The sequence below is a fragment of the Manacus candei genome, unplaced genomic scaffold (assembly GCF_025592945.1).
Source record: "Manacus candei isolate 608988 ecotype Guabito, Panama unplaced genomic scaffold, ASM2559294v1 h1tg000050l, whole genome shotgun sequence".
NCBI classification, from domain to species: domain Eukaryota; kingdom Metazoa; phylum Chordata; class Aves; order Passeriformes; family Pipridae; genus Manacus; species Manacus candei.
This window is the reverse complement of record NW_026138098.1, coordinates 9009995-9154173: the sequence shown is the minus strand read 5'-3', so window position 1 is coordinate 9154173 and position 144179 is coordinate 9009995. Positions and strand designations below refer to the sequence as shown.

General features: G+C 39.4%; 4 protein-coding genes across 8 annotated transcripts in view; 3 read left to right on the top strand and 1 right to left on the bottom strand.

Moving 5' to 3' along the window:
- The first annotated feature begins 31857 nt into the window (after window positions 1-31857).
- Window positions 31858-64545, top strand: HABP2 (hyaluronan binding protein 2). Of its 4 annotated transcripts, none has more exons than XM_051799907.1 (14): window positions 31858-32027; window positions 39949-39985; window positions 44448-44573; window positions 45667-45774; window positions 46203-46319; window positions 46672-46791; window positions 47781-47952; window positions 48381-48469; window positions 48594-48819; window positions 49655-49797; window positions 50137-50271; window positions 51762-51907; window positions 52787-52979; window positions 64387-64545. In XM_051799907.1, exons 1-13 carry the CDS (start codon window positions 31959-31961, stop codon window positions 52961-52963), a joined length of 1665 nt encoding a protein of 554 aa, XP_051655867.1. In that variant the 5' UTR covers window positions 31858-31958; the 3' UTR covers window positions 52964-52979; window positions 64387-64545. The 4 variants fall into 4 exon arrangements, with proteins under 4 accessions (XP_051655867.1, XP_051655866.1, XP_051655868.1 ...); XM_051799906.1 differs by lacking the exon at window positions 64387-64545 and adding an exon at window positions 54383-54505; XM_051799908.1 differs by lacking the exon at window positions 64387-64545 and adding an exon at window positions 53924-54003 and having other exon boundaries at window positions 46203-46283.
- Window positions 54130-104642, bottom strand: NRAP (nebulin related anchoring protein). Its single transcript, XM_051799864.1, has 42 exons — window positions 104383-104642; window positions 104022-104116; window positions 103229-103316; window positions 100961-101065; window positions 100307-100411; window positions 99523-99630; window positions 98567-98671; window positions 97821-97928; window positions 96207-96311; window positions 93633-93737; window positions 91646-91762; window positions 89822-89926; window positions 88769-88876; window positions 87964-88068; window positions 85496-85594; window positions 84882-84986; window positions 83181-83288; window positions 82257-82358; window positions 81550-81747; window positions 81223-81327; window positions 78875-78973; window positions 77263-77367; window positions 76680-76787; window positions 75746-76057; window positions 74615-74719; window positions 72447-72545; window positions 70491-70595; window positions 69997-70104; window positions 69407-69520; window positions 67866-68063; window positions 65860-65964; window positions 64748-64846; window positions 63850-63954; window positions 63380-63487; window positions 61457-61768; window positions 59756-59860; window positions 58988-59086; window positions 58766-58870; window positions 57123-57230; window positions 56181-56492; window positions 55780-55932; window positions 54130-54552 (listed from the first exon to the last, which is right to left on the bottom strand). Exons 1-42 carry the CDS (start codon window positions 104452-104454, stop codon window positions 54451-54453), a joined length of 5214 nt encoding a protein of 1737 aa, XP_051655824.1. The 5' UTR covers window positions 104455-104642; the 3' UTR covers window positions 54130-54450.
- Window positions 104643-109902: 5260 nt separating this feature from the next.
- Window positions 109903-134090, top strand: CASP7 (caspase 7). Of its 2 annotated transcripts, none has more exons than XM_051799916.1 (7): window positions 109903-110633; window positions 111675-111775; window positions 128323-128471; window positions 129316-129444; window positions 129959-130134; window positions 131620-131758; window positions 132307-134090. In XM_051799916.1, exons 1-7 carry the CDS (start codon window positions 110226-110228, stop codon window positions 132528-132530), a joined length of 1326 nt encoding a protein of 441 aa, XP_051655876.1. In that variant the 5' UTR covers window positions 109903-110225; the 3' UTR covers window positions 132531-134090. The 2 variants fall into 2 exon arrangements, with proteins under 2 accessions (XP_051655876.1, XP_051655877.1); XM_051799917.1 differs by lacking the exon at window positions 109903-110633 and adding an exon at window positions 110735-110798 and having other exon boundaries at window positions 132307-134087.
- Window positions 134091-135524: 1434 nt separating this feature from the next.
- PLEKHS1 (pleckstrin homology domain containing S1) overlaps window positions 135525-144179 on the top strand; it is a 19773-nt gene continuing 11118 nt past the window's right edge. The window contains exons 1-8 of the mRNA XM_051799914.1: window positions 135525-135749; window positions 137373-137509; window positions 138702-138793; window positions 138899-139005; window positions 140348-140482; window positions 141794-141869; window positions 142552-142659; window positions 143342-143437. Coding sequence (XP_051655874.1) covers window positions 137479-137509; window positions 138702-138793; window positions 138899-139005; window positions 140348-140482; window positions 141794-141869; window positions 142552-142659; window positions 143342-143437 — 645 coding nt within the window. The 5' untranslated portion in view covers window positions 135525-135749; window positions 137373-137478. The remainder of the gene's footprint in view (window positions 135750-137372; window positions 137510-138701; window positions 138794-138898; window positions 139006-140347; window positions 140483-141793; window positions 141870-142551; window positions 142660-143341; window positions 143438-144179) is intronic.

The window sequence follows — 144179 nt, the reverse complement described above, 5'->3', positions numbered from 1 at the left end:
GAATTAGGCTTCCAGCTGCAGAAGTCTATTGAAATGTTTTTGAGCATTTTATACCTGTTATGGTGTGCATTTTTGGGGAGGATTGTTGTGTATTTCCATCCGTTCAAGCACATGATGGTTTCCTGCTGCCTTCAGGAACATCAGAAGACCTGGGAAGGCCAGAAGAGACTTGCACAGAAGAAGGTTGATATATTTGCTTGGAGACTCAACTATTAAGGTCTTAACCCAGCAAAAGGCAACTTTGTTTTAGACCATGGTAGCTTCTGAATTCCAGACTTTCATCAAGAGAGACTAAGGAGGGCCTGCAAGTTGTGTCTCAGGAACGTCCACATGTGTTTGAAAAAGCTCAGCTGCACTGAGGGACTTGACTGTTGGATGATTATAAGGTTCCTGTTGCTTTTCCTTATTTTACATAAGTTTTTCCAGTATCATAGTGGATCACTGAAGCCATCACTGAGCTATCATACTTGTTTTTCACCTTCCAGCAGCGTTCCCAGGTGGCCCTGCATGCAGGGACACTGCTGGGCATAGGAATGACACAAACTGCCATACCTGGGAGCCCAGCTGCATTGCTACAAGCACTTGGATATACGGAGAGGGCTGTGCTGCCACTGTGAAATGGAACAACTTACCTGTCTTGAATCCTGGATTACTGTCAGGAAGAGTCATTTCACTGTGCAAGTGACTCTTTTGCTCTGTCTTTCAGAAAAAAATGTTTTTGACTTACTGGTGGCTTTAGTGAACTGATTACAATAATTATCTCTGAATAGTACAAGAGCAGGTGCTCCCATAGTTTGTCTCTTAAATGCACAATTCTGCTCAGACAAGATTCTTGTCTTGTTAGAGTGTAAAAAGACATATTTTTTTTGCCAGCTTGCTTGTTATCACCTGAGTAATGCTGACCCCAGCTGTTTGCCCCTTCAGCAACTCAATGCTGCTTAGTGAAAAAAACAAGAAATCTCTTTTCCCCATGTGTTTTGAGAAGGGGAAATGTTGTTTCTCTACAAAATTTTGAGAAAATAAGGACTCTTCTATAAAGAAAGAAGAGTTGATGTCAAACAAAGGAAGAGTTAAATGGACATCTATAGATTCCATTGTCAGAGAGCTGTGCAGTCCAAGGACTTCACTTTAGTCCAGCACAGGAAGGGAAAAAGTGCAAAAAGAAAGCAGACGGTCATGCTCATCCTGTTGAGTTTACTGCCTATAAATGCACACATGCACTAAGCAGGCTGTATCACTATTCTTGCCTCATATATCTTTCAGAAAATGAACTTGCTGTGTTTCCAAAGGTATTACTTAATGGCCCAGGTGTGAATGGACCACTTGAGATAAGCCATATTTGAAGGAGCTTGTAGGCATACTGTTCATGAACTTTAATTTTTCCCTGAGTGGAACTGGAAGAGAATAAGCTGAATGTTGAAAGGTGGTGATGGAAAAGTAACTCAAAAGCAAAGGATAGGAGGAAAAGCAGGGCATAAGAATATAAGAAGAGATGAGTAGGTGGGAAGATGGAAGGAATGAAGAGAGAAAAGTAGTGAGGCAGCTGGCACTAAGTGATTGGACCTAGGATGTGCTTCCAGAGATTTTATTAGCTGTTCTGCTTCAATTATGCAGAGAGCATCTGACTGAAGCTATTGGCTTGGACAGTCTTTTCACACACTGGCTTCACCCAACAACAGTGTAAATGCTCGTTTGAATGAAGCACTTTACAGTTTCATAGAGAAGAATGGAATGTGATCCCATGGGCTCTAATCTGACAATGAACAGTGGTGGTGTCCATCATACCGACTCTGGTTCAAGCGAAATGCAGAGGATTTGCTCATCTGGGGTGTCATCAAGCTTCAGGAGAAGCTCCTTTTAGTACAAGGTCAAAGGCTGACAAAAAAAGAGGCCAGCTGTGTTTCCGGGGTAAGCTTCTCTCTTGGAAATGCCAAAATAATGGCTGAATCCTGTTTGATTTAGATGTGGCACATTAGAGCTGCAATGGTTTGCACATTATTCTGTTATGAAATTTAATATCTGGTCTATCTTGCCCAAAGCCCAGCCAGGAAGATGCAGGGCTATCTGAGGCTAGGATTTGTTTCCTGTTTTTTGACTTTGTGGCAGTTCAGTGGGAATGACCTCAGTCTTGACAGAAGATAAAATTTTATAACCTTTTACCTACAGGTGGAGGATGTTAATAAGTATTTCTGGCATTCCAATATCCTTCCACTTAAGCATTATTAGTAAAATCTCTCCTCTTCCTTTAATCACCAGAGCTAGACATTTCTGAGCTTTGTCATCATTTGAAAAGAGACAAACACACAACAAATCGCGCTTGACTAATTTTGTTAAATTCTACAGAAAAGTAAATGTGAAGTCAAGTCTCTAGAGGTCAAGTCTTTGGCAAGAGGAATTTATAAGCGGAGAACTATTTGTTCTCTGATTATTTGCTCTCTGACAGTAGACGAAGAAAGGACGAAGCAGAAGATTTGTGCTAATTTAGAAAAATGTTTGAAAACCTTTGCCTTGCAAATCCAAATATATTAGCTAAATGTTATTGAATAATAATGAAAATGGGCATTTATTGACCAAAGGACTGTGGAACTATGCAAAATTAATTTGTATTTATTTAACACTGCCTTTCAATGGATCTTTGTTCGTGTTTCTGCAGCTTGAATTTCCTTGCAAGAGCTGATTTCTTTTTACAGCACTTCTTTATTTTAGTAACCAGCCTAAGTGCCTTGGTTTCCTAACAAAGCTTGAACAAGAAACGAAGTAAATATACAAAGCAAGGGCTTGCTTCTCAGAGGTGCTATTGTTTGTACAATGGTAAAGCGCCGGCATCTCCGCTGAGGCCTGGGCCACCTCTTGCTGGATGTGCACTAACCCCAAATCTTCCCAGACAAATGACTGAAAGAAAAGAACTCTGTTATCTTTGACTTACAAGCAGTGAGTTGAAGTGAGGTGCAAGCAGGAGACCTGTCCAAGTCTCTAGAAGCAATGATCTGGGCTTCTCTGAGCCGCAACCCCTTACCCTGAGCCTGTTTCCCTCCTCTCATCCTATATGAAGCTCTCCACCTGATACCTTTTTCTTACAAAAAGAGAAATGTTTCATCAGATTAAAATGAAGAAGGAAGAGAGTCATAGGTAAGGAGATCTGAGAAGGACTTGCTAGTAAAGACTAGCTATTAAAAGCAAAAAATCAAGATCCTGCCAATCTTTGCTGAAAAGATAACCTCCTTGTCCAGCCCCTACCCACAAACACCATGCAGGAGATGAATAAGATGACTGCATCATCTTTCTCACTCTTCCAGCACCCTGGGTGCTTTCCTGGTGTTTATGCATCCCATTCAACTGTGCCCTTGAGCACAGCAGCAGTCAGCCCTGTGTAGTACTGTTCCCTGCTGAAGGACACATACCTGAATGTCATTCTCCTGCAGGCCACTGTAGAGCATGGCCAGGTGTTGCTTTACAGATTGCAAAGACCTCCATCTCTCCTTCTGCACCCCATATAAAGAGCAGCTGGGCTTATTTCATCCCTGCACAGGCTCTGGGTAATCTCAGGAGCCTCTTTAATCCTTCTCCCTCACTGAGATGGGATTGAGCAACTCTTAGATCCTTTCTGATCTCTTCCTTAATAGCTCCATTAAGGGCATCCTATAGCTTCCTGTTGTTTCAGTGAGCTGGTGGCCCAGACTCAACATATCTTTTCCTCTTCGCAGAACACAGAGGATTGTTACTCATTTGTCTTTCTTAACAGCCACTCACATATGGAAGATTTTGCCCTCTCTGACTTTTTGTTTTAATGCTAGACTAACCAAACACACCTTTGGTGTGGGTGGAGAGTCTCTGAGCTCCACTTACCACCTCTCCATCACTACAGAGCCTGTGTGTCCTCCCTGCACCCTCCGAAGAGGTTAGGATCCTCCTCATCCTTCCCATTTTGGAAAATGCCACCAAGGACTCTTGGAGATGTCAGTGAAAATGTTTCGCAGCTGCTGTACAACTAAAAACAAGAGATTAGGCAACATTTGTCAAAATGAACAGAGAAGGCAGAATGGCATGTTCCTGTTCTTTACAGGCATGGAAGTGTTAAAGGCTTTTAAGCTTTGCTGAGGACAAGTTAAATGAAGTCCTTGGCATGTCTGTAATGGTTGCACCGTTGCCTACACATGCATGCACTATCTGTAGCTACTCAATACTTTTGCAGAGGGCTTTGGGAAGTGTTAGAATGAAACAGACTCTTTTTAATCTCATTTATTTCCTCAGGCCATCTGGATTTAGTAAACACTCAAGACGACTGACAGGACAAAGTTGAACCTTAGCACTAACAGGTTCACATGTGCATTAAGAGCCAGGACTGCCTGCACTCCGAGTGCTGGCTTCAGCACTGGCTCACTATGAACCCTTAATAGCTTTTCTGCAGCTTATGTATCTTGAAGTAGGCGCAGCTATGACTTTTTGCCTCATGGGGTGTTGTGAATGTTTATTACTTATTGCTGAGAGTGGACGGTGTTACTGGAAAAAAAGCTAGCGGTCTTATCCAAGGCTCATTAAAATCTTGCAAATTTGGCTTGTGCGAAGTCATCCTCGGGAATTAACTGTTGAATATGCTTTACACCTTCTTGTGTAAGAATGGTAGAGCTACACCTTTTAAATGCTTTTCAAATTAATCTGCTCTCGATGTGGTCAGGAGGATCTTAAAACTAGCTTCAGTGGGAGCATGGGATGTGGTCCAAAGTAAAAGAATCGGCACACTGGGAGTTTGAATGAAAACTAGTAACTAATAAATGAAAAGTACTTTTGTTTATCCATGCTGGCAAGCAGCCTGTCTGTAGTGGGAACACCAGCGCCCAAGTATGTTCTTTATCCATTTGGATTTATACGATGCTAAAATGGGAGCCTGGCCAAAGCATGAGGTGCCCCTGCCACAAAAAGCAAGCTTAGCTCTGAGAGCCGTTTGTGAAATCTGTGTGAAACAGAACTCCTAACTCCATGAAATCTTTCCCTTTGCTTGTTCCTGTTTCTGTCCGTCTAGCCCAGACTTCCATTAAAGATGCTGCTACGTTTCTGACCTCTGTGCAATGCTGAGAGTATGGTGGGTGTATTTGGATGTAAATTGTAAAAAACGTGAGTTAGAGGCCTGGTTATTTTATGCTCTCATAGTCCTTAAAGTTCCTCCACTGGGAGGACTCTCGGGTGGTTTAGTGATCTTAGCTCTTTTACTGCCTTAAGTAGCACTGTGTCCAACCCACCGGCACTTGTGTGACCCTGTGCCTGCCTCTCCACTCACTGGCGTCAGAAAGGGGATGAGTAAAACATAAGTTGTGTTTCTGGCGTTTAAAAGTAAAGATTTTAAACCTTGATTTAATTTTATGTGAAGGTAGCAGAAGGAAGGTTCAAGTGGTATTTTTCCAGTATTCCCAAATTATCCAATGCTTATCCTTATCTACAGCCCTGCTGTGAGTCTTGTGTAGTTTTTGTTGAAATTTGTGTTGATGTTAAATGTCTCTGAGAAGGGGATATTCCTCTTTATTGGTCCTCATCCAGAAAAATAAGGATTAAAATAATCTACTTAGACTTCATGATGTATTTTAACATTAGGCAGTGGGGTAGGAAAGAGTTGTTTGTTATGATGCCTTTTCTCAAGGTTTACACTCACGATACTGGGTAAAATGGTAGCATTTGGTCTGCTGGAGGGAATTTGAGAAATCATTCAACTGAGCCACACCTGAAATATCTGCCTAGTTTTTGTCTGTAAGCATCTTAATTACAAAACTCTCCAGAGCTAAAGTCTGTGTAAGACATTTTATTCAAGTCAAGCATATATTAATAGGTGATACAGCATAACACAATGTAATGATAAGACAATCTCTAGCTGCAACTTCATGGAGGGGCTTTTTAAATCACAGACCAAATACTCCCACCTATCACAAGGCATCTTGGTCAGCTACTTAACGTCTTCCACTAGAGGGGGAGTGTGTGGTTTCATCCAAGCTGGTAAATCTGAACCCTGGTTTGACACCACCTCAGAGGTTGAGCCATCTGAATTTCACCCGTATGCAAAGTGATTGGGATGGAAAGTGTGGGGAGAAGAGGCTTTCAGCTAGTTAGAGCCTTGTACTGTTCTTGGTATGATGCCTCCTGATGGGAAGCAGTCTAATAAGGCTTCCATTTTCAAGTTGAGATAAAAGCATTACCTATCCAATAGATCTGTGTGTAGAGACTAATGCCTCTTTGCTTTGTTTTCACGTATTATATGTACAACTGGCATTAATTGTTACATTTTCCTTATGTTTTTTCAGTATGTTTTTAATCTCTGCAGGCTGTATTGATTTTTTTCCTGTGTTGCTTCTACACTTGCCACCAGGACCTCCTTGTAGATAAGGTGTTTCAATTCAGTGTGTGATATTTCTTGGGAAAACACTCTAAAACACTTTTTTTTTTAATGTGTTTTTTCTTCTCTCCCCCCTTTTGCGATGTATTAAAAGGAAGATGCTGGAAAAGAATTCAGAGCACAAAGCAGGGGCTTGCAATGCCCTTTCTCTTTCAGCAAACTCTTTTATTCTACTGTGAGGAATGAAACGCTTCTGTTACAGCAAACACAGACTTGTGTTTTACAGCAAAAGCTGTTTAAAAGGTTATACAGACTGTACACAGAGTTGAGCTTGGTAACGAGAGTGTTTCTGTGTTGCTAATATTGAGAAGAAGAGACCACTTATTCTGAAGTCACAGTTGTTATGGAAGGAACCTTCTTTTTAGTGCTTCTGTCATCTGTAATTCAGAGCTGAGGAGATTCTGGCTGGAGAGCTAAGAGTTAAGGCAAAATGCCACACTGCCCCTGAACAGGCTTGGGGGCTAAAGAAGAGGGTGTCCTTGGCCATTCCTCTTGAGTGATGGATGATGGCAGGGAATAACAAAGTTTGCCATGGGATGGACAAATCCAGTAACCCCATACAGATAAATCACAGTATTTTCTAGGTTGTTAAGGCATTCCTTTTAAAAACAAAGTATTACAATTCTTCATTATCTTAGCACATACAAACAGCAGACATGAAACAGCCTGAAAATACTGTAGAGGTGGACTCAGCTGCCATCTCCAGGCAAGCAGCACTGCCAGCGATGACTTGGGGTATATTGTGGTCACCAGAGTTGTGCAGAGGTGATTAACGTCCCTGTCACGCATCTCCCACCATCCCACCACACTGGGTCATCCAAGTGGTTCTGCCAGAAGGCAGCTTTGCTCCCCAGCATGCTGCCTGCCTGCTGCCAGCCTCCACCTATGCCCTCAACTCCCTAAGCATAAGCCGAGCTGTTGAAACTTAGTATAAGCACAATTCGCTTTGGCACAGAGCATCTGAAAAATGTGCCATAAATTCTAGACATAAACAACCTGTCTGTGAAGGTCACACAGAAGGGCAGAGGTGTTTCGGTCTCACCATCCTGGCTTTGGCAACCAGCTTTTTTGGCACCCCTGGTCCAGGGGAATGGGAGCCACTTTGTTCCGAGCCACTTTGTTCCAAACCACTGTTGAGCCCTCTTCACTTACTCATAAATTGAGTGTTTTCACTTGTCTTGGAGGCAGGACCTTTTCTGCCCTACGCACTCCCTGGACACACACTATTACTGCCCTCTCTCTTTTCCTGGTGTGGACTGTATGAGCCTGTTGCCCTGCCTGCTGCCTGGACAGCATCCTACTGGTTCTTGGATATGGTATAAACATACTAACCCACATTTAGCAGTTAGAAAACTGTGCTTGGAGCATCATGCTGTGCACTTCCCACAGCCTGTGTATATGATGTGCAAGCCAGCAGCATCATCTGCATCCACTTTGCATCGTTATCTGGGCCCTTCAGATCCATCACTGCTCATTAGGTATCTTTCTTTAGTACAGCAGTGTCTACTTGGGCACCCAAAAAATGTCAGGGACCCTTCTGGCTGATGCTGCCAGGGTGGTGGACACACACAGCAAACTAGTGCTCATCGGAGATGATTTTGGCAGACCACTAGCTGCTAGTACAGCCCCAGCTTGAGGCTGCTCTTGGGACCAGAGGACAGGGAAACACAAACTCCTCATTACCAGGTGCACTAAAGACTCAAACCTGTTTCTCTCCTCTGTCCCCTCTTATTTATGCCCTGTGTTTGAGTGAGTTTGGCTGCTTATTGATCCCCCACAATGCTTTGCATCCTTCACTCTTCCCAGTACTTATGCGGTGAGATTGCTGTTCTGGCCCAGAACAGGGCAAGATAGAGCAGAAGAAACTCCCCTTCAAAGCTCGAGGTTCAAAACCAGACCAGCGTCTCCCACAGCACTTCATTGCCTAGGAAGCCCTATCTCAGCTGTACCTCATCAGCCTGGGATGCTCCAGCACCCAACCTCCCATGAGTGGGGAGAGGTAGAGGAGATGAACCTCCCATCAGGCATCAGGACAAGGGAAAGAGCAGCAGCCTGAGCATCTCCCAGTGATGCTCATTCTTTCACGTGCAGTGAAAGAAAATACCACAAGTAGGTCAAAGAGTCTAGGCTCTGTTGTCACAGACTGTACCTCAGGCAAAACACAGCTGAAGGAAAAATCAGAAACCTTCCAACCCTATTAACTTGGATCCTAAGAAGAGTGAACAATGTTAGAGCAGAACTATCCATTTCCATGTGATGTCCCTGAATACAACAGTGATCAATTTAGAAAAGAATTTAATATTAAAAATTCAGCCACCTTAATCAGAAATAAACCCTGATTCAACACAGATGTACAAAAAATTGTTTTGAATTTTTAGGTCTACACCCCAACCCCAGAGAGCTAAACGCTGAATCGTCACCGCTCTGAAATGCATGCTTGGAAAGTTCTGCAAAAGGTGAAATGTGCTGCGGTTTGTTTTGCTTCCAGACCGATCTAACTAACTGTTCAAACTTTCAAAGAAACCGTGTAGGAGTCTGACATTTAAAATAGCGGGGAACAAAAAAAGAACATGGGGGAGGAATTTGAATCTTCCTTGTGAATATGAAAAGAGATTTTTTTTTGCCCCCCTCCCCAAAGGAGAGTGTGTCTGGAGCACTGCTGGGATGGTGTTTGCTCCCAGCGGGCAGAATATTACTCAGTATATTTCCCAGCGGTGCAAGAGAGAAATGTGTGTAGATGGGGGTGCTGATGTTAGGTTTGCTTCACTGGGTAGTTTGGTGGGAGGAAATCGGTCAAGAGATTAGCTCTACCTGTGTTGTGAGATACTGCAGTTAACACTAGGAAATATTTGCAAAGATTTTATGGGCCATGTGAGATTCAAAGCTGGAAAATAGTAAGTGTGCTACAGACTGGTTATCTGCCCAGGAGCCAGACAAATCTTGTACTCTCCTTAATCAATGTAACCAGGAATGTACCAGACTAAACCGGGATGCATTTTCAGTGTGTCGTTCCCCCTCTGCGGTATGCAGAATTTCTGTGCATGCACACATATACGGATATATAATAGAATCATATAGAATATATACTGCTCTGATATATGCAAGTGTTTTCCCTATCTGTTTATGTACCTCCTCTATACTTTCAGATACATTATGTATGCAAATCTGTTGTTTGGAAGCACAAGAAAAAATTTTCCAGTACCTATGTTGAAGCCACGAAGACACGTCCCTGATGTCTTTTTACCTTGGTTCAGGCTTTCACAGCACAAGACAGGACAAAACCTGTTTTTTCCTTGGAAAGCCATGACCAGGCAATACATATTCTTAGAGAAAGATTGTTTTCTTTTCCCCCCTACCATACTGGCACAGGCACACTCGCATAAGTGATCAGGACTTAGATGTATCAAAACTCCTGAGGTCCAAAGGTTTCACAAACGAATGGCAAAGTTCCCTGTAATCCTGCTGAGTGGGTGACCACGGGTTATTTGGTACTGCTGTGATCCCAGTGCCCTCACAGCTGCTAATGGAAGGTGCAGGTCCACGCTGAGTGCCAGAATGATGCTGTTACAACCGACGAGAATTTAGCACTCAGAAATTGAAATAAATGCCTCGTTCAGGCTGAATGTGGTGGATGTTACTTGGACTCGAGGTAGTGAGATATGGAAACAAGCTATTAGGTTAAGTCCTGTCCCTTGTCAGCATTGTACATGAACTGTTGTCCTGCACAAACATAGTCACACTGATTCTTCTCACTTATATGATGCTTCTTACTGAAGTAAAAACAAACTCTGATGCTATTCCTTCCTCTGAGCTTCCCTCTGTATCCTGTCTCTTTTATTTCTAACAGAGGTTAGAAATGCAGGCTGTTTGGGATTGGGGCTTTCAGCACTAAAATGTATACTTAAACTATAAATAGTGCCATACCAGTGAGATGAGAGACAATGAATATGAAATAGAGATTAAAAAATACGTTTCCAGGGGTTTCAGTAGAAAATGTAATCCTAAGAGAGTATTAATTGATACAACTATCTGCAGAAATTATTTTTAATGAAGTTAATATTTGGATTTATTGGACAAATGTGGTTCAAAATCTCTCTTATTCAAATAATTTCAGTTTTAAGCTTTTTATTGCATACAAGAAACCTGTGAATCTCCTAGTTTCTCTTTCTTTTTTTTTAATATAAGATGAGCTAAGGTTCCTTAAAAAAATTAAAAGAAACTTAATATGCATGAAGTAAAATAAAATATATTGTGTAAAAAAAGACAGTAACAGGCTCTCTTTTCATTCCTTTTTTGTTGAGGTTGTCTCTTGGAAAATATAACCTGTAAGGGTATATTTTATTAAAATTGTTTTCATACTTACACCTTACATAATCCCATTACATTTTAAAATATTTCATACTGTCTTAGTGGCATATTTTCAGCTATCAAGAATGATAGTCATTCAGTTCTGCATGTTTTTAGTGTTGGGGTTTCTTACATCTGGTTTATAGTTAAAAAAAAGGTGTTAACTGATTTGCACCAAATTCCCTAATAACAGCAAGAGTTTATAATAAAAAGGATTGTGAAAGTGAGGGGGAATTAGGGAAGAATTAAAAATAGTGGCAGAGTAATTCGTGTAATCACTCAGGATAGGATAAGCATGAAATGCAGCTATTATATGAATGATAATCTGAAGCAGGAAGTAACAGCTGAAAGACTGAAAGAATTTCAATTAAAATATACTAAGCTTAGCTGATTGTGCAGATAAAGCCCACCGATACAGTAATGATGGGCACCACATACATACCAATGCAGATTCCCAGAGCACATCAGTTTAATTAAAAATGGATTTCGATACAATTATCATTTCAGCCTGACAAACAACTGCAACAGAAAGTCCTATTTCATCTTACGAGCTCCCGACGCACGAAGCGTTTCGTTGTCAGGTGTTTACCAACCTCGGTTTTGTTTCAGACCTGGTAAGGGACCGCTGAAACGTGCCGCAATGAACATATCCTTGTGTTGATTCTTTGTTCTGGAATTTTATCTAAAGATATAATGAGAGGCAAGGCGGTGGCACCGCCGGAGACCCCCCGTTTGGCGCAGGAGCCGAGCGCGGTTCATCCATCCCTTCGGTTGTGTTTCAGTGCCCTCTCGTGGCTCGCCCGCCGCGGGAACACGGGGGACAGGCGGCCCCACGCGAGGACACCGCCACCCAGGGATGCCCCACGCAACACCTCCGCTGGGGAACCCCTGGCCCCCGACATCGCCTTCCCGTGCTTTGGGCCAAGCCAGCACCCTGAGGAACCGTGCATGGGCATTGCTGCCTTGGAGCGTCCCCGTGGGGCCACACAGGCTGATGGGGGTGAGCCGTCACCCCACGCAGATCCGTGTGCCCCGGTCACACCCCTGTGGAGCCAGGGCCACCCACGCCGGACGGCACAAGCCTTCCCGGGAAGAAGCACAGACAATCATCGCGGTCGGTGAGGCTGCTCATCGTTGACCCCGTTTCGGGACTGGGTCTGCTCTGTCCGGTCTCTCGCCGAGCGGTGATTCACGCTCTTGTCATGTACCTGGACATCAAAGGATGCTGCAGCCCGAGCGGTACCTGCCTGCGTGGGGTTTCTGTAACAGTCAGGGGTTATGGACTGTATGATGGCTACTTCAATACTTAATCGTGCATTTCAAAGTTCCCCTGTGATCTATACATACGTGCCATTTAAAACACCTTTCATGTCTGTTTTGTTCTTATAACAATTTTTTTTTCCCCACCAGCTGCTTCTGTCTGCCCCTTCTTCTCTTCCTAAACCGAGCAGTGCTTCTCACAAACTTCAGCGCTCGGAGCTGGTGCAGAGGCTGCAGGCTCAGGAGCAGGCAGGCTGGGGACAGCTGCCCAGGGAACATTCCACACTCCTCACTGTCTACAACTTTCTTTCTGAAATTAGGTTTCTTATTCCCTCCTAGTCCCAAGTGTGCTGCCAGTCACACTGATTTGTACCAAACTGCAGTGCATGCACTCTGATACAGAAAATCACGCCTAATTCTAAATCGAAGTCACTTATCTAAGACTGGTTAGGAGTCAAGCTGTGACCATTACATTCACATCACTTATGACACAAACTAGATTTAAACACGTATCTCAAGAAGCATAAACCTGTGTCTTCTGACTTTACTACAGTTTTAGATGATGGTAGAAGTCAAAACCACCACCATAATTACCCATCTATTTCTCATTGTGTTTTCTGTAGTGCCCATCACTGTAAAACCTAGGATATGATGTTTGAAAGTTAAATAAATGTGAAACTTAGATCTTTGTTTCAGCTAGGCATTTTTTACAGCATCAGAGCTTGAGTGCAGACTGTAAGCCTTGTCTGTGCACCATGTCTTTTATTGCTTCCTTGCTTGTACGGTGCAGTTTGGGAATTTTAAGACAGAAGAGGGTGTATAAATTGCACAGCTCTGTGCTGTATGTGCTGTACTGCAGATGGAACTGATCCCTGTTGTATTGTTGCTGAAAGAAGAAGAGCTGTAAATGGGAAGGGCTTTTACTCAATGTTTGGTGTAACCGTTTCACCGAGCTGCGTGTTGCCCAGCCCCTGAAGCCTTGTGCTGAGAAAGAGCCAGCAGGCGGTGAGTATTGTGGGTTTTTAGAAAAATTCAAATGAGCAAGAGTCATCTTTCTTCTATTTTTTCAGGTCTCCATGAGACTATGTAGATATCACTTTTCATTTTGAGGGACACAACAAATCAAAGTCATACCAGGTCTGGGTAGAGTTTTTCCTCTGTTTCTGGTGTCCTCCAAAGGTGTGGTAATTTCACAGTAAGATGCTGTTCAATCACTGGTTTTATGTTCTGCTGATACTGAACTGATGCTCCTGGTGTGGGGAGATTTCTGATAAAGATGTTTTTGCAAAAAGGAAGAGGAGAGGTACTGGGATTCTCTATGCCTCTGTGGGTTCTTACTGGTTGGGAATTATAATGTGTCAGTGGAACTGAGGCAGGTTTGAAGACATCCTTAGGTGATGCCCTGACAGCAGCAGTGACTTGCAGGTAGTTGCACTTCTGCCTATTTTCCCAGCTTCTCCAACCATGTTAAAAAGAAATGTGTTTGGTCTTTGAAGAGGGTAGAGGGGAGCAGATGGGGCCACAGGAGCAAGTGAAACTTCTAATGGCACCATCCAACCAGTCTGGTCAGACAGCTCTGCTGCATTATTAATACAACACTGTGCACACACACTTCTCAGTCCTGTATTTTCTGAATTATAAAACAGGGGGAGATACCCTTCCAGGTATATACTAGGAGATCTTATCAGACTTCAGTATTTCAAACACCTCTAGTGTTTAGTCTGAAGTGGATGTGGCTGGAGAGAGAAGTTACTCCTCTGCTTGTGAATAAAATCCCAAAGGACCAAGGGCTAAAAGATGCTGAGCACCCATTTCAATAGGTCTTCCCACTGCAAACCAGTCAAACTTGTAGTTCATACCACCCAGATGTTGGGTGCATGCCCAGTGGTGGAAAAAACTGAGGGACTTTGTGGCCGCAGCCTGTTCCTGTGACGGTGAGCTGAAGTGCAGCTCCCTTTGCAGAGATCAAACCAGTGAGAGAGAGTTTCTCTACTTGCCCAGATCAAGGTGAATTCTGTGTTTCTATGACTTTGTTTTTCTGTGACTCCTGTCATATCTTTTTGCTCGCTGACATTTCCTTGAATGCAACTGTTATATACAGAACAAGAGGTGAATGCTCAGAAATGTATTTGGGAACCGGCTGCAAAGACCAGGTTAATGGTTACTTGTGTGCTAACACAAACTCTGACCCACACAGTGCAGCCAGAGTGATGGAGCACATTGCTATCATCTGCTCACACAGCACAGGGTGGCTCAACACAGAGACGACCTGGAGTAGTGCTGTCTCCTCACTTCGCCTCATCTCTCATTAGCAGCAGCCTCTACAGCAAGAGACGCTTCTTTTGAAACTTAAAAAGTGAACGTGAATGCTGTTCAAAAGCCTGCTTGTTAGAAGACTAGAGACGAATGGCAGCCTGAGCTGTAGAGATATAGAAGACTTAATATATATATATATATGATTCATATATGCCGGCCTAGAAGCCAGGATGTATAGAAACTGACCTTTCTGTTTCATCATTGCAGAGTAAACAAATTGCATAATTTGCACCATCCCGTGAGTACTTGTCCCCTCCATGCTGTCTCTCCCAATGTCACACGCTGCAGCTGCATTTGGCAGCTTCATTCCCTTCCTCTTCCTTCTATTCCTTCTGTCCTTCTCTTTCAGCCAGCGCAGCAGGACACCCTTTCTTCTGTATTTCCTGTTTCTTCACCAAAAATATGGTCCAGTTCATTCAGGTGCAAGGATGAGCCCTGATCAGTTGGGCAGAGGCACTGTAGATGGAAAAACATAGAAATACCTCGTGGGAGGGCAGTCAAAACAGTCTCAGTTTTATTGTCTCTCTGTCTTAGATACAGAGGTTTACATGGCTGGATGCTTATCTGAAAAGTCAGAGTTCCTGCTGTTGGTGGAGGATAATAAAGTTGTGTCCAAGGAGAGAGAGAAGAATATAAAGATCTACCCCTCAAAAAATGCAAGAGAATGGAGCTCTCAGACCCAGGTTAATACATGTTCAAGTACTAAGATTTGAGGTCAGACTCAATATGATCACATTTTCACAGTCTTTTTTGAGAATGTATCTGCTCCAGCTTGAAGAAAGTCCTCAAGAGCAGACATGGCTTTACATTTAGATTCCCCAATGCTGGACACTTTCAAGATTCAACTGGACAGGGGTATACTGTCTAGACTATGCTTTTTCCAAACAAGGTTGACCAGATCCTTGAGATCCCCTTGTAACCTGGTATTTATGATTCTATGATTCTGTGATTTGCTAGCTAAATTGCACAAAAAGTTGATGTTCTCCAAGCTGAAGATCTACATTCAGTTTGCCCTTGAGATAAGCAATCTCTGTCAGAAAATATATGTTCTTCACTCACAGAAGCAGACAATTATTCTACATGAAACTGATGCATAAAATAAGCTAAGAAAGCACCCTCCTGTGAGTACAGCAGCCTGCTAGAAGTCCTGAGTAAGCAGAGCTAGAATCTACTACTTCATGGAGGATGGGAAAAAATTGCTTAATATCTTTAACCCAGTTGACAGTTTTGCTAACCTCTCTCCCTTTTGAACATTTTTCATGTAAATATTTTTAACAGTAAGTATAGAGAAACAGTGTGGTAAAGGAGCAAGGAAATTTAAGAGGAGCACGTGAAACTGGCAATGCAGAAACCGATACCTATCATAAAATACCAACTCTGTGGCCTGATCTCCATCTGCTCTCTAGTGGGTTCCTGCACAGAAAGACTTCAAAGTTCCCCTGTCTATAAATAAATTTGATCTCCTCTGGGCTGCACACGCATACCTCTCACGTAATGACAACACACAGTCCATCTCAATGCATTTAGCCAGGAACCCTGACCCCTAAACATGTCTAAGAGTGGGCTCATGTGTTGCAGACATGCACCTCAGTGGTGTCCCTGAGCACCAGCCCCATGGTGCCTATTGTGATTGAACTCTGAAGGGCCCAGGTAGGGCTCAGGATAACTGGCTTCATTTCAATGTAACATTGAGATGTAGTCATAAAATAGGAGTATGAGCTTTTCATTTGTTCTTGACTGCTCATTTCAGGCATTCACTGAGGGATAACCATCCTTATTCTTCCCACACATCCCAGAAGCTGATAGGCAGTTATTTATCCAGCCTTTTTCTCGTTGTTCCAAAAGACATTTTTTCATATGTTTCCAGATAAAGGTGAAACCACGACCACAGAGAATTACAGATTATAGAAAGGTCAGGCTGCAGAAACACTCCCACCTGCATGCCCTGAATCCTATGCAAAGTATTTCCTAAACCGAAAGAGCAGGAGGAATGGTAAAGACTCACTGTAATGGAAATTTTGGACATGTACTAACCATCAGGTTTTAACAGAGCTTTAGGTGATGGGATTGGGGAAAAGCATCACTTGTGGGGGAATGATATCATAACTGGTAAAATCTTTCTTGTCCCTTCCTTTGTACTGAGGTCCAACATTGCAGTGAGATCGATGCTGCAAGGGGTTGTGCCAAGAGGCTGTGATGTCTCCACTGTGCAAGGTCTCTGAGAACCAGCAAGAGGAGATTCCATCAGTGCTAGGGCAGGGGACAGACTGATGAAAATCTTGTGAATTTTTGTGATATTTGCTGTTTTCTGACAGATTGGGTTGTTCAATGATTCAGCTGTACGTAAACCTCCACCTCCTCCTCGCTGTAACATCAAATTACCTTCACTTCTCCTCTCTCCCTTCCTGTGCTGCTCATTTGGATGGAGGTTAGGTGACCTGGCATCCTTTATTCATGAAAGGAGCCCTGTAATATATGTACATTTGTTCTATGTCCGTAGGGTTAATTTAGTTTTGGCAAAAAGTGCAGAGAAGCAGCCCTGAAGACAAAAATTCTACATTTTCCTCCCCAGGAACAGACGGTGTTGTCCATGCCACAGTGGTTGTCCTGCAGGATTGTCTCCTGCCTCATCTTAAACAGCATAGGAAATTTTGGATGCTTGTATAATCCTTGGCCTTACTAAGATCAGGATAACAGTTCCAGCCCTCAGTTTACAGCTTCCGCTGCCTCTTCCTAGCTATAAATTTGGTTGGGAGAACCAAATTTTTCTCTGGGTAACCACAGAGAATCACTAGGTGGTGTCTGATGTTGTCCTGTTCTCGTTGCCCAGCTGTAACTCGGGGGCAGAAGACTTGCAGTACAATTTGTACTTCAATACAAATTAAAAGGTGGTTTAAAATTGCATATCTATCCCTCTTATAGCAGAAACTGTCCCCAGTTTAATTGTGAACCTTAACACCAACAGGAAACTCCTGTTCATCCCACTTGAGTTATTATGCAACTTCTCAGAGAGAAACCATATTTGTCACTAGGGAATAATAAGTCTTCTTTATAGAGTAGCCCATGCATGAAATCCTCTGGGTAACTAACAAAATACAGTCTGGCTTTTAAAAAAAAATAAAAAGAAAAGTCTGAGAAAACATCTCCATGTAGTCCAATAAATGCCAAGAAGGGTGAAATAGTTTCTTAATGTTTTTAGACCAAACGTGGTCAGCAGTAAATGAGAGTCAAATGGATTTTTAACAGACATTTTCTGGAGTTGCCTGGCTATCCTACTCCAAACAGTTGGTAGCTGTGTGGGATGATCAGAAAAAGAAGAGAGAATACAGCTGAAAAGGTGATGATGTCTTGACCTTCAGCTCATCAGAGCACCCCTTCCGTCTCTCAGCAGCTTTCATCTAAAACTACTGAAAAAAACTAATATAGAGGTGTCTCCGCCGAACACCAAGTGACATTAATTTTAGCCTCAGATGTGCAAAATTAGGAGAAAAGGCATTCTGTTTAAAATATTTCCTGGTGAAGGCTTGAGGTCCCATCCCAGGGGAGGAAATTTTGGATTGTTCCTTCAGTTCATGTAAGCGGGGCAGTCTCTCCTCCGAAGGGACTGAAGTCATGAGGGGATCTGAGGGGTGGCTGTGCCACCCTTGAAAATCTGCTAGTCCTCTGTGTCAAGGGTGGGTGTCACTGAGCATTAAGCAGACACAGCATTGGTGAAAAAGTGTGAAAAAGGACAATAATATCCTTTTTACCCCTGCCTAGAATATGTGTGAAGATCCAGGGAAGAGACTGGAGACCAGAGCCAGGGTTGGTCTCCATGCCAGGGTTCTCATCCACACTTATTGTTTAAGGAGAATAAGAGCAAATTCAGGATGCTATTGAAAACCAGATGATAATTTATGCAGGTACAATATATCTTTTAATATCTTCCTTCCAACTACATTTCCTGCATGTTGCAGCTTTTATTTTAATTATTGCATTCCAAATGACTTGCCTTTCAGTCAGCAAGACTGAAAGATCTTGAAAGATCCCAGAAGTAATTTATGAGCAATTATCTGATTTTCATTTTTAGCAGTCTGTACTGTTCTGATTTCTGTTACCTTGGAATATTCTTCGCCACAGTCTAGATAATTTAACTAATAGGAGGGACACCCATTTAAAAGGGGGCTTTCTAATGACAGGCCCTGCTGAGCCTGCTGACACTGGTGCCGGTAGTTGGAATTATTATGGTGATTCTCAGCATTTTCATTAATCTCTTCTGCATTCTCTGGGGTTTCTGAGCTGAAACTTGCCAGGCAAGGTCTTAGCAAAGAAACAATTTTTATTCTCTTTCCTTAGGGTCTTTTTTTCCTATTGTGAGAGCCTATTAAATAAGTTAAAAGTAATTCACAAAACTACAAATGAAGACGGTGACAACAGGCTGAAGACATATATATAAGGAGAGCAATGACTGTCTGCTGGAGCAGTGAATTCCCCCTCTCCCATATCCTCCACCTGAACTTCTGGGTCCAGCAGGGAAGGGCAGGGCAGCTTTTGGATGCGAGGCACTCCTTGCTCAGGACGATGGGTTTGCTGAGGATTGCACTGCTGGTTCCACAGGGAGGTGATGGCCAACAGCAGGTCATTCCAGAGGTTTCCCATGGCCACATGTGGGGCTTTTTGATGCAGTCTGACAGCAACCACGCTCACCCCTGGGCTCCTCCCATGCAGGGGAGGGTGATGGAGTGGCAGCGTGTGGGAAGAGGAATGAAATGCATGCAAAGAGCCCTGTGAGGACTCATCAGCTGTGGGTCCCCCACCCTGCAGGACACAATACAGAGCCCTTCCCCTCTGATTGCCCAGGCACAGCTGAGGTGTCCTCCAACGTGAGTTGGAGAGTGGGATAGACTGCCATGTGGGTCTGCACAGTTTTCTGGCCATTTTCCCTTCTCTCTTTGTCCACCAAGTGCCCACTGAATTCAGGAAATTGTCCAGTTTGCTCGTGTTTGACCAACCCTGAGAGGACAGGTGGCTCACAGAAGAGCTGGTGGAACCAAAGCTCTTGTATTCCCAAAGCACAAGCTCTCCAAAGGGTTCCTTCTTGCACACAGAGTGCCACAGAGGTTGCAGGACCCAAATATCTCTTGTCAACATGTTACCAACCGGGGAGAGGGTACCTACACCTCTTGCAAACCAAATTAGCCCCAGAGCAGAGATGCCCTGGCAAAATGAGCATTTCCTAACTCTGGTCACTAAGAGAAATCATCTGTTTTCATCCCACTTGGGTCCAATTTGCCTGTTGAGACTGTTGATGATTCAGAAGACAAGAAAATCCGACCTTTTACCTTTACAGCATTGACTGCAGGAGGTCTCATTTTTGTGTAGAGCATTTGGGAGCTACCACAATCCAAATCTAAATGTCATTTTTGTGTTTATCTTGTCTTCCCTTTGATCTTTCCCACATTCTCATTCCTGATAGATTCAGCTAGCTTAGAAACAAATATTTATTGCAGCTATGCTCTTCCATAAATAGGAATTGTATACTTTTAGTCAGAACAACTTTTAAATTTATTTTTGTAAAGTGTGTATCTGGAAGCTAAAAGGAAGGAAATTACAAGTGTTTAGAAAGGCACAGGATGTGGGCATGTGCATATGTCCCATGTCTACACTACAGTGTGCAGAGCTGAGCACAAATATGACTACTGCTCTCAGCAAACATCAGTCTTTAGACATTTAAACATTCAGCATGCAGAGGAAGAAAAGGCATGGCAGCTACCAGCTAGCTGGGAGGTTTTGTTTTGTTTCTCTCTCTGTTCCTCTTGAATGCACATAGAGGGGATGGCTCAGAGGATTCAAACTTCCCTGCTTGCTTGTAGAGAAAAAAATCATTCCTGCTTTGGGAAGCCAACTTCTCTACCCAAGTGGGAAGTCACAGATATAGCACATCAGTAGGTGAGAAAAATGCTTTTCTTGCCCCCACCCTGACACATCAGAAGTGAAACCTAGGTCAAATCTTTTCATGTGTTGCTCATAGTTTCTTTAAAATAGTGTTTCCACTGATGCACACCAACGTGATGAACATTTTTTCATGTATTATTAATGCATTTCTTTGTACCATGTTCCAAAAAAAAAAAAAAGTTTTGATTTATTCCACACCTTAAACTCAATGTGATAAACTAGTGAGATGGCAGCGGGCTGTCTCTTTCTTTCTCCAAGATTTGAAAACTGAACTTAAAAGTCTGGAATTATACTCAGATGCATTCCACTCTTGTAATATTAACATTTTTTTTATTACCTGAACTATTTTCCCTGTCTCCCTTGACTCCCACAGCAGGGACTCTCGTATTATTTCCTGCAGTGTTCCACCCCCACTTTCAGAGACCTGGATTTGAGGAGCTGCCCTACCGTTTATCAAAGCCTTTCCCTTGGTCATCAGAGAGAGTCTTGTCTGGTTTGGGCTCTATGAAATTGTCTGCTTCTACTTTTTTCCTTGCTTTTTCTTCCTCTTCTTTGTATCGAGTTATCTGTTCACAGCTGAGTAATCTCAGTAGAACTGCGGGGATGGAGATCTTCTTGCCTCGCGTCAAAGATACAGAACCTTTTTCAGCTGAGCCAGGGATTGGCAATACGGACAGGTATTTATGAGTGCTCACACAAAGTAGGGATGAGGTGTCCGCTGTGGCAATTCCTGTGCAATATTGTATTGATCATATATACCTCTGACCTCCTTTTCTGCCCTCTAACCGTAGAGTTCACCTCCACCAAGACTAACTACTTTCAGCCTTCTTTACTGCTCAGTGTTTCTCAAGCAACAACCACCTTTCTGGGAAAAACAAAAGAAAAGAAAACCCAAACAACACACACACAAATCAGAAACGAAAAGGAAAGTCTTTGTTTCTTTTCTTCAAGTTGTAGGATTTTCTCCCAAAACAGAGGTGTAAAATATATAATATCCATTCTTAGATGAGCTGACATGTTTAAAGCTCAATAGGTTGTAAAACAGGTTAAATCGTCAGTATATTTATCCAGCAGAGATTTGGGAAGCATTTGTTTGAGAAGAGAGAAAAAGTAATTTTTAAGATAGAGGTAGGTTGTGAGATAATAAGTTTGAAATTGTCAGTGGTAGTGTGTAGATAAAAATCACAGATCATTTCTCAGTGAAACCACGGCTACAAAATTTGCAGATAGACTCTATCATCAGGAAATATTTTAAGGATATGCTATTAGAGATCCAACTGCAGAGTGATGTGATGTGACTCTAAGCAAATGTTTTGGTTGGACTTGCTTGGGGGTTAAATTCTTCATGAGGTTTCAGTTGTCCTGTTGGTGCCCTTTTCGTCACAGTGTAAAGCCTCTATCCTGCCTGTGCTTTTCTTCTGAAGGTCTTTAAAAACATTTCTCCCTGCAAGTCTTTCTGTTGTGCATTGAGTTCACATAGGTAGAAATTGCCAGTTGTTCCTAATCTCTATCCATTTGTGTGACAGTCCTCTGAGCAGCAGCTTTTCAGAATAGAAATGAGTCTCTCCTTCCTGAGAGTTTGGAAATCATGTAGCCCAAATCAGCATCTGCAATAAAGATGCTGACACCAGTGTTGCGGATGGCTATTATTTATTTATGTTCTTATAACAGGGTAATGGAGGTCTCTCACATAGTATTAATAGAAATATCTTTTTACAGCAACTATATATATATATATGTGAGTGCAGATAATGAGGACATCATAAACTATACTAATCAGTTCCACGAATATTTGCTTAAGCTGAAATCTAAATCTACTTCCTCTGTATTTCTTTTTCAGTTATTTGAGGAAAAAAATACCCCCCCCAAACACCATTGCCACATTTTCCTCTGAAAAAAAAACCAGCAAGAGAGAAAAGATCCCTAGCCTAGGCACTTGTGGAGAAGCTAATCACTTTCTGTGGCTGCTCTAGCTGACAACTGTAATCACATAACATTGATGTTTACTTGAGATCCTGAGATACATGCAGAAAGCAGATTTTGAATGCTAAAGAGAATGTAAGGAAACAAAATCTCATTCTAAGTGTAACATTTGACAATCTACTAATCAGGAAGTGAAAAGGAAATCCATATGGGCTAGATACACCAAACCAAGATTTACCAACCTTGCTTGATGTACCCTTACCAGAGGTTTATAGGAGACTGTTTTGCTAATGGTTACAGAATACAAAAGCTGTAAGTTATGAATGCACATTTTGTAAACAGATAAAGTGGGCAAATCTACAGAATAAATTATACACACTTTTCCCCTGCTTCTTTAGCCTGCCAGCATAACTCTGCCCATACTGTGCTGAAAAAAGGGTTTTCACAGATTTGTGATGTTAACTGTTGAATCTATATTTATGAGTTGCCATGATGTTTCTGTAATAATAATATTATTAATGTCCTTTTTACTTAGTATGAGGCACTAAGGCAATCAATGCATAAAATTCACCTGCCTGTAACAATAGCTGGTTCATTAGCCAGCGATTGGGTAAAGACTGGGGTGAACATTAAGGAGTATGCATTTATTTTTAGCAGGTACTCTATATTCTGTGCAAATCCAGCATGAGAAAGGGGAATAAAATTCTCATTGGCAAAGAATCCTTCCCAGAATGAAATCATTCAAACATTTTATACCTTTCCTTTCTAGTCCCGTACCTTCAGGTGCTGGTGAAAAAACTTGAAAAGCACAGAGAAGAGTTTTTGGTGAAACTGGTCCTCCATTTTGAGTGTTGTCCCCTGTGTGGTTCTACCAAAAGCTGTGCCCACATAATGTTTTGTCTTGTTCCCATTTTTGGTAATTAGCTCATGAGAACATCAAGTTGGGCTCTTTCAAAAGCCTCATGCTGTCTTCAAACATACCTTGCTCATGTTGAATTCTACTCTGTCCTTTGTATCTCTTTTTCTTTCAAGTGAGATTGGGATAGGTGGGGAGGCAGTCCTTGATGTGACAGACAGAACCTGGATTTTTCATGCTTTTGAGAATCCCCAATTTTGGTGACACCCAGATCCTTCAGTGGGCATTGAGTGTATGGTCAAAGAGGGCAACTTTAACACTCGAATCACACCTTGTCACTGTGAGGAATAGTTGCACACTGATGGCATGGTGCTGAGTGTGTCATTTTAGCTAGGACAGGTTGTGAACATACTCAGTTCTTGAACTTTATTTAATCAGATTGGAAGTCTGCTTACTCAACCAAAGAGCTTGCAACAGCATGTGAAAGTGACAGCTGGGGAAAATGCCAGCATTAGGAGTATTTCCATAGTGTCTATGGCTCTCCATCAGTAGGTAGACATCCCAAAGCAACACACATAGCATTTTCAAAGTAATATAAAGTGGCCTTTGTAAGCTTGCTGTATATTCAGGGAAAGCTCAAGCTGAGGCTCTGGCCTGTATTTGGCATTGAGTGGTCCTTTCAGCTAAGTAAAAGCTCATTTTTCATTACAAGAATGCATTTATTAGGTGAACCAAAAACCCCACAAGTAGACAGTTTTAGGATTTCAAAGTGCCTTCATACAGGTTCTAGGAAACAACTTGCAAAACATGCAGGAATTTATACAGAGATGTTTAATAAATCAAAGAGACACTTACAACAATGAACATCACTCAGTTTAGGTGATTAGTTCTTTACAGTCATTAGGATTGGAGACCAGAGTGTGTGGACTAGTCTCTTTTTATAGATGATTGATGGGATGAGAGAGATCAGAAACAATATTGTAGACAACAGATGAACAGAGAATATTAAAAAAGCAATGGGGGGAGTATTGAAGCCCTGCTGAAAGATTAAAGAATAGAAAGAAGTACAAATGAGCAAATCAATTATTGTGTGAAGATTTCTAGGATGTTGTTTAATTCATATTGGCCTGTTCTATATTTAGTTTCCTCACAGTTTCTTTTTTTATTGATGTTTCTTTTAGTTCCCTCTCTGGAATCTGATTCTAAGATGCATCATTGAATGATCCTTTGAGGGGAAATGTTACAAAATAAGACCCAATCTAGCAAACATTTTCTGACATGAGCTGTCTTGCCTTAACTAAGCAAAATTCAATGATGCTGTTTCAGAGTACAGAAATCACTCAAAGAAGCAAAAAGTTTGCAAATATGGGGCATGGAGCAGGTACATCTGCTTGGGGAGGGAAGGGCAGAGAAGGAAAGGGAAAGGGTAATTTCAGACGTGCTTTTTCTTTCACCTGGAATTTATTGGAGCCCCGAATATATGTGGCAGGTTGCTGGAAGAACAGACCCAAAGATGTACAGAGCAAAGTGGATGTATTTGCAGTGTCTGTCTGTCAGACTCCTTGCTGGATGCAATGTTAGGAACTGGGCAGCTCTCTCATGGGAACAGAAGCAGTTTCAGGGACCAGGGAAAATGAGTTTTCCAGTTCATCCTCCTCCCTGGAGCCTTCTCTTCCAAAGCATCCTGTACATGATGAGAAAGCTCCTTTCCTCAAGGTGATTTTTGCTTCAGTTTTTTTGGGTCCCACTCAGTTAGGTGCACAAGTGAGAGCACTAGCTCAGGCAAGGACAATATGTGACAGGTTTCCTCTGGAAACTGGAGATGTGAACTGAAGGCCTGCACTGAGCCCTTCCTTGAGCTGGTCCCAGCAAACAGGGCAACTCTGGGTCTGTGTGTGAGAAGTAGCAAGAAGAGAAGCACAGAAGAGAGGGACTAAGATGTATTGCTGTGTGCTGGACTGTGAGAGCTGCGCACAGAGGGTGTTAGGGGAGAGGAGGAGAGAGGAGAGAAAGTCTGGGAATGTGTGTGAGAGGAGAAACCTCTGTGCTACTGGCAGGCACCATGGTAAAGTGAAAAGAGGAAATAAATACACATTTAAAAAATCATGTACTCCAAGAACAGACCACAGACTTTAGAACAGTGTAACTGTATTGCTTTGCTGACTTCAGGATGTCACTACAGAGCCAAGATTAGGCTGTTCAGGAATCAGTTCTACTTTGAAGCAGATTTGCATTAAGTTTAACAATAAATTATTCAGTTTTGCAATGCCTGGCTTAGGAATGATTATAACATCACTGTAATTACTTTTAATGTAAACACCGGTATATGCTGCCACCCATACCAGCACCTCAACATTGAAAATTTGCAGTGAAAGCTTAGGGGCCTGTCTAAACTTACTGTATGAAAAGTGCTGCTTTACACATAAAATATCAACTCTTTTCCAAAAAGTTCTTTTTAACAGCTGAAAGGATTCACTGATATTCTTTTAATGAAGCATTTCATAGAAGCATAGTAACTCTTACCTCCTTCCTTCTTTTTAGGAGGCTATGATGCATCACAGAAAGATTGTCAAGAAGGATGTTCATGTTACTACCAAGATTTAGGAGAGGAGGCAGTAGACTACTGTACCAGGAAACATTGTGATGGTAGGTTCATATAAAAGTTTCTCAACCTTAAAAATACTCAATTTTTGGTTTAGGACTCTCAAGCAAGAAAAGGACACTGACTTTCTGGTGAGTTGATACAGCTGTTGGCTGTTAACAGGGGAAGTCTCAGTGGACACTGTCTGCATTTCCCTTTATGAACCCCAGTTTCTGATTTTTTGTTGTGCTGGGTCTGTCCATTCCCAGTCTGGCCCTTTGGAGACTGTGCTGGTGGGCACAGAAACCCACTGGGCTGGAAACATCTTTCTCCCATCACTTTCACTTGGCTTGGCTCTTGGTACCTTCCATCAGTGTATCTTTAAAGCCTGCAAGGTTTGATTGCAATGAGAAGAACAGAGTGGAAAAGCGAAAAAAAGATATTTGAGAGCCACTTAGTTAAAAAGGGTCAGTTAAAGAGGATCAGAAGGAAGCAGGCAAATAGTGCTGAATGCAGTGAACAAGGGGGAGGAACAGTGGTTGAGGATTTCAAAGGAAGGTAAGGGGGAATTCAGTGGGAATAGGACACAAAATCCCTTAGGATCTGCTCACAATTCCAGTGACTAATTTACAAGCTATTAGTCCTGCAGTTATTGATCTGGAGCTCACGTTTAGTATTGCTGCTCAAGAGATAACTTTCTTATCCCAGGTAGTCTTATAAAAACTATAATCAATTTTACTTGTGGTTGCCACTGACACATGGAGAGAAGTGCAAACAGTGGTGTGCTGCTTCTGTTACAAGTTTCAGAAACTTAAATTAAAAAAAATACCTGTTTGACTCCAACTATGTGAAAAATGAGCTTGAATACTGGATCAGTGTCCATAGAAAAATAGCTTTACAGAAAGAAAATCCAGGTCAAAGTATAGATCTGAGATGGTGGAACAAAAAGAGGAATTGTAACCTGGGAAAGCTAGGCTTGAAATGTAATCAACATCTTTATGCTCAACTAAATTGACCCTGCTCATCACACTAGGCTAGCCAAGTTAAACACGAAGCCAAAATAAACATGACATAAGTACTAGAGTTGTTATACATGTCATCACATCCATGTATGAGAACAAGGAACTAAGGCAGGGTTTACAACAGTGTGCATCCTTTTGGCTGGTCCTTCAGATGAGTAACTCTGTCAATGTTTAGTGATGACCATTAGAAAATAAATGAAATTTTAAAAACTGCTGTATATTCTTATTCAGAGTGATGCACAAGGAAAATTAAACACTTAAAGAGAGTAAAATATTTGTAAAGTTCTTACTCAAGTAAGATTTGTTGGCTCTATCAGAACAGCACAGCTGCACTCATAAGACTTGTACATCACTGCATCTGAAGTTATTTTCCTCTGTTATTTCAGTCATTAAGACAACTCATTGAACAGCATACTAAATTATTCTGCTGAAGAATTCCCAGATATTTAGTGTATGTATTACTGTATGACCTCCTGTTGAATTCCTTTACTGAAAACAAATCATGTCCCAATGAAAAATGTCTGACTCTTCTTTAAAGTAATAATACTGCAGTGAAGGGGGAGGGATAATTAAAAAAAATTGCAATAATTATTTTTTAATTATGTATTTTGGAGGCATGTCTTGGGTTTGGGGGTTTTTTTGGTTGTTTTTTCTGTTTGTTTTGTTTGTGTTTTTTTTTTTTATCTAAATATTTCTTAATTTGTGCTTGCCTCTAAATGCATGCAAAATAGCATGGGGGTCATACTTCGTTGTGGCTTTTCTTGTATGAGTTCCCTTGGATTAATGTTCCTGCTCTTTGTCTGGAGAATGACCAATGCAGCCTGTGGAGGAGACGTTTGGTAACCGGAGCAGAGAGACTATGTTAGCTCTACCTTTGCAGTCTAAAAATATCTCTGTTTTAGGATGGTTGGACAAAACTTGACTCTTGGGATTTATAACCTAGGCAGGTTAAGTGAGAGCTGTGCACATTAAATTCAGACTTTGAGGTAGGCCATCGCATCTTTCCTAAAATGATGTTACCCTACAGTCAGATTTTGTTTGTTTTTAATACTCTGTAAATTTACTACAGGGGCTTTGATGCATGTTTTTCAACTTGAAAGCAAAACTGTCTTCCTTCATCCACCACTTTACAATTTTAATGCTTTTAGCAGGCAGCTCCAAGACACAGAAATGGGCTCAGAAAGTAGCACAGCTAACAAGAATATCTGGAGCTGTTACAGGAAAGATTTAAAAGAACACCCAAGAGGCCATAAGAGGACAGAAAACCTTTTGGCCAGGCATACGTCAGTCTTTGACTGAGGACACGGACAAAGCTCGAAACCCTTCTTCAAGGGCTTGGTGGTGTTTATGTACCTTTAATGGGGGGAGAGTTTGGTACCAAATCAGTGTCAGAGACAGAGAAGTTGCTGGTCCTGGTGTGGGATTGCCTCTCTCTCTAACTGGCTGAGCCTCTTGCGCTGGCTTTGAGCTTGCATAAAGCCTTTGATAACACAGCTACTTCTGTGTTACAGCAGCGTGGGTGAGGGAAGAGTCCTCTTGCATGTCCAACAGAACGTTCTGCTGCCTGCACTTATTCTGTTTTTTGTTTGTTTGCGTGTCTTTAAATTTTTTACTGTGCTTTTGATCTGAGCCCAAGAATTGAAACCATCACTGGGAATGCACTGCTAGAGAGAATTATGAAACAAAATGCAACCACAACACTTTAAATGTTGATATAAGTGATGTCTAGACCTCATGCTGGCTTTCTGCACCAAGACGAATTTCACATAGTGAATACCCCTCCTCCCCTTTCCAGATTTTATATTAAGAGTCAGTTCCCTATACTCTCACTCAACTCTGGTCCTTCTGTATAAAGAGTAATAATAGGGCTTCTGATTTCTCATTTTCATTTGCAGTTTGAAAAGGGCTTGTATTTAATGGAAGTGGAGAGAACGCTAAAAAGGAAGCACAAATGTATAGGGCTTTTGACTTACTAGGTTAATAATTAAAGAAAACCATAGAATAGTAGCAGTGGAAAAGACTAAAGTCAAAGCATCCATGCATATTCCATCACATTGCTGTTGACTCTGAAGAAAGATGTCCTCACCTTTGTAAACCCTGGCTTATGCCAGCAAGTATTTCTAAAACTTCTGCTTTTATTAAAGTCACATAGTAGATGTTTTTATTTTGCTTTTATCTTAAAAATTTTCTCTCTTCACTCACAGCTGTGGTGATTTGTTTATTCTGGTGTTAATAACTAGAGCTGCAGTTAGTGTGTCTAACAGCGCAATAGTCCACACACACCAGACACATGTAGGCACATCCAGCACAGAATATTCATTTGTGTTGGAGGATGGAGAAGAGTTATCAGCCAGAAAGGGCTTGAAATGCTTTCCAGGTTCAGAATTCAAGTGTTTTGTGCAGTGGCAGAATAATATCCAAGAGAAATATTTTTCTGTGGAAATTCCCATTTCAGGGGGAAAAGAAAAAGAAAATGACAAAGTACTGTTTCTGCTGTTTATTCTGGCAACCAAAGCTTCTCAAGCATTATAGAGTATAATACTTAGTAGTAATTCCAAATGAATCATTTGAGACTACAGTCTTTTAGATTATTCTTTCCCTTCTTTTATACTAGCCATCACAGCCAAGACAGGGCACCTCTTCTGCCTGGAGCTGCTCATTAATATAGGAAAAAATACTGAGCCAGAAGAGTTAACTATCTAAATAGACAGCACACAGTGAAAGAAGTTACTACCCACACTCTTCTGATGAGAATGAAGGAATATTAAGAGTAAATGATTTATTCAAGGCAGTATCGACAGCTATGCACAAAATCCCCAGTCCACCACAGTTCTGATCCAGCACTTAAAACATTTTTTTTATCTATTTACTCTCAATATAAAAGGATTTGATGGTTCTTATCTACTTTTTTTCTCTTCATTTATTGTTTGAAGACACCTAAACTGTCACAGAGAAGTTCTTCATGTCTAATGTGCAAGCTGTGATCACTATGATGGGCTTGGAGATGTAGGGAAAGGGCCCATTACCAAAAAAAGAGAACATCTGCACCCAAATCTTGCACCAACATTGAAGCATTTTGCCGTGCACAGCGAGAGACTTTATACATTCCCTTGCCCTGAAAGGGCTGACCATGTCCTGATGGACAAAGAAAGCAAGATGATGTATACGGGCTCACAACTTTGAAGTATTAAAATGGCTCCAAAGCTTCTTTTCAGTTCCTGGAAGCTCCCTGCTGACAAAATATTTCCACACATAGGAAAGTGAAAGAAGGACTTTCACCTGTTTGAACTTTTTGTTTGAACTTTGGTCCCTCTCCTAAGATCAGCAGAAGTTGCAGAGAGGTTTGCCTTTCCATTGGGTCTGACATGAGGGCCACTTTGCCACAAACAGAGGGCAGAATGAAATGAATCCGTCTGACATTCTCACTGGTCAAAATCCCCAGGGGAACAGAGACCAGCAACCTTGTTGCTTACATCTTAGTTGTGTAGACTTATGTGGCACAAAAAGATGTGAGTGTTGCATTAACTCTCTATACATGCTTAGATTTCACTCAGCAGCTTGAGAAGGTCAATTAAGTATTAAAAAGCACCCAGGATAACAGGGTAAGATCACTATGTGCCATGTAACATTTTTTTACTTATCAGGAGCTGTGCACAAGGGCATATCTAAATAAAATGCATAGGAAATAGCATCACACAAATATGATCTACATTTTTTCATGATCAAAGAGGTTGAGAGAAAAAATAATTAAAAAGTAAAAGCCTTATGCAATGAGATTTAAAAGAAAACTTTGGAGGCTGACAAGACACATCTGGCACAACTTCAAAGTCCATCAAAGTACATATAATCAATGTTTGTCAATAGCAGTTTTGCATCCTTTAATTTATCTTTCATGGATATAAAGCATGATGTTATTAGGATCCAGTCCATACCTTAATTCTGTTTGAGATTTGATGAATCAGGGCTCTATTAAAATTCAGTGCAAATCAGCTTACTCAAGGACACATTACATAAAGTCGTGCGTTATCTAACTCCTTTTATCTTGCTGTCTTTCTAACTAGTTAAAGAATCTGAAATCTCATAAACTTAAATGTGTTGGCTGGCCACCAACACAATAAATCTCAAACACATATTGATTGCTTGTAGGCACCTTGTTAAGGTATGCACATGTGACGTAATCAGCAAATCTTAATTCTTTGTGTATTTTTTGATATATGAAATCTCCTTTAGGATTGTTCATACTTCATAGTAAGGAATCATCAGAAACAAGGTTCTCTGGCATCAGAATTTCAGCACTCATCACAGAGTCTGTAATCAAGTGCTAGCAACTGATCTTTTTCACCAGAAAATCACATTTGGGATGGGAAATGATGAAGTGCTTGGGATTTCACTGTTTTCTTCCTCATATTCCAACATGTGGGCACCCCTCCCATCCATTTTATTTACTGTACTATATTCAGGTCCTCCTGAGTAGACAAGCACATTCATTTTTCCCCTGGTGCAGTGTAATGTGCTCAGCATTATCTTATTTAACTGTTTTATCACAACAGAGAAAACGTTGATAGGGAATTCCTAGTGAATTGGGGCTGTGATGTAAAAACACTATTTCTTTCGCTTCCTTCCTTTTCAGGCTCTAAGCTGTTGGGGAGAAAGAATTGTCTTTTCATCTGTTTTTGTAAGACATAGCACAAACAGTATCTGTTGAGCAAAAGTTTTTCAGCATTTCCACAATAGTGGATTATTCTTTCAGTAATACAGTAATTTCTTCAGTTGCTGCTGTTGCTACAAATGCTTCAGCCTCAGGAGACTGGGGGTTACTCAAGAATTTCAAATTTTATTTAAAAAAAATGATTACAGGTTCTCATATTAGTGGACAAATGCTGGACAACATGGTCTGTGTATGTTTGAAATTTAGAAAATAATAAAAAAGTACACTTTTATATTTTTTAAAATTGTATATTAGATCTCACTATCTAGATCTATAATAGATCTCACTATTTTTCAGGTGGGAGAGAAGTTAAGTCTGATTAATATTTTTTTTTCCAACTGATAATAATAGTTGAAAGATTATTCTAAAACAAGGAAAATGTATCTTTTCGTTGTTAATTTGTACCGTTCCCATCTGACACTTACTGATTTGAAACATTTGCCAGCAATCAATGAGGTGATTATCTGGACAGGATGCATTTATTTGATCAGGACAATCTGTTGAACATTAAACAATATTTGAAGCACGGTTAATTATTTGCACTGAATTAGCTCACCCTCAAGATTGTGCCTTGTCTGAAAAAACCTAGGCAAGAAGAAGAAGCTGATTTCAAGAAAAAAACGAGCACAAGGATGGTTAACAGTGCTTTGGCCCTTCAGGTTCTCCCATTGGTCATTCTCCTTGGGACCACATGTTTGTGCGTGAGTATGTTTTTACACTGCTTTTCTTTCCATGTGCCAGCTCTGCTCCGTGCTGAGCCCTGCCCGGGCAGTTGCAGGGCAACTTAGTGGAGTATCCACATTTCAGGACACTGAGGTGCCCAAGTAAATGCAGTATAACAGGGAAGCCCTATAGTTTTTTGGAGCAGACGTCTACAGTGTCAAGGAATGGCTCATCTGGGTACAATCAGCTCAGTGGCCACCCCACTCCCAGGGGTGTGCAGTGGGGAGTGCAGTCACTCCCCCAGCCCTGGGCACTAAGAAATGCTCCAAAACCCTGGGCTGCAGCATGGGCAGCTCAGCTTAGAATCACAGAATGTTTTGGGTTGGAAGGGACCTTAAAGATCATCGAGTTCCAACCCCCCCGTACTGTGGGCAGGGACATCTTCCACTAGATTAGGTTGCACAGAGCCCCTTCCAGCCCTGCTTTGAATGTTTCTGTGGGTAGGGCATCCAGCATCTCCCTGGGTAACCTGCACCAGTGTTTCACCACCATCACCATAAAAATTTTCTTCCTTGTATCTAGTCTTCATGGTAAAGGGACTAAATATTAGATTATTGCCTTGGCAGTTTTGCAAACTCTTCCGTCAAAGGTGAAATTTCCCCCAGCCATATGTTTTGAATGATTGAATTATCATTGCCACTAATGTGGGAGAAAGGCTAGTGGCAAAATATTCAACACAGCTAGACAGGCCAGAGCTCTACTCAGGCAAAGCTTGATATACTTCCCCAAATCTATTCATCTCCTCTTAAAAGAAGACTGGAAGAATGACTTGTAACTAAAGGAAAGTTAAAAATTGGTTTTTAAAAAATTCTTTTGTTCTTCCAAGCATGGGGATCAAGCAGATTTTCTCATGAAGGGATCTGAAGTTATTTAAAACAACTACTTTCTTAGTGATATTTCCTATGTGTGCAGGTTCACATTTACTGAAATATGTTGCAAAAATTCAGATGTTGACAGGTTAAGATTGAGTTCTTTGGGGAAAACACATAGTGAGGGGCTTTAATGGGTTGTAGACCTTTTTGAAGAGATCAGTGGAGAGCAGTGATTTTAGTAACACAACAGAGTAATTATTAATTAGTGTCTACTCTGTCAGCACTTGGTCCAGCAGAACATGAAGCAGCTTACTGAGGGATCAGTTCGAGGGTAGTTCAGTGCCAGTTTTACAGACATTGTCAGAACCCAATCTAATATAAATAAGCTCATAATGAATTGACTGTGTTAATTCATGCTCAGCGAAGAAGATGTGTGGACAGTCTCAGACAACATGAAGTCTTGCACAGATTTTTCCTAACTAGTCCTAAGTGTTAGGTTGATTCATTAGCTTTAACAATCCCAATCTAACTTTGCCCTAAATATTGCTGTAGAAAATGTAGTGTATATCTCCCCCCAACCCTGAAAATTCATTAACATTGCTAAAATGCATAAGCAATTCTGCTGTCACTGAAAAGCAGCACGACAGAATATTCAGCAGGCTAGTTTTTAATAAAACATGCTTTTTCTTCATAATTAATATAACAAGGTTTTCTGGCTTAGCACTTGGCATGGATCCCAGGAAAAAAAAAAGAGGGGAATGAGTTGCCATGATGTGACCATTGCATGACAAACAAGTTATGAGAGGATATTTTTGCCTTAATGATTTGTCCCAAAGAAAAAGTTGCACTGAAATAGTTTGAATGAAAAAATAATAGATTTTGCACTTTGCTGAAACCATGGAAAGCAGTCTCAATTACTATTTCCATCTTATCCCAAAACTATCTATCTTCATAATTTTTATTTGAATCAGGCTTTAGGAGTTTTTATGCACACTGATTAACAAATATTACTGGTGAAATACAGCAGAAGTCAAACAAAGGTTTAAGCAGTAACTCATGTTGAGTCAGTCAAAGCACTCAGACCTTCAAGGATCTGGTGGGTTTGGAGCAGAACCCTAAGGCAAAAATTTCCATTCAGTTCTTTCATATTACCTGAGGATAAACTGATTTCACCTGTGTGAATCCAAACTATTTCCATAAAGGGCATAAAGCTGCATGGTGAGTGCAAGTGAGAACAAATTTAGTCCTTTATTTTAGCATATATGATGCAAGCACACCAAAGACTCTCTTCAGACATGGCAGGTCTTCTCTGACGGTTGTTTTTTCTCCTGTTTTTCCTTTCACTTCTGCTCAGCAAGACACTGTAGTAGAAATGTTCCTACTTGGGTTAGAGAAATCTGGAACAGGACAAGACCAAGCTGGATCCCCCAACGCTCCAGAGTAAATCAACAGGTGTTCAGATCAGGCTTTTTCCTTGTATCAGAGTTCTCTGCAAACTCAAACACCCCTGGCAGCAAGAAGGAAGACTTGCAAGGGACAGAGTAGAATTGTTTGAAACTTCAAAAAATTGTTGTCGGCTTAGTTTTGATGGAAGGTGTTTTGAAGTCACTAGCCATGACCAGTGCAATAACCAAGAGCACTTAGCAGTGAAAACAGATGAAAGTATCACATTAAGACCAAACAATTGCCAAAAAACTTATCAATAGTGCCCATCTCTTACCTGGCCCATAGCAAGCAGGAAACTGTTACCAGGAGCGCAGGTCCTTCCTTGCCTCAGGTCCTTGGAGACCAACATTTTAGGGTGTCCCAAAGTCAGCACTGTCTGATATCTTTTCCTACCCCCCAGTGGATCTAGTCCTGTAGAAAACTCCCACTTCTGCTCCCCTCACCCTCACTCCAGGACTGCACTTTTCACACAAGGCCTCCACCGTGTTGAGAACTGATCACTGTGAAGAGAAGTGAATGCTGTCAGGCCCGTCTCGGTTTGTGGCCCATCAGATGTGATACCCTTCTGCAGCGCTCGCCTAAATTTGCCTGATGCAGCAGGAAAGCAACAAAGCCCTGGGAGCGCCCCCAGCTAATTTTGCACCGTGCTCTCAGAGAGGGAAGCGTTCAGCGCTGACCCCCGAAGGCAATCAGCTTATGCCCTGCAGCATGCAGGTTGATATCCCGTGTAACTAAAGGGACTTAATGATTTTGCATAAGCTTTAAGTCTAGCAGTATAACCTGCATTTCCAGCACTGGCTGCAGAAGCGTTTGATAGCGCAGCACACTCGTGTTAGTGTGACAGGCTGGCTCCTGCAGCCCCCTGACACAGATTTTGTAGCTTCCCCTTTCTGTGGCATCCAAGGCTGACTCCATTTCTCACGTGGGAGCACAAGCACATCTCACCCACCAGTGAGCAGGTTTAAAAACAACCCGCTGCTACCAGACCACCTCTCACAGTGCAAAGATTCATTTGAAAACTTTGATCTCTTGGAAAACAGGAGCAGGTAACTCCTGAGTGGAGAACCAAGCTGGTTTCAGCAGCACCTCTGAGGGATCTTGCTTTTTTTCCTGTATCCCTGTGTTTTTTTGTATCAGGTGCTACCATGGGAAAGGTTCACAATTAAATAATCAGCAAAATAAAGGCTTTAAATGTGAACCTCTCTGGGTACCCTGGGACCAGTTGATAAGGACACATCATTTTCTCTGAGGCACACATTGCAGCTCAGTGTGGAGGTAGGAGATGTCTTGTTAGCAGAGAGGTGAAGAAGTCAGAGGTTTTGGTGGAATCCTTTCAGAGAACGGTTTCCCAGGCTAAAACTACAACATATGTTGCATGTGTGCTCCAGATGATAGTATACCCTGCTTTCATTATACTGCAACCATGGCCTTGGCTGAGAAACACAATGTCATTGCTGGAAAGCCACTTTCCCTTGAAGTTCAAAGACAGTCACTACCCAAGATGGTTGCAGGCAAAAATCTGGCCGATTGTAAGAGCATCAGAACTGTCGATTCCCTCCTCCTTTGGCAAGCAGCCCAGAGAAAGGTTCTTACTGAGAGCTGTCAGTGGGATCAAGGGGTTCACTACGAGGAGGCAGTAGTTGTGTTTGCCCTCGTGGCTCCTTCATGCCTGATGTCAGTTCTGGATGGAAGTTGAACAAATATACATCTTCATTCTCCAGTTCAACCCCATCCCACCTCCTTCTTGGCTACAAAGCTGTGACTGCACAAGTGAACAAATGAAAGTGTAATCTTTGTTCTTCTGCCATGGAGGCCACTTCATGACAAGTTGCAGGAGAATTTGCAGGACTTAATGCAATTAAGTGAATAGACCAATTCCTACTAATGTAATTTAATGTTTGAACTCCTGTAGTGCTTTGTTGCAAAGTGTGTGCATGTGTAGAGGTAGTTATCACCTCTCTTCCTAGTCTGTCATGCCAGCTTGGGTAGCTACACTGTTTTCTCTGGAATTCTGTTTTGCACACATGTAAATTCACAGCCTAACCCTGGGCTGTCACCTTTTTGCTCTCTTTCTCCACCTACTTTTTTTTTTTTTTTAGTTTTTCGTTTTTATTGTAATAAGGGGTAGCAATGTACCCAAGACACAGCAAACAGTTTAACTGCAGAGTGCCCTTGGTAGCTGTAAATAATTTCCCTTGAATTTGGGGTCAAATCTTCCTGTGTGTTTTCACAAAGAATTGCCAGAGATTAACTGGGCATTTTTGTCTGAGAAAGAAACATAGAATTCTGTCCTGAGATGAAGAAAGCTCATGGTTCTGGCATTTCTGTTTGAAATCTATTACATTTCATTAGTCTCTCTTTCTTGAGGAGTTGAAATGGAAAAATTGAGAACATCATATATCTGCAATATTTAATCTTAGTACAAAGTCTATTTAGCAAAATTTTGATGGTTCCTTGGAGAAATTAAGTTTTAGTGAAGTGCTAATCATTACAATGAGGACAGACAACAAAGATCAGGTGATATTAGGTTATTTTGAATTTCAGCCATTTTTTCACTATTTTTTCTAGAAGCCCCATAAATGTAATTGGTTTCACAGTCAGCAATGCGCTGATACCCATATAAAATGTTTCTCTTAGCCTTTTTTTTCTCAGGGTTTCTTTTTTATGAGCCTAAAGTAATAAAATTTAAAATTGCTCTCTGCAAATTCTTCCAGCTTTGTCCCTCATCTCTGCAGACCTGCTACGAACAGGATCCAGTGAATTTATTCCCTCTTGAGACAGCACACAAAGTATCAGTGTCGAGCTGCAGCAAGGAGACTGTTTGGTGAAACCAGCTCCACAGTCTAATTTCTTGCCCCCCCTTCACTCCTTTTGTTTGAATCTTGCTCCGTGTTGGGCTTAGTGTTGCACCTCGTCAGAAGGACAAGATCCTCCTCTGCTGGCCATGAGCAATACGGCACTGCAGGCAGCAGGCCCTGCCTTCATGCCCCTGCCTGCACCCCCTCCTGCAGCCCCCTCCTGCCCCCGCGCCGTGCACCTCTCTTAACAATCTCCTTCCGCATCCCATATCCAACACCTTGCATCACAAATCCTACATCCCGCACCCCCTCATGGTGCAGAGGAAGGGGGAAGCTCCAGCAGACAGGAGGGAAGGAGATGGGCTCTGCACACCACCATGGCATGCTTTGTGCCAGGAGCCAAAAGGATAAAATTTGGCCCTGTGTTGGCTAGTGGGGGCAAAAATGCTTGAAAACCAGCGTGGTCCGGTAAGTGGTCCACTGGACCTCAGGAAGGAGGAGAAAACTCTCCATGCTGAGAAGTCAGCTCTGCCCAAGGTTTTGTCCTCTGCTGCAGCTTGTGACAGGCACACAAGGAGGGAAAGCTTCAGCATTGTATTTAACTCTTTGACACTCCATGCTGGATGCTCCAGGAGCTTTTGTTCCCAGTAACATTTGTGCTGTGTCAGCAGATAGATACTTTCATCCAAAAGCAGGAACCAAAATCTGGGACTGAGCCACCCTAGAGTCCAAGCCACTGCCTGCTCTGACGGATGTTATCAGAAACCTGCACATTGTCTCAGGTACTGCAAGAGTTTAGGGTATCTGCCCTTTTGCAGTCAGCTGTGCTCATGCTTGGACAGGAGGGGCAGGTGTGTCACCTGGAAAAGAAAGTAGTGTAGCAAAGGGCTATGTCTTTCATCTTTCTTATTTCCTTGGGGTGTGAGCATTGTGAGACTCTTATCTCTACTCTTCAGCTGGGGAAACTGAGGCACAGAAAAGCGTGATGTAGTCACGTCCTGCATCTCTCTCAGCCTGGGCTGAAATCCTCTGACATTCCCCTGGGGTGCCAAGGGCTGCCCCGACTGCAGGGACAAGCTCACTAAAGTCAAGCCCTTCAGATCCAAACCCTTTCCAACCCCATCAGGCAAACAGCACAACAGGGCAGCGCAGAGAGCTGGGGGAGGGAGATGAAATGTTTCTTCCTTTATTCTGCTTCCTTGTTCTTTGTTTCATCTATTCCTCCAAAAGAAAGGAGTACACTTGCAGGGTTTTTTTGGTCTGTTTATGGATGAACGCTACCGCTAATTGTAAATGGAGCAATTAGACCTTTGCTTTATATAGTCTCCGTCGGGGTCTGGCAAAGGATCTGACGAACGCTGTACCTGCACTCAAGAAACATATACACCAAGGACAGAGCTTTTACAGCCTTCTCATTTACCATCATCTCTGCACTCATTCGGGGGGGGGCGATTGTGTGAGGATGTGTCCTTCCAGCTGCAAAGGATTTAGTTCTGTATGTGTGTGGCTCACTTAAATGCACCTGGGAAGGGGCTCGGCTGAGTGGTTCAGGGGACATTGCTCTCATTAAAGTCAGTGGGAAGGGGGGAGCTGGAGTGTCTGTTCTTCCTGCCTCAAACACAAGAGGGATACAAACGTGCCTGAAGCAAAAACTCATTTATATATTCCAGATAATATTCACAAATGTGAATTCTGAGCTTTTTTTTATTCTGTTCCTTATTCATTGCTTCTGATTCATTTGTTCTTAGTCACAACCAGTGTTATCTGAGAATATCTTTCTTCTATATATAATGTACAACTAAACAGGGCATATATTTACAGTTAATTGTATTTGTAGCAATGCATAGGTGCACGTAACAATCATGTATGTATGCTGTCTTTATTATGACTGCTAAATTGTTTGGAAATATGTTTTCTTCAAAAAAATCATGTGAAGGATGAAAAATAGCAGCTCCAAATCTCCTTCTTTACACCACTGTTAGCATGTGCATCCTCTTTGCAGGCAGGTAATCCTGTCTGCAGCTGGGATTTAAAACAAGAAGGAAAGCAAATGGAAATCATCATCATGCTGGGGATACGTCCTGGTGCAGAGTCAGTGTATCTCCTTTCAGACAAACCTCAGTTGCACTCTTCAAAGGCTGAGAGCTGTTTTCCGTCATCTTCTGTTCCCTTTTGTTGCTTGCCCTTGACCATGAGCCAAAACAGAAAGGCTGGAGCCCCATGTCCAAGGTTTGACACATGGCATTTCCTAATGGAAAGCACCAGAAATATTCCCCTGCATCCAAAAATCCAAAAATCTGTAGGCATCAGCCTGTAGACAGCCTTCCAGCTCGGGGGTCCAGATCCCGCTGGCTGCACCAGGCATAGGCTCCTGGGCTGTGCTGCAGTGCCTGACCTCCACTCAGGTCATGCCACGTACCCTGGCATGTCCCAGACTCCAGCTTTGTCAGCCAGCTGGAGTGTGCTCCCTGTCAGCATTTCAGAGAAGCTGGACAAACAGCCCATGTGCCATCACTTCGTAAGCTAAGAAGCAATTTAACTCGCTCAGGACAGGTTTGCCCTCAAACAGACCAGCCCAGCAGCTTGGGCTGTGTGCTTAGAAAGTCAGACATCCCACATTGATTGTTGGCATTTTGTTAATCTTTTGAAAGAGCTCTTAAAACCCAGTCCAATTAGCTCCAAAGTGGGGAACAACCTTGTCTGGATGTCCAGCACTAGGGGCAAACAGAAACTTTGCACTGTAAGCAAAGCTCTGCGTTGGCTTTTGTTTTTCTTCAGAAACTTTTGGGTTTTTTTCAGAAACAAAAACTTTTGGTTTTTTTACCCTTTATTATCTCATGCAGGCTTCCCAAGTTTCCCTCTGGGTCCACCAAATGCAAGGTAAGTGGTTTCAGTTTCTTCTTTATAACTTCTGAGTACAAAACTTAAAGGCTGGCAACTTGGTTCATCAAGAGCCTCCACTAGTGCCCAGTGCTGAATTTTACTAACTTCATCCAGAGCCTTGCTGAGCTTAAAGTAAGGCCTGTGTAGAAAATATGTTTACCTTTGGACAAGTAATATGGCGAGCACTTTCAGACCTGCCCAGGTGCTCTATGTGCAGGAGACAACGCTGCGTTGTGTCCCTGCTAGGAGTGTGTCTGGCACGCTGGAGCCCAAAATAGAGGTACAGCAGCAGTACCAATGAGCAGCTGATCATGGGATTCTCCTAGATCACACCTGCAACTCTCAGCTCTGTTCCAAGCCAGGACTTTTCTGCACCTCTGTGCCTTCATGTGCCTTGGGGACCTGTGGGTGTCACAGTGGGTGACGGACTGGAGGAGAAGTCATGGTGCTGGGATGCAAACCTCACAGAAGGATAAGCAAAGAGCCTAGCTGTGGATGAAAATCAAACGTCAAATGAATGAAAGCTGACTTTCCCTTGCAGCTTACAACTAACTGTGGAACTTATTTCTGCAAGGCTCTGTCCAAAGTGCAGGAAGGTTCAAAAAGTGTTTACGAGCCCATGCAAGTAAAAAAATCATTAAAGGCTAATATTTAAAAATCATTAAATAGCATTAAGATGTTGATAAGGGAAAAGTTGTGATGATTGTTGTGTGAGGATGCACAAATTGTGTGAGGATTTGTACATCCTTTTGCAGCCTACTTGGTCTACGTAGAAGAACTATGTTTTTATTGATAAGTTTAGTATTTTTGCAGGTAAGCCCAGCTCCTCTTTTTCTTGATTACAGTGGATCTTACATCTGAGTTTATAATGTATACCTAATGATGTATTACATTAATTTTGTTCATTATTCTGCAAAAAAAGAGTGTGGGTTTTACTATGCACTCGTTATCCAGCTGCATTCCTGTTCATTCCAGTGGCATTTTGGCTTTCAGATCAAACCTGGAAGTCCAGAAGCCTTGTAGCTCATACAGCAGTGCTTCTTTCCCCATATCAAGGCTGCTGTTCTAACATGTGTGTAGAAAACAAATTTCCGAATCATTTGTGTGTCTGAGCTCAATATTTGACTTCTGCAAATATTTGGCCCTAGATTCATACACTTCAGGGTTTGCACATCTGTTTACACACAAGTTTGCAGCCTTGTGCAAACTGTTTGATTCGCTTTTTAATGGTATAGTATCCCTTTCACCATCTCTCAGTTCATTCCCTCCCTTGTGGTGTACAGTCCTTACATCTGTCCCTCCACTGTACCTACTCTCTCGCACTCTCCATCCCCCTGCAAGTCTCCACTCCTTCAGCCATCATGGTCCACCTTCACCCATCATCTATCCCTCTGAGCAAAAAGGTGCTGCAAAACTCCTTTTAAGTAACAACCGCAAAACTATTTGAAAGGCTTTTTGGCTTTGTTCTTAGCTGGTCTCCCTTCTTTCTGAAGCTGCAGATACTCCCAGCCACAGCCTGCTTAGAAGGGAGGAAATACCATGAGGTCTCATCTCTGCAGAAGTAAATGGGGAATATCTCATTATTTAAAATATAGTCAGGATTTCAGCCTCATAAAAATAACACTACAATAACCTCAGAGCTGGAGACAAAAAGTATTTAGAGAGGTGATAGGAAAAGTCATCCTGCTTAAATTAGGCCAGATTTCAGTCAGTCCCCAGAGGTTCAGAGAGCTTGAATAAATGGTGGGTACTTTCTGGTGCTCTTGATGTGTGTTGGCAATAGGCTTTAACTCTGCACATCACTCATCTTGACAACTGCAGTCCAACAAAGTTACCTCACAATTCAGGTCACCCGATGGCATCCTAATGCATCACTTTCCCACTTGGAACATTAGTCATGACTTGATCCAGTGAAGGTTTTGAAAACAGTGTGACTGCCGACATTGAGATATCTGTTCTCTCAGTAACAGAGAGCTCGTGTAAGCTAATGAACAAGGGGATATTGATCAGAAATCCATTGCTTGATTGACAGCTCTTGGCAATATGAAAAACTGCAGATGAAAGCTCGAGCAGTTTAAAAGATCACCCAGACCTCAAAGCTGATTTGAAGCTTTAAAAGTCAATCTCTGTCTATCAATTATGGGGGGATTTTTTGTACTACACAGAGGAAAGTTATTCTTTGAAAATTTGCATGCAGGATGTCTAATTTAATTTCATGTAATAGTCACATTGCAGTGACAAATGTCAGATCACTGCTTTTTTAAAGCATGTTAAGGTTTTCCAGCACTTACAAAGAATGAGCACTCTGATTTAGTAATACGTTTAAATCAACCAGTGTATCAGACTTTGTGCTTTAATTATGTGCTCAGATAAAAAAAGTGTTGTTTTTACTTTACTAAACCTATGGCTTGTTATGAATAATTAAAGAAATGGGAGCACTTCTTAAATAAGAGATGTGGAAGCCAAATAGTTATTTAATGTCAGAGCAGTGATAAATAAGAAGACATCTTTTAGTTTGGTGTCATATACCCAAGTTAGGGTTTTCTGGTCTTTGTTTTTCATTGCTTTGTGCAGCTGGAGAGGACACAGAGTAGCTGGGAGATGGGAAGCATCACTCATGTGACCTCTAGAAGCTCTGTACTAATGGTTTAAAAAACTAATGGTTTAAAAACTAATGGTTTAAAAAACAGAGTAGATGATTCTACAACGGCTTAGCAATTTGTGCTCATTTGAGGCACTTATTTTTCCTCTGTTGATTTAAGACAGTCCTCTCCAGCCTCTGTAAAGCATGCTGGCATATTTGCATTCTGCTTTGGGCAGCCATAACTCCCCTCTTCATCCTTCATAACTTCTAGCAGGTATATTTTTCCATAAAAAGGGCTACCCCATCCTTCAGAATAATTCTTTAAAGCATCCGTGGAATAAAAGTCAACATGCCCCACTAAGATTCTGAAAATAAACAGGAGAAACAAAATCAGACTCCTTCAGACACTTCCCTCAAACTCCAGTCGTTTGCAAAATCTCCTCTCCAACAAAGTGAACTTGCAGGTTGTATTTCAGGCAAAACTTCCTTTTTGTTTTTCTTTCTTAACTACATCACATTAAATTTAATTTTGTTCACTGTAGACAATGTCCTTATCTTCCAGCAAGATCCTTCTGTTCCTCAGCAAGGCATACACTTCTGCAACACTTGCACATAGTCAAGACTCAGCTCCTGTGGAAATAATGAGCTGAGGAAAAGGAGTCTTGACTTGACATAGCAATAAATGAGGTGAAACTTTCCCCTTTTTTTTTTTTTTTGGTGAGAAATGAGAGTTGGCATGTAGGAAAAAAAAAAAAGGAAGAAAAAAGACAGTTCTATTTTAATATGAAATATAAAACACCCATTGTACAAACGTGGAATTTCTTTCTTTTTTTCAGAAGCAAAGAAAGAATAAAGATAAAGGCTGCAAGTGAATGAATGAGGAGAGAAAACTAAGATAATGCAGTTGATAATCAGTTCAAGGCAGAGCATTATCCATGGGGCCATCGGTCCAGCCCTAGGGAAGAGCTTTTTAAAATGTCTCTGTACGTAGCTTAGCTTTGCTCATTACCATACCTTGTCTTTGAAACACTGGAGTGGCTTCCATCGACAACAGTTGTACCTGTGCAAGGAGCTGCCAGCCCACTTTAATCAAACGATCCCCCCAGCGCAGCTGGCAAAGCTGCAGGTCCCAGCAGGCTCCCGTGAGGACACTGGCTTCTGGTGGCTCTGGGCTGGTGGGCGAGGATGGGCTCCTCAGCACATGTCTGCTGCGCCAGGGCCTCGCTCCTTGAAGGGTGTTTTGTGGGCAAGGAGTCACACAGATGTGCAGGTGCCTCAGGCTCTCCATGCCCCCCGGCTGCCCTTGGAATGGGACTCTGTGTCCTCACACGCAGCAGGCATCTGTGTGCAGGGGAGGGTCTTGCCTCATGCTACAGCAACGATGTGCTGGTGATCAAAGCATCTGGACAAAGAAAACCCCTTCTTCTTGTAGAAATCTGAATCTCCTTCCCTCACTGCACTGGTACCAGCCTCAGCATCTTCTCTGGCTGTGCTGCCACATGAGGGGCTCCTTAAACCTGTGCCTGCAGAGCCCAGGCCTGCATCCCATCTGGGTCATCCCAGATGCCACCACAGGAGACAGCTGAGCAGCCAGGGACCCAGTGCCCTTACGGAGGGTCAAGGAGGGCAGCACTGGGGCCAGTGGTGTTCAGGGTGCCCATGCTGGGCTCTAGGTGAGCTCTGCCTATGCCAAAGAAGAGCTGAATGGCACTTTTGGTTCTCAAGATGATGTAGTCTCTAGACCCACCAACATCCCAAATGAGCTGAAAGAGATAAGGACTGTCCATCTCAGGGAATAACTTCTTTTATACCTTGTCTCCTTCCAACAGTTTTGATTCCTCTGTTCTTTCACCCTCTTCTGACCCCTCCCTGCAGACAAGGATGATGACTTTGAATACTATGACTCCACGGAACAGGAGCAGGACCCCAGCCTCCAGCACCATTCCTGGGAGCAAGTGAGCTTTATTGAGACATCTATAGGTGACTTCTATACCATGCCAGGTACCTCTGAGGGGTGGGCAGGGAGGCAAGGAAGGGGTAAAATCCCAACCCTGAGCTTGCAGTGTGAGTGTGGCAGGTCTTGGCTGCCAGCCTGCTCTCGAAATGCCTGCATCAAAGGGATGAGTTAGGAGGATCATTTGCAGTGTTCTTCTTTGTATTTCTCTTGTAAGGAGGCTGTGTTTTATCTCCAGGTTTCACAGGATGGATTGTGATCATGCAGAACATTTCTGATTGCTACTACAAAAAAGCACAGGCTTATTTGTCTATAGACACTGTAAGATGTAATTGCTGTTTTCATGGGATATATGTTCTGTATTTATGCTGGGAACCAAATGTAGAGCAGGTTTGTGTTGTTTTGTTTTTTTTTCTTTTATCAGTTGCAGAGTTTTTTTCTTTTCTTTTTCTGTTTTGCCAAACTTCAGGAGAACAGGAAAGGATCCTCAAGATTGCTCAGGAAACACAAAAGGCAAGACAGGGAAGTTACCTGTAACATTCCCTGAGTTATCCCCCCGTACAAAGAAAGCAGAGCTTATATTTGACTGTCCCCAGTATCAATTACTCCTGGCAGCCTGGACTGCAGTGGGGAGGTTGAACATGGTGTAAGGAGCAGTGTGCAAGTGACTATCAGCAGGCAGCTGCTCCCTTGAAGCAATAGCCACCCAGGGATACTGTAGAGTCTAACAGTGATGGATGGCTTTTCCACAGGAAATTCAGCACCATGTTCCAAACAGAGCAATGCCGAATACAGATACCTCCAGACTAAGCGCATGAAGGCAGACAGCCAGAGGCTATGCCAAAGAGGCAAATGTATCCCTGAGCAAAGAAAGGGGCTTGCCCCATTACAGCTCCATAATAGACATGGCAAAGGCAGCACAGGAGCTGCAGACCCAAAGCCATGAGCTGTTACAGCTTGCAATAAACTCTGTAGGAATTCACACCACTGCTGTGGCTGCTGAACTGATGCATAAGCACAGCACATGTTATACCGGATGCTGTGCCCAGGAAGGCAGCCTTCTGCAGTCAGAAAATGTGAGAAGAAAAAGCAGGTGATGAAGGTTGAGAAGCTGAAAGATCTTCATCCTTACCTCTGCAGACCCATGCCTCTCTGACCCCTGTAAGAACGGTGGTAGGTGTGCATCCAGTGGAAGGGACTTCAGCTGTGCCTGTCCCAAGCCATATGGTGGAACTACATGTGAAAAAGGTAATGGCTCTTTGGCTAACCTACACTCTTTATTTTGGCACTTAATGTTGCTGTTACAGCTTTATAAACCCACTGTTTGCTGGGCTGAGGGTTCTGACAGCCCACAACAGTCATGTTCATAGATCTTATGTTTAGTGCCTTATCCAGACCAAAGTCTGTCTGAATAGCATCCAGTAAAATAAACTTCAGGAGTGCAGAGACTACTTGTCTATCCCCTGCCAGGTAGGCTGTGGGGAGCTGCTCATTGGTACCACAGATATTTTGCCATAAATACTATGAACATGAAGAGAAATCCCAAGTCCACACCTGTCAAATGAAAGCTTCCTTGGGGCATCAGGAGAAAGCATCTTCCCATGATCCCTGCAAGGGCACAGCTCCTGTGTACACACAAATGCTGATGAAGTACCTTGTGTCTCTGTTTTCCACAGTGGAGGACATGTGCCTGGACATGAACTGCCGCGTTGGTGACTGCCTGGTTCTACTAAGCCCGCCTTATTTTCGGTGCAGCTGTAAGCCTCCGTACAAGGGATCATTCTGCCAACGCTGTGAGCACTCAACAGGACAGTGAGAGAACTGTGTTAGGGACAGCACCGTGGCCGGTCTGCAGTGGGAAATCCCTTGCAGCCCACTGCAGAGGGTGGTGCTGCCCTAGTCATGCAACCTGAGTCTGCTGCAGCTCCCACCTGTGGGGCTGGCCAATGATGAGTTATGCTTGGTTTGTAGAGTGGTGGTTCAGTCACTGGTAGAACACCCAGTGCTGGGCATTTTGCAAGACTTCATAAGAACTCAAAGTCAACAGGCTAAATGGGAACTCTCTCCAGTTTCCATTGGGCATGCGAATGGCTGCATAGTGTTCAGCAGATTAACAAGGCTGTTCTGTATTTTCCACATTGACAGCATCTAAGCAGTGCAGTCCCAACCCTTGCAAAAATGGAGGTACCTGCATTCGGAACAGAAAGAGATCAAAATTCACCTGTGAGTGCCCTGAACCTTTCAGAGGGAGATTCTGCGAGATCGGTATGTCACGGCTCTGGGGGAGGGGGCAGGGGAGAAGCCTCCAGACAGCCAGGGCTGGCTTCACCCTGCAGCCAGACTGACTGATGCTGTCACTGCTCCAAGTGCCCGGCTACACCTGGGCACTGACGTCCTTGGGGAGAGGGTAGGAGGAAGAGGCTGACTTGGCAAAGGGGCTTGAAACAGTTCCTGTACTGGTGTTTTCCAGATGTGCTTTGGCAAGGTACATAATGAGTGAGCGTGCATTTCCCAGAGGTTGCACATGTCACATGGAGAAGAAATATCAGGTTTTCCTTAAACACTTGAAATCTGATGTAGTGAAGATTAATGCCTGTGATTCCACAGGCTGAGGGAACTGCTTCTGATGGGTGGCCAAGGGTATGGGATTACCCCAGCTTGCTGCACAGAGAGCCTTCTGCCTCTGCAACATCACTGTGGACACCACACCCCACACAGGTTTCCAAGGAAAAGGATCTTTTTCTTTCTCTTTTAAAAGTTGATTGCACTTCGAACTCCATCAAACCCCATGTACCACTAAATACTCCACGTTGCAGGTGACTTTTCCTTCTCCTTACCTACAGGTTAGGTTCACAGCCCTATAACCTTCCTTTTGGCACATAATTTGCCCTGGCGTGATAGCAGCAGTGTGCCCACTTCTGTGGGATCTGCCTAGTCCTACTTAGAACCAGTTCCTGCACAGGCCACTTGTGGAGAGATTCTGATTTGAAATTAAGATATCTCTTAACTGCTCAGTCTTTACCAAGCAAAGAGATTTTAGGCATCTGAAGTAAATCAAGCTAAAAGGTGGACAAATGCTGGGACATTGGTCTTATTTCTGGACTGTGTACAATAAAGAACAGCATTACTTGGCCCAGTAGGTTCTTCTGATCCTCCATAAAATTAATGTAGGACAAAGAAGGCAATGAAGAGAGACCACTTTGGGCAAGGAACAACACAAAAGTCATTTTCATATGAGTATTGTCTTCCTACAGGACCAGATGATTGTTATGAAGAGGACTCCTCTAACTACAGGGGAAGAGTGAATCAAGCAGTAGATGGCAGGACCTGCCTGAACTGGAATTCCCATCATCTCTTGGACTTCCCTTTTAATGCCTTTATGGAGAATGCTGACTTTTATGGCATTGGTGATCATAATTTCTGCAGGTAATATTTTGAAGAAGTAGCTGTAGAGGTCTGTATCAAAGAGAGCACTGAGGGCAAACTGCTCATGAGTTTGACAAACTGATAATATTAGGATCTCACATCTTTCTAGACACTGCCTGTCTATAAAACACCAGAATGTTAGAATGTCTTCTCTAACTATACTGATGTGCGGCTTCCAGAAGCAGCCCTTTTTTCTTTGAACCAGTCCCACAGTTTTCTTATGGTTAAGACAGGTATGGGGATAGTAATATGGAAGAAGCCCTCCCTTTATCTCAAGCATCTTTGTCAAATCTTATGAAAGAGTATCTTTGGAAGTCCAGCTCGTATGGGAGCAGGAGGCTGCTCCCCTAAGCATCCTCAGCTCCTTCACTGGTTTCATGGAGATTTCCCCACTCCTGCTGGCTGATTCTCTCACCTGTTCCCTTCAGGAATCCTGATGAAGATGAAAAACCCTGGTGCTATGTCAGAAAAAATAAGGAAATAGATTGGGAATTCTGTGATGTTTCACCCTGTTCAGGTAAAGAATTAAGAGTGAGCCACTCGGCAGTGTGTAGGTGGTCCAGAGCAGTGGGCACTGCTACTTAACTCCCCCAGTCTAATATTATCTCTGCATTATACATCTGCTGTCACTTCCAACACAGATGTAGAGCCAACAGACCCACCTGAATCAAATGAAATATTCGAAACATGTGGACAACCAGAAGTTCGTAGAACACTCAAGAGGATCTACGGTGGATCCAAGGCTACAGCTGGCAAACATCCCTGGATGGCATCTGTGCAGAAAAAGACTCCAGATGGGAGTGAACATTTCTGTGGTGGAGTGCTAATTAAATCATGCTGGGTTCTTACTGCTGGGCACTGCTTTGAGTAGGTGCATGCCCTGCAATTGGGGTAGATAAGTGCATAAAAATTAGAATGGTTAGTAAAGACAACGTAGTATCCAAATCACTTGCAATCAAAATGATTACTGGCAATCAAATTGAAAGGAAAACGTGTATGTGAAAGAAATGGACACATACATAAAAATGCTTATATAGTTGAAAATGGTTCTTGTTGAATAAGAAATCTATGCCCCACTCCCCTAAAATGAGCTAAAATAGTCACGTGAGAGGAGAAAAGGAGGAAAGTAACAAGATTTTGCAATGTATAAAGGAAGAACTCCATGAAAAATTCAGAGGATATTGGGATACTAAAAGCGATATCACATATTACCTCAGAATTAAGTTCTTCAAAACAGTCAAAACATGCATTTTGCTTTCAATTGTTACTGTGTCAGCTAGCTTTAAATATTTCCTTCAATATTTGCATTGAATTAGTTGGAAGCCACCTAGGAAACAGATAAATTACATTCTGGAGATGATTCCAACAGAGATAATTTTAAATACGCCCAAACAACATCAAGCAATTGTACTCCCGTGGCTCCAGTGCACCACTACTCTGCCCTAAAATGCAAAGAAAAGCATGTATGTGCAGCTTTAAATCTCTTTCTTTCACGACTGCAACAATTAAGAGTACATGCATTTTCCAACACCACTGCTTTCCTAACTAAGCCTTCCTATAATGATCTTAGGAAATCTTCTGGCCATACTTGACAAAAGGAAGCAATATCTTGACTTCCTGGTACTGAAAGTGCAGGTTTTCACCACAACTGATAGACAATGTCTGTATGTAATTTACTTTTTTTCTTTTTTTTTTTTTTCAGAAACGGGAAAGGAAATATCCAAGTAGCCCTTGGAAAGCAAAACCTCAAGAAGAAAGAGCATCATGAGCAAAGATTTGATGTGGAGAAAATCATTGTACATGACAAATACAGCGATAGAGGTGGCATCCCATACAATGATATTGGTAAATCCCTTTCACTGAATACTCATGTGTCTCACCTCCAACCTCAGTTGTTTGAAGCTGTTTGTCTCCAACTAAAATTCTCATTGAGACTATTCTCTGGAAATAATTAGGATGAATTGTGATCTAGGCCCATTTGAATCTTTGAGATGTAAATTGTAACGGGCAGGCAGAAGTGACTCTGTAGGAGGAGCAGAACAACTGGGACAGGTCCAACATGGAGTGCAAATGGCACGTGGGGTACACACAGCTTTGCACGGGGGTGTGTCACGGGCTGGTAACAGTGGTTAGGTGTTAAATGTCACCCCAAATACTTTTTGCTGTTGTTTATCTCCCCTCCAGCACTACTTAAATTGAAGCCAGTTGATGGTTACTGTGCAGTGGAAACAAAATATGTGAAAACAGCCTGTCTCCCTAACTTCTTCTTTCCCACTGGGACTGACTGCTTCATTTCTGGATGGGGCGAGACAGAGACAGGTATTTGTGGACTACCTGGATTTTGGTGGGCACTTTGGTGCCAAGGTGGGCTGGTACTTTCAGTAGCAATTGCCAGAACCAAATGTGAACTTAGGCCCTAGTGAAACCACGTCATGGAATTCAAAAGCTAAAACAAGCCACAGAAATTACTCGTTAGCAGAAATCTCTGCTAAACCAACAAATCTTTCAGAGGCCTGAAAAAATTCCTGACGCACCTTTTTGCTTGCCAGATGACTCACTATGTCATGGTTTCATCTGAAGCCAGCAACAGAAGCAAGAAGGTATCAAGAGAGGCTATTGTATAGCTTCTGTGTTTCAAGATTGGACCAAGAAATACTTTCACATGGTTTTCCAGCCCATTGTGTCAGATAAAGCTTTTCAGAAGCAGCATCTGGATCTTCAGATGTACTGAAAAATTAAAAAAAACACAAAAAAATCCAGAGCTTTTCAAGTTCAACCAGCTCTATCCAAAACCTTTCTTGCCTGCAGTAAGTCCTAAAGGGAGAAATTACTGTTCTTAAAACAAAAGATAATGGCAATTTTCTAAAAAATGCATTTTCTCATGTTCTGGTTGATGTGCTACTGTAAAGCAGTAGAAGGAAAACGTGTCACTGAGGCTGCAGTAGGTGTTCTAGTGCTTTGTGACTGATGCAGTCTGATATAATACATAGGACCAAATTCTCCCTTCTGCTGTAACTCTCATTGAAGTCCACAAGAGACAAGTGTGTTCATTTGATCAGAATGCACCAACAGAATTTAATGGACATTTTTTAGAAGTTCCAAATAAAAAGTCTTTCTTAAAAAGGGTACAGGGAAATTTATTTCTTTTCCCCCAACAAAAAGTATCAAGTACCCTGTACGTGTTCAGACTAGATGGCTCCTTCTTTGAGCATAGCTATTATTAGCATTTCAGGAAATCACTGCAGAAATGGAATATTTCCTGAAACTCAAGCAGAACCAAACTTATAAACTACCTTTAATTATCTACAGATGTAGTGCTTTGAAACTCTGGCTACTGCCTTTAGATGTCAAGTTATGTCTTTAGATTCACTGTAATTAATCATTGCCCTTAAATATTGTATGATTTTCAGTTTTCATCTGTTTCATTAGCTTGCATGTTAAAACATCTAATGACACCAGTCTGAGAAGTGCTGAGCAGCTCAAAGTCCCATGGGGACCTGTGGGAGCTGCAGACAACCAGTACCTTGGAAAAGCAGGATTGCACGGGTAGAGCTGATTGGAGCTAAATTCTGAATACATGACTTTGCTTTTATTCAGGCAACAACTCGGTGTCCTGAGGGAAGCTTCCAGACCCCAACTCTAACCCTTATCATTCCTGACAGATAGTTCTTTTCTTCCCAGGCTAACACATGCATCCCCCCTGCTCTTCCCCACCCCATCTATACAGCAAGCAACCTCCTATTTTGAATAAAGACAACACATGCAGTATTGGAAGGAAAGTGACTACTTTTTTGGTGCACATCCCATAGGTGAATCATCTGATCAGCTGTTAGATGCCAGGGTCAAGCTAATTTCACAGAGGAAATGCAATGAACGTGAACTACATAATAACTCACTGGATAAGAGCATGTTTTGTGCAGGAAAACTTCGAAAACCCGGAATTGACTCTTGTCAGGTTTGTTGCCTTTTCTGTATTAGAACACTAATTTTCTGTGTGAAGAGTCAGGTTGTGCAGAGCAATAGCTTTGGCAGGGTGCTGCATGTGTGTCTGTTTCTCACATCAATGTACATCAACAGCCTTTCTTCAGTACACTTTCAGATGTACATCCCCAGAGCTGATATTGTCACTGTCACCTACAGGCAGATCTATGGAAGCTAGATACCAGCCTGGAAAGTTTGGCTTCTGAGACACTTTGTCATAATAATCTGAAAACTCACCTTTTTTTCCTCAAGTTCATTATGGGTTCTGCCATAAGCACCAATTTTAATCTGATTTTCACTATCAGAGCTAAGACTTGCAGGGAGTCAGTATTGATGTTTCTTCTCATTACAGCTGGCACAAATGGGAAGCAAGCTCATACTTATACCATTGAAAGGTAGGGAAGAGCTTGAACAACACTTCCTAAGGTGCAAACTACCACTGTAAAGCATATATTGCAATAGAAATCACAAATAAACCAAAAATTAGACCAACCAACCAACTCAGAATAAGTCTATTTGAGGGATATGAGACAGATTACGGTTTCATTTGTGCCAGAGATCACATCTTTATTGTTCTGAGTTCAGGCTCTGAATGCCTGGTACTTTCATGCCCGGGAAATTTCATGTGACCTTGTCAGATACATGTCACAGATTGGAACAAACAAAAACTTACATCCAAAAAGTCTGGTATCATTTGACCTAGTTCCAGAACTGCAAATCTACTCAGGGACTAAGCAGCATCTGATGATAAATCCAATAGGTAAACAACATCATTGCAGCTTCAAAATTTTATGATGAGAGAGAAGCATTCTGATATTGCTTCATGTTTTGAACATGTGCTTTCCTTCATCAGGGGGACTCTGGAGGCCCATTGACTTGTGTGGAAAACAGCTCCCACTACGTATATGGCCTTGTGAGCTGGGGTGATGGCTGTGGGTTAAAAAACAAGCCAGGAGTTTATACCCAGGTGACAACATTTCTCAGTTGGATTAAATCTACAATTCAGGCTGAGTCAAGGTTACGTCATTAGGAGAGAATGACAAACGGTAAGCTTGAGGTATTTAATATTTTTATCAATTCCCCAAATACCTCCACTTTGACCAAAGATATTTCTGATATTTTCTCATGGCCTACACAAGGCATCCTTCACCACCTCTGTTGTGGGCTTTGAAATAAGCCCACATTTTGTAACAAAAGAGATCAGAAAGTAAAGCTGCTCCAGTTCTTCCTCAAAAAAATCAGAGCCCCTAATATCAAACTTTCTAGTTCTGCTTTTCAAGCCATGAAAATTCTGCAGGCTCAGCTGCTGCCAGCCATTCTCTCTTTCCCTTATGCTCCAGTTGAAGATGTGTTTTTTCTACACTCATTGGACTCTTACACTCCAAAGCTATTCGTGTGTGCTCTTAAAATCAGTGCAGTTTTTCACTAACATAAAAATCACCGTGTTCATGAATGCAGCCACTGGACTTATCTGAGGAGAGAGGATCAGAGAGAATTATTTTTAAAAGTACTTCGGTATGCAAATAACCACAAATTCCACCAGTGATGCCTTCCAGATTGAAAAAACCTCCCAATTTTCAATTATCCACTTTATTCCAGATTAAAGGATAATTACTTACTAGGCTTCAGATCTACAATGGTATATGTGCTTAACAATATCGGTGAGACCTAGTGAGAACTAAATGACATTAGAAAAATCTGGTTCAAAAGCTATTGGATAATATTGAGGTTTTCATAAGTTTTGCATGTCAAAAGTGTGTAATTTGTGCCCAATGATTCTGCACAGATGTATGAAAAACAAGGGATTGGTATTAAATCAGTATGTAAAGAATATGCATGTTTGTGAAGAGCCAATTCCTTAAAATAGTAATGTCCATCTCATTTGAATTCCAGATTTTACAACCTTCTCTAAGCAGCTGCCTATCTATCAATAGCTACCCCTATGGTGATAATTTCTAAAATAGTAACTTTGATTTTTTTGCTTTGGAAGGTTTGAAAAAGACTGAAGAACTAATTGTGATCTGAATACATCCTGCTAATCTAGAGCAAATTCCCTGATGTCTGCTAGAAGACCTGACCTTGGCTAGTCAGTGATAACTCTTCTCCCACTGGACTTTGTCTCGTTCATATTTTTGTATTCTCTTAGGTCAATGATGCCAATAATCCAGGAACATAAAATTCTCCAAAAATTATAAGTATGGAATAAGATTCACACAATTTATTCATTACAAATTATTTTGTATTCTACCATCCATGGTACAAAGCTGAGCCTGCCAGTCACCTAGTACTAATTTCATTTACAGCTTCAAATAAATAGCAGAATCTGTAATACATACAGTGATAAATCATAAAGTATCCACACAAAATAAAATTATCACTTATAAATTGCAGCATTTGGGTTGCATTTTAAAACAAAAAGTTTTTAAATGCCATCTATTGTGTTTTCCAGAAAACTGGAAAACCTACAGGATTTTCAGGATAAGATGAAAATCTATTTATGTTATGTCATGTTTCCATTTACTTCTGATACAGCTGCATCTGCCTTCTCTTGAATTGCAGAATTTCTGAAGCATCAGGGTTGACTGCGACTTGCTGAGATCTTTCTGTCTCCAACTGGTCCTGTAAAATCATATCCAAATAGATTGTGAAACCAGCCAGTGGACAGAAGAGGTCTTTAACTATAATTCTATAAAAATATTTGCATATTAAAAATTGCCACAACTGGCAAATGAACAAAATCTAAATCACTGCTCTGCACTGAGCGAATTTCTATGGTGGAGAAGTGCAAAAAGTGGATCTGTTCATGTAAGTTAGATACCACACATACCAAAGGACTAAATGTGCTCCTGATTTCTAATTTGAGCCTAAATAAAAAGCAAACCAGAAAACACCTGAGTTCCACATGGACTGCACACCTGTAGGTTTCCCTTGGACCATCAAATCATTATCATACCCAGAACTTAAGAAGATACTGCCTGTAGTTCCCTCTGCTTGCATTACTCAACCATAGTTTTCATTTATTTCTTGAGTAACTTTTCAGATGGAAATGCAAATCATGGATACCCACTGTTTCTCTTGAGCACGATTATTGTTTGACTTGTTTCCAAAGTTAAAAATTAAATGAAACAAGTATTTGAAATGCAGTGCTTCTCTTTTATTGTAACTTAATGCTTTCTAACTCCAAGGGCTACAAGGTCTCCCTGTATGGACTTCTGCTCTCTAGTGCTGGGGCACTGCAGAATGGGAGTCATCCCTGTGGAGGTAGGGAGAAAGAAGCCTGGAAGATCCCAGTCTGTAATTTCTTTAATCTTGAGCCGGACAGAGGTGGAGGAGGGGAGCATTCCCTCTTTGCAAAAAGCCTCCCACAGCACACATTATGCTGTTAGGAATCTACACTCAGCCTGTCAATATGGTTGTCAGTGGAGATTACATGGCATCACATAATTATATTGCAACACATGGTGTCCTGCTTAAATTAGAAAAAGAGAAGGGGACTTGCACAGGGAGTTCCTTCCACCTCTACTTCTGCTTTCCACAGAGGTACCAGGACACTCGGAGCTCTGACAACATCCACAAGTCAAGGGAAACACCTCCCATCACATAAGTAAATCCCATTCCATGGCATTTCCTAGTCCCTACAGTAATTTCTCAGCCATGACACTGCTGAATTCCCTTGAGAGGTTCCTTCGAATTAATATGTACACTAAGCCACAAAGCATCATGAGGGAAGTGTACATATCCTGTTCAAACAACAGAGAGAACTGTAGACTCTGGGGAGCACTCAAAAGTATTAAACAGGATATAAAGAACAGAGCTCTTGGGATTTGTGGGGTTTACTCTACTTACAACTCCAGGTCTGTACCGAGCAGCAGCACCCTGCAATCCCATCTCCCGAAGGTAGGCCAGCTCAGCAGCTCTTCTTGCCATTTCCACCTTGTGAGAACCTGGGGGAGTCCAGCCAATGCCTCTGAGCCAGTTCAAGTCAGACTTGTATTTCACCTGAGAGAATGAAACATACCCCAGTGTGTATTCGTTTTGTTGGGCTCTAATCAAATCACATGCCCTAGGTATTCAAGAGAGAGCATATAAAGAACAACAGAGTTGGTAATAAACCGATTATTCATTTTTAGCAAGTAGACTGTAGTTTTTTCAAGAGCTTGATGTTGTTGATAGGTAAGGTCTGCAAAGCATATTGCCACAGACAGTCCCTAGCACATGGAAGGACCATGTCACTCAGCTGTACTTACATCACTCTGCAGCTTGTAGGCCTGCTTTGCATGTTTCACATTTAGCTGCTCAGGATCACAAGTGTAGTGGTGCAAAGGCTGCCTGTAATTAAGGTTGCTTGCAAGCTGCTGGCTTCTTTTGGCATGGAGGAATCCTGGCTGGTTGAGGTGACTCTGGAACTGTCCTCTGTTTTGGGCATAATCACTCCTGTACTGGATGTCACTCTGGAGTTTCCCCACTCTGAGGACATGTCTGATTTTGGGATCATCATTTGCACTGAGGAATCCAATTTGCTGGCCTCTGTCTCTCAGGAAGGCTTCTCTGTATTTGTACTGCAGGAAGTGCAGAGGAAAATCTTGTTTTCACATTCAGATTACCTTCAAATTCCATTACTGTCCCCTAGCTATCAATCATGCTTCCTGCAGTGCACAAAGACCAGGGGTTTGATATCAAACTATAACTCCTAATCTTACAAGATGCTTTAGAAGAATGACCTTTTTTGCTCATTTTTAAAACAGTGGAAAGACTTGGGGGGGCAAAATGCTCAAAAGTAATCATTGTTGCACTCTTGGGCACACCCAATACACAGCTCAAGCAATGAAGCTCCTTCATCTTTAGCTTTCTTGCCTACTGTGATCTATTCAAAGATGACCCACTTTATTCTAGACCACGCCTTAACTATTCATAGCCTAGTAGCTGTATTATTTGACTACATCATAATATGGCTCCTTCCCAAGAAAAAGTCTTAGGACATGAAAGAGGGCAGCCTGGTATTGGACATTATTAACGGTAGCCTTTAGTTGGAAATCTTTACACTTAACCCTAACCAGCAAACAGTTTCACTGGATCACCAATTTTCCACACCAGAGCAAAGTTCACTTATGTCAGAATTCACTTATTTTTATAGGATGGGATGGCATAGGAAGAGGGTTGGGAAGTGTTTGAAGCAGAACAATTCTTACATCACTGGCAATCTCTCTCGAAGCCTTTGCTGTCTGGAATGGGATGGCATCAATTCTAAAATCATAGCCAGATGCCCTTGTCTGTTCCCAAGATGTTTTATACAATTTCTGTGTTGAAAAGAAAAGAACAAAACAGTCATTTCCCCCTGCAGTTTCTTAAACACAGTCCCATAACTGCAATAATAAATGTTTTATCCTACTGGGCTTATTTGTATCAAGAGTCATCAGTGCCATCTCCAAGGTTTTGATCCAGTTCTATAGTACTTCAACTTCTTTTCTATTCACGATAATGATAAAATGCCTCATCTGAAAAGTGCCACCAGGGTTTCCTTTTGTACTTTAATGTGGTTGGTTTTGATGTGATTTAATTTCTATTAGAAACTGTGATGCATCAGTCACATCAATATTGCATTGATATTGCCCTTATTCTCTCTTTTGATGCATCCACTCACAGTGTCTTGGGTTTCCTGGCATCATAATTTCAATACCAGTTATTTCAAGCTTTTCAAATGATCCCTGTCTCTATCCCCAGCCACATGTGGCTTCATTAACTCATACAGAATAACAGCCAGTTCTAACATATTTAATGTGACTTTGAGGATGTGTAGCACATTTACATCCTGAAGAGAAATTGCTCTAGATTTGGTTCCTCTTCCATTAGTAGCTTTCTTAAAATAGCTTCAGGTCTGCAGGTCCTGCTACACGGTCATGGTATCTTAGCTGACACTTTCGTCTGTCCCTTTGTGCTTTTATTCCTTTGCTTTCTGTAAATCTTTGATTCATCCTTTCTGGATTTTGTGACCATATGAAAACAAGCACAAAATCCACTCCACATTTAAAAAGATAACCTTCTGTTTCACTGGTGAAAGGAGTGCTAGGTGGTGTTAAATTTGAAGATACATTGAGATGCTAGAAATCCTGCAAGACAGCCTGGATAGAAGCAACGCAAGCATCACTGTACACCCCACTAACAGCCTGACCTTTCCTTTGTGTGCAGTCTTTGCACACAATATTTGCCTTTTTACCCTCTCCTATATCACTTCAAAAACTGTGAGTCCTACTTGTTTCTTTCACCTATATAGCATTTATCATCAAACAAACTTCTTACAAACTAAGGTCATTCTGACCCTACAGGTAAAGACAACAGCTATTTAATCAGGGAACAGTACATCAGGAATAGACTGAGTTCCTCTGTATGAGATAATGGAAACAAATTCTCTTTACACCAACTCCACTCACAGATTCAGTTACATCCATACTGATGACAACTGTGACTGTGTTCAACACAGTAATGCAGCTTCAGAAAAGCAGATTATATAGTCAAGGAAAGAAGATTCTCCCTCCTTCCTCACCCAAACATAAGCAAAAATCTTTTAATTTGTAATTAACCATAACTATACTGAAGGTCTGAAATCCTTAATAATAGCTTACTGCCCTGGAAAGTTAAATGAATTCTCAAAAGAAAAATGAACAGACTTTTCCTGATTCCTCCAGCCCAAAACTACAGACAGATTGGCTGTTCACAGCCTCTGGCTTTCTTTAGATTTGGTCAGGCTCAGAGAACCTGGCTCCTACATACATGAAGGTTTTTATTCCCGAGCAAGCTTACCAAGTGACCTCCTCAAAGGAAAAGGTTTACTTACATCACTGATTTGAAGTGCATTCTGTCGGGCTCGGATAAAATCCGGATGATCAGGAGGCAGAGTGTACCTGTGCCTGTCTTCAGAGCCTCTAGCCTTGTACAGTCTCTGTGGGGCCAAAATCATTGAATGAAACAGATACTGGAAGCAATGTCAAGATCACTTCTTTTATGCATTATAGTACAACAAAAGTTAAGATCACTTTTACATTAAAATGAAACCTACATCACTGCACTGGAGGTAGCTGTTTTTGGCATGAATCAAATTTGGAGAGTCAACCACGGCAGTGAACTTCAAACTTTCTGGCTTCTGACGGTACTTTATCTGAGAGGTGGAGGAGGAAACAAACACAAACAAAGGAAAAAAACACAAGATGCTTCTGTTAATGATATATGACAATTCTGAGTGTGTGATAACTGGAGTAAAACATAAAAGACACTTTCTTGAAGCTACTGTTCTGCTTAAGTCTCAGTTGCTCTTTCAGCTAGGGACTGGGGATGCCTCTGTATCATTCCTGTGGTGCCCAGGCACCAAACTTCTTTTTGTGTGTATGTGCAAGAAGGACTTCCCACTGAAAATTCACACGCAAAAAGCTTTTGAACACTACACTTTTGACAGCGCATAATTTTTCTCCATTAATACATGATACTGAGCAGGCAAATGCCCTTTCAGTGTGGTTGTCAGTGCTGTAACTTTCTATATAACTTCCATAACCACCTGCTTAGAATTTCATAATGGAATTTACTGCATTTATTTATTGCTACATGTTTTGCTTATACTCTTGTGTTTCATTTGGAATGGAAAATATTCAGCAGGTGTCACACAGTGGACTTGCGTCTCCCGTACTGCTTCTTGGTAACTTACACCTTGTATAAACAGGCTCCCACATCAAAAGGAAATGATAAGCTACATTCGTAAGTGTCATGTAACGAGGAGTCTTGATGGTAAACAATTCCTACAGACTTGCTATCCCATGAAAGATTTATCAGTTACCTCGCTGATGAGCTCTCCAGCCTTCTTTACACTTTCTATCTGAGGAGATCTCAGAGCCATCCAACCAACTCCTTTCATGAAGTTCAGGTCTGATTTATAGCGAAGCTGTTAAAAATGAAAATTGCTAACTATCAGTTTTGTATCCACAGCTATTAAGGTTTTTTAAAAAACTCCCTGATTCATATTCACATTTTGAGGTTTTTCATTTGCCATGCACATATCAGATCGTACAGCCAAACTGTTTGCATTTGTTCATTCCACCAGGAATTAAATAATGTATCATATGCAAGTTACAAGAGAAGGTCCCACGAGTGAATTAGTATGACTCAAAGCAGTAAGTAATAACCTGTTTGTACTGGGCGTAAAAGAACCTCTTTTGAAATAATTTTCTGAGGTGAGTTCAAGTCAGGAATACTAATTATTTTATCTGGTTCATGCTTCCTCATTAACCCCATTTCTAGGAGGACACATTACTCCTTCTCTACTCACATTAAAGGCTTGCTTTTACCTCCTAATCTAGTAAAGAAAATCAGGCAGACCCAATAAAAAGTGGAAGTCAGTAAAGTATCCACAATCCCAACAATCCTGACTTCACTTCAGAGTGATGGTGGCTCACTGTGCGACTTTAATCCAATCATCCATTTTTTCAGGTTTTTTACCCCCTATGTGTAAAAGGACATGACAACCAACTCACTCATGTATGTCGTACATTACTTTACTAGATAGTGAGGGTATCAGACAAAATCATCTTCGTATTTCACTGGATTCCTGACCTGGGGGCTCTAAAGGCAAAGAGCCAAGTGCTGAGGTTCTTACTTATCTCTTATCCTGTCTCTTATCCTGTCCCTCTGAAGGCAAGCTCTGAAATACGTGTTGTTTGGGTCCAAGGACTAGTTCTCTGGAAATTGCCACTAGCATATCATGTAAGCCCCCACCACACATCAGTAAATAGTAAAAAATCTTGCCTTCCTGGATCTAACTACCTGCATGCCATCTGTGAACCATTACAGGAGAAGGCAGGAATGAGAATTGGAAAAGCAAAGAACTACATTCAGCAATAGTTTTTGTACCATCCAAAGAGTATCCCAAAAATTCTGGCAATGAAAAATACATTTGGGATACCAGATAGCAGGTACACTAAGTAAGAAAGAAGGTTACAATATCCCCAGTGCTTTGAAGGCGAATTGAGTATGGATGTGGCCCATGCTGAGACTTCATCACTTTCGTCATTAAAGTTTGTCTCAACTTACATTTTTGTGTGAGTAACTTCTGCAAACACATCTGGGGAACTGGCTATTTGATATGACCATTTTGGTTTGAAAAATTACCTTCTTAATATCTCTTCTTATGTATCTCAAATCAGCATTTAACCTCCTGCTCAAAGAGTTCTGCATGTAGAACAGTGACTGTCAACCCCTGACTGGCTGTGATTCAAACAGCTGAGAGACAAGTGTGTTTATCCTTCAGCTCTAGAATAAGTAACATGGACCACAGAGATTTTCCATCAGGTTCATAACACGAGAACCTCTGATTCCATGTGTGAAGAGCAATAAGAAATCTTGCTGCTGCACGTACATAAATTTACAAACAGTCTTTCTAAAAACACCTCCCGATGTCAATACACAATTTGGGCCAGTCACTCAAAGCTTTGGTATATTTTTGCTAAATTCAATTTGCTGTTAACAGAAAGAAAGACTTTACCTCACTCTGTAGCATGTGGGCTTTTTTGGCCCACTTCATTTTCATGTCTTCTGGGAGCGCTGTAAATTCATGCAGTCTCTTCCTGTAATCTTGATCACTCACTAAGGCCTGGGCTTTCCTGGCATGGACAAGATTCACCATATCCATGGGTAGGTGATACTGAGACCACACTTCTTGGGATCCCTTCTTATACTCTTGTTCACTCTGCAGTTTGGCAGCATGCAAGCAATGCAGCAACCTGGTGTCATCCAGAACACTTCTGGCACCGATGTGTTTTCCTCTCTCCATCACAAAGTCGTGTTTATATTTGTACTAAAAATAAAAAAAATAAGGCAAAAGTGAAAATGTGCCAAACTTAGGCCGGATACTCTAGCTAACTAACTTAAGTTACTGAAACATCTATGTTTTCTGTAAAACCAGTCAAGGTATGTAGCACCAGAAAGCAACTGTTTGAATATCACATTGATGTCAAATTTAAATACCACAGTAGTTGCAACATTAAAGTTAAGCACATCTCAATACATTTTCTGAATATGCCCAAAGCATTGATCATATTTAACCTCAAATCATGTACTTTTATTATCTGTCTGAGAATTTTATTCCCATCACTAGGGATGAGAACATAAGAGAAACAAAGAAAAGACCGAAGGAAAAAAATCTACACAAAAGCAAAACACTGTGCACTCTGTAGCCTTCAGATTTGCAAATACCACCTAGCTATTTTAAAGAGTAAATTCAGTTTTCATGGAAAGAGTAAGAACCAGCAACCCCTCATTCTCATCTTAGCTGGGACTATGACTCTCTCTATGATCTTGCATTTATCCTCTCTGTGAAATAGTGATGATGATGATAATGCTTATTTATATAGCATCAACAGGGTGCTTAGAACTTTAAAGGGAAGGCCTGGGCCCTGAAGAGTTCATAATGTAGTTGAAATGGGATAATAACACTTATCTGCCACACAAGAGAGTTGTGGGGATTAAATTACAGCAGCTAATGTTTATAAAGTGCTTCCAAGATGAAGGGCCAAATTCAGATTTGTTGTAAGTGGATGTAATTCTATTATGGACTTGTACCCTCTAGAGCAGATCTGAAGCTGTAACCAAAAGCACTCTGTAAAATATGGTTAAGTAAACATTATAAATAAGAGCTAGAAATGGTTGCTTAATAAACAAACACATGTGAAATATATTCATATTTAATCACATTAGATATAAAATATGCCACTAAATACTACACAAAATGAGGATTTTTTTTTTATTAAATTTAGCTTAATCATCAGCTTTTCATAGAATTTATTAAATTTCTCGTGAAGAAGAGGTGACCTTAGGGTTTCTGACAAATGGATACCACCATGTCTGAGTGTTTTGCAAACAACAATCCAAAAGATAGGATATTTTTGAAGATAAGATGATTTGTTTCCTCTGTTTCAGAACTTAACGATACATATTTACAGGAACTTCCACTGATTTCTACTTCCTAACTAGAGAGGTAACTCCTGATTTTCAGAGATTCAAAGAAGCCTCAGCTTTTTCTGACTTCATTTCAATTTGGAATAACTAAGCCAAAAGTCAGCTCAAAACAGAATGGACAGAGTTAGTGGGCACTTTATCATATGAGGAGTTGAAAGCCTGAAAAGGAACAGATTCCTTGTTTTTTTCTGTTTGCAAATACTCTAATTCATTAGCTATTTCCCACTGGAAGATGTTTAACCTGGCTTGGTTCCCGATTAGCAGCGATTCTTCCTCTTCCTTTTTTTTCTAATTCACACAAAGAATCTCATTCATAAGTAATATATTCTGTCCCACACTTGTCTCACATGGTTATGGAGTTGCTTTAATTCAGTAAAATCTGCTTTAGACATTGTTTTACATGAAGTTAACAGAAATTAGGCAAGAAGGGAGGTTGAATCATTCAACTCACATCACTGGCAATTTCTCTGGAGGCCCTGGCAGTCTGGAACGGGAGTGCTTCCATTGTCAGCTTGTAGCCTTGAGCACGTAGATTATGCCAAGATTCTCTGTATTTTGCCTAAAGTAGGAAAGGCACATGTAGACTGCTGTTCCACTTTTAAATGCACAAAGGAACAAACAAAGGAACCCTCTTTCATTTGTTATTCTGTGTTACAGTCTCATTCTTTATAATCAAAGGATTTTTTAAAACTATCTTTGGGAAATCCTACTAACTCAGACAAAACATGTCTCGTTCTTTATGTAGATTTAAATTACTCACAACCACATGTGTACTAATTGAGATAAATATCATTATAATCAAATCAGAGAAAGCATAGATAGAAAAGACCTAAAATGTTCTCTACTTATCCATCTTCTTTGCCACTGCATAGTTCATATTCCATCCTAGATAAGTACAAGAAATACAGGACAAATTCTTACATCACTGAGGTTGGCTGCATTTATTCTTGCCTGTGTAAACTCAGGCAGACCCAGTGTTGGTGTATAGTGATGCTGAATGTCCTCTCCTGCTGCTTTATACAGGCGCTAGGAAAGAGATCAAAACCACAATTGCAGTTAATTTTCTCTGTTGTTTCAATAATATAACAGCAGTACTTAAGCTGTTAATGATTATGACAACTATAGTCAGCCATCATTAAAAACAGCTAAGATTTTACCATTGCAATTGCAAAGTTTTTCTTGGGCATAAAGATGTGGGGCTTTTGCTGGGCATAAAAACCATTTACGTTGATTTTTATAAATATATTATGATGATGCCAACCCACTGCATTCTTATCCTTGCATTCTTATGTTCCCAGTAGGCCAAAAGTAGACCTAAGAATGTTAAGAGCATCATGAATGTGTGTTAAATAAAAGGGCAGCTGTTTCTGGTAGACTAGCTGTATTTTCTAGTTTGAATTTTTTCCTCATATATGATTTTGATAATTTTTCTATGATTTTTCTCTTGTTTTTTTTCAGAATTTAGAAAAGTGATTCTTTATTACGCAATCCTCAAAAGTGGACCACACTATGCAAATGAGCTCCCTCGAGAACAACCCATAGTCCTGATTTTTGAGTCTGTTTCATGCAAAAAACTTGATAATGGGACTCTATTGCATGGATACTATTTAAGCTTTTTCAAAGAGATTGAACTGAAAATGTATTAAATGTTTGGAAATAATAAAATGTGATCTAACTGTGAAAAAGCACAGACAAGTAACGCTTGCTTTTGTTTGATGCATTTTGCTTTCAGAACAGGGTTGTCTCTTTCCCACTTCTCCATCCCCAGCTTGCTGCATTTTGAAAAGCATATTTTCTGATTCACGTTACGAGAGCCTACCTCATTAGCAATCATATTGCTGAATTTTGCATGAAGGAGGCCAGGAGAGTCTGTCACAGATGTGTACTTGAAGGAATGTGGCTGCTGACGATATTTACTCTGAGTTCACACACAAAGAAAAATGAACAGAATAACTAAATTGTCTTGTCAGACAAGGGACTTTTTCCAATACCAGTGGTCTAGTACTACTTCTTGTGCTTAAAACTCTAGTTTGTCTATTAATCTTCAGCCTAATTTACTTTTTGCTATTCTGAATTTGGTGCATTCAAGTCTCACAGGGGAAATAAAAAGTAAATAAGGAATAAGGTGTAAAAAAAAATAAATAGTGCTGCTGTGTTAAATATGCTGAAAACAGTAATGAGGTTATTTCATCCCCTGGTGTCATTAACCTGGGCTAGTGGAATTACAGTAAAGGCAATCTAACCCAGAGAGAGAGACAGAAATGCATAAGCCCACCAAACTTTTTTGTAAGAAAATCAGGGTTTCACCTGACCTGTGGCCATATGTAAGAACTATTAACAACTGCAAGATCACTGCAAGTAGGGATCTGTTCACTAGAAGAAAACTCCTATTTTTTCTCATTTCACATCTATGTGAATATAGGCAAAAGATCCAAGATTTGAAACTAGGAGAGACTGTACAAAGAGAACATGACAGAGGAAATAAAAGAAAAACAATAACACACAAAAGCAGCAAGTGAAAAACAGATTAAGATTTTAAAGCAGGAGCAGAGGTGAGGACAGTGGAATATACTGGGTAGTCCACAGCACAGTCTAATTTTGGAGAAACAATACAAGGCAGTTATTATAGATAGGCACAGCCTCATGTTTAGTCAAAAAAGTGCATTTTAATTCTAAAATAAATAACAAAAAATAACTACCTCCTGGGTCTGAAACACAGGAGAAAAGATTTGCAGAAAAAGTTAGCAAAGTTTGCAAAGCCTTGAACTCCATCAGGTTCACCCATTTGCAGTTAGGACACAAATGGAATGATCAAAGTAAGGGGAGGGAGTCTTGCATTATCCAGTGAGTCACTTTGCCAGCCCAGTTTAATAGAAAGACATCTGGCAAACTCTTGTTCATAGTGGAGAAATCAAAACCCTCTTTTGTTACCTCACTGATGAGTTCAGAAGCTTTCTTCTTTCCTTCAATCTCTAGAGCCCCTGGAGTAATACATCCGATTCCTCGCATAAAGTTCATGTCAGAACGGTATAAATTCTAAGGAAAACCAAGCAGAAGTAATTACAGGTTTTCATTTGAGATGCCCTATATTTATTCACCCAAAAATACACAATAACCATATTCAAACAAATCCATTAAAATTAGTATCTACCACAGAATTCATATGCATTACCCTACGATCTTGTGTTTATGTATGTTGGTGTGCACACAGTTCTGACAGATCTACAGTAGAGATGCAAGATTCTGAGGACTACTGAGTCTCAGTAACATATAAATAGTATATATATATAGTATATACTCTATATAGTAGATATATAGTATAAAAATAATACTTCAACTCCTAGCTTCCATTTGTAACCTTTAAAAAACCTTTTCTAGGTACAGGAATCTTTTTCATATATAATATGTAAATCACATCTAGATATTATTTATTTGTAAATATATCTATTAAATAAGAAAATATGTTTAAATAAAAGCTATTAACTTTTAAATAAGAGAAACTACAGACAAAATAGCCTTGATTTTTTAATGGTTCTGAATGGTCATAATATAAGTAATGAACACTAAGGAAAATTGCACTAAGCCACAGTACAATCTTTGTTAAAATATTTTCCAGACCAACAAATCTGGCAGTGACTCACTGTAAATATTAATTTTTCAAAAGTTTTAAATGCGTTACTGATACATATATTAAAACAATGTTATTTGATATGATAACAAGAAGGAGGAGGAGGAGGATCATCTTATTTTCTGCTTCAAAAGATCTATAAAGACCAAATAACTAGTAAAGAGCAGATTTGCCTACTTGATGGATATGTGGAAACTGCTACTGCTTACTGAGGGCAGAACCAGCTTTAGTTAATGAGGTGTTTTGGTTCAGGTAACCACTTATAATGGAAATAGACTATGCCTTTATTTTATTTAGCTACCTAGGAGAATAGAACTACTTCCTATTCCATCCAGGTCTGTCCAGTGCTAATCCTTAGACTCAAAGGCACCATGATGCTGTGTATGGGAAATATCCTTCATGAATCAGAAAAAAAAGAGAGCACAAAGCTAGAGCGTGGTCCTCACCTCTTGTCAGCTATTAGCACCAGCTGGTAAGAGAGTAAATTCTGCAACTCCGAAATGTGTTGCTGCCAATTAGCATTTCATACTCAACTCAAAGAGAGGCATGGATGGAAACCTTCCTCAGAATCTCTGATTATCTGTGTTTTCACCCAAGTTAGGGCAGCACAACTGGCAGCTGATATTTACACTTGTTTGAACACAGTCTGCCATCTTTAAGTCTGTTGGTTGAAAGTTTTAAACTGATATACAATAGTATGTGCTGCCCAGACAAGTTTTTAAGATACATCCCCTTCTGAGGTCTCCAGAGACAATATGATCTATGAAAAGGCCTTTGCTCATGGCTCTGCTTACTAATTCATAAGGCAATATCCAGCTAATTTTACTAAGACTACATAGGGAGTTAAGCTCATACTTCTTAGAATTTCAATGAATATGTGGGCCAGAGTTTGTAAGTCTCTTACAAATCAGATTTTTAACAATAGGTATCTTTCTTGTGGGAATTTCACCCATCTTTCTGGGAATTTCACCCAGATGAAAACCAAGTAGTAAAATACCAGTTGGTAAACAGTTTGCATTGTTAACAAGACCTTAAAAAGAGTATTTTGCCAACAGTGCAATCACTCACTTGCAAACACTCTTCTACGAATCATCAAAGACTACTATACTTTATCTCTCAGTATAGTGTGATCACACATGTTGTACAACTGCCCAATAAGACAAATGTCTTGTTCCTACATGTAATCAAGGGGGAACAGCCATTGTTTATCTCTCAGCTGCTGCTCAAACACATGTTGTCAGCTGTTATGATTTGGAATAGAACTATCTTGCATCAGAACCAAGCGGGAAATATCACTTTTTGCAATTACCTCACTCTGTAGTTTGTAGGCATTCTTGGCACACCTCAACCTCACATCATCAGTCAAAGAGGTGTACTGGTGTAGCAGCTGCCTGTATTCTTGTTCACTGACCAAAGACTGGGCCTTCTTCGCATGTACCAAGTTTATCATATCCAGTGGCAGGTGGAAGTGAGACTTTGTATCCTCAAAACCTTGCTTATATTTCACCTATTAAATTAAAAACAGACTACATAGATATCCCAGCATGATAAAGAGAATTCAGGTTTTGATCAGAAGAGATATTCTCCATATTTCCTCCATTTTCAAGTATAAATTATTCTTTTTAAAAGTAAGTTCCCTAACGTGTTTAACTATACTGTGAAAGATCAACAGTTATAATTAGAATATGTAGCAGCCTATTCTTCATCAAAAAAGTAGCCATCTACATTATATTCAACTAAGCTGAGATTTCTTTCCTTTTTTTGTTAAAACTGCATACATCAAATCTATAGAATTAACCAAACTGGTAAATGAAATCTTAATTCACTTCATTTCTAGAAAGCACAACAAAAAGAGGAAGGCACTACCTGAAGATAACATACAAACAGCCTTATTTATATTAGAATTAGTACAAATCCTCACTCAAAATATTTGTTGATTTGGCCAGTTTCTTTTCACAGTTTTAAATGTAATTTTTAGTGGTGGGGGTTTTTTTTCACTTATTGTCTCTGTCCAGGAAAAGAAAGGCATAGAAATCTTCAAAGAACTTTTTTCACATGACATTTCCCTATTAGATTATGCAAATTCAAGATGTTCAAGCTGTTCATTGGAATAATGAACATACAGAGTTATTGATGATCATCAAACTGACTTAAAGTAACCTGATGGATAAATTCTTCAGACACTTACTGTTACCTGTGTGTCTAAGCAACACACAAAAAAGACTGCCAGTACAAGACCAACACTCCTGAAAACCATGAACACACTCCCATATATCCTTCTGGATCAAGCCACAGTGTTCAAAATGCACTGAACTGTTGCAATTCTTATAGACAATGAACAAATTATGTGACTCTTAGTGTATCTCAAGACCAAGTAGAAACCATTCCCCAACCAAAAAAGTCCAATTTGATATTTCATAAATTCATTCATCCTTTGGTCTTTCCGGAAAACAGTAAATTGAAAATAAACACTGAAAAACTTTGTATCTCTACCAAATTTAATTTACTTCTGTACAAAGACCACTGCTAATTCCCAAATAGACCTGCCTCTGAGTGGTAGTTTTACAGAGTAAAATATTCTGTGCTAGGAAACAGTGGCATGCAGCAGGGGGTAGTGCAGGAACACAGCCTTTTTTTATTGTCAAATTATTGTTACTCCAAATGACATAAAAGAATGGCAAGAATATCATGATTATATTAAAATATCTGGAAAGTGGAAGAGAAAGCCCTAAGTTTTAAATAAGTAGCTAGTCTACAGCTAGTCCACAGCTAAATGCATCTTCCATGAGGAACTACTTATAGTTAGGAAATCAATCCAAAAAATGCCCCCATCTCATTTCTCCTACTTACATCACTCTGCAGAGATGTTGCATGGACTGAATGAGCAATATGAATATCACCATCCAGGCCACATGACCCAGCCATCTGTCCTTTCATTTTCTGAAATGCCTCTTTATACTTGTGCTAAAAAGGAAATAAGAATACAAATATGGATAGGAGTGAAGAGAAGCATTGTGGATAGGAGTGAAGAGAAGCATTAGTCTGATTGTTGAAACCTGAATAAAAAAGCACTATGGACAATAAATTCTGATGATACTCATTGCGATAACAAATCTGAATCAACCTTTAGCAGATGCTTAGAAGACTTCACCTGACAGCTCCTGAACAATCCCTGTGACTGCCCAGTCACTACAGCAGGTAAACTGGTCAGCTTTGCTAATGGATGTTTGCTTTCACAAACCTTCCTTTGCTTAATTACCAATAACACTTCATTATGGCTGCGCCTCCGAAAGCACAACTAACTAGTCCGAGGCCAGATGTCTCCCAGATGTAGAGTTGGCTGGACATGCTGCTTCCATCAAGAGTCACTCAACAGAGCAGATACAGTCTGGAGTGACTGACATATCCTACTGGACAACATCAGCAATAAGTTCACATACATCGCTTATGATTTCACCCGAAGCCTTTGCTGCCTGGAAGGGGATGGCATCTAGTTTCAGTTGATAACCACCATCTTTCATCTTTCCCCAGGACTCCTTGTAACGAATCTAGGAAATATGGAACAGGAATAAAGCAGAGTTGCTGTTCAGAGGGTTGACAGTGCAGCATTATTGAGATCCTAGAAATGTTACTACATTAGTTTCATTCTATTCTAAAGCAAAGGCTTAAAGTAAACAAAACTATCAATGCACAACAGGAATTATCACATGACAAATATCCATTATGAAAATATATTTGTTTGTTCATTCTTAATCTTTCTAATGTAGGAGAAGTTTGATAAGAAATCTGATTTCCCATATTACTTCAGAAATATTTAGACCATAGAATGATCAAATATGAGGGAAAGGAAAGAAATTTACTATGATTTCCTGTGTAGGACAAACAGCAAAGCACTATCAACCTTCCTTTAAAATATTAAAACTTAGATTTATACCTCACTGATATTCATAGCATTTAATTTGGCCTGAAGGATTTCAGGAAGATCTGTTGTTGGTGTATACTGATGCTTTATACTCTCTGCATGCTCCTTGTACAGCCTCTGCAAATAGAGATGAATTTCAGTAGCAAGTACTAACTACACATTCAATCATTACTTACACTAAAACATTAACAGATAGGTTAATGAAAAGCAAACACTACAGAAAAGTGACAGTAGCATTAATAAATACAGGCAGTTGTATCAGTCAAAATGTACTCAAAAAGCTTTGGGAGTCTGATACACCTATCAGCTAGAGTATGCTAGAGAGGAATTCCTAGTTTTGAGCATGTAAGTCAAGGTATATGAAAATTCAGATATTTGAATATTAATTTGATAAGACTTCCAACATATGTGAGTAGGGAGAAGAAGAATAAACAGCAATTATTAAGGATGTGCAGCCACGAGTGGTCCACCAATGCTCTGAAATTCCACAGAAATTTGGAGAGTTGAAGTTCCCCAAACACATCTCTCCAAAGATGTTTTTTTTTTTTAGCAGATAAATGTGATGGCAATTATCTGTGTAATTACTCCAAATTTATTCCAAAGCTAGTTGCAAGGGGATGTTCAATAGGCAATGGCAAGAGATTTAAAAAACATCAAAAGGTGACTGATCCCATCATAAAACAGTTGTATGTCTCAGACCTCTAAGGCTATTTGTATCAACCTTTGAAGGAACAATATAGGGCTGGCCCAGGACTATCTAACTTTCAGATGTCTGCAGACAGGTGAGTTCTGTGCAATTAACTGGATCATTGCCTGCAATGACTATGCAGAGTTCTCATCTTTCATATTAATTGTAATTAAATGTAATTCATATTAATGTAAGAAGAAACTAGCTTAGTTTCTTCTTACATTGACACCATAACTTTCAGATGAGTACAGACAGACACCATTTTTTTGGCCTTAGATATGACCTCTGTCTTGACCACCTGACTTGCCTTTCCCAAGCTATTATTTCTGCAGGAGAGTTCGAGACTCTCTAGATTAGAATGAAGCATTTCACCCTGCTGCCACTTTCTTTAGCAACTGGGCCCACTTGTATTGCAGCTCCTTAAGAGGAAAACTAATAAGAACTCGACATGTGAAGAAGTAGAGCACCAGACTGATTTTGACTGAGGCTCAGTGGAACAAAATGACTTATATTTATCCTGTCTGAGATGTAAGCCTTTTGGATCTTATTAATTAAACCAAAGGCACAGACACTATAAGTATTACAATAGCATATGTTTTACACAAAGTCTTTCATCTTCTCCTTCACTTTAAAAATATCTATTTTCACAATAAAACATCCTCTCATGTTTGAAACTTGTCTTTTTTGAGTGACTTTTGCTTATTATTCACTTCTACATTATCCCAGTTAAGTCTACAATATTTTTAAATCGCTCTTCTATTAAAAATAAACATGTTTAAACACAAAACAGCCTCAATTCTTTCTTTAAGGTTTCCCCTCCTGGATTTCTCTCTCAGCAGGATGACAGCTTGAAATAATTTATTTTTTCTTCCTTGTCATGCTGCCTTACATTTTGTTTCTGAAGAATATGCAGAAACTAAAATTTGAAAGATTTGTTTGAAAAGGGGAAGGAACTCCATACGTGTTCTTCCTCAACGAATCTCAAAAGACCAGAAGTCTCTGAAGGTCAAAGGTCAGTCTTACTCCTAAGTTTTGCTTCTGAAAAAGAATTGGACAGAAAGCTATCTCTATTTGAAAATCCCATTCACTTCAGTGGGATGACTTCCCATTCCAAGTTAGAAACATGCTCTTTGTGGGATGCACCACACCAGAATACAAAAGTTTCATGGTTCCCAAGGATAATCTCAGAGAAAGAAAGAGAGAGAAAGCCAGTGCTTCAATCAGGTCTTTCAAAGAGGATACCACTCTTATAATCATAATGTATATACATTATAACTTACATCCACAGCCTGGTTATAACTAATTCTAGCCTGGATCATCTCAGGAGTGTCTTTAATACTGGTAAACTTCAAAGCATATGGATGCTGACGGTACTTCTTCTGTTGAGCAGAAAAAGATCAAAGCTGTGAATTTTGTGCTGCTCTTTCATGCTATTTGAAAGAGAAAAATCATAGGTTGCTGGAGATTAGAGTGAATTTGTGAACATAATTATTATTCCTCTTTCCTCATCTTTATGTCCTAGGTACTTTCAGATTAATATTTGTTTCAATTTAACAATAACCTTTTGCCAATTAATATTGAAGTATTTCTCTCTAAATATAAGGAAAACATTTCAAAATCAGATTCTGCCTACCCAAATACTCCAGAACCTAGGATTTTAAAATCTTATTAGGTTAGTTCAAATAGAGTATGACTGATTATATTTTTCATCCATACCTTCTTTAAGCAAGAAATTATATACAGTTGAAGTGTGTTAATAATGTCAATGATTTAATTTACTGTTTGGTGATTTAGGTTTCCTTCTAAGACCTACATCAAATCTGTGTAGCCATTGGCACTGTACCTTATTGTTATGGCATATCTTCTAGATAATGATATTAATTTTGCTTGCTGTAAAGGACACATAGTAGCTTCTAAGACATCTTTTTTTATATACATAATTAAGATTAAGGCTGTTCGATGGCAAAATGACATTTTTTTTCACATGACCAGGTCACTAACAGTTTCCCTTCCTGCAGGAGTTTCCTTAAACACATCAATACTCTTATAACTTCTCCAAATAGCACATACTAAATATTCCAAATGCCTGTGATGAACTCACGGCATGTCATTTTCCTTTAAACTGAGCTGTGATCTACAGAAGTTTATTTGAGGCAACATCTTGACCCTTTGGTGACTCAAAATACTAATGTAAAACACATAAACACTTTTAAGGTATTATAAGCTTATAAGCAATATTTTGGTTTCAGAAAGAAATCCCTTTAAAAGGAGCAGTAAGTATAACTGGGGACAAAAGTGGTTTATGCTTTGTCTTGATTAGATTTAGAGACAAAGCAGAGTTGACCAGAACATCTCTACATAAAATTCCTAGAAATTGTATTCTGGCAATTGCCTTCTAGCAGTTTTAGATGTGTGTATGTAAGAAAGGACATGGCTCATAGCAGCCCAACATTGTTTAGCACTCACAAAAAGGTCAAGATGAACAACTCAGCAGGTGAACTTTCTACCCAGCAGTTTTCACTACTATAACATCAAAATGGAATACATATCCAGATTCACTGTTACTATTCCAGCCAGCCTTACTGTACTAGCTTTAATGAAGCTGCCTTGCTTTACACTACCTGAGGATCTCGTTTATTTTGTGTAAAAAAATCATCCTTCTTCATTATAGATGATTACATGGGGGAAAAGTAGTGTTAGCAATCAGTCAGTTGTAAAAGGATGACTATTTTTCTGAGACAGGGCACCCATGGTTATGCTGTTCTTCTCACTGAGTGAATGGACAGATGATTCCTGCATCATGGGTATCTAAAAATCACAGGATTCAGTCTCCTATGGCAACAGATTTGGCCAGTAGGACTCCCTGCAAAATAACAGAATATTTTAACCATTTCCACCAAAACTTCATTTGAAGGCCTCATGGGATGGGCACAAAGGATTCTAGACTTTGCCTTCTCCTGTAAGTGATAATGGTTATAGGGAGAAATAAGAATGAAAACTACTTGGGCTGATAGGTTGCTACAGACAGAGATATCTATATGAATTTCAATAGCTAACATGAATATATATGGAAAAGGAGCAAGAAGGATCATGTATCTCTTACAAAAGAAGGTTCTGGGTCCAATGACTCCATCTTTTCATCATCTCTCCTGTTTTGCTTCATTAAAAAGGTAGGCTAGTGGGTAGCAATTGAGCACTGTTTGATTGCCATTATTATTCATAATATCATTTGTCACCTACGTTGTTTTTGCAAAGGCTATATGGACTCCTACTGCTATGTGTTTGGTATCTAGTTTCCCTCTAATTACCAGTCCTATCCCTGGTTTTGAGGCCTTTCATGTGGTACGCCTTTTTCTTTCCCCTTTGAGTGGAAATTATTTTAATTTTATACAGACATTTTGCAGGCATTATGCAGCAAATTCTGATACATGCTGTCATGAAATCTCACCTCACTAATGAGTTCTCCTGCCTTCTTAGCCTGTTCCACATTTAATGACCCAGTGGCTATCCATCCTGCTCCTTTCATCCAGTTCAAATCTGCTCTGTATCGGTTCTGACAAAGAAAAAGAAATCCTATTGTTGATGCTCATACACTTAAAATGCCATTAAAAGATTCAGACATCTCAGGAACAACAACCAAGTCAAATTAGTGCCTGGTTTGGTTTTGTTCCCTATTGTTGTAAGGAAAGCAAAAAAAATACAGAATGAAATAAAAGTATCAGGACTCACCAACACTTGCAAGGTAACTTTTAGAAGCAGTCTACACCTTACTGTTGCTTGCAATTTTTACTCTAACTTCAGTTTTATGGTAAAGAGAGCATTGCTTAAAAGATAATTCAAGATTTGCAATTACAAGAACATGATCCTTAGCATTTCCCAAACCCTACCATTTTGTTTTACTGGAGGGAAAGAATTTTGTTTGTTTTGGTTTTGGTTTGTTTTGGTTTTCCATGTGTCTTTAGGGAGGAAGAGTACAGGAGTACTTCTCACTTTCCTCACAAAATCTCTCCTACCAACAGTACTGAACTTCAAAAGCTTGACTATAAGTCAGGTTTCTCAAAGGTGTCAAAAGGGTTTCAGCAGCCATATCTCAACAAGACCTGTACACATTTCTATCTCAGTCTTGAAAAGTTCTGACTTAAAACCTCAGAATGGAAAATCTAACATAGTAACTGTTTACAGTATCACACAGTTCATCTGATGGTTACAGTTGAACGTGTTGTCTCTATATGGAATTTTATCACCAATTTTATCACTATACATTATTTAACTGCCCTGCACCTTATGAAAAAAATAAATGTACATCACATAAGAATCCTAGTGTGTTATTAATATTGAAGTAGGTTTTGAAGAAGCCATGCTCATAAACAGAATCGTAACTCTTCTCAAAGACGGTCTCTTGAGAAAATAAGTGGTTACTGTTTACTGTTTTAATATTAACTGTTTAATAGCTGAAAAATTAGGTGCATGAACATGTCATGGTATTACAACCATAAACGTCTGAAGAAATTCAGCCCTAACTGGGGCTGAGAATGGGCTGAATGAAAGGGTATTGAAAGACATCAAGCTCTGGACTTACATCACTTTGCAATCCATAGGCCCACTTTGCCCACGCCACTTTCCTGTCAGTAGGTAGGACTGTGTAGTGATGGAGAGATGTCTTGTATCCTCTGTCTGTGGCCAAATTCTGAGCCTTTTTGGCATGGACAAGGTTAACCATATCCATGGAGACCTGGAACTTATTCTTTGTGTCCTCAAAGGCCTTCCTGTACTCCAGATCACTCTGCAACTTTGACATTTGCAGGGAATGAGCCATCTTCGAATCTTCCTCCACAGCTTTTACTCCAATGAGCTTACCCTTCATCTTCTCATACCCTTCCTTATATTTAATCTGTGAAGAAAAATGGAGACTGAGAGTAAATTATCTAAGCTGCCAAACTGACAGCTCTACCAGTGTAAAACAATAGTCTGTCACCGTTATGACATGCTGGGTCCTCAATAAAGTAAGTAAGAAGATCATTTGCAAAGGAGAACTGTAATACCTTAGAAATTAGTGTTTATAAAGAATAAACGCTTTCTCAATAATAATATGTTCACAAAAAGCTGTAAGAAATCTTTTCTTTTTGGTTCTCTTTAGGAAAAACAACATTCTTCAAGCTCTGAGGTCAGAAGGCTCTTGCAGGAATTTTCTGGCCAGGCATAGACGTATTAAGTTATGATGTTTCACAGGAGATTTCTGCTTCATTTTGAGTTCTAAAATTCACCCTCTGGTCAAAATGAGAATAGGAAAACATAGTCAGCATGTGGGGGAAAGCTCTGAATTGCTCAGAGCAAGCCTTCTGACTAATTATGGAATGCCAATCACCCAGACAACTCCTCCATTGCTCCTTAGCGTGAATCGAGTGAGGGTGGCTCAGGGCACTGAGACATATGTGACAGATCCCCAACACTAGCAGCAACCAGGAATGTCAGCTGTCCTAAGGATAAAGAAGGATGATGGACTCCATACTCACATCACTTGCCAGATCCCTCTTTGCCTTTGCTGTCAAGAATGACAAAGCATCCAGACGAAGCACAAATCCTTTTTCCTTCTGCTTCTCCCAGCTACTTTTGTAGAGTTTCTAAAGAGATGACAATAACACAGTCTCTTTATTACTATAAAGATATTCTATTTGTTCCATATTAACAGTGAAAGTTCTCAAGTAGCATGAGTCCCTTGTACATTCCATGCCCATCAACCGTATGATTAGGGATCCGATCCTGGTGTCTCCACTTACATACTGTAACTGTGGATATTATGGTTACTGTAACCCCATTATCTCACTGGTTCCAGTGAAACTGTCAATGTGCCACTTCTCTGGAAGCATGTGAAAAATGCACAGCTTCAAACTCTAAAAGTGGCAAGTCTTCAGAACAGCAAATGTGACTGGTATTTACTAAGAGCAAGTAATTAAATTTAGATATAAAGTTTTTACATCTAAAACACATGGACCTTCTCAGAGAAAGAACCTAACTTTTACCTACAGAACAAATATTTCAACAGCAGCTGTAACTATTCACAGGAGTGAAGGAATCCAAATCTCTCTTACACAGTACCTCACTGATATTGGCAGCATTTGCTTTGGCCAGTATGAAGACAGGGTCATCTTTGCTGATGGTGTACTGATGAAGAAACTGCTCTTTTCCTGACCTGTAGGCAACCTGTCCACAGAAAGCAAAGCATGGTCAGCAAGCAGCAGCCCACATTTAATGTTGAACCAATACTGATTAAAACACCCCAAATATTCAGGGATTTTTTAGGGTCAATTTATTTGGTTATTCTTTAACATCTTGAATTTTTTTTTTGTCAAATATTAATTTAAAAACTGACCTAAAGAGTCAGGTTGACCAAACTACTCATGGTTAAATTTCAGGGAAACTGGAAGAAGATACATAACTTAGCTGGCTATAAAGCTGGCAGTAATTTATACTCTGTATGAAATGTATGCAAGAGCATATTTCATCCAATGTTAAACTGCAGCTACTTTTTAAGTACAATGAAAGTCTTTAATAGGTCACAGAAACAGAGAATTTTAGGCATGAAATGAAGAATACTAAGTAATTGAATCTGCAGAGAACATTTGTGACCTAAATGTAATCGCTAACATAATACTCCAGTGAGGACTAATGTTCCAACTTTGAATGAAAATATCAAGGACCTTTTATGATCCAAGTAGCAATCATCTCCATCTCCAATCACCTCCCAGGGCTACGACAACAGAGAAATGAATTGCTCTGTTTTAGCCCACAAAGCTGTTGGAGGAGCTGCTGAAAAACGATGAAAAGATGTCCCGTTTCACAGAGTATTACATTTCTTACATCTCACAGAAAAGAAAAAAAAAATGTCCCTACTATAAACCTCTAAATCCATGGTTACTGTTCTGACTTCAAAACACGTACAGAAAGGTAGCATGTCCAGTACACAAGAGATAAATAACAGGAGTCAGGAGACCGGTGCTCTCCTCTGATTCAGTCTGGTGTCACGTTTGACACAACATTCATTCAAGGAAGTGCCAGGTTTTTATTGACACAGAGGACTCAGAAAAGGAAAATAATAACAGCTGAAGAATGAGTGGTCTAACAGGGCTGATACAACTTTAAGTAGTCTGACAGGGCCCTCAGTGGAGGGAAACACAGAACCTGGGATGGATGTATATCAGTTCCTGTGCTAATGTCTACTGTCACCTGGGAATACTGTGTTTTCCCTCCATCTTCCTTCCTTGCTTTAATACCACATGGATAACCAATTTTTGTGCAGATGACATTAATGACTCTGGAATACTCAGGTATCCTGTCAAGAATACATTTCAGCCATACTTGAATCCAGTCTACACCACCCACAAGTTTGTCACCAAGACTGTCTGTAGAGATATCCCCTCCTTTTCTGGTCTGTAACATCATTTATGAGAAGCCTCTGTTTCCATTCCGATTGGTGTTTGGTTTTTGTCATTGTTGCTCTAGTTCAAAGAACTCCATGGGAGTATTAAACATAAACAATAAATATTAATATTATTAATAAATATTAGAAATAAATCTGGAGAAATTTTATATGTTGAAAGGCTTCATGACTGGGTTCTCTTCCGTCATCACTTTGGTGTGTACCTATGTCAGGAATGGACACATTATGAGTAAACTACTTGCAAAGAGACAAATTCAGTTAAAGACTCACATCACTTTGAAGTTCCTGGCTTTTCTTGGCATGCTTGATCTGAGAACTGTCAGCCACACTGGTGAACTTCAGAGCATCAGCCTTCTGCCTGTACTTTTTCTGCAGCAAATTAAAGCAAGTTACATACAATTTTCTACACTACTTGCCCTCCCCCCAGAATGTAGCACTTTCAAAAAGTACATGACTGATAGAGCCAAAAGTACCCTGGAAATTCAGAACAGGTGTCAACAAAATAAGCTGCCAAATACTACCCAGTGCTGGTATTTTGAGGTGAGAAGGGTAGTACAAGAGCATGCCAAATGCATTGTTGCTGACACTCCAAGTATGGATACTCTTTGGTGCCAGATGTACTATCTACATATCTTATAAGACCTAGGTTGCACACCAGCCAATGACTGGGGTTCACAAACTGGGTATGATTAAGTCAGGACCCAAGAGAGCTCATAAGCCACATAGTCTGTATTAGTATCTCATTTTCTTCCATGAGGCTTCCCAAGCATGTGCATGTGTGGTTCAAATCACTGAACATATGCTACTGAGATATTTTTAAGTTATTAAGATAAAAATTAAATTAGAGCAAGCGATTTCAGTGCCCTGAAAGTAATTTGAATTCAAAATCTTCTCCATCATGTCACAGTTCTTTTCAAAGCAGAGCTCAGCATAGACACTGCAGTCAAGCCTTTCTGCGGCCAACAGGTATGAGAGGCCTGCTTAAGGCTCAAGTCTTGGCTATGGGAAAAAACATTTTCCTATATTCTTCTTCTGGTACCAGCACTTATATAAAATCTATTTGAATGTGTGTAGAGACTAAGAGTTTTAGTTTGGTAAGTGAGACTAACCTTACTTTTATTCCTTTTTAATTTTTGTTTTACATCTGAAACATACCAAAGGGAACAGAAAACTTCAACAGCCTTCATTAGGCTTTAGATCAAACCTGTTTGTAATCAATGTCTTTGCCTCAGCATTCTGCATCACTCGTGAGAGTGGGATAAGCATCTCTTTCTATCTTTGTCATAGTACAAGGAAATGCAGCACTATATTTCAAGACCATGGCATGATAGGGGAGACCAAGCAAACACTTTTTGTATACTATAGTCAAATTCTTATTCTAACCATGAAGTGGGGCATTTCATCTAGAAAAGGTTTAAATGCATTTTTTTTTTCATTATTCAGCATTTCAGGAGAGAAATTCTTCTGTTTGAACTGATGGGTGAACAGATCAGTTTACACTGTATCTCTGCTAGGGGAACACAAAACAGAAGTTAAAAAAGCATGCAGCACTTCAAAGAGGTGCTCATAGCTTTATTTTAGGAACCTGGAAGGGAGGGAGGCAGATTAAAACCAGCATGTTTTGTCACATTGCATGGAACACAATGTAGTGACATTCTGCAAAGAAATGACAAAATGCCAGGCTTTGTATGGCAGTAGAGATCTCTCAAATAATATCTACCAGTCTCCAGTTTAAGTGACTGTCAGCCATCTCTTGGCCTTACACGGCACTGGAATGTAAAGGCAGATCATTATGGATTAATATTTGTGGAAGTGATTATTACTACTGCACCCCCCAGCAGCAGATGTCAGTCTGTCCCTAGCAAGGCAGCAGATCTGAGAGTAGCTGCTCTTCTTTTGTTTCTAAGTTTGGGTTTTTTTCCCCTTGCAGAAGTAGTGAGAGGATGTCAGAGACCCAAGGTATCAGAATGTGATCCCCAGTAACTAACTGGCTTCTGTTTCTTCTTCCAGAACTAAGAGGTATTTCATCCTTCTTGTCAAACTTCCCCTAATTTATTCTTCTCTCTGTCCTCTATTTTTCCTGGCACTAGTGAGACAACTCAACCATAGCTAAGCAGCTGAGGAAGTATACTTCCATAAGGTTAATGGCAGTGCAAAACCATGAATTAATCAAGAGAATGTAACGAAAATCAGCAAAAGCTGAAGCTGCCACTGAAGTCACAGCCCTTACTTGCTAAAGAGTAAGGAAATTTTCAAGCACGGCTAACAAATATCTAATTTTTCAATATTACTCCTTAAAACCTCTGTGCTCTTCATGTAGCATGTGCCATAGGAAATTCAATGCTCTTCTGCTCCATGCATGGGTGAGTGAAAAGAGGTGGAAGCACAACTATGGGGACTTCTGCCTCACAAATTGATACAATAATCATGTAATGGGAAAACATAATTTTAATCTTTAACTGAAGAACTCCTAAACGATAGAATAACTAAATGATGTTCAACAGTTTTATCATCTATCAGGTATTCCTTATTAGGAATTCCTTACCTATTCCATGTATTGTAGTGGTATGAATGTGCATAAACCTTAGAACAGGCAGAATCCTGAGCATTTTGCTTACCTCACTGACCAAATCTCCTGCCTTTTTGGCTTGTTGTATGTTAAGACTTCCTTCTGTGATACACCCAGCTCCTTTCATCCACATCAGATCTGCCCTATATTGAAGCTGTAGGGGAAAATTACATTTATTGGCACAAGGTCCACAGGTATAATATCTCCAAGTGAACATGTGCAACATTTCCAGTTTCAAAGACATTGCAAAGACATTTTAAAAAGTCACAGTACAATCAGACAGCGTTGATATGAAATGAGAACTAACATGAAATGGAAAAATTCTATAAGCCCTCCTACTGCTTGTAACATTTAAGCTGAGTGTACATCATCTTACATCACTCTGGAGATCATAAGCCTTCTTTGCCCATTTGGTCTTCACATCCTCTGGAAGCACTGTGTACTCATGGAGTCTCTTTCTGTAATCTAAGTCACTAGCAAGTTCCTGAGCCTTCTTAGCATGTCTCAGGTTTATCATATCCATAGGCAGATGGAAATGGGCCTTACTCGCCTCAAAATCTTTTTTGTAGGCAATCTAGAAATAAAAGGAATGAAAATAAGTTGTTTGTATCAGTAAATTGCAAAGCTATCTTAAATCACCACTCTTGTTTGGGTCCTTATGCAAATTAAGGAAAAAAAAAACCAAACACATGTAGAAATCAGCTCCTCTAAGGGGCAAATCAGATGCCAGCATGAATTTTCTCTATCACATTACATCCTACTTTTAAACATACCTTTCTTGACTTGAAAGTTCTATGTAGAAATGTTAATATTGTGGTTTTAATACGATTTCTTTTAATATTGAGGTTTTAATGGGGTATTATTTTCCTGCCCCAAAATAAGGACACCATAACCCAAAATGTCCTATGAGAACAAATATACTGTGCAATCACTGTAGATTAACAGAGGGAGGAAGGAAACCAATTTTGTTAAATGCTTCCAACAATTTCTTACAGTGAAAGCAGTAACAGTGGCAGACTGCACATTGCTGCTGAAAGATTCATAATTATGAAAAACATCTTTGGAGTAAGAGGAATAATTTACCTCACTAAACATCTTGGCCACCTGCAGAGAGTGCAAAAGCCTTGAATCTTTGGTTCCAATTGCTTTTCCTTTTGTTTTTTCATATTCTTCTTTATATTTAACCTGTGAAAAAAAATAATTCAAGTCAAAGGACATTTCCTATTACTCGAGAGATAAGCAATGTGTTTTTCAATAATGATTTGGATGGTAAAAATTTAGAAGGGCTTAATCTGATTCTCACTTTGACACTTCAGATTTCCTACATTTTCTCAGAAATTCCAGAGGTACAAAGCTGGTCTCATTTAAGAGGTGTTTAACCTCATTCTTTAAGGCTCAGTCCTCTGAGGAGGATATGCTTAAAAACTTAAAGTCTTCTGATTAGTTAAATTATCTGGTTCTTAAAGGCAAAGATAAGAGATCAATTCAAGCAAGGAATTCAAGATTTGATTTTCTTAATGAGGTGAGATCTCATAATCTCCATCACTGCTGAACACTTTCCAGCTGCAGAAAAAAGTTTCTGCTTTTTCTGCCTCTGCAAAGGGCAAGAACCATGATATAAGTTGTTTAGAAAGATTTTGTTTGGAAAGTTTTTTACATACATCTGTTTATGTTAAAGAAGCAGATTAAAGAAATATGCATTCCCTTTGCAGTGAATGATAACAGCAATTTTGAGGCTATAAACAATTCAAAACACTGAATTTTACTATGGGGCTATTGTGCAAATTTTGCTTTGCTCTGTACACTTGATTTAATAGAAAGTAATTTTCAGAGAGTGAAATTTGATAGCAGAATCTGAGAAAGTTTCCAACTGTTCATTAGCCAGTGAGAAAGAAGGACAACCAAATGCAGGACTTAAAAATCCAGATGAAGCCAGCTAAGCTTTATTTCCCTGGGCTATAGAGACTTATATAAAGAATAATTCCTAGGTAACTAAATATAACATACATCACTGGCAAGATCCCTTGAAGCTTTGGCAGCAAGTAAAGGCAGAGAATCAAGTTTCATTTCAAAGCCCCGGCCCTTACTCTTCTCCCAGCCTTCTTTGTACTTAATCTGAGAAAGGAAAGACAGTAATATGTCACTAACACATAAACACACAAAATCTTCAAAGAAACATGAAAATGATTAAGAGCAAAACAGAAGTTTAAAAATGCTCAGTCCACAAACTGGAATATTCTTAAGTCATAGTTCATTATCATTTTGAGCTAATTAATTGTCCAGGATTGAGTCGAGAATTTTTTTTTCTTGGAGTTTACAGGCACTTTAAATTCCAGAACATGCACCAACAGTTCCCATTTTCAAACAGACACAGGGGAGAGAAGGTTTTTCGAAAGTGCCTCTGGTTATGTCTTCTTATGCAAGTAGTGTAGACCTACAGGAGCTGATCTATAGGACAGAGCAGCTGGTGCTAAGAATCAAATGTCGCACTGCCCATTTCAGGATTTTTCATTCCCACTCCCCAAACTAGAACTAGTCAGGTCCCATGCACCAAATGTATATTTGTAGCTGCAGTTCTTTATATGAGCTGCTGGAGAGCATCTTTCAGTTTGGCTGCATTCAGCTTGTGTGCTCTGAGACCACCCCACAATGTGAAGCACAGCTCAGTGGGGCAGCCCTTATGATCAGATTTTCTTCGAAATCACACTCATGAGCCACACAAACCACAAAGGTAGATTAAATGCATGACAATCACGTGCTTAACTTCTGAAAGTTAGTGGAAGTAAAAGGAATATTTTTTAAGCTCTTTTTCCAGATTCCACTTGAAATTCCAGTAGAGCAGGATCAAGTATGCCTTCATGCATAGTATGCATACACCTAATGAAGTCTCCAGGAAGCCCCAGTTTCTGGATTTGGCTTCTTGTATGTTTATGTTTTACCAGTTTCTAACAATGAGCATGCATCCCAACACATTATAGCCACAAAGGGTGATGCTCCACAACTCTCCACTACTGCAACTTTTTATTTGCACCACTGCAAATAAAACTTAGAGGAAGAACACAAGATATGAAAAACTTCCAGTAAGGCCAACTCACAACCATGAAAAATTATGAAACTAGCTAAAAAATAAGTCACACCAGGAATGTTTGAAGGTTTTTTTCTCATTTTCCACTTATTTATCTTATTGGGTTTTTTGCCCTCCAAAACTATCTACAACAATGAAGGCTTGAAAAATGTTTTAAAAATAAAATAGAAGATCAATTTTTCCTGCAAGCACTTGATTTTAGCACTCAAGTCTCTCAGTGAATCACTATATATTGTCATGAATTATGAATGGTAGCAACAGTGGGCTTGATTCAAGTTTGTTTCTTCTCACTGACTTCAGTGGGCTTTGAGTTATTAGAACTGTGAAAATGTTGGTTCTTCATGCAAACATCACCTCAGAAGCAGTTAATTTTGTGAATACTAATTTACTAAAGAAATTCAAATAATCTGAAAATGTCTTGAAAAAAAAAAGTCTAGTGGTTTCACTGTCCTTGAGATTGGATTCCTATCTATTCTGGGTACCATATTTCATGTTGTTTAGTATAAAGATGGATGATAAATGCTAAATGCTTTCAGAAACAGTATCATCATGTTTATATTTATATTCATTTCTATCTGTTAACAGCATCATGAATGCCAACATTTCCAAGTGGCTTGACCTACCTCACTGTATAACTCAGCGTTGGCTTTTGCTTTCACTAGCTGAGGTACATCCTGAGGCAGAGTGTAGTTTGTTTTGGTCTTCTCATACTCAGCTCGGTAGTTCAACTGCATATATTGAAAAGGTCAACAAGAATCTTAGTTATTTTTAACTCACTAAAAATACGACCATTAGACTGATTGATTGCTGTTAAATTTAAGGCCATTAGTGCCACACATTCTAGATACTCTCATAAGTATGGCTGATGTAAATATGAGGGCAATAAGGCAATTATAACTTCATAACTTCATAACTTCTAACCTAATTAGTAGGAAGCATAACATTATTCTATAAATGGAAGAGCTACTGATTATCTATAAGTACAAAAGATATTATTAAAAACCATGCATTAATAAATACACAGGAGATAAATTCCTAACAAAGCACACTAACACAAATCTTAAAAATGGAGACAAGCATTAGACCTACTGGTATGCTTGCTATATGGTTGGAAGTGATTTCATTCAGTATGTATTCCTGTTTTTGCTATAAATCTGCTGATGAACTATAAATGGTCTGAAATCAAATTATCTCATAATTCTAATAAATGATGGTGGCTAATGATGACAGAACTTACATCACTGAGCTGCTGCGCATTTATTTTGGCTTGAGCAATTTGTGGAGTGTTGGCAACAGAGCTGTACTTCAGCTTGTCTATGCTTTGCCTGTAATTTACCTAATTTAAGATAAAATAAAATAAAAAAAAAGATTTAATAAAGGAAGAAATGGTCAGACTGGAAAATGAGAGATTGAATAGACTAAGTTTTGTTAAATAACACTCTGGATAAAACATTACTTAAACCGTAATAAACTGAGATGAGGAAAAATGTCAGGATCTTTTGGGTTAGATCTGAGCTAATGCTCTGAAAATTTCCTAGTCTGAGATCACAGTTTTTATCCCACCTTGAAAATGAAGTTCCTTATAACCCCTCCCCATCAAACCCACAAATTCTTAAAAAGATGCAGCACTAGCTGGTCCCCCAAAACACTGCTGTAAGACTGGTATTCTTAACCATCACTTAGTCCATTTTTATCTTTCTCAGACAAGGAATGCTATAACTGTCTATTAAGAGGTCTGTCCAGCATAACACTGCACAGAGCAAATGGACTTTCTTACCCTTTTTCTTTACTGAGTTGTACTGTAATAATTAATCACAGAATTTTTGTGTGTGGTGAAAGTTTTGTGTGGATGATGAGAAAAGAAAAACATATGGTACCAAAGAGAAGTCATTTTAACATCAGTCATCAGGATTGGAGCCCACTACTTTCCTAACAAATTAACATGGTAGCAACAATAATAAGCTAAAGAAGCCCAAAATTATGTAAGATTAAAAAATCGTAGTAAAGCTTTCTTTCAAACCTGTTGCTGCCAAAGAACTCAGTGCTATACTACAGAACACAATTATTATTCTCTGTAGGCCTTAATTAATATTCACTGTAGTTAATCACCACTTTGCAAACATTGCAAATCCCATTGCGTAGAACTCATTTCTCAAGAGCACTTTTTTTCCATTAAAGTGGAGTACATTTCTAGAGACTTTGAGTTACTGAAACTATTTTAATGAGAACCTTCTTATTTCAGGTATCCTCACATAAATTTGCTCATTCTGCCAGAATGGCAAAAACTACGAAGAAAGGGTTGAATTATCTCACAGGTCCAAAGTGATCAAGGTACTTAAAACAGTTCATTTGCTTCCTCAGAGACAGAGAGAATTTTAAATCCACAGAAAGGGATCATTTCTTTTTAACTGAAACTATGCATTTATTGCTACTTGTGATTGCTTAGTGTGTGAGAGAATTGTATTCCTAAAAAAGTTCAGAGTAACAAAGCTGGTTATCAGGGAGCAGACGAGTCCTGGGACTATTTCAAAATACTAGATGATGATCATGACAAGTGCAACTGAGTGCCTGTGGCCAATTGATTTCCATGTTTCAAACGCAGATGTTGACATGAATTGTAGACTCACAGGTAGTGCTGAAAGGTTTTGTACATTTTGGACATGAATTCATACTTTCTTTGAATTCCTTAAGAATGCAGCTCTCTCAGACACTAAGCAATCAAACCTTGAACTTTACTTTTTTAAGCTTTCACAAAGATAAAGCTGAAATTACTACTGAAGAGGCAATAGTTCACCTTACAGCTGCAGTATATCAAGTACTTCCTCAAAAACATGAGAGTTCTCAGTTCTGGCTATTCATGCTACCACCTCTTTCTTGGAAGAGATATTTATGCCCAGATAAGTCTAATATAATGTTAATGACCTCTCTAGGGCATATGGCTTCTGTTTTTTTCTGCAATTTCAATGGCAAGAAACAGGTTATATACATCTTAGGTAGTCAGAAACACCTTGCACAGCTGCTGCTCTCTTCCTGTTGATTTTATACATGATGCCTAGTGACTATGATCCTAACTAAGGCCCAGGTTAAGTTCCCAATCATAGATGAGATCAATCAAGCTTTTAATGCTTGTGAGAGGTGAAAGTATGTTATGCTGTGGAGTCTACTATCCTCCATTTATCTGTAGAACATATATAACCACAGCAGTACATGAATTTCCTCACCCCCTTCCATCAGGAACTCAACTCCAAGGACAGAGGGCATCTCTTTTGCATGGACTGCAGGCTTATGGACATTTATGTGACCAGTTAGTTCCCCTTCAAAAGGGAACATGTATCTTCAGGGAATTTACAATGGATGAGATGGCTATTTCAGTCTCAGCATCCTTTCAGTGCTTGATGCTGTTGCTAAAGCTGTCCAGGATGGTGAGATGTTTTGCAGCACAGAGCAGGGACAGGACAGAAGTCACTCATTTCACATCACTGTACAATCTGTGCTGAACTGAAGCCAACAATAGGACATGGCAGTACTTCCTCCTCCTCTGAGACCCCTTGACACTGCAGTTTTTGCTTTGTTATCACTAGCTGTTTGCTCCCATGATTAAATCATTGTTTGACACATACAATTTATCACAATCTCTCCTACAGAGAGATGATGAGCTGTGCAAGTCATAGGAAAAAAAACCAAACCAAACATGAAATTATTTACATCTTTCAAAGGGACCAACTTCCTTGTTGTCTGGTATGAAGGAGTGAGAGTAGCTGGGTAATTGTAGTCAACACCATCATGTTTGTAATCAGATTTATAGGCTATCTGAAACACAAGGAGAACAAAAAAAAAATCATTCTTTTTTTTTCAGCTGTCATTTTTTTGAATAATAATCAGTCAAGAGGAAAGGAGAAACAATAATATTAATATTAAATGCAGGAAACAAAGTAAGTTCAATGTCATGAGTGACAAAGAAAATGAAATTATTTGCATATTTTAGCCACTAATTGATTCTTTTTCAGCTCCTCAATTAATCCAATGCCAACAGTGGGAGCATTAACTTAACTTCCACCTATGACACATCTCTTTTATCTTTCTGCTTAGTTCTCGAGCTTCTTACAGATTTGTAAATAATGTACTTGAAGGAATGGTATGTAATGAAATAGCTTCTTGACTAACCCAGTAAATTAAATTGGAATCCGGAAATCTTCATTAAAGACTGTTTTTTTAGCAAAGGTCTGACCCTGGGGGTGGTGACAAACAACTTTCAGCATCCTACTGATGTCAAAGAAAACCGAAGGATCTCAGTATGTTGCCAGATCACTGAAATTTCTTATTTTAACTTCTTCCACACAGTGAGCTATAAATCAGTACAAAAGGGTTTCCAGAATCTCCCCTCTTCCCAACATGTCTGTTCTTCAGATCCCCAGTAAAATATGATCTAAAGTTTTCTATCAACTTAATTCTGGAAAAAACGAAAGACAAGCAGGCACCAACCATCCAGGTGTGATTAAAAGAGACTTACATTGCTTGCCAGTGTGCCAACTTTCATGGCATGTAGCATTCGCCTGTCCATGCCGACGCCTACATAACGACCTTTCATTTCATTCTGGTAGGTTTCTTTGTATTTAAGCTGTACAAAAAAAAAAAAAAAAAAAAAAAAAGTAAGCAAAAATGCTCTGAGAAAATATGTTCAGTTGTACTATTCCATATTTCACAGTAGGGAGACAAATTATTTCAGCTGTGGTCTACTAGTGTTGCGTCAATACAGAAACTCATTAGTCCACAACCTTGGTACTTTAAAAAATTTAAAAAAAAACCTTCTGTGAGTTTCCTGTTTTACAAGATGTCATTTACGTGTTCTTCGTATCACTCAGATGCCACATAAAGAAGATACCTCTGCATTCAATTGCTGCATATTATTTCAACAGAAATAAATCCTAGGGAAAAGTTCCAGGGAGGCAATATTTGTACATTAACAAATAAACAAAATTTGGCTGTTTTGGTGCATCTTTCACCAAGCCCAGAGTGGGGAATTTGACAAGAAACATTAATCACTCTACCATCTAAACTGTATGGTAAAAGATTTGCTCTTCTGGGATTTCAGAAAATGGTAGGAGGCAGTATGAAACAAAATTATATTTCATGATCATGAGATACAAATTATATAATTATTAACACTGATTACTTTAACACAGTAATTATGTTTCTCTCTAGCATGAACTCTGGTGAAGTATCTTCTGCCTAACTTTCCAGTCAGGACATGGACACACACAATGAAAGAAATAATAATTATGACAGAAAATAGTAATAACTGACAGCTACTCCTCTAGATTAGCAGTCCATTGTAAGTAATCTCTCATCTATATACCATAAAAGTTCTTTTCTTAATCCTATTTAAAGTGAGTCCCAGTAATTCATCAGGCAACACTAGGATAGGTGCTGTACAGACATGGGTAAAAATCAGTTATAATCACATTTCCAGTGCATGCTTCTCTGAAACACACACACACAGATAACTTGTGATTCCAATAGCTGCCAGGTTAAGCAAGCCACACACGAGGTGCTGAAAACTTACATCACTGGTGAATTTTGAGACCTTGTTCACATTCTTGAATTGTGGAGTATCACAGTAGTTCATGCTGTAGCCTTTGTTGTTTTCAAGATCCTTCTTGTACTCCACCTTAGTAAAAAAAAAAATGCAAAAGGGGAAGATACAGTGAAACCTTAATCTGCTCTGTCAAGTTCCTTCGCACAATTTTTATTAGCCAGACCAACTCTTCTGAGATTTTGATACACAGTTTTCATCAGATGGCATATGATGAAAATTAATACGAGGAGAATTTTCATATACTCAGTTCTCGTTTTATAAGCAAAAGAAATGCAAACAATTCCATCCATTTGGACCTCTGCAAAGTGTATGAGACAGTGACATGAGGAAAATTATTAACAAAAACAATGACAAACAAAGGAATTTTAAGGTGAGCATGGAGCAAATGAAAAAAAAAGAAAAAGTAGGAAGGATTGAACAGGGGAAAGTTTACCAGAAGAATCCTTCAGAGTAAGTTTAAATACAGAACAGGTTTGATATTTTCATCAAGTACCTTTGCTCTGAAGTAGGATATCGGGGGTGGTATTAAAAGGGTTACTGGAAATGGGACTAAATTCAGCAATGTAGAATTTAATATATATGGGGAGTAGTCATAAAAATTTCAGCTACAAGAGCTCATCACTTGAAAAGGCTAAGAAAGAGAAAATTGTTCATGTGTAGGATGACCACAGAAATAAGTCAAGGTGCAAAAGTAACACAGCCATGTGGAGACCTTTGAGCAGGCACTGGGAATTACATGTGCTATGTACCAGGTTCCAGCAAGACCTCATCAAGAACTTATGTACTCTTATAATCCTTCCTGTTTAAGGAACGTGTACTCAGCCTGTAACAGCTGCAGTGACAGACTGAGAGAGACAAAAAGAATTTAGCTTGCTTAGTCTAAGAAATCAAAGGCAGAGAGAAGAAAATTATATATCTGTAAACATCTCAAAAAGGTAGTCATGCAGGGAGAAGAACTTTTTAAACTAAAAGGCAATGTTAGCACAAAACACAGGAGTAATAAAGTGGACAGGAATAAATGTAGGCTAGGAATTAGGAGGATAATATGATACTGTGTCAAAACAGCAGGAACCAGGAATCATTGGCCCAGGAGGCCCCTTCTAGTCCTAGTTCCAGGGGTTTTTCATTATTGAAGGTTTTATGCTTTGACATCTCAAGAGTATAAGTTTTTAAAACTGCCATGGGGAAGTTCTAGAAACTCACATTTATTAATAGCTTTATAGCTGATATGACACTATAAATAAATTAATAATTCAGAATCTACTGAGAATTCTCTAGCAATCTTCCCTTGCCAAGCAGAAAAAGAATCAATTATCAGTAACTCACAGGTTTTCACATTATGGAAGAAAACAGAAATCTGCATTAACAGAATGGCATGAATTTTGGCTTTGTTCATGTTATTTTTTAGTTAATAGAAAAAAATTTTAAATACTCTAAGGTACACACACAAGTCATCCTAAAGCACTTGTGGTTATATTTAATAGCACATTAAGAGCATAATTCAGGTTTAGGGTTTTTTTTCAGATTTCTATTCTTCATGTGGTCAGAATTAGAAATACCCTCCTGGCGTTAGTTTCCCATGTTTTCATGCAGATCATTGGAAAGGCCAGGAAACAGCATCTGAAGATCTGTTCTTGAACTTTTCTCTCCAGTTGCTGTGTCACACACAGATGATTTTTGTTGCATACAGTGCAGTAAGAACAACATCTTTTTATATTTGTAGTCCTTACTCATCAGACACAAATGTTTGTATGAGCTGCTCTCGAACTTGTTAACAGATTGATTCCTCACCTCACTGACAAGCTTGTTAACACTTTGGGCTTGTTTAAGAACTAGGTTGTCTTCAGCCGTTAGGGAGTGAAAGTGAGCTGCACCTTTCATCTTGGAAAGATCTTTCTTGTATTTTATCTGAAAAGAAGTAGGGAAAATTATAAAATAGATGTCTACTTTCTCATTATTACTATTTAGACTCGCTTCATGAGTCAGGATAAGATTTTTCCTATTCTTGCTTTGATAAGTAAATGGAAATTGCTAAGTTGAATCACTGCAAGTACTTACTTCCTGAAATAATTCAAATATAACCCCACAGCCCTAAAATCCCTGTCAAGATATTTTACTGGAGAGCATTTTTTTAATCCATTTTATACGTAATTTGAACAACACTGGTTGTTGTTCATTGTTTGAATAGATAACTAGCAGGTTCTTGGCTATTGACTGGTTGGAGCTCGTCTGTTCTTCTATTACTGAAGTTAATTCTCAGTACTTCGATTTTAGACCTCTAGTCAGAGAACTGCAGATGGTCATCAGATGTTCTGCAAACTTTTCCTTTTGTAGAAACCAGCTTTTTAAAACAGCTGCACATTTTTGCACTCTTAGTGTTCTTAGGGGAATTGTATTTCTCTACCAAATAGAGATTGAAATAAGGGACTTGTTAATTTAATTTAGACATCAGGTTATTGACTTAAATTGGGCTCGGATGGGTGAAAAGAGATAATACATATACTTTTGCCAAACTTTGTCCAGCAAAACCCCTGTTGGGAATATATTTCAGTAGTTCTTGCATAGGAGGAGATGCTTTATGATCTACATCTTATGTTACTGCTTCAAAAATAGGATTCATAATTTACAAAATATTGAATTATTTTATGTGTGCTGAAGTGCAAAGTGTTTGGGGTTTTTATTTTCCAAGCCTGCACATAGTTTCTCCAGCTTTAAAGCAGTAAGGCAGCTTGATAAGAACTTTAGTGTGCAAATTTTACCTCCGTGAACCAATCCTCCTCCTCACTCCAAGTATTACAAACTAATAAGGAAACTACTGATCATTAACATTTTGAAAACCTATGAAACCGCCATCTTTATCTGGAAAGGTTAAATATTCCATGTTTAAACAAAATAGGGATTGTCACAGAGGATTTAAAGTTTTTTATATTCTCTCAGTCATAAGCTCAGGTAACAGAACATGACTGATCCTTTCACCCTAGTTCACTGCTCACATCTGGTCCAGGCTAATGCAAGCTGAAAGACTCAACCATCTGTTAGCTCCCCAGAAAACTGACTGAGCTCATCAGCTCAGACAACCCCATGGGGGACAGGTGTCCACACTACAAAGGTTGTCATTCACAGGAACCCTTCAGAGCAGTCAGAAGGTAGTGACCTACAGACTGATCCGTTTTTTGCCACTGCCAGAAACAGTCTCCTCAAACAGGACTGAGGCTCTTTAATGGATGGGCTGTATGCAAGAATCACACATCACCACCTTTTTGCCAAGTCTTTAGTTTACCACTCAAAACTAAAAATCCCCAGCCTAGAAATAAGTTCACTTTAGTGAAGTGACAGTGTCATATTCTATGGTTTCTTTTCCTCCCTATGACTTGCTTTGTGCTAGAGGCATGATACATCAAAATATCAAAACCAGTACAGTTCATTCATCCTCCATTTATTCACTACTGGGAATACCACAGCAGTCCACAGGATGATTAAGGCAGTTGAAGGTTTCATTAATAATACAGGTGCAGATTTGCCAGGAGGGTGAACCTAACAGTAGGGATCCCCATTAGTTGCTACATCCATCTCCTCCCTCATGCAAGTTGGAGCTGTGCCCCCTTCTATTAATGGATATTATTAATCCCCTGAGCCATTCAGTTCCCAGCAATACAGTGAAATGTCATTTTTGTTTACTTCTCAAGTGTAATTTTAGCATTCCCCTCCCAGGCACTGCTCTGACAAACTGCTGGTTTTAATTGTTTATGAATTGTATTGATTCAGGTTTCATACTTACATCACTTGCCAATTCATTTGCTTTCTTGGCATTTTGATAAGCTGGAGTGATCATAGCAGGAAAGCTTCCTTTCCCTCTGCGTTCTTCAAATTCATCCATATATCCCTGAAGAAAATTCATACTGTTTACTCATCATACATGAGCAGGTGGGGCCATGGGTGATACTACAAAGCCCCGTAGACCTTGTTAGTAGGAAGGTTCATTGCTTCAATTATTTCTTTTTAAATGAAAAATATAATAAAATTACTAAATGTAAGAATAAAATTATCTGTTAAAATAATTACCCCTGTAAAATTAGTTGTGCTTCATTGCAAGAGAACTTTAGGTAGATATTAGCTGTGGTCAAGACAGCATTCAAATATACAATGATATACATCTTCTAATCTCACCTCATTTCTTACAGAGATGATATCTACTTGCCTCTCTCTGTGTCAACACGTTTCCCTCAACTATTATAAAAATACCTAATGGTTTGGGCAGACAGGAGATTTGCTTATACTTAACAAGTTTAACCACAGCCTTCCTCTGTGGTGTTACAGAGGTCGCATGATCTTTCCATGGCCATTTTTCACATCATAACTGACCCAAAATAAAACTTCTCTGATGCAGTAACATATTTTGAAGAGGGATTAATTAATGAGGCATAAATACCTAGATATTAAACTGGCAAACTCCTTAGGGAGTTATAATGCCATTTGCTTGATTTAGAAAAAAACAATTGTTGTGAAATTAATGCTCTTAAATCTATCTACAGATAATTTTTGGGTAAATGTTTGACAGTTTGAAAACCCTTTTGATAATTTAGTGACAAAATACTCGAGCTTTTTTCCAAATGGTAGTGCCCAATGGTCACTCCAAAGATTTCTATGGTAAGATCTGGGGAGAATATGGTAAATACACAAACAAGTAAGATACACTGTAATATGTCTTCTCTGCAATATTTTGTAAGTCCTTTATAGTAAAGAGGCAGTTTAAGTGAAAATATGTGGCATGTCAAGAATGTCAGAGAGAGCACAGATAGGAAAGACTATAAATATTTGGGATATCCATTTCGTGAATTCTCAGTGTAAAACAATCCATTGCAGGTCATTCTGTGCACCATCAATCACATGGTAAGACAAGTCATACCATAAGTTTGTGAATAATATAATGTAATTATACCTATCTCGCCTAAATTATTCTATAAACAGGCATAGAAAATACAAAATATCCTTGAATAATCAGCTGAGTCGGTTTTTTAAAATACCATTCATGAGTTTGAATCCTTCAAACTAATCAGTCTTTTTCTTCTTTCTCAAATAAATTTTTATGTAATTTCTAATATTGTTCATATTACAAAACAGTATTTCCAATGTTAAGAAAATTATTCTAGCCATTTCTAAGATTTTTAAGCACAAACAAAACTGGTGCTTAGCACACAGGAATTTTACAGGAAGGTTACTTAAATTGTCTCATGTTAGATATATATGTACCAAATGATCTCAACAGTTAGAAATCTAATCCCTTTGCCCATCATAAGTCACAATTTACTCAGAGAGATCCATTAATTTCAGGGACTCTATGTTATTTGACTAATAATATCAGTATCCAATCTATGATGATTAAAACTCAAATTGAATTTGAAGTCTGTGACTGAAGTTTCAAAGACACTTTCAAAGAAAAAAAACTTAAATCAATTCTAAAGACAGAAGCATTCTAATGCTTGAAAATGTAATTAGTGCCTTCTCAAATTCATTTTATTTGTTTATTCTTATTAAAACTTGTAGTAGTTCAAAAGATAGAAACTAATTGAAGGCTTTATCGCTACAATTCTAAACTCATATTCTTCAAGGATGGTTTGCTTTTCACAGATTACTAGACGTAGATTTGGACAGAAGGGAAGAAATGTAAAATCCCAAATATTTTAGGGTAATACAATCCCTGTTCCTTCATTTCTCTGAAGTATATGGATCTACTGAGGAGCTAGGACAAAAAACCCTAAGATTAACCATATAGTTTTCTTTATACAAGAACACTATTCAATTTCTTTCAAGTTCCCTTTAGCTGTATTCAGTTCTGTTTAGCTGTGCTATTTCCCTAACTTAATTGGAATAGAACTTTGCATGCATTTTGGGAGACCACAAAACCAACTATATTTCCTTAAAAATTAAACAAAAGCAAAACAAATGCCACAGACCAAAACAGAACTAAAGCCTATTTGGTTCCACAAATACAGAACTACAGCTTGTCAGGCTCATAATATCCCTTCTGTAGAAGAGCTGAAATCTAAGAGATTTAGTGCTGCTCACAGGTATTTAGAGTTGCTGGTAAGGCCCACCTCTTGGAATGACTCTACCACAAGGGTCAGGCAGAGACAGTGCATGCACCTTGTGGTTTCACCTTTTAAGAACCAGTGCCAAATACATTACACGTTAGGAGTATGGTGCTGTCGCACAACACCCTTTCCTTCGAGACCTTGTTTTCTCATACAGGAAAACAACATGAAAATAGGTCTCACTGTAGTTTCTAAATTCTGGAGCAATCAGCTGTAGTAATGATCAACATCAGCAGGGTTATCTCTTGGATGTTGCATACCTGGCCATACTGATCTACATTTTCTCTTGCAGAAGTAACATCTGTTCCAGCTATATGACTGGCTTTTCCCTTGATCTCTTTTTCGTATCTTTGATGATACTTTACCTAACAGGAAAAAAGGAAATGAATAATCTGCGTGAGTTTAGTCTGGTACACAGATGCTGCATAATAAATAACAATCAATGACATGCACATATTGCCAATAAAGGATTGTCAAAATTCTCATTGCCACCAATCTACCCCAAGTCAAATATGCTGCTTGAAGGTATAAAAGCAAAGCTAGTGATGTCCTTTTTAATAATGCACTAGGAACATAGGACTTGCCATTTCAACCCAGACCATTAGTTCAGTGTGTTCAGCACCATCTGCTTGTCAGTGGTTAATCCCTGATGCTCCAGCAGTTTAAAAAAATAGAACTGATTGTAACGTAGTTTCATGGTTACTTACCACAGTGAACTTTTTTACCAGAGAGTCACCTGAACACCATCAATAAATGCATTTGTTTCTGAAAGATGCTGATCCCACAAGGGAATTTTAAGCATCCTTCAAGTTTAGACCAAGATTTGCACTACCTTTGCTGAAGTCAAAATAATGCCTGTACTTGATGCTGCCCTTTAATCACCATGTGTGTTTGCTGACAAAAAATGAACGGTTTTCCACAGATCAAAGGAAAATTTTTTAAGAGTCAGTTGCTTTTGCCTTCAGAATTACAGATCTCCTCTTATTTTCCTCAATGACTCTTAATAATGTTTTAAATTCACTTCCATTGGGTTAGCACAATATATTAGCTTCTCCAACAAAAAGAGCCTTTCTTTCAGTTTCCACTAACAAAGCACAATTAACTGTATATTTTGAAGCAATGCTGACGTCCTTTTACAATGTTTATTTGAGAGTACAGTGGTGTTGTGGTTTTGTTATGTTTGGAAAGGAAAAGAAAACCAATAAAGATCAGTATACCAAAGAGTTTAAAAAAAAAAAAACATGAAAAAGTAAGGAGAGTAAAACGAGTGGAGTAGAAAGCTATAGTTTATAAATCTCTACCCGTGCCATGTGCTTGTGGGTGTATCTATGTCATGTGTTTGTGTAAAGGCAGTTTCTTACATTCGTATTCAAGCCTCCTCCTGCAACAGCACAAAGGCAGGAATAGGAGAATGAACAGTAAGGATCCACTCAGAGCATAGAAATACATGCAAAGCAGAGCTCTGCAAACACAGCCCTCCCCCAATAAAAGGTCACCCAGAAATATTGTGACTGTGTAAAAGAGCTGCACTTCGGACTTCATAACTCATACTGAGTTGGGTAGAAGGAAATCAAAAGAGCTCCAGCTGACTCATTATTGTTCTTCTCAGCTGTATGCAACATGAGGCTGGGTAAAGGGGACATTTTTGCCCACAAAAATCCAGAGTGTTGATTCACAAATGCCTCTTTTTGTGCATAAAACTCAGTTTTGTCCCTGCAAGAAGAGACAGTCACTGGAAAATCTGTGTGTGAAGTGCACTGCTAACATAACTCCACAATGCTCATGGAATTTCCGCCACTAAATGTTTTAATCCAAAATTTGTATGACAATTTACTGTTCTCTTCCCCAAAAGAGACTTTGCTTTGGACACTTACATCACTAGCTAGTTCATTTGCTCTCTTGGCTATTTGATAAGCTGGAGTGATCATAGCAGGAAAGCTGCCTTTTCCTTTCCGTTCTTCAAAGTCTTCTGTGTATTTCAACTGCAAAAATTCAAGATAGTTCAGGAGCAATTAGATCAAATGTATCTTGATTGCACACTTAGTCAATTTTCAAAGTTGCAAAGTCAGGCACTCCATGGCTGTCATCCACCAAAAGGAGGATGAACCATGAAATCTGAATCTTTGCAATGTAGTCTTTAACTACATGATCACATTTCTTCTGCATGACCCCTTTGTCTCCTTCAGAGTATAGGATGAAGGACAGTTGTTTAGAAAAAATACTGAAGGTGTCTGCAAGATGCCTGCTCTATTTAGAGTCAGGCATCTTCTTTCTTTACTTTGCATGGCACCTAATTGTTGGGTATAGCACAAACTAGTTCTCTGCCTTCAGTTCTGACAGCCAGCTAATCCCTAAAATGGCCTAAAACTGAATATGGTCTTTGTAACTGGAAGTATTAAATACTTAACTGTAAAATGAGCCTGCCTTTAAAATATTGGGTTTTTTATTTTTCTTTATGTTCATATTTTTCATCATATCATATCATGGCTAGGCTTCGCGAACAAAGATTTGGGAAGGCACTACCCACGCTTGTTGCAAGTCATATTTTTAAGTGATCTATAAATATCCCAAGAATCACTTGGAGAGTCAGAAAGAGGTCAGTCTGTTTTGCTTCACTTACATCACTTGAAAGCTGTGATCCAGCCTTGGCATGAAGTATATCTGGAGTGTCTACAACAGAGGTGAACTTTGAAACTCTCTCTTCGTGTCCACGCTTGTATTCTACCTGAAGAGAAAAACACATAAATCCATATTACAAACAATAAGCAGCAAATATATATTTCCTATCAGAAATCTTCTGGAGAAAATGAGCAACAGCTGTCATGGCACTCCCCACTCTACAATCAAGCTGTCACTTATATTTAAGGCCCAATTTCCTTACAGTTAATCCCAGAAGTAGACAGAAATGGACCCAAATAATCAAATTTTCCAATTATATGAGATTGATGTGAGCCATACATTGATCAAAATGTCATGAGAATAGTCAATAATGGCCCAAGATTATAGTGCAATGACAATGCCGACAGTGTTTGCAGAAAACAATGCAATACTTTACCAATACTTTAAAATTACTTCTGTAAGATTTATTTTTACTTGATCTTTTTCAGTTGAAAAGTTACTTTTATAACTAAGCAATTTTCTGTGCATATATTTAAGTATCTTTCATATAAAATAATTTTAATATTACAGTTATTTAACTTCAAATAATAAGGCAAGTGAAAAATTTCAAATGTAAATAATGAGATGAATAAAGCCATAACATGAAAACAAAGGTAATTAATTAAATTAACATTTTAGAGTGAGTCAAAATCTTTTTCAGATTGTGATAAACTACAGCAAAAGTCACTACATTTTTCAGGAAATACTTATATTGTCATTTATCCCATATAACTGTCTTCCCAGGCCAAGTAATTTGTCAAGGCTGTTTTCTGCATCATGTTAAAATTTTCTCATTATGTAGAATTAACAGGACAACAGTTATTCATCATAGAATCTAATGTCTAAAGTGAATGGCCTGAACCCAGGATTGTCCAGCTTCAGAAGTCTAAAACATAATTAAAAACCCCTGTGACTCACGTCGCTGCTTAGTTGGGTGGCTCTCTTAGCAACCTGATAACCTGGAGTGATCATAGCAGGAAAGCTGCCTTTGCCTCTCCTTGGCTCGTATTCTTCTGTATACTGAAACTAGAAAATGAATTTGTTTTCTCATTACAGAAGAACCCACCATAGTTTAATGTGATTCCTCTTTCAATGCCTGCTTCCTAGAGGTATGTATCACTTTACTTAAAAGTAAACAAATTTAAGAACTTACGCCTTATAAGTCTGTTAGGTAAAACTATTTCCTACATAGAACAGAAAACATTTCCCATTCATATCAATTATCCACTGTTAATTTGCTATGTTGACTGGGTCACTAACCCATTGTATGGACACAGACAATCAGTCATAATTCAGAAGTGATTTTCATCAGTCATGGAAATACAGTCAATGGAAATTGAAGTTTTCCATCATGAGTTCTGCTCTACTGAGACAGCACCACTTCCTTGATCAGGTCACCTCTGTTTGGTCAGTAGTTGAAGTGCTTCTCAATTATGAAAATATATAAATGTATGATATCTAGAATGGGCAATAGAACTGTTATGTGACTTTAATCACTTCCATGGTTAAGTATTGTTATTGACAGAAGTAAACATGTCAGTCTTTCCCACAGTAACGTCATACCAAAGATTAGACACTCCAGTTGTATTTCATGCAAAGGCTGGAGGTGAATCTTACCAAAGGCTGACTTTGATGCATTTGTAAGTCTTCAGAATATGATAGACCATGAAAATAAAGCTATTCCAAACATTAGTCCACTTACATCATTCAGAGTTTTCTGTGCCTGTGTTATCTTGACCATCTCAGGATCTGGGATAGTTCCTGAGTACCATGATTTTCCTCCCTCACAGGCAGCATAGTAAGCATTCTACAAAACAAAAATTAAATAACTACCAATCTTCACCCTTGTTTTAATACTCAAACACCTGATCTGACAGGAAAAAAAAGAAACACAGACAGTGCTGTGGAAGTGAAATTTACTCTCTGCAGATGTACAGCACAAGGCCTACATTTCAAATACCTTCAGAAAATGCCAAGGCAGGACTTGTATAACAAGAACTGACATCAAGATGACAGGATCTAGGATCCAGAGTGAGACTCAAATAATAATCCCTGGGAATCAGATCACTTGCTGTGAAGCTCCAGTGCCAGTAGAGAGAAGATACATAGAGCATGGTTGTACATGCAGCAGTCCAAACAGTTAACTGCACAGATACACTCTTCCTCCTCTTCTGATTCTTGCGTCCTAAGCTATAGTTGAGCTGTGTTACTTTGAAAAGTTTAGCCAAATGAGAAGCAATGGCTTTTTTTTAGCACTTAAATCCTGTGACTAAACCCCCTAACAGTGAGGACTGTCAGTGCCAATCCCTGGTCTCCTGCAGGCTAGTAGCTTGGAGACTTGAGGGATATTTCTTACCTGGGTAGCCAGTTGTTGGGCTTTATAGACACCTTCAATTTCTCTGGACCTTACATCCCATTGAAAGACTGATTTGAATTGTTCACTCTCTTCTTGATATTTTATCTAAAAAAAAAAAGATAATTACTTGTTTTAGTAGCTTATTAGTACATAACAACACTCCTCCCCTTCAGAGAAGAACATGAAGGGAGACAAACAAGGTGAAGATTGCATTTAGCTCTAAGGTCAAAATTCTGCTTTCTAGTTCACACCCAGCTTCTACCTAAGATTTCTGCTAATATTGGAGAGCTCCTCTAAAGGAACAGTGTATTACACCTGAAATATGGCATGACAGTCTGAAAGAATAATTTGATAATTAGATGATACTTTTGGATGAGATAAAATATGAGAATAATTAAGACATTTTAAGCAGGACATGTCAATGTAGCATTAGATGAAAGAACTTTTACCAGATGAGCAATATTCTACTCTCCTTTTTCCCTGCACAGTGTCCACTAAGCATCCTAGCTCTGTATATGTAAATGACTACTATATTTAGTCCTGGGTCATTATTTTCCTACTGCTACTTTTATCATGATAGCATATAGAAATCCAACTGAAAACACAGTTCTGGTATAGAACTCACTCTTCAGATGTAAAAACTCAAAGACTACAAAACTTAAACTGACTGGACAGAAATATTACTGACCATATGTACCATTATTCCCATCTATAAATTGAGCACAGAGGTGCAGAGAGCTAAATGATTCATCTGCTCACAGAAATTCTGTGTTGAGGGAGTGAGTTTAATTTTTATCTCTGCATTCGAGTTGACATCTCAGCATAAGACTTAAGTGAGAACATCATGTTAGGATTGAAGAAACATCTATTTTTTGCATGAAAAATAACCTTACATATAAAAAAACCAACAAACTACAGCAGCAAGTGAAACCTTTTCCCAAGTTATCATTATTTTATACATTAGTATGAAAAACTTTTCCTCCTCACAAAATCTCTACAGAAGCACTCCCTTTAAGTAGGTTCTGCAGAATCAGCTTCTTTACTTTACTCTTAGCAATTTTCTCTCTGGAACAGAACCTCATTATGTGATTGAAAAGGACAGAAGGTGCTTTAGGTGTATAGAACAAGGGAAAGTGATCTTTGAGCTATAATTTGTCCCCCTGGTATATTCACATGCACTGGAAGTATCAGTCTCATATCACTGCCTAAAACCAGAAATAGAACCTGCAGTAATCCCAGACTCATTCCTGACCAGATTCGTCACACACAGTTTAAAGTGTGATAGTCACTGCAGGAGTAGTTACGGCCCATGATATTGCAACAACTGATGCACAAGAAGTGCTGTACAAAATGATAGAAGACATAACATCTGATGAAGGCTATTAATGTGCATCAACTTTGTATAGCTGACACAGAACATCAGAACGAATTTAATATGCTATAATCTAAGAAATACAACGATGGCTAATCACATTAAAACATTGCCTTGACAATATAAAAAGACGTGATATCCAAGAAAATACTATCACATGCAGAAGTGAGATATCCATCGGGTTTTGGCCGTTCCTGTAATTTTAATTTCATTAAATCCTTAGAAACGCAAGTTTGAAACCGATGTGTTTGTAGGGAAACAACGCAGATCCAGGGATGGCGTTTGGGAAGCCGGCGGGCCGTGAGCGCCCCTCGCGGTCGGCCGGGGCACAGCAGCCCTGGGAGGGTGGATGCGGCTGAAGGGGCGCGGGAAGCGCTTCCATCCCAACACCTCCAGCAAAACCGTGCAAAGATCCCTGCACTTCGTGTTTACGCGCCTCAGGTTTGCCAGAAATACTTCACAAAGTATTTGTGAGAACTTTTGCCTGCGTGCCACCTGGGTATAATTCATTTATTGTTTCACATCAGTTTCTGAAGAGATCACAAAGCAAATAGGTCGTTCTTGTTTCTGAAGCCTGTGTAGCCCCCCTTAGTTGCTAAGTTTGCAAAGCTCTGGGCAGTTTATGTGAGCAGCGATTCCATATAAGTTTTCAGATATGACAGGTGAAAAGCTCCTATACATTTTTCCTTCTGAAAGCAGAAGCAAATTCAGATCTAACCTTTCTTTCTCACGAGTAATCGCATTTAAAAAATTATGATTCAAACATAGCTGAAATCTTACTGCTCAAAAAGAACGCAGGGGGTAAGTAAAATCACATATTTATATTTATAAAGCAAGACACATCATCTGAAAAATGTAGAACAAAGACTAACACATTTGACCGTCGAGATTCTTACCTCACTTACAATTTCTGACAGTTTTTTCGCATTCATATTTACTGGTGTGTCAAATACACTTGTGAATGCATTGTTTTTTGGATTATGCCTGAAAAAAATGGGAAGTGTAAAAGGATATTAGGAATGTACCAGGCAGCCCACAGAAAGGTTCCCTCTGAGCACTCAAGAACACAATACCAGCCTCCACCCCTCTATACATAACTTTTCCCCCCACTTACACAGAGATCTCAGATTACATTCAAGTTATTATTGCATGGAGTAGGTGCCTAGAGCAAAATTAATTTTAATGATCGTCATATCAATGCTGTGTTTCTAATAACAAAAGAGAATAATAGAATAAAAAACAACTGTCATCTCTCCTTTTTCTGCCGACAAATTTGACAGGAATTGATCATTATAAAATAAAAACTTCCTAGAACAAATCAACTCAAAAATCTGCATTTTTTATATTTTCTTTATGATTAGCTCAACCTTGTTAACTCTTAACCACTGATTTGGAAAGCACTGAATTTTATGGTTTGGTTTATTTTCTTCCCATAATACCAAAATGGAACTTAATTTGCCATCTTTTAACACACTGAACAAATGAGGAAGCTTTATGTACAGTAACAAGTGTTTCCCATCATTTGTAATCCATGAAAAACCAAAGATATGCACCAAGGCAGTAACAATACCTAATTTCACATCACACATGGAACCAGTCCAAACGGTGATGTTCTATTACATTAAAATGATTAGGGAAATTAAAACTTAAAAAAAAAAAACAGAGAGAAAGAAAAGGAAACACACTTACGCTTGACAGTAAGGTTTTTTCTCATGGCTAACAAAGTTGTTTACTGTTAACATCATCTTGCATACTTCGCAGTGAAAACAGGCTTTATGCCATGTCTAGAAATACCACAAAACAGAAACCAAACAGACATGATTTGTATTTCATTATTATTCTGTTAAGTTTTAAATCTCGGGTTTGATCCTTACCATTCATTTAACGAATTTGAAGCGTTTTTCTTCAAATATATATGTATAATTAACTCATTTCAGTTCTGAAATCAGTTCTGAGTAAAGAACTTTTGGAACCAAGAGATTTGCACTGTGTTTAAAGTGCCAATCTGTACATTTATTATAGTCCAAAATGATAAAGAAAGAGAACTGACCTGATCTATACAGTTAATCTTCTCAGCAGGGTAAACCCCATAGCCACATCTAGCACACGGCTGCACATTCATCTTGAAATCCACAGAGTGAAAAATATATAGGTTTATACAAAAGGTTCAAAGAGTATAAAAGTGACTTTTTGGCCTGTGCAAAGCACACTCTAGACACTCCAGTCAGGGCCTTTTGCTGTGGTCAATGGCTCCCATTAAAGCTCTGAATTGAAGTCTGCTGCTCCTTTTGCTGACCTTCTGTTTCAAAGTCAGCTGCAGGCTGGCTTTTAAAGCTGCCAGTTAGTAAGAGCGGTTATTTTGGCAACTGTGTCAGTGCGTAAGGGAGGGCAGCAATATCTTTCTCTAAATAGAAGAATGAACTCACAGAAACGAATCATGTCCATGTGAATATTAGAGCCTGATCATTTAGTATTTCAGTTTTGTTGTCATAAGCCCAGGATGAAGAGAAAAGTGTAAATTGCAGCAGCAATTTATCATAGTTTCTCCTCATCCTCATATACAAGTGACCTCACGGAGGACTACTGTATATTTAGGAACAGCCTCATAATAAAAGGTACCATCAGAGATACAGGTCAGAGATGGGCTGGGAGCTTCCTGGACCTTTGGTGGATCTAGAAGAGGTGCAGCACCATTGTCCCAGATGAGTCATTAGTTTTTTCCCTTGGTGCCAGCTCAGTTTCCCTTTGTGGATTACAGGCAGCAGAGCGGGGCACACTCATTTCTCATATCTTTCTGTTTCATCAACCTGTCACTCCATCTCCAGCTGTAGGAGGATGCATAGTGAGACAGGCAGAGCCTGTTATCTCAAATAGTTCTAAACATGATGGGCACAAATCCAAACTTCTATCTACTACAGGAAAAACTTCAAAAAGGAACCATTTACTATTGCATAGAATGAACAAAGCAGCTGTTTAACGGTGTTCGCAATGAGTAGGCTGGCATAGATCAGAATGTAAAAATTCCTTCACCAAATAACGATAAGGAATTATTATGTCTGATATTACGATTCAAGCAAGCTATTAAGGTTGCGAAGGCTTCTCTGAGCAAAAGAAGCTATTAAATTCTACCAGCTACAAATGGTCAGGATTTGAGATTTATATCTCACCTAATCATAATACTTCCAGCTGCAGGGCTCCATAACCCTGGGACACAGCTAAGAGTTATCTCAATCTGATTAAAAGTCTACTCAGTCATCCATACATCTGCACCACTTCCCATGCCTGCAGCAGTCCTGGGATATTGCTAAGCACTTTCCTTTTCTATAAATTACAAACAATTCCATCAAAATAATTTCTGGCTAAACCTTCCAGGTATGCTTACAGAGCCTCCTATTCATCTCTCCACAGAGATATGCAGTTTTGCTTAACTTATTATTACTCCTTTTACTGAATGCTGACAATGTCCTGGCACAATGTACTGTCAGCAACTGGTGTGCTGAAAATAGAGTCTCTAATCTGAAGAGCAGTGGCACAAAGTCCTGAAAACACTTGAGGCCTTTCAAAGTGATATATCAGTATATAAACAGATGCATTTTTCATTTTAAAAAAATGCCTACACAACATAATTTCTTGTATTAAAATAACAGCTGATTTACCTCATGTTATTCCTTTTGGGATTAAGAGCGATTTTTGTTGACCAAGTTACATCACAATAATATTTATCCCACTCACACCTGTGAACAAAATTAGTTTGGAATTCTTCCAGTTCCCTTCTCACACAGCTTTGCATCTTGTCCCACATTGCCATTCTGTTTATGCAAGTGACCTATACTGGGGTCACAGTGGCCTGGCTGTCCCCTCCTTCTTTAGCACTTGGCACACTACCAATTGCTGCCTCTTTGTGTTCATGTACTCTAAGAGTCACTATATTATATATTTTCTCGATAGTCCTAGTTGTCTTCACACTACCTGAATCCATGCTAGAGCCTTTATCTCACATTTTAGCAAGAATAAAAGATGCATGGCCTGCACAGGCAGTACATTGCTTAAGACCCCCTGAAATGAGTTTGGAGAGGTGCTGAAAGCAGGACATCCCTGAACCACACAAAACATAAAGTCTTGACAACTACAGAACAAATAATTTATTCAGGAGCCACCTGAACAGTGATCATCCGGACAGAACTCCAGCATGGATCATAAGTGTATAGACCCCATGTACACTGTGCACCCAGAGAGCTTATTAGTGGTCCCTGAAAGGAATGAGACCATGTGTCCCTTCCAAGAGGCCTCTCAGACAGCTAGAAGCCCTTTATTTCACAGATAAATAGTATTTCATTTCAAGTTATACAAAGACTGCTTCTTTTCATAGTGACAGATACTACCAGCTTGGCTGGAAGTCAGAAAATACATTTTCCAAGTTCTTCTGCTTCTCCCAAGTTACAGCATGTTCAAGAGGAGAAGCATGGTAAGCCACAATGTCCTACACAGCCGCTGCCTTTCCCAGCCACACTACTTCCCTCACATCCATTGTGCACAGTTTCTGCTGGAGTCTATTGAAGATTTCCCCATTTCTGAGCACCTCAAAACTGTCCTGTTGCCTGGTCTGTTCTTCGCCACCCTGGATTAACACTGAGTTGCTAACAGAAAAGAGAGTGTATTGAAAAATAAGCATTGTACATTACAAAGTAAGCACTGCATTTTGATCATGCAAGGAATTAAATCACAAAACCGGTGCAAGTTTGTTATCTTGACAAATCTTAGCAAGACATTTTCTCTTCAGTTAAAAGCTCATTGTGGCTTTTTTTCTCCTTTAGTAGGGCCCCATAAAGGCTTTTTGATATCAATGAAAATCTTAAAAGGCTTTACTTAACAGTAGAACCTTAATCAATGTGGTTTAAAAGTACTGTAGTTACATATAAAGTACAAGGAGACAGTACCTTGAAAGTGCAAATTAGTAGGAAGAAACATTGTTACCTCTCCAACCTCCTTAAATTCATTGAATTAACTGCACAGAAAACTTGGAGCATGTCTGCATCCTCAATCTGAATCTAAAAAGCACACATTAGTTATACAAAGTAACCTCGTGAGAGACATTCAAGTCAAGATCACCCCCTCTGTCCCTCCTGAATAGGAGCTGTGCCCTTTCAACCACGTGAATAGCGGGAAGTCAGACACCACAGATCATGGCAACCCTATCCTCTCTCTGCTTGCAAAAAAACCCCCAAAACTGGTGCTGGTTCACTACACAAACTGGGAGTGTAACACACTGTTAAAAGCTGCCTGTAAAATTTCAAACATTAGATCAGCTTCTTTATAATCTTTCCTGAATCCCATGATTGATTAGTTACCTGGGCTCAGGGTCTTTGCCTCATACAGTCTCTCCATGCTAATGAAATTTAGCATAGTAGCAAATCCAGCTTGCCAAAATATTGAAAGAAAGCTGGAAAAGATTTATCAAGACCAAAATCTCCTAAAACTCAAAGAAAAACTTCTAAGGAACCACCTTCCAAACGGTTTTTACATTTTTGCTGTTTTGGAAACCAATCAACAGCTGCTTACATTTCATGACTAAAAGGATTTATGCTCACACTTTCCCTTTGTTGCCACTGTCAGGAAAACCTGAGTGTAGGGATTTTGCAAATGCTTCTAATAGAGCAAGACAAAGTAAAAGAGAAATTGAAAAAAGAACCAACAGGAGAAGAAGGCATCACTGTTACAGAGCAGAAAAAGAACTGGTGAGGATGTGCTACAATTTAAGCTGAAAGCTTGAAGAAATGTGTGTAAAGCATGCACAGCATAGCCCATGTGCACACAGTGAGACTACCAGTGTCCAAATATGCCAATTTATTGTGTATCATAACATAAAAAAGACCCAAGTTTAAAACTCATAAAACATGACACGTGCAACAGATCATCTCTGCCTGATTACAGAGAAATCCCACCAAAACACATACACCAAACTGACTGAGATGCATTATTCTATGGAATTCCATAAAGTCATGGTGTGCCAAATCACACCACTCTGCCCCCATATTCCCCATGACACATCAAAACCATCCATCCTTTCTTGCAAAATATATAAAAACCTAACAACTGTCATTTAGGAGCGAGCACCTTGTGAGTCACTCAAATCCTCCATCCTAAAAGTATTCCCACACCTGTCTCCCAGGTCTCAGTGAAGCCCCATCCTTGTTTTCACAGACTTTGTGCAGAACACAGCACACAGTTATTATTCCAGACAGGTACTATTCAATTGCCTCAAGCCTTGTACCTGCCATCTACCTTTCGATTTCCCAAAGGCATACTCCACTGTCATCCTGCAGCTGCTTACGCAGTGGTTAAACACTTATTTTCTACAATGCATATAGCCAGTCAAAGACTTCATTATTAATGTTTTTAGGGAGTAGAGAGAGTCTCCAGGGATAAGAAAAGGAATGCTGATGGTATAGGTGTCACATTGCTGGCTCTTCCCCCTGCCCAGTAACGCACATGGTCAGCTGTGCAACATTATACATGAGAAGTTTTTTCTTCCTGACCCTTCCCTAGGTGGCAATCACTCCACGCCCTGAAGCAAGAAACTTTCTCCTACTTCTACTGCCTTTTTAATTTCTCCCTTACTCCATACTGAAAACAAGCAAGATTTTGTGAAAAAAAAAAAAAAAAAATCTAGCATCTTATACTCCATTAAAATTAACACTTATTGAAGAAAGGTATTGCAGCACATTGAGGAATCAAATTTTGTCTTTGTGAATGCCAGCTACCAACATGAAAAGAAAAAAAGAAACCATTTTTTCAGATGTGTCCCATACCCAATTCTATTAGCAAACTCTTGAAAATTGGCAAGGATTATCAGGCCACTTTTTTGATAACAATACAATAACCTTTACAAAAAAGCCATTTCTAAGGTCTGCTAATTTGGCTGTGGTGGCTGGATGGTAATGGATAAACATTTTCATGCTTCTGGATTTCCTAGATAACTCCCATACATGTCGCTAGGACAGCATATTTGGATGTTCTGAAGGTCAGGTGCCACTGCCAGTCATCACTGGTGAGAGTACTCTCCCCTCCACGCATGTACTTGAAGATCTATGCATTTCCAGTGTATCTGTTTTCCATGATGACCGATTACAGACTTAGAAGTGATGCTGTCTTCTTGAAAAGAAGCAGCTAACAGGTGTCGTGAGAGGAACCACGGGATTCTGTTTGATTTTTCAGGAGAAAACTTTGGCTACGTATCCAGCCAGGAGCTACAGGCACAACCCCACGAAGCAGAGCCTGGTCCCAGTGGCAGCACGCAGACACACGGCAAGAGCCCCGTGCTGCTCAGACGCTCCTCCACCACATCGAAGCAGTGACCTGTCATGAAGAAAAAGGCTGTTTGTTACCATGCCTATGTTTTGTGCCAATTATGAAGCAGTTACACTGAAAAATGTCTCTTTGATGTAGATCTCTTCAGGTAGTGAATGTTAAACACCACGCACCGCTGGGTAGGTGTATGATTTTGTAGTATCGGAGCCTACATCCAGGAGTAATTAGCAAGACTGTGCCAGTCTTCAGTCCATGTACTGGACTGCTGGGCCTGATGCAACAGCTGCACAGTAGGATATCATAATTAGCAGAGATGCAACACACAGAATAATTGGGAAGATGGGGAAATGCCACTGAAGTTTATACAAGGGGATAAAATTTCCTTAGATCTAGACAATCTCGTGTCACCATGAAACTTAAGGCTCTTCTTTCTCGGGGGTGTGTCGGGGCATAGTTATTAAAGAAGTGGTAATTTCGGTTTCGCTGTGATGTAGCCGTCATTACCTGGGAAGCAAGGACGGCCCGGGGGATGCGCCCGAGACCCTCTGCCACGGGGAACGGACGGGGACGGGGACAGGGACAGGGATGGGGACAGTGCCAGAGACAGGGAAAGTGACAGAGAGAGGGAAAGTGACAGGGACGGGGACAGAGGCAGAGGTAGGGACAGGCCGCCGGAGCTCGCCCCGCCCCGGTGCCGTCCCGGGGGCACCACCCGCCGCTCTCGCTTTAGGTTTCGCTTTAGGTTTCGCTTTCGCTCCTGCTCCTTCCTCGCCGGACCCCATCGCCAAGGCAAGACCCGGCCCCGACCCCCTCCCAGCCGCGGCCCTTCCGTGGCTCCCCCTGCCCCGTTCCCGTGCGCCTCCGTCTCCCGGCTCTGGTTTCCCACTGGCATTCCTGGCTGTGGATCTGCTTGCCCCGGGCAGCCCCCGCGCTTCTCCTCCGCACTGCCCCACCCGCGGCCTGCGCACTCCTCGCTTCCTGCTTTTTAACGAGGTGATTTAAAAGTGTATTTGTTGGTCAAAGCCGAATCTAGATCCCCACCTTTTGGGAGCTGCAGTTACTCTGAGGGTGCTCCTAAACCTCAGCCACCCGGCCGGAGAGGTGCTGCAACCATGGAGTCACTGGTGGCCCCTGAGCTGCTGCTGCAAAGTCTCGGGGGTGGGTTTCAAGGTGGCTTTAAACTTGTGGTTTATTCAGCAAGTTTATTCAGCCTAAATATGGAGAAGGGGTAGGAATCACTCTTGCTTTTCCTTATGAGAATCTGGAGCCAGAGTTGGACCAGATGGCTCAGCGCATCCTGCTGGGAGTGAAGTTGGGAATCCTGCGTTCCCAGCTGCCCTGCACTTCTCTACCTGCGCTGAGCTGGTGCAGAGCATTGTGCTATCAGAAAAATGACTCCTTCTGGTAGTTTTCTACCGGCTTAATGATCTGTATTAAATTAAAACCATCCATGGAAGATAATACAGGGTTTTTTTCGCTTACACGCACATGAAAACACGAGAGCTCTCTGGGTGATTTAGTCCTGGATAGAATTGTAAATACAAATATTTTGATGTTAGTTGTCCTTACTTTCATCCCAATTACTTCTTTTCAGACCATGAAAAATTATCTGGGAATTACTCATAAGATTTTGTCAATGCTCTGAGGCACATGGTGTGGTTGTTGGGACTGTCCTGTGCAGAGCCAGGAGCTGGACTTTGATGATCCTAGTGGGTCCCTTCCAACTCAGAATATTCTATGATTTTATTCTATGATTCTGTGATCTTTCACCATAAAATTAATTTTAGTTCTGCTCTAATCTGCATTTTTGAGAGTGGTATTTGACGTGTTCTTCTAGTAACTGCCAGAAAGCAATACAAACGGCTGACCATGTGCAATGCCATCTCAATTCAGGGCCAAAAGTCTGTAGACACTCTTACTTGATGGAATATTATAAAGTATATAACTAACAACCTCACATGTGTCTGGTTTAATGGTTTGGTTTATAGAAGTATTTCACTGAGAAACATTACATTCTTGCACTTTTATTTGTAGATGTCAGAAGATCAGCACAGTGACCACTTTAATGAAGAGGGAGGTGAAGATGTAGTTGATGCAAGGCCAGACAGAAGTAGCAGATTCTCACTTTTTGGAAAGTAAGTTACTGCTTTTATTCCTGTCATGCTACCCTTCTAATCATAGAAACATAAAAAGGATGGATTTGGTGTTCAGTTTACCATGTCCGCAATGTCATAGATGGTCTGGATAGGGAGAAGGTTTATGTTGTATGGATTTAATGTATCTGGTCTGTACCTTAAAGCATTTCTCTATACTATCTCCCTATAGGAAGACCTATAATATCTCCCATAAGTTTTATTTGGCAGTCAAGAGACCACTAAGTTCATTTAGCATCAATTATAGTCCTTCATCTTAAACATCACCCTTTGGTGGAGCTGGGAATTAAATATGCCATTAATTTTACTGCATTCAGCTCAGCTAATCTGCAGCAATACTGAAATCCCCTGCTGACTATTTAAGTTAGTTTAAAGCCTGGATGTGCCATCTAGGTTGTAGCACAAAGAAGCCTCACCAAGTCTAGAGATGTAACCCCTTACAGAATACATGAAAAGCCTTTCATTCTAAAGCGTAGTAGTCTCACTGAAGCATAGGCTTTAATTAAATCAATAGGAAGCAAGAACTATTTACTGCTTGATGTAGTCCTGAAAACATGAGATCAATGTGATTGAAAATGTAAAAGATGAGAAATGAGCATGCAAAGCTTATAAATACTATTGAATGTAAGCAAAAGGCTACTTTGCATTGGATTTAGTGAGATTTTGTAAGAGGTGTTTAATGCAAAGGCTAATGTATTTACAGAAAGGTTTTGATTTTTTTTTACTATTGGATGTTTACATTCAAGTGAACGGTGTAATTCAGAGAAAGTACATGGAGAATATACTTTTATTTTTGCTGTTTACTCTATGAGTTTAGTAGGAGTAGCAAATCTGTGAAAGAAGTGAAGATGCTTTAGTCCTGGAAGAGTTTTCATGTGCTGTTAAGAAAATCACTGTACTTTCTCTGTCTCATCTTATTATCCCTCAAATATGTTTCATGATGTGTATGTCTTATTAATTTAAAAAAATAAACAAATGTAACATTTGTTTCTATATCTTGCCAAAGATTTTTCAAAGGTTTCTTTTAAACATTATGAAATGTGTATTTTAATATTTGAATTGGTCTTCTTTATAAGAGGCGATATACTAATACTATTATTAAATTATGCAACTCAAAGTTAATAATTCCAGAAGGAAAGACAATAATCAGCATTTCTCTCTTTTTTTTCTATAAGAAATTTTTCAAATAATTTGGCTATTCATCAGTTTGAGGCATTCATCTTTTGGGAACTCCTTGAAGGTACAATTTGAAACATTTTTGTTTAGAAGTAAAACATTGCTCAGATTAAGTATGAGGCGATTGAGAAGTTTCAACTTGGAAAAAATGTCTGAGAAATCTATCAGAGTTTCTTGAAGAAGGTGATGATTGCCTAAAGAGTAATGAGGTGCTTGACAATGAAGGTCTTAAAAATCCAAGCACAGTGACAAGGTCTTTGTCTCATAAAAACTAAAGCTCTTTGGCCTGAAGAAAGATAGGAGAACAATGTGGGAGGATAAAGGAAGATGGGATATGATCTAAAATTGTGACTGTAATGAAGGAGAAAGTGAAGAGAGAATGATCATTCTTTGTGCCTCACAGGAAATCTAGGGGACATCCGATCAACGGTTCATGCAATAGGGTTAAAACAACTGGTAAGATGTAATTTTCACATAGTGCAGAATGCCATTGTAGAACTCAAAGTCATGGGATACACACATGTCAAGATTTTAAATAAGTTCAGAAGAGACTAGATGTATTTGTGGAAGAAAAGTCCACTGGGAATATCAATGTTAAAATCTTTGGTGCAAGATGTTCCTAAATCAGGTTTCTGTCAGAATAGGTTCTATACCCAATTTCTTTTCCTTCTTTAAACTCTTTACTAATCAGTACCAGATAGTAGGGTAGATGTACTTTTACTTGAAGCAACGTGTCTCTGTGTCTTGATTGCCACAGCTTCATTTTGGCAACATGAACCTGTAAAATAAAATGTCTAGAAAGGCTTAGAGGGACTACAATTTTGTTGTCCCTTTTTTTTTTGTTTTAGCAACCCATTATTTACCAGCTGTGCAGTACTTTCAATGAAATTCTGCATTGCGTTACATTTGTATTGATTAAAATATATAAGTCCAATAAGAAAACAAGTAACTTATGTTGTTAAATAAGCACATCAATTTTAATTTGAGAGAACAGAGTGGTGAGAAACTGAATTCAAAGCTGTGCAGAAAGACCAGCTGTTTCCAGTAGCTTCACAGCTTCAATTTGTCACTCTCTGGCTGTGACTGGAGATCCATCTTGCAAGAGCAGTAAATAGAATTGAATTAAAATCTTACTCTCACTACAGCATGTCTTTCTGAGAAGTCTGTGAGCCTCCTTTACCACAGAGGCCATAAGGCTCAGAACATGCCAGGGGAGGCAGGTTCTTCTGGCTGCTCAACAGTTTTGTTGTATGAATGTATTTCCTTCTCTTTGAAGAAGTGCTATTACTTAATTAATGTTGCAGAGGAAAAACTGTTTGGTGGGGAAAAAGAGCTGGAAAAAGTTTTGGATTAACATCTGCCAGCAGTGTTTGGTGCCGGGTTTCTTTGGCCACTAGATGGCAGGAGGGTATCAATTTTCTTTGCTGCAAAGAGCGAACAAAAATAAGGATGCATTGCAGTTGAGCAAAAAGTTATGTTTCAGAAAACAGAAACAGCAGGATACACTCTGGCAAGTCTGTGCACAATGAAAGTTTAAAACACAGTTAAACAAAGATTAAGCTGAGGATTTCAAAACTGTGTCTGTTTTTATGTAATAGTTAGAAACTAATAGAATTGTTCCCATAGAAATTTTTGTTTTCTATGCTGTGTGTGCTCCTGTTACGCTTTCAAGGCTTTACAAATAGTCTCACTTCTTCACAGGGTGATTTAATATCTTACATTTAGTATCATTTGAGTTTTATTGGGCAAGACTGTTGGGGAGATTGATAGCAGCAAACTTACTTTAGCATCCAGGAAACATAATATAACATGAAATGGAATAAAATTGCAGTTCCACTATGTTAAGTAGAGCTAATCCTAATCAAAGTTGTTTTTTTAAAAAAAGCTGCATCTGGAAGTTCCCGAGACTTGTTAGACTTGAACTTGCACTGTCAATAATCCTGACTGTTCATGGGCTTCATTGACAAAACATAGCGCAGAAGAGGGTGGTTGTGAGTAGTATCAAGGTACCAATTTTATTCTAATTTAATTGTATAGAACCATTTGTCCTCTGGTTACTTTTACCTACTCCAGCCCTACTGTCTTGCATTACAATCAATGTTCCCCTTCTCACCTGGAAACAGAAAACATAATTTAAATATATTTTAGAACTCTTAATTGTAACTTATTTAGTTACAACTGAAACTGTGAGATTTTGTAATGCCCTTAATGGAGGCGTGTGAAATACTGTAAGAAAATCCCACTGAGGATTTTGAGAGGCTTGTTACACAGCCTTATAGTCACCAAAAGCACTTCAGCTGTCTAACACTGCAGGCTTTTCATTTTGCTTAACTTGAAAGTCTCCTGGAAATGTCAGTGTGCATCTTGCCTTCTGTAGTTCAATGGTTGTGATTGTTATATTGTTATAATATCTACCAGGTTTGTAAACTAGCATTCAGATGAAAACGATTCATGGATATATAAGTTTTCTTTTCATGTGTCCAGTGTTTATTTGGGTCACAGGGTATCCAAGTGGGGAAGCACAGATGTTACTGAAGCTGTCTGTTTTAACTTCATGACTCTTGTCTCAGTATAGCCATATTTCCCAAAATAAATAGCCTCATCCTTCAAAGAATAAGTATTCATTTTTGAGATTTGACATCAGCTGAACCTCAGCTTTGGAGTTGTAACAGGTGTGGAAAGTTGTCTTTGTTTCAGCTGTGCTCTTCTGTTGTTCCTTGCTCTTTTGTTTGCTAACAGCTTATTTTTATATGATTTGTAAAAGAAACTGCTTTGCAGGTAGAACTTTACGAAGAACAGTTTCAGAGTGCTGCAGATGCATATGTTTTCCAGAGTTGTCCATTTTTTATTTTTTGGACCATTTCAAAACCATGGGCCTGATCCGTGATGTGTTTATCCTGACTGGACACCAGGTACCCACCAAAGCCACTTCATCACTCCCCATCTCAGTTGAACAGGGGAGAGAAAATACAGTAAAAGACTCATGGGTCAAAATAAGGACAGGGAGAGATCACTCAGCAATTACTATCTTGGGCAAAACAGACTTGACTTGGGAAATTAGTTTAATTTATTACCAATCAAATCAGAGTAGGGTAATGAGAAATAAACCCAACACATTGATCTTATAAATTAAATACTTGTTTTGTAGAAAAAGTGCTACTGCTAGTACTGTCTGTTTACAAAGAAACTGTATTGGCTTCCATTGCGTGGATATCAACTGTTCCTGCCTTAAAATTAGTGTGTTCAAATACAGATGATTCCTTGAATCATAGCTCATCTTTTTTTATTGTAACTTTCACAGTTTTAAAATTAAAAATGCAGTTCTGTTATGGGTTTTTTGGTGTCAGAATATTACAGACCTCTCAATTGTTGCTTAGAAAAGTATCTCTTTTATCCTTAGATAGACTAAAAATAGCAAGTTACTTTGAAACAAATAACAGCTGACAAATCATTATCTGAAGTTATGCTCTGGGCTGCAACTCACATATCTGAACTGACCTCCTGTTTCAGCCTCATGATTCCTTTATGTCTCTAGGCAAATCACTCTGTGCCTTAGTCTGTCCTGTAAAAGGGTGATGATCTTTCCTTTTATTTGTCATAACTCCAAAATCTATCATAATGTAATTTTAATTTTGTTTGGAGTATGTTGGTTCTGCTTAGCAAAAGCTAAATATCTGTATTTTATGTTCACCCCAAAGCACTGAACATAAAATTTCAGAAGTATTCTATAGCCTGTTCTTACAAAGACAGTAAAGAGATTGTAACATGGAACAACAGGGATGTTTCATTTTTCTTACTCTCTTTAAAGTCAAAAGTTTTTTTTTATTTTTGTTAACGCAATGTCTGTTAGACCTGGAATTCAACTTCTGGGAACACTGTGGGAGTATTTAACAAGTGGAAATTGTGGTTGGTACTTGTACTTTCCCTCAGACACTTACTGGATGCACCATAAAGGAAATGCCCAAGTACCATGAAATAGTATCTTGCCTAAATTACAAGAACTCATTAATCCACAGTCAACATTTGTTTCTAGTCTCCTTAGAGATTTTATATTGTGAAGAACAGCAAACACTGGGTTATCCAGGAATGGTATCTGCAGCAATCACAGTCAAGTATCCAAATTACTTTTTAGTGTAGTAATTTATTTCCTTCAGTACAGCAAACTCTGGGCTGTATCATACAACAGTTGGAGGACAGCTATTATGTGGTGTCATGTTTAAGCTTTCAGAGCAATCCAAACAAATTTAAGCCAAATTTATAATAAACCAAAACTGTTTAAGGGTAAATATTTAGGAAGTAGTTCTATGAATTAAAGTACATAGGGGTTTTGTAAACTATGCGAGTTAGTTTACGTTATTTTCTTAGAAATACTCATTGAGTAAATATTGTAGTAATGGTGGATCAAAAGGAAGAAGGACATATCACAAAGGGAAGTCTGCTGTCCCACCTCCATCTCAAAATCTGCTCTATTTTCCTCCACTCTTATTTAGGAGCAGTGATAGAATCAGGGTGATGGGAGCGTGTTTTCCACTTGTCAGCAAAGGTAGCTCAGGCCTGCATGACCTCAGCCTGCAGGGTGATGGCTCCGGGGGTTTGAATAGCCCCACAGAACAGTCCAGCGTGACCCACTGCTGACACATGCGAATCTTTGGGCCTGAGCACACAGAGCACCCTGTTTCACTCTGCAATGTAACCCTGAGCATGGTGGGCTCCTAGCATTAGCAAAGAACATTAGACTTCCTCTTGAGGACAAGCTGAAGCTGTTTTCAGATGCAGTGTGGAGTACCATTTGATGATGAGCCAAGGTACTGTAGAGTGTTATTCGTCTCCTTCCTTCTCTGCCACCTGTTTGGAAATCTCATGAATTGGCACTCAAAAAGAGTTTAGTTTCAGTGCTTACAGCAAGCTAATTGTAACTCCACTGGCATTTTGCAATTGCTAATACTTTCCAGAGTGTTCTCCGAGAAAGAGCGTTTGAAGAGGTTGGTTTATTTTGAGTCATTTTTCCAAGCAGTGCATATATACCTGTTAACTGCTCTTAGTACCTATGATAGGTAAGAGAAGCTTCTTTTTTTTGCATATAGTTGTCAGTTGCCTGTGTACATTATACTGCCTAGGATATGAACATGCAAGATTTCAGTTTCCAGAATATCCATGTACGTGCAGGTTTTCTAGAAATGAGCAGAAAGCCTTTGAGCAAGCAAAATTCTTTATTTGTAAAAAATTATCTTTTGAATGTTATTTGACTATTATGTTGAATACAATATTGTGAGGCCTACACAGCAGATACCATGCAGCTAATTGGGAAGCTGAATCTGGATTACAAAGTGATGATTGAGAGTTTAGAGCTTACTCTGTTTTGCAGGCATTACACCACAAAATTGTCATGTAGGTTATAAGTGATCCTTAAAATATTAAGTGCACAAAGACTAGGGCTCTGTTACCTTTTTCTTTTTTTTTTTTTTTTTAACTTCTGTTTCTTTTTTACTGTTGTGAAGTGTGGACAGTATTAGACATAAGTCTGTGTTGAAACCTTTTGTACAAAGTGCAGCTGGCTTAGTCCAGTGGACTTAGTCTGCTTCATTTGTATATAATAAATAAAATTGCAGCCATGGTTTTGATTTGAATTATATTAAGGCCATCACTAGCACATAATTAAAAGGAGAGGAAGGCGTATTTAGATATAACTATCAGAACTCCAAAAGATATTTACAAAGTATGCCAGAAGTTGTGGTTTGAGCCTTGTTCTTTCAAACAGCTCAACTCTTTTCATTACATGATGAATTTTCAGTTGTCCTGGACTGAGTTTCTCTGTTTTCCATGTTCTTAGAGAAGGTTCTCCCTCCTAAATTGCAATGGGTCTGAAACTAAAATGGGACAAAAAAAGCTACAAAAGAGTCTGAAAAATGTCTTATAATGAGGGATTTAAAATGTATTTAGTTCCTCTAACTAAAGTTGAAAGATAATTTGCTTGTACTATACAAATATATAGTGTGCTATATGAAGATATAAGTGATGGAAGATCAGAAGATAGAAGGCCCTTTTTCTAAGCAAAGAATTCATAAATTAATCCATAAATAGATCTTTTTAAAAAAAGATTAGGTATAAATCTAAAAGATATTCTGCACGTTAAACAGAAGCTGCAAGGTTGTAGAAACTAGTGAATTTTTGTTTGTGGCTTGCTTTGCAAGGGATCAAATGAAAAGTGTGCTCACACTGAGGTGAGTCAGTTACTGCAATCAGCACTATTACTGCAGCTCACTAGCTGGTTTTGTTCACAGCTGAGACTGTTGTAGTTGTATGTCTTTGTGATAGGGGAGGCCTTGTTGGGATTCAAGTTAGTACACTTCGGATTGTGGTTTCAAAGGAATGTGCAAATAGCCATTGCTGTAGTTCAGCTGAGTAGCTGCAATGTGATGAGCTGTGGTAGCTTGCCTGTTAAGCCAAGATCCCAGAGACCTTTGGGGCTGTAAGATACTTTGGGGAAATGCCATATTCTGTGAACTGCTGCCCTGTCATTCTTGCAGCTGATGTTACATAATCATGTGCAGGCACTAGCAGTTTTCTCTCTTCAGGGAAGTTAATATGCAAGAATCAAAGACAGGAGTTTGTTTCTGGACTGAGATCCACTGTAAATCTCCACAGTGGACAATAAGAATGCCTTTGTTTCACAGATTTTGTTTTTTCCAGGAGGCATGTGCAGTAAGCTAACTCAAACACTGGACATAAACATTGTACAGGTGTACAAAATAGTGGGTTTCAAATTTATTCTCTAGTTTACTGTACAGAATCACAGAATGGGTAAGATTGCAAGGGACCACAGTGGGGCATCTGGTCCAACCTCTCTGCTCAAGCAGAGTTATCCTAGAGCACGTTGCACAGGACTGTGTCCAGACAGTTCTTGAATATCTCCAGTGAGGGAGACTCCACAACCTCTCTGGGTAACCTGTTGCAGTGCACAGTCACCCGCACAGTAAAATTCTTCCTCCTATTCAAGTGGAACTTCCTGTGCATCAGTTTCTGCTCGTTGCTTCTTGTCCTACTGCTGGGCACCACTGAGCAGAGCCTGGTCCATCCTCTGACCCCTCCCTGCAGATACTGACAGATGTTGTTGCGGTCCCCTCTACATTGTCTGTTCTTGAAGCTGAACAGGCACAACTTTACCAGCCTTCCCTCATAAGAGAGATCATCCAGTCCCTTAATCATCTTTGCCACATTCTGCTGGACCCGCTTCAGTAGCTCCGTGTCTCTCCTGTACTGAGGAACCCAGAACTGGACACAGCACTCCAGATGTGGCTTCACTAGGACTGAGTAGAGGGGCAGGATCACCTCCCTGACCTGCTGGCAATGTTCTTTCTATTGCACCCCAGGACACCATTGGCCTTCTTGCCACAGGGACACACTGCTGGCTCAGGGACAGCTTGTTGTCCACCGGGAACCCCAGGTCCTTTCAGGTCACCCCCAGCCTGTGGTGGTCCATGACGTTATTCTTCCCCAGGTGCTGTACTCTTATTTTCAATTTCATACAGTTCTTCTCTGCCCATCTTTTCAGCCTGTCAAGGTCCTTCTTAGCAGCTGCACAGCTCTCTGGGGTGCCAGCCACTCCTTTCAGGAAAATATTGGCCACTATTTCCCCCTCAGAAAAAACCATACTATCTTCTATTGCTTTATAAAATAAGTGTTTTTAGGCTTCATTTTATAATGGGAAAACTAAGACCCAGAGATATGGAATTACTTTCCCAATGGTACTCAACTGTAGAAGCACAATTTACACTCAGTTCTCCATCCAGAGCACAATCAGTTGGGTCTTAGTGGATAACAGAACATATCCCCCCTGTTGAGCATTTTGGTTTGTTTGATACATTTAACAAAGTTCATTGGGCAAAGCATAGCTAGCATATAGCCGTAATAAATATATTTTATTTTGTGTTCTGCTGTTGGAGGTGATATAGCATGCTACAGGAAACTAAGGGAAATAAAAGGATTTCTTTAAATAAATTAAAATGTTTTATTTTGCAAATTTTTTGTGAAATCTGTAGCAGTACTGCTACATATGTCATAACAAGAACAAAAGTAGGTTTTTAATATGATATGGTTTTACTGGACAAATGAACTCAGTGCAGTCTTGGGCAAAGAATTTTTTAATGATAGGTAAGGTCCATCCCATCTCTATTATCTTTGTAAGTTCAAAGAAATAATCTCATACTTTAACTAACTCCTTTCTTTCAAGACTGCTACAGCAATATATTCTGTTCAAAATTACTGTGTTTACAATTATTAGAAGAGCCTAGGACATGGGTTTCCAAAGGAACAACCAGTGCTGCCCTAGTAGCTTCCTAGCTTCGGGTTCATTCAAGCAAAAGGCTTTTCAAAAAGAAACTGAAGGGTAAATAATTCTTATGGCCCTGTTTTTGAGGACATATACAGACAGTCATTGTTTTATTGCCAGACTAGTCCTGTTGCTTTTAGTAGGCCTGCTCCCAAGAGGAAAGCGGAGGGTGCTCATCACTGTGGTGTTCCAGTAAGCACACTGGCCCACTGGCCATTTCCCTTTATTCTGCCCCTTCCCAAAACTAACTTTCAAAGTTTAGGAATTTCACCAGAATAGCATAAAAATATGCAAGGACTGCACAGACTTTATATGTCATTGATAAATATGAACTTCAGGCTCCAGTATTATCAGTTTAGTATGTTTCACTGTAATGTTAAATTTTTTTAGCCGGCAAAACAAGACCAAGAGAGGGAACAGAAATCTAGGATCACTTGACTGTTTTTGTTTTTTTTTAATATTCTCTGTGTGTGTTGTATTGTGCTGTTTATATTTATGTGCTATTCTAAATCACAGCTGTCAGTTTTCATGCCTTTCGTGTGAGACATCTGCTTGCCATAGTAAGCAAAAATAGGTGAACTAATGTTTAGATGTTATTGAGGAGCTTTTATGTGCAGTTTTGTACAACCACTTTTCTTCTCTCTTCTAAATGGAGTCTTTCTGTTGCATTGAAATAATGACATTGATTTAATATTAGAAATTTTTAAAATTTCTTTTGACATCTATTTGGAATATATTTTAGAAAAAGCTTTCTAAGGACTGATTATTTTGTTGGTGCTCATCTCTCAAATTCAGTATTCACTTGCTAATAGCTTTCAGTAGGGAAACTGAAAGTATGCAATACTTACTTGAACTTCTTTCTATATAATTAGTGTTGTCTCTTTTTCCTCAGGAGGCTTTTGTTTCAGCTATTGAACTGTTTTTCAAAAGAGTCTCTGTTAAAGTCTTATCTGTCTGAAAAGAGATGGAAATTGCACCTGTAATATAAGTATATTCAGGAGAAAAGGTTTGTGAGACCATAGCATGTGACAGATTGGAAACAGAATTGAGGTCTCTGAAATGCCAGTGTCTTTTGCAGTGACTCCTCAGTGTTTGCCATAGGCTTCCTTTACTGTTCCAGCATGTTGCTTTCTCAGTGTGTGACCCAGGATCACACCTTCAAATGCACTGTAATGCAGTTTTGGTATTTGGTCTAGACCTTGTGATTTAGTCTTTATGCCATATAATTTATGCCTTCTGGTTTTCAACAGTAAGGGAATATTCATTTTTATAAAAGACAATTCAAGTAGTGACACATTCTTCTTGTCCAGAAATGTTGCTGCTGCCAACCTGATGCAATATTAATAGGAAAAGGCAACAGGGTAATCTATTATTTGCTTGCAGCTGTAAATCTGCATGACACTACCAAAACAGATCTGACAAAGAACAAAGAGTCTGCCTTAAAGAACTTAAGATCTAAAAAGCTCTAGTCAAGTTTAACAAGTGTCTTTTGCTTGTTATTGCCAATAGGTTTCAGGATTAAAAAGAAAATCAAGGAAGGGAGAGTGCAGAGTAATTAGGGGTGTACTAAATACAGTGAAATTAGCCTGCATAAAAGTATTAAATCTGGATAAAAGTGTTAAAGCTGATGGTTTGGAGAGAAGGTTATCTAGAAGTAAGACATACTAATGCATGATCATGGGAAAGCGTCAGATATACAAATAGACAAATAATTATTGAGGCTAAGATAGAAACATAGAACAAAATGTTGAATATATTGAAATATTGAAAATATTTGATTTATGAATTCTGTTTACTTTTTTTTTGAAGAATAGCTTTAAATTGGTGAATTTTAAATTTGTGGATTCAAACACATTCCTCTTTGCATTTTCATTGTTTTCTGTCAATCCTTTAACTATCTATTTAAGTAAATAAGTCCATTCCAGGATTTTACCCCAGCAAAGAGCACTTGTGATAAACAGTAGTCACTAACATAATTTATACTCTGTGTGCAACACTGGAAGGAGTGGGGGTTTTTTAGGCAGAAAAAGCAGCTTAGAGCCACACAAACTGCATAAAAATAAATCAGCAATACAGGCTACGTAAGTTTCTTCAGAGATCTTAAAACTAATGTATTGTCCCATACACTTACTCCACAATATTGTAGCTTAATGAGGAATTTATTTAAATGAGGCCTGTAAAGGGGTCCCCAAATGTAAAAATCACAAGAGAAACATCTCAGTTGTTTGTAACAGAATAAAGAGCATTGCAGTTTTAAGATGCCTTGCATCCCACAACAAGAAGTCTATGGAAGTCCTGGTGGATGTTGATGGATTACCTGAGAATAATTGTCCTGTGCACTTTGTCACTGTACCACTGCTGTAATCTTACCTGGACTCAACAGAAGGGCTGGCAGTGTGACAGAAACTGGAATAGAACTATTCTCCAATGCCAAAAAGCATTTGGACTCTAGTAGGGATCCTGAAATAGTGAGTTTTCAGACACCATATTTTTAAAGGCAAATTTTCTTTTTAAAAGGAATCTGTTATCAGTCATTCAAAAATTATATATGATTGCACATTGTATTAAGGACAGAGTAAAAACTATCATAATGTTCTGAGATATCTCTGAACGTCAGCTTCCTTAAATTGAATAGTGTCATAACTGTAGAATTTCTGTTGTCTGCTTATATTTTTCAGTACAGCAACAAAAGTCCCTGACTTTTCTGAGAGAGAAGGGTTTCAAAGCCTGGATATCCCTCTGCAAAATCATTTTTAGAGTTCACTTTGATTAAGACATTAACTTCCTCTTATAAAACCAAACAAACAGAAAAAACAAACAAAGAGGAAAGTCCTCCCATTCTGTGATTGGGTAGTAATGATTGTAAAATTTGTCTTTATTCATCTAATCCTCTACCTGAAAGACTATTTAAGTGACTGTTTATTTTCAGGGAGAGCTGTTTCTTCTGTGTGCTAAGTGTCACATTGCTTTTAAGGCCAAGCAGCTCATGCTTTTAGAAGAGCTCTATTGTCTGTCATTTATTATCATCCTCTTTTTAATCATTGTTAATGTTGAGGTTAATTGAATGAATTGGTGTAGCAGTATCTACCCTAGAGATTTCACTCTTTTACTAATTTTTCCCTTTTTTCCACTCTTCTCTTGAGAACTTTCCCTACATTATGCTGGTATTCTTCCAAGGGGAGTCCATGTAGTTACAGCAAACCAGAATTGTAGGAAGGTGTCAATAGAAAGGAAGCCAAAGGAGAGAAAATCTCATCTGCTAAGACTGCTTTATTTTAAGTTTTATTTTTTCTAGATAATATTTAAATGTAGTTAAATGTTATTAGTGGTATTTTTATCCTTAAAGTTTGAATCATAATGAAATCATAATTTACCCAAAGTATAAGAAAAAAGAAAATTTGTTGTGATAGATAGCAGTCCTGTAGACAATCAAGTCCACTACAGGTGCAAGTGATATATCTCCATGGACTGTGACAGAATTTTAGCCACTCATGGTGATAAGAAATTTGACTGTTACTATTTAAAAGTTCAATAACAAAATGATAAATGGTATGGATAACTTTAGGTTTATATTTGAAAAGTGAGAAGTTGATGATAATAATTTTCATAGGGTTGACACTGAGTCTAGACTTGATGAAATCACATTCCCAGACATACTGTTGTCAAGCCTAAGGCCTGGAATTATAGACACTGTAAGGGTGAAAATGTGCAAGCTCTATGAGAGTGCCAGAGTGGAGTTTCACTTTTGCTGAACTCTTGACTGAAGGGGGAGGACATGAAATATGTGAGAGCACTGATAGGAAAAATATTTCTGTCTAAGGGAAGGATCAGTGACCACTAGTGGAGTGAGGAGTTATGGCACAGTTGTAATTAGGAGCTGAAGAATGAGTTAACAGTCGTGAAATTCAAATTTTTATTTCCCAAAAGAGGGAAATAAAAGACACTGGATGTCAGAGAAGCAGAATGAAATAAAACTGAGGGCACATAGTTTAAGACATTTTATAACAGCACATAACTAACCTATGGAAACCCTTTCAGAAAATACAGTGATTAGAAAGCTTAGTAAAAACAACAGCAGTAAACATTTATATTTACAGGTGTCTAGTTCAAAATTAAGAAAATAAAGCTTTAGGCTTTCAGTCATAAGCCAGCCTGTCACTGACAGAGCATTTCCCTTAAGGACTCATTATTTACAAGGTCTGATTTAGCTTATTGAAACTGAAGAGCTGGACATTATACAGTCAGTTCATTCCAGTCAGGCAATTCCCATATTGCATTATGTTGGCACAGGAAACAGAATCTTCAAAAAAGAATTTCTATCTGGACTGGAGGCCCAGGATAAGTACACTCCACAACCTTTGCTTCCTTATTCATTCAGTTTGGACTGATACCAAAAGATTTCTGGAACTTTTTGTTGTCTGCCAGTAAAGAAATGATAGGCATAACCCTTCAAAGCATGCTGTGGTTTTTTTAGTATCTCATTAACCTGTTCAGCTTGGGAGGAATCATTAGAACAAAGCCACAAGTAGCCTCTGTAAAGGAATGGGGAAATTATAGTTGTGTGCACTGCTGTGCTGCCAAGGCTTGTCTGTGACATTTGACACTGACCAGCACAGAGCTTCTGGCATGCCTTTGAGAATACCTGCAGTAGTAGCTACATCCCTTAAACTCACGAGTATTTCTGCATGAATGAGTGCAAACTATTGAACTCAGAAGTAAAGTGGTTTCAGAGAAGTTGTGTGACTGTGTTATTATGCCACTCAACCCCAGCAGCTATTTTCAGTGAGGCTTTTTGTGGGGTAATGTGGCTACCTGATTTCTGGACTAGAATTAGATTACTTCCAGCATTTTAGGACAGCAGACAGTGCAAACATGATGCCATACTGCTCATGTGGATCTGTCCCGAGTGTTCACAGCTGTTCATGAGTTGGACATAAACAGAAATGTGTCTACAATCCCCTTGAAAATATCCTATTGTGTTTTTACAGCCACTGTTAGTCATACAGCTTTTTCAGGAAATCAATGAAGCCAGATAAATCTGTAGAAACTTGAATTTGTGGACTGAGGAAATGCCTCTTCATTTGACCTGAGTGCTTATTTGTTGTTTTGAAATTTCTTTTTCTCTCTTTGTCAGAGTGCTATCTTTGTCAGAGTGACGATGAAGGGCTGGGGGAATTTTACGTTAAAATAAGAATCCAAGATTTCTTTGAAAACCAGATGTAATATTAGTATCATACAGCTCTGAGTAGTTCTTGAAAATGGTTAAAATCTTTTCTTGAGGCAAAGCATATTTAATTATTGCTCCCAGAGCCCTCAAGAAGCAGTATGCAAGGAGAATACCGATACTTGCATTTTGTAAGAAAAAACCCTGTGTTTCCAGAGTATCAGACAAAATCCTCAAGTAGATATGATTCAATATCTTGTTTTGTAGTCTCTCAGAGAAGTCTAAAAGAGGAGATGATATTAGGATGGTCACATATAAAAAGAGTGCCAGGTGCAGCTATTTAATTTGGCCCTGTATAACAGACATGACAACACTCAAAGATAAGAAGAAGAAGCTGTTTTAAAATTGAATTGCAGTACCATTCATACATGATGAATCATTTAAAGAAGGATTATTATAGATTCCAATTAGTCTTGTCCATTAGTAATAAAAAAATACAATTAAAGCTACAAGACAACCATTGTTAAATCAGGCAGGTAAGAAAATAGATTACCTAATCAACATTTAATTGGTTCACAACAATCTCATGTCTCTATGCTACTATTGAAGCAAAGAACTTAGTAATTCTTTAGAAAGATGTCAGAGTTAGAAGAATGAAAGTGTCTAAATTAATTGAAATTATGGAAAAAATCTAATTTTGTTAAAGCCAACTGTATTATACAGTTCTTTGTGCTGTGAAAGTAGGTCGTATTTTCCTCTCAGACATCAGCAATAAATACTGTTGGAAGCAGGATACTGGACCAAATAAGAGAGATGCCAGTAACTTCTCCTGCCCTTTTCTGAGCATTCTTTCTAACTGGGCTTACTCCAAAGCTTGCTTATAATTCTGAGGTTGAATCAGACCCTTTATAGGCTCTCACTGGCTTCAGTTCTGCTTGAGGAGATCTTACCAACAACTGAAGCCACCTGCTTGGACCAGAAGTCCACTTCTCAAAGCAAGTGCTGACGAGTTCCTCATGCTTATACATCAGGCATGCATGCTGGCTGTCATTTATTTGGTTTTATTACTTCTTTTAGAATAAATTGGTGACTAATGTCTGTGCTATCCCTTTGCATCTCTTTCTAATCCAATCTTAAGACTCCTGTACACAGCAGAAAAGTCAGTACACAGTCGTATAACCAGAGAATATTTAGTAATATAACCAATTAATATAATTCATTTTGGTTTGGGCTGGTTTTTCATGGATTTTATTTGAAGTGAATTTCAGGTATTGATGATTACATTGAAATGTGCCTAGGTTTTGCATGAGTTCAGAATGCTATTTGGCAAACTAAATTAACACATGACTTGCTCACATTTGTAGCCTTTATCAGTAGAAACTACCTACTGCTTAGTCTTAATTTTCAGAGAATTCAGGGATGATGGTGACTGAGTAAACAAATCTTACCATACCTTTGAGTAAACGGCATGTCTTTATGTGCTTGGAATAGTTAGTACTGGAAATCTGTTTGTCCCTTCATTAATTACTTATAATAAAAGTAAAATATGTCCAGAAACAGTTTGCAAAAGGTTATTGCCAGTCTGACTTCGTGTTTGGGCCATTTTTTTTATCTGTGGGTCAGGATCTGCGTATCCTGGTGTTGGCTGTAGTCCACTCTAGAGTTTTTTTTACCTCATCAGAATCCAACCACAGACACTAATCATTTCATGGAAATCACAAGATCTTTATGCCTTGAAGGAAGAAAACAAACATTAGAGAAGGAAAAACATTGGGTAGGGCTGCACGAATGGTTTGAATTACGATAAATAGGGCATGCATGTGACCGGTCACTAACAATAATTTCATTTGGTTCACCTAGAAAAAAGAAGAATGGAGAAGAAGAGCAGCCAAAGCCCTCCCTCAGTAATCAATACCGAATTGTTACACCCACATTCCAGTATAATATGGACTACAAGAAAGTTGGTAAATGTATTATTATAAACAACAAAAATTTTGAGGACAAAACAGGTAATGTTCTTCCTTTGAAGATACACATTAGAGAGCATAATCAATATGCATTTTAGTTTTAGGACATGGAATTTTAATGAATGTATTTATCCTTTCTGATAAATGGTTGTTCCTAAACTTTTCCTGTTCTTTAAAACTTACATTAGAGTAACTCTTTTCAACTTCCTTGCAGTATATGTTTCAAAGACCATGTCTCCTTGCTCTACCAACTTCAAACTAAACCTTTATCCCAGAGTTTAAGACTGTGTTGTTAAAATTTGAACTTTGGCATCTGCAACCCATGTTATAAATTCTCTGTCCCTGAGCTACAGCTATGAGCTACAAAAGCTAATAGCTGTACCTGTGCTCTGTTCACACTCCTGCATTTAACTTTTCAGACCACATATGGTTTCAAAGTGGACAGATACTTGTGTTATAATGAGCTTTATAGGATTTTTCCTATACTCTTGGCAAACACACGGATTTGTTTTCTGCAAAGATTATATATCAGTTCTTTTTATTGGGTATCACAGGGACTCTTTTCAACAGTTTTTCCATGGGGTGCTGTATGCCTGTGTTACACTGCAAAACCCAAAGGAGATGAATCATCCACAGAGGTCTATGTTGCAAGGTGCTGGAGGCAAGCCAGCATTTTTCAGGATAAGATATGTGTTTACATTGAACGTTGCATTATTTTTAAAGTCTCACAATTTGTTCTCTTTGCTGTTAGAGGATTGTTTTAAAAACATGTCACCGTGACATTGTTTAGGTTTACCAATTATAAACCTAAAAATTTACCTTTGAACACGTGAATTATTTTGAGTTGTGTAATGTGCAGTCAACCGTATTCTTTGTTTTCCGGCAGGAATGGGTACACGCAATGGCACTGATAAAGATGCTGGAGATCTGGCTAAGAGTTTTAAAAACTTAGGTTTTGAGGTTTATACGTACAATGACCGAAGCCGTGATGATATGGAGAAATTACTGAAGCAAGGTAAAAATTTAGAATCATAAAATAATTTAGAGTGGAAAAGACCTCTGGAAGTCACCGAATCTTCTGCCTTCTCAAAGAAGGTTACAGTAGAACAGATTGCTTAAGCCCCATACATACAATTTTCTGTATAGAAGGATTTGGTTTCTGAAGGGATTAGGTAGGGAATTAAGGGTAGGCTTAATTCCCTACCTCTTTCTCCAGCATCAGTTTAGAAATGCACAGTGTTCTTGTGATCACCTATCCTGGGTGTTCGGTGAGGAGCCTTGTCATATTAGATAATGAATCCAGCCTATTGATTCCAGTGGGCCAGACTCAGAGTCAAGTGAAGGATGTATCCTTGTATTCAAGATACTCATCACATTGTAAAAACTGGGTTGTGTCATCTTTATCCACTCCTTCCCGTGCCTTCCAGTAGAGGCCCAGTGTATATTAAGTCTCAAAAAAATGTGTTTGCTAAATATAATTGTCATTTAAAATGTTGCTGCCTTTTAACTAAGAAGTATTTGATTTGTAGCTGCTGAGGAGAACCACAGCGATGCCGCTTGCTTTGCCTGTATCCTTCTGAGCCATGGGGAAGAAGGACTCATCTATGGCACAGATGGACCCATGGCTATCAAGAGTTTGACTGCGCTGTTCAGAGGAGACAAGTGTAAAAGCCTTATAGGCAAACCCAAATTATTTTTCATTCAGGTAATAGCCCTAAGGTAAATATAGTATCCTACTGCTGCAGTAGGGAGAACATGCTCTGTTGGTTGTCAGCTCTAGAAGAGCCTCGTAGGTTAATTTACTGAATGTCGCTGGAGGTGTTGGGGAAAAAATGTGTTGAGAGAAGTTGTGTATGGGTGACTTGTATTGTTTGGTTTTAAAAGGTAATTTATATACAAGTTTCACAGATGTAAAGAACAATATCACTGTAATTTTGTACATGGTTTCTCTTGGTAATATATGAACTTCAAAGCAGAAAGATAAACTCCTCTTGTGCAGAGAGAGCTAAGGACAGTACATGATTATCAACAGCAATAATACTGTCCATGTCTCTTTGAATTATGGTTGCCTCTACAGATTACTGAATTCTGCTGAAAGAAATATTTTTCCCTTCCTCAGTAGCCTAAAAATTTATATTGCATTTTTAAATTATCATATAGTAATTGCATATTAGTTAAACTTGTGAAGACCACTGTTTCAAACTATTAACTGACATACCACAGGGATGAAGTCTCTTTTTTATCATAGTATTATATATGTACAGGACTTGCAGCAGATGTGGTTTTCCCTAAGCTGTTCCATCAGTTAGTCCTTAACCTCAAAGTGAAAACTGTGTCTATTTTAGACACTTCATACTACTAAAATGATGTTTCTTTTAATTATAAGTTTGGAATGATTACTTCATAGCCTTTCAGATTATCCTAATAAAGGCAACCAACCCTGTTACATAAGTCAGTCAGACTGTTATTCTTTTGCAAGAGCTGTCACTCAAACTACTGATCAAGAGCTGAAACTTAACAACCTGGACTTGTCCCAGTGTGCCCTTTAGCTGAATGCATGATTAAGAGAAAATTAAGAATAAAAAAAAAATGGAAAAATATTAAAAATGCAATATACTTGAAATGGGTGGTCAAACACTAGAACTAGTTGCCCACACTGTAGAGTCTCCACCTGTGGAGATATTCCAAACCCAACTGTACATGCACTTGGATGGCTGTAGCTGTCCCTGGTTGAGAAGGGGCGGATGGGACTAGATGATCTCAGGATGTGATTTTGTGAAATGCAGTGCTTCAGCACTACATGTCAGGAACCAATGCCAATGTGTAATCCACTGTAAATGGCCAGAAGTCCCACTGCACAAGGCATTATGTAATTGAGTTCTGAGAATGACTCTAGACTAGTAAAAATAATCATGGTTAGCATAAACTAATGCTCCCCTAGGGCTTTGACAAACAACTGATCTTCAACACCTTTACCTCCCTTTACTGTATGGGATGTATATTTTAAAATGATTAAGCCAGTAACTTTATCACTGAACAATTAGGCATCCTCCAGAATTGCATTTCTGCTTCTTATACATGCAAAGTACTGCTTAAAACTGAATCTATTAAAAATATTGATGAATACTTATTGGTATAACAGGTTTTTTCTCCTTATTGGACAAGTTCTATTTGTCTTCTCTGCTTTCAGGCATGCAGAGGCTCTGAATTTGATGAAGGTATACAAACTGACTCTGGACCTGCAAATGACACTCTGGAAACAGATGCCAACCCGAGATACAAAATCCCAGTAGAAGCAGATTTCCTGTTTGCATATTCCACAGTGCCAGGTAAAGAAAAGAGGGTCAGGGTGGAGATAGAAGCCAATCATCCATACTGATTGGATTGTAGATGGACCTTCATTGATGACACATTGTACATTGATGGACAAAACACAAAGGCCCAGTGTACATTGGGCCAGTGTGTTGTGTCCACCCCTTTTACACTGGCTGCATAGGAAAGAGGAGATTACATACGGCAAAGGCAATACTGTTTTCTTGGAATCCTGTCCTTCCATGTCCCGGTTTAGTAAGTGTGTTGAATATGTGATGAAGGCAGGATGAGGAACTGTTACAGCACAAAACTTATTCTTAGAGAGGAAACCCGTGAAATTTTACTTCTCACAGTTTCCCAAATGCCAAAATGTAAAATGGTGCTTTAGTAGTGTGAGGTTTGGAGAGTTAATACACATTATTCTCAACTCTAATGAAGTAGGGTATGTGACACAAGTGATAAGAGTTAAACTTTCTTTGTATGGATTTTTAATCTTTGCCCAGAATCTTTCACACAAAAGAGCAAAAATAATCCCCTGTACTTTCTTACTTGTCTTTCCTGTAAGGTTATTACTCCTGGAGAAATCCTGGAAGAGGCTCCTGGTTTGTGCAGTCTTTGTGCTCTGTGTTAAATGAGCATGGAAAACAACTTGAGATCATGCAGATCCTCACACGAGTCAACTATGTGGTTGCCACCAATTTTGAATCCCAGTCGGATGATCCACGCTTCAGTGAGAAGAAGCAGATTCCCTGTGTGGTCTCTATGCTCACAAAGGAACTTTACTTCTGAAAGTGTATTTTAATGCAGCCAGCAATGAAAGATCAGGATATGGTGTTGGGTGGAGATTTGACTATAAACAGGAGTCAATACATTTTTAGTAACAGAAATGTAATAACACTAGATTTTTATATCGTATAAGCTCGAGTATCTGATGGATGGACAATATGCAATATTTTAAAGAAGTAAATGCTGGGGGACAGCCTGACAGCTGTTAGGAAGAAGAATATGGTTGACTGCACATTACACAACTCAAAATTATGGTATCTTGATTTCTGTTACTGTGGCTGTCATGATATTTGGCTGCTGAACAAGTTCTGAGAATCACCTTCCTGACCCATAAAGGTTTTTCCCAGAAAGCAGATTGTAAATTAAGAATAAAACAAAAGTTCGTGAGACTCCTTCTCTTTTACTACTAGCTCATGGAACCACAATCTCCTCAGAAGTTTTCAAAGACCATCATATTATTGGGTATGTCCAGTGACAAACAGTTTGTAGCTATTTAAAAGGGTGTTTCTTAGTCTAATTTCCTTTTAATGAACATTAGTAATGAAGGCTAATGGTTGCTCTGTGCTTAACCTGGAAGTCAATTTACTTAGTTGTCACTCTAGCATAAGATGAATATATTAAAAAATCAATATTTATAGGTGATTTACCTGAACAATATGGAAATGTAACAAATAGAAAAATGAAATTCAAAACCCTTGTAAAAGATTGGCAAACTTTAATTGGATGATGCCTTATTAAAGTGCCATTATAAAGATTTTTACTTTGCAAATGACAATTGACTGATAGAACAGTCTGAAACAGTGGTATTGCAGTTTTTCTGCTTGCAGAAAGGAGAATGTCTGCTTGTTGATTCAGAATTTTTGAACCCTCAGAAGGTTAATGGCAAGGCTTTGTTGTAAAACATTAAAATTTAATGTTGAAATGATAGAATTATATGTTCCATTAACAAATGTATGTTTAGATTTAACTTCTATTTGTGAGGAGTTTTGCCAAAACTGTAAATGCTTACTTGAATCAGAAACCAGAAGTGCCTTCTTAGTTACTGTATGGTCTTGATTTTGTGTTTCAGAGTTACGTTGGTGATGTTTATATTCCTACTTTTTATATACTCTTTATAGTTGGTAGGTAGCTCACAAAAGTGAATTTAATTATTTGGTTAAACTGATAAATGATGAGTTGCTCACTCTTTTCCCAGTTAATGTACTCTATACTCTTTTGCAATCCTCTAAGAAAATAAGTACATACTATTAAGGCCAAGTTACAAAATTGTTAAGTTTATTTTCTTACAAATACTGTGACATAGTGAGACATATATTTTTTTCATAAGTCAAATTTACAGTTGTTTAAATTAAATAAATGGTTGTTTTATGAACATATTGAGCATGACATCAATAAAGGCCTTTTTTAAAAAAATTTCCTGTGAATATCTGCATATTTGTCACTCAATCTGGTGAAGTGAAACCAACCAAAGTACGTCCCAGAAGCCAGAGAGCCTTGGGAACAGTAAAGGAGCGAGTAGGGTCTCTGAAATAAGGCAGTTTAATTTTTTTAATAATGTAAAGGACTGTAACAGCATAACAGGTAAGGAACACATTTCCTCTTGTGTGGTGCTTTTCTTCTTAAAGGTTCTTTGAGAATGGTATTTTATTTTTAAAAAGCTTTAACAAATTTTTCATAGCTTGGAAGCATTGGGGAGATATAAAAATTACTAAAAATAGTTCCTGGTCAAGCCTACAAGGGGCTGCTGGGGAAGAATGAGAGTTAACAATACTGAGTTTCATCTATGAGTAAAAAAACTATTTTCCTTACTGGACTTACCTAAAAGAAAAAAAAAAAAAGGTGGGCAGCAGGAGCCTGTGTCAGATTTTGTTATACATTTGCCATGATGGACTCTAAATGAGAGCAGCTTGGGACTTTCCAACAAATAGGAGAAAAAGTAACTGTCTGTCTAAGAAAACAGTCAAAGTAGGAATGTGATTTGAAGCTCTTCAGTGCTGTAACGTGGCAAGCCAACAAGGCACTCTCAGTGTTTGCAAAAGCTCTCCTGGCAGACCAAAGGTTTCCTGGAAAAAGCTGATGGTGTGGCACAAAGGATCACAACAATTCTACCTGCTGGCTGACAACAAAAGGAAGAAATGGAGGCTGTATCTTAACCTTCGGGCTAGTTCTAGGGTATGAGATATACAAACATCAGCATAAAATACACAAAGACGCTGCCAGAGAGGAAAGATAACTTAAAGTAGTAGTGAAAGAAAAAAACATTCTCTTGTGTCGAGACCAATGTCTCTGCTAGATGGAACATTACTTTAGATCAAAAAAACATTAATATTATTTAAAAAGAAAACTTCCTACTGACAGACATCACCTCTGACTGGAGATGTTTACGTGCTGAGGGCTGTGCCAGCCGAAGAGCCTGAAGGAACCCATTCAGAATGGCTCTTTCACTCGAGCAAGGCCAGGTAGTTGAATACTAACTTAAAAGCTGTAGGGCATTTTAGCTTCTTTTCCTGATCAAATTTAGAACTATTTTCTATCTAAAAGCAATTCCCTTGACATCTGCAGGATTAGCCAAATGGTTTACTGTGTAAAACCACTATCATTAATGATATGCTGTTTCAGGAGAGAATCCCCAAAAATTTGTTTATTATAACCAAAACTTACACTGGCACTACAATGAAGTAGATTGTCATGATACAGGCAGCACAGGAAATCCTGCTTCACTGCTGTATGTTTTAGAAAATGCAATTCTTTAAATTTGAAGTTGGCTACATTTTATGGTGCTTGTATGATCTTTCAGAGTTCTTAATGTTATTTTATCTTTCAGTCATGGGTGGATATTATGCTTTAGACACAGCTCAGGGGAAACGAAGAGGACTATTCAGAAAGCTGAACCAACAGAAACAAGATGTCTCCAGGGTTTTTTCTGTATGGGAGACATTTATCACTGCCTCAAATATTCGTATTTTTCATTGCTTGTAAGTGAATATTAATCTGGATTTCCCCTCTCCAGAACAGTCTTTAATTTGCTTCCCATGCAGAGACAGGCATTTCCTTGTGGGTCATATTTCAGGATGTTTGTATTTCTACATGGACTATAAGAAGGCAGGCACAATGCAGGGCAAGGACATACTGTGTTTTGCTGCAGGAGGCAATACAGGGAATATGGATATACTTAAAGATGTATTTCTCTAAAACCTTCTTCACCATGAAGTCATTTTGCCTGTAAGTATTAACACAGGTTGTTTACCTGATCTTGGTATTATATTTTTGAAGTTGTATAATAGCTTACATCTTAAAAATTTAAAGCATTTTATTTGCATTTTGACTGAAGTGTCTCATTGCATTTCAAAAGGTTTGAAGCAATCAAATCTCTTAACACCAGACATACAAAAATCTGAGAGGGTATAATCATGGAATTGGCATTATCTATTTTGAATTAGACATAACTTATTTAAAATGTTGTTTTCTGTTGAAAAGACAGTTAAATGTAGCAGTTAAAAGCTTTTTCCCAAAAAATGCAGAGTGAAATAGCACAACTGTAACCTCATGGGTGTTTGTCTTCTCACCTGCAAATCTTGACTTTTACTGACATCCAGAGGAGACTTTTATCCTGTCATAGGTTTTTGGAGCATTGTTTTGTAATGATTGCATAGTTTGCCCGTCGAGGTGACTCTGTCAGTCACACTGAACAGCATAATGCATTACCTTTCATTGCAACCCTGGGCATGTGCCTCTACTATTGGCACTAGCAAATTTACTTTGTGTGTAGTCATTTTTAGTTTTGGAAATTACTTTTTAGTCCTTTTTTTTTTTGTAGGCATTAGTTGAAAAACCTAGAAGTAAATTTTTATAACAGTCGATCACGGCGTTTGTACAATAAATCTTTCTCCAAAAAAGGCAAAAATTGTTAAGGTTTCCCTAAAAAAACCCTCCAAAAGTACAGGCAGAAATGTTCTGCAGAGACCTCCAGTGGGCCTAAGTTTTCAGAGGGTCATTCTCATTTACAGCCAGGAACAGGAGGTGTGGAAGTCTATAGCTTTAGTTATGTGTCAGAGGTAAAATTTTGTGTGTAACCCACCCCATTTCTGAGCATTGATCCTGACAGTACCATGTTTACTTTTGGCACCATGGGGTAAATCACTGAAGAAACAGAAGCAAAGGAAAGCCCTTAAATCTCTCAGTCCAGCCAGGGAGCTCAGCAAAAACTAGAGAACAGCACTTGCAATCCATCCCATTTTCCCAGGAGAAGCTCTGCAGCTTCAATGGCACACCTGGGTCTGTGCAACCTCCTTGTAGCTATAGACAACTTCCAGCCAAGATTTGATTTTGCAAAGAATTTTAGGGTAAGAAAAAGAGAAACTTTTGAAAAGACATTGTATTAAGAATATTACAGACTTGCAAGTTATTACAATTTCCATAGTATTATTATTGTATTTTCTGCATAGACTTCAAACTCTCTAGGCCAAACTATGCCAGTTTTACATGGGATTCTTCACACTGGCAAAGCAGTGTCAGAACCATATGTGGATGCAGTATTCCTTGGTTACAGGTGTTGTGTCTAGTGCAAAAGGAAGGGCAAAATGAAGTTCAGATGCCAGCTCTCTACATTTCTAGGCAAATGATACCTTTGACTTATATAACTGTATAATATTTATTATTTTTTATTTTATTATTACATTATAATAAATATAGCATAGCATATAACATATAATTTAATCTATAACAAAATATTATGTGTAATGACTAATTATATATAGTTTATTAGATATTTTCCTATGGTTATTTTATATAGTTAAATCATCAACATGAAAATTAACATTTGTAAGGTATTTGCTATTTTCTCAGCAGCAACTGTGTGTGCAGTGAAATGCTGCTCAGCAGCAAGCAAAGTGAAAGGAATTAGCTTCAATATTTTTGTTCTCTTTAATATCTTGGTGAAGAAATCAACGGGATGGCTTCTACAAATAAGAGAAATTCTGCAGGTACCAATTTTTTTTTTTTTATTAAGATTTGGCAGTAGTAAGGCTGAATTTGGTTTCAATCTGTTCTTGTCAATGTATGATACCATTCTCTTTGCCGTCCAGCTGTCAAGGATTTTGTGGCAAACAGTAGATGAAAAACAGGGGGAAATAGCATACTAGGAAATTTTGAGATCTCATCTGGACGTACACTTTGTGATCATTCTGCCCCTCTACTTCCCTCCTTAAAGGAACTGTCTTACATGCAGTGTTTCCCTTCATAGCAGGATTTTTCTTGTCCCTGAAAAAGACATTGAACTGATATTTTTAAAAAATTTTAAATTCCTTAAAAATTAACTAAGAACAGGAAGGTACAGTCAGTATCTCCAAGGCACTGGTGATGAAGCCTTGCCTCCACTTAAGACCACGAAGTTTTTCATGTTAAATTTTCCAGAAGTTATGCATATTGCCTGCTGTTCTTTACTAGAAGATCCAAACTGAGGTTACCTGTGTGCCTTTCAGTCACTGGTTTCTTAAAAAATCTTAATATACCACACATGGTTTACATGCTTTTTACGTGCTTAAAAAATTGAATGAGATTGCCACTCCTTTTGTTGTGTTAAAGTGAATTTGGATCCGAAATCCACCAGTGATTAAAAAATGTGAATCTTAAACCATAGCTGGTCACAAAGTATGAAGGATCATGAACAAATACATTTAAGTATTTTCCCCACAAGGTTTTAGCTCAAACTTTACTTGTATAACTTTTTCCTGTTGTGACATCACGATTCACACACAGTGCAAGATAATCTATCCTTAGCTGATTGAATGCCATCTATGAATTGCATTAGGGATGCCTTTACTGTCTTTCAGATCACTAATTATGAAGTTAAATAAGACCAGACTCCAAATTTAAGTAAAACCATTTAAAGAAGACAGAGGCTCATGATATCTTCTGAGCCTTCTACGTTTTCACTATCATTTGCTTACAGTTTGGGCTGGTTGTCAGCCATAAAATTAATATCAGGGAAACAGGGCCTGGACCTGCGTTTTATAGCCTTGATTTGTGTTTCTCTTCTCTAATTGTAATATGGTTTATGGCCATCTGAGCACAGAAACCCAGCCTTCAGCAACAATTTCCAGTTCAAGCAGGTCTTTGTAAGAGATTAATTGGCAACAAATTAAGTAATGGTGCTGTTCATTTCTTTTTGATTAGGGAGAATTCAAAATACATTTTGCCCTGAAGGTGGAGTCCGCAAGCACGGATTCCTTATCAAATCACCACCTCTTCAACTTTTCAGCTCACAGGTATACCAACACAGATTAGTCATATTTCAGCAATCCTTCAACAAGCAGCCGTTATATCTGCTATCCTGAATTTTAATGACAAACAAATTGCTTTCTCTTTGGCAGAATTCCTGGAAAAGGCGTCTTTTCGTCCTGTCCAAATCCAGCAAGGGGAATTACATCCTGAAGTATCTAAAAGGCCAGCATGTAAAAGGCTCCATAGCTGTTGATCAGTATGTAACTCAAATGCATCACCTTTTTTATTTTAACTCATGTATCAACACTGTTCAATGGCCACTGGTTGTACAGACACTTTTTCTTGACTTAGGTTCTTGATTCAAATCTCACGGAAGTCAAGAAAAGAGTCCTGCAGGCTTTTGTAGGCTTTGGGTGCAGCTTACAGTAGGTAGAAGTAAAAATCCTCAATTGCTTTATTAAAATTTAATACATTTATGTGAGTGATCATGGTGATATTGTATCTGCAAACCAGACATCTTGGCTCCATGACCCTAAAGGCTGTATTCCTGCAGCCAGCGGAAGATATTTTATCTCCTGTGAGGACAGTGCTATGCATTCATTCACATGTAAATAAGGACTGGCTATGGTCCTCTTACCTGTGTCACACAACCTTTCCCTACTTACAGCTTCACAAAGGTGCTTTGCAGGCTGTGCAGAGGTCTCCTGACTTTCATGTGGCCCTTTGGGCTGGTGCTGGTGCCCCACTGCCTCTTACTCCATCAAGAAATTGCTCTGCTTGGCTCCTTTGGGTTGGTCATTTCATTCCTCTCAGCATAGTGCCCGCTGCAGCAAGACTGGGTGTCACTGGCTTTGTACCAGCACCCTTTACCATGTCACAGGTGGTGTGAGATACTTGGAAGTGAATCAGAAAATGCAGAGATTTTCCCTGTCAGACCTGGAGCTTAATATACTCTAGGCTCCTGGAATTGTTTGGCATGGAGGTCTCTGAACAACATTGCTGTTGTGCTTCTTCCATTAAATGGATTTACTTTGTGAAGCTTTCAAAAATATTGCAGCTTGCTCAGTGGTATGTGGTTACATTATTACCATCATTATTGTTGTTATTGTTTTTATTAACTTCTTGGAAGTTAATGGAAGTAATGCTTCAAGTATCCATTAAGAGTACTTCTGTTCCTTTTCCCCTCCATTAAAACACTATTAATATACAATTAATTTCAAATCAAATTTATTGTTTTATAGTGGTTAAAAGACTTCAAGAAATTTTTCTTACTATCATTTATTTTCAAGGTTCTGTGTTAGACTAACAGCCTGCTTTTCCAGAAATGAGGATCCAAAATCCAAATCTTTGCAAAAGTTGATTTAATTCTTTTTTGCTTCGAAGTTTTCTTCACTGAAAGGCCATCCAATTTGAATATTTGTGCTTATTTTCTTGAGCTTTTTTTCTGTGGAAAAATGTTTATCTTTTCCCATGCAGATCTCATCATACTATGCTGTGCTCAGAGTAAGATATGCACATACACACATATAAGTGTGTGTGTGTATTTGTACATATGTATGTATAGCTATATAGGATGTTTCATATGCTTATCTTAACAGAATCATAAGTATTGAAGTTGGCATAAGAAATTTTGAAATTATGGAAACAGTGAGGAAGATGTTTAAATGCCTTCCTGAGCAGGTGATGTCCATCGGTACTGGAAACAGATGTTACTACCTCATTGGGGACAGCAGGTAGGCATAGATGTGCAAATGCAGTATGACATTACAGTTAAGCCAATGGAACACTAAGCTGCTGCCCCAAGGCAAGGTCCTGCTCCTTCACAGTCGCTCCCTTCCCTTCATGTGTCTCAGCTACATGGGATGAAATGATTCAGCTGTTTGATCCAACAGAAAACAGCTCTTTTCTATGTAATTTCCCCCCTCCCCCTGTGACTGACTTAATTTTTTGCTGGTTCAGACAGGTGAGCTAAACCTTCCCTGCAGCCACACTGTTACATCCAATACCTGAAAGTAGTGGGAACACAGGGTTGGGAGGGGGGATAGCAGTGGTGGTACATCAGTGTGGCAGCACCATTTCAAACTGTACCAGTTAAAGACCAAGAAAGAGCACAGAGACCTTTGTCTTCTCACCCATCATATCCTGGGACTTAGAAAAGCTTCTGCTCCTTATGGATAAATCGCAGGAAATAATATTGCCTGAAGAGTAGGCTATTAATCAAGGGAAGCAGATTGAAGGCAAAAGTTCTCCCAAGGGAAAACACCTCCCAGAAGTACTGACTAGGGCCTTTGCTGCAGCAGGGTGGCATGGTCTCTGCTTTCCCAGGCTGCAGTTCAGTCCTCAGCAGGGGCAGAAACTGCTTCTGTCAAGGGGATGAGCCAAAGCTCAGTTAGGCGAGGGAGGATGTTTGTCACACTGCTCCTATGCTGCTGGTTCTCAGCTTCTCCTCTTCAGGTTCCCAGTCACGAGTGTATCAGGGGGTTTTTTTGCCTTTATGCAGAAGAGCAGCTGATGTGTGAAATTCTGATAAGCACAGAAGAAAAACACATACCTGAGTGTTACTTGAGCGTGCCACCCAACGCCTTCCCCCGAGGCTCTGCTCTCACACCCCTTGCTCAGTGGGAAGCATTCCAGAATTAATCCAACTAAATACACTGCAAGCATGAAACAGGGCTTCAAGGGTCCTTCCATGGCATGTTTCTCATCCTCCTCATCCAAACGCATTCCCAAGCCTTGTTAACTCTCTTTGTGGCAGGACTCAGCAGAGCAGCCTCACACACAGTAAAGAAAGCAGCAAGCACCATCCCACATCTCCATGTCTCTTGCACACAGACACACAGCCCCCCTGCAAAACTTTTAGTTCCTAGCCTTGGGCTGAACCTCTCTGAGGTCAAACTTTGCCATCTGGCTATGACCACCCGAGCAGTCTCTTAAAAAAAAGGTGCAGTTATTTTTAGCCCTTTAGGAAGAAGTGTGTAGACAAATGGATTTTCCTTGTGTGTTACCTGTCAATAAGTTTTCATTTCTTATGTTCCAACCTACAGGCAGGAAACAGAGGACTGGGTGACTCTGATATCTTCAGTCTGCAGGGAGGACAAACAAGGTGGATGCTGCCCTCAGGTGACATTTTACTGTACTTGAAAAAAAGGATGTTTCTATTTCCATTAGAAAACTGCAAAAGAATTTACCTGATTTTTGCCCTGAAACTTGGCTCTGGCCTTGATTATTCAGAATTTTCATTCATTCATTCATTTTCCATATAAATCCTGTACCCTGGCCTTGTGCATTAAGCAGGTATTGCACAGTCTGTCTGTGCTGGTATTGATTTTACAATGAAGGAATCTCTTTGAAGAGTAAGCCATATGGAAATTAGGAGATGATTGATATTACGCTTCAATAAACTGCATCTTTAATGCATTAGAATGAAAACTTGTGTGTTATCCTCATCCTGTGTATTTTTGTCATATTTACATGTTGTTTTACAAACCAAACCACGTCTAGTCTGCCAATGTTATGAACCAGCTGGAAGCCTTGTTAGTTCAATCTCAGGCCCAAGTTTCTGGCACCTTTTCAGCCAGCCAGGCCTACCAGTTCAGACTTGGCACAAAGTTACTAACATCCCTGCAGCTTCCAGTCAGCTCAAAGTACCGGCAGGGCAAATTTATGTCTCCCTTAAAAATGCAATGTAGACAATCTCTCTAAGCCCTTAGAAGTAAAAGTGTACTAGTAGGATGTGTTGGTATGTTGTAGACCACACCTATCAGGTGCCTGTTTTCTTAGACTGCTATTACCTTATTTCTAGAACCAAGATCTTCCAAATCCGGGAGTCAGAAGCCGGCCCTCCTCTTTGCCACTATTCTTAAATTCCATAGATATGACCAGTTTCACAGAAAGGCAAAGCTGCCAGAAGGTAAACAGATTAGCCATCCTTAATAATAAGTCTGTGCTTAGGGATGACTGTGAAATTTCATTTTTATGGTTGCTTTTTTACATCAAAAGTTCTTCAGATCTTCTGCAATGCATACCTGGGTGGTCTGTTCTGCTCTCTGGTGGGGGTTCCTGAGTAAGACCTGGGTGATAACATCAGAGGGTCCCCATGAAGGAAATTCTTTTGAGTAATATCTGCATGTAAGTAAAGGCAATGAGAAATTATATTCATTGGCTGTCTAAACTGACTGGCAAAGATTACTGGGTATGAAGTAAGCCTCTGAAGATTTACTTTGACACCTTGTCATGGCAAAGGCATGTGATGATTGTCTTGGCAGCTTCTAGCCACATTCCTTCTGTTTTGTAATTGTGCTTTTCTTTGTCTCTCTCATTCCAGGTTTAGAGGGGAGTTCAGGTCCAGTTCCTCTGTGCCTTACAGATTTTCCCCTCAGTATTAAAATAGAAAGGAAGGAAAGTGCTGCTGCTGTTCTCAAGCAATTGCAGTCCCCATCCCCTGGTAACAGGGTGATGTAGCAGCCAAGGAATTGTTGGGTTTCTGTAGTCACAAAGCTGTGTGTAAATGGACCAGCTAGAGGAAGATGAATGCGGGTGAAGCACCTCCACTGTGTCTTTATGAGGAATCAACTTTTTTCTTTGGTGTTCAGGAGAACAGCTGCTCAGAAGACAAGAACAGGCCTTATTCAGATCCTGGCCCTCATCAGGCTCAGTGTGACTCACCAAGAGGAGTGTTTCCCAGCCTGGTGAGCAGAAAAATATCAAACAGCTCTTGTCTTGTTCAGTCTGCAGAAGTGATTATTGGCTTTTATCTCACCTGGGTATTTGTGACTATAGATTATCCACCTGCTTTCCCAGCACATTGAGTTGGTTTTCATTATGAAATTGCCTAGATATTTAGTCTGTTTTCTTGTTTAGCACTGAAAATAATCTTCTAAGAACTTGCTTGAAATACCCTGTTTGTTTTTGGAGGCAGATCCTCAGAGTTTCTGTGCAGCAACTGCAACTTACAGCAGCTCTTACAAACTTGATGAAGAAAACCCAGAAGTTGCACTGACTGAGGATTTGACTCTACCACCACATTTCTCAGCTGCACCACAGCTGTTCCTAAATGGTTTATTTCTTCAGCCTTTGCCAGTAGCAATTGAGTCAATGTAACTAAACTACAAAACAAGGGCTTGCTAAATTGAGGCACACCTCAGAACTGACCTTCTGTCAGCATAAATATGACTTCAAGTAATTTCACTTCCATATTTGGCAGGAATGTTTGGAAAGATAAAATATGAATGTTATCATGTATTATTGGCTAAATGTTCTGACCTGTGTTCCCTGAACAAGCGCCTGCAGCAGTTTTCCTCTGCCATGGATTACTGCCTTTGCAGCAGAGCCAAGAGGACAGAAGGCACAACCAAGACTTATCACACCAGTTTGCAGTTTAAACCCATCTTTTATTGACAGTTTATGCACTAGACTATGATCTGGAGTAGC

Excerpts from the sequence above, each read along its gene's own strand:
- HABP2 (XM_051799907.1), top strand. The coding sequence starts at position 31,959 with ATGGTTAACAGTGCTTTGGCCCTTCAGGTTCTCCCATTGGTCATTCTC. Across the intron at positions 46,792-47,780 it reads AGGGAGATTCTGCGAGATCG|GACCAGATGATTGTTATGAA; the intron begins GTATGTCACGGC and ends GTCTTCCTACAG. Across the intron at positions 48,470-48,593 it reads TGATGTTTCACCCTGTTCAG|ATGTAGAGCCAACAGACCCA; the intron begins GTAAAGAATTAA and ends CTTCCAACACAG.
- CASP7 (XM_051799916.1), top strand. The coding sequence starts at position 110,226 with ATGGGGACAGTGCCAGAGACAGGGAAAGTGACAGAGAGAGGGAAAGTG. Across the intron at positions 128,472-129,315 it reads AAATTTTGAGGACAAAACAG|GAATGGGTACACGCAATGGC; the intron begins GTAATGTTCTTC and ends GTTTTCCGGCAG. Across the intron at positions 129,445-129,958 it reads GGAGAAATTACTGAAGCAAG|CTGCTGAGGAGAACCACAGC; the intron begins GTAAAAATTTAG and ends TTTGATTTGTAG.
- NRAP (XM_051799864.1), bottom strand. The coding sequence starts at position 104,454 with ATGAATGTGCAGCCGTGTGCTAGATGTGGCTATGGGGTTTACCCTGCT. Across the intron at positions 99,631-100,306 it reads CACAGAAAACTCTGAATGAT|TTTCAGTATACAGAAGAATA; the intron begins GTAAGTGGACTA and ends TTCATTTTCTAG. Across the intron at positions 72,546-74,614 it reads CAGGAGAACTCATTAGTGAG|AAGAAGTACCGTCAGCATCC; the intron begins GTGAGATTTCAT and ends TCTGCTCAACAG.